Below are 121828 nucleotides of genomic sequence, written 5' to 3' on the forward strand. Positions count from 1 at the left end.
ACTAAATGTTTTAAGTCATTGTATATGACCTACTTGTATAATATATAATGATCTACTCGGTAACCATATGTTAGTTACCCCTAGGTTCCTTTTTCACTGTCATTGTCCTTTAAGTCACTTAAAGGGGGGGGTGAAACACTCAGTTTCAGTCAATCTCATGTCAATCTTGAGTACCTATAGAGTAGTATTGCATCCTTCATATCTCCGAAAAGTCTTTAATTTTATTATATTTATAAAAGAAATATAGGCTGTACCGAGTCTTTCCGGAAAAAAAACGAGCGGCTGGAGGCGTATCGAGTGGGCGGAGCTAAAGAATGACGAGCGCGCACAAGGCCGGTGACGTCCCCAAGCGTGGAGAAGAAAACGTTACCCTAAATAAACCATGGCTTTCAATCAGATTCAACTAATACAGATATGATCCAGAATCAGAATCGGCTGAAATAAATTGAACAGGAGAAACAGCAACAGCAGGACGTCCGTCTCTGTGGTATGTACTGTATTTAGTGGCATGTCAACATTTGTGTGTGTTTACTCGCAGTTTATGAGGACATGATTCGGTTTATGGACTATTGTATGTGACTAAACCTTAGCAGTAGCAAGCAAAACGGTTTTGCACGTCAGACTAGTGTAACGTTATACATAGAACAACAATGGAGTAACCGTTAGTGCATTTGAATGACGAAGCACGCTTTGTGAGAACGGTAGGTTTATGTTTGGGTGGTTTTACAATACACAAACTGACACCTATATTGGTCAGCTAAACACATGTATTTAAACACACACCATAGATCGCATGCTTCATTGATAAATTAACTAACGATATACACGATCGTGTCGTTTACTGATGTTTACTTACGCGGCGATAGCCAACAACAGACATTTGAAGCAGTTTTACTCACCGCCTGTTTCCAAAGCAGGACCGTGAACCTTTATCGCTGGGACTGCTCCGACAAAAACACACTTCTTTGGTAACTGTTGATTTCCTGAAGTCCTGTGACAGCAGTGACCGTGGAGATCCACTTTTGCGACACGACTGTAGCGATGTTGTGAAGCTTCCCGTCATTTCTGCGTTCAAATCGGTTCAAATGCAGCACTGCCTTCCCGGAATGCTGTGCTGAAGCGTTGAAGTCGTTTGATGTCACCCATAGGAATAAAGTGGAGCGCGGCGCGACAGAAGTGTTGCTCAGACGAGTTGATCTGCACCTGAGAGCAGTGTTTATGGCCGTGCATTTCCTCTCTCGCTCTAGTCACACGCGTACGCACCCTACCGGGAGAAGAGCCCGTACGGCCCATACAAGGACCTTCCGCTCTGTTGACGTCAAGCCGACTCATACTGGAAAAAAACTCTCCGAAACTTGTGAGAAACCGGAAGGAGTATTTTTGACACAGAAATACTCCATCAAACGTCCAACATTAGTATTTGAAACTTTGTCTATGTTTAGGATGGGAATCCAAGTCTTTAACAGTGTAAAAAGCTCAGTATGCATGAAACAGCATTTCACCCCCCCCTTTAATTTGGGTAGGCATGACACTTGTGTGTATTTTGCTTTTTATATAATCATGGAATATGTTGTTGCTTTTCATGAGCTTTTGATGCAGTTTTTGATATTTATTTGATAGCAAATCAACTTATTCTTTTTTTGATGTTTATTTAATGAATCCAGACATGCAATGATCCTGAAAGTATCTTCTTATAATCCTCTTTCTCCTCCTTGCCAGATGACTTGTTTGAATAGAAACATAGGAGCCTGTGCAGAGAAGAAATAATGATGGAAGTCTCTTTTGCATTTATTCAACAGCCCAGACAGTTTATTCTCATTCCCTATGAGGTTTTTTTTTCATCCTCTCGGCTGCTGCTTTTCTCCATGGGCTCCCATATGAGATTTAAGCCCTTATTTCCTGTCTGCATTGTAGATACTGGACTGACCTCATAATCCCTATGAGCCATGAGCCAATCACACATCCCAGCACAGTCACTGTGAGCTGCTTCGTCTTGGTGTTGCACATCTTACAAAATTATTTTTGCCACTCATCGTGGAATAACACTGCAAATGTGAGGTCACCTTTATTTGTATAGTGCTTTTTACAATGGAGATAGTTTCAAAGCAGCTTTACAGTGATAACAGTTAAATAACACAACAAAATTTGTTACGGCTATACAGCCGCTCTGGAGAAAACAGTGATGTTATCGTCCAGCTCAGTTCATTTCTCATACTGTCAATGCAGGCATATAATTGAATATTTTGTGTCCCTAACCAAGCAAGCCAGAGGTGACAGTGGCACCAAAGCTCCATCAGTTGACAGAAGGGAGAGAAAAAAATCCATGGGAGAAACCAGGCTCAGTCGGGGTGCCTGTTCTCCTCTGGCCAATGATAGAACACTGTATGATAATGATGCAGGCAGCATTACAGGTCAGAAGTCAGATTAGATTGGACATTCAGAATATTTGTCCAGTTCCGTCTGGTTGAAGATGGTAGTCATCTTGCAGGAGACTGCTTGTTCAGGATCAGTGCCGCTGGCTGTCGTGTTGATGAGTCTAGTTGACACAATCGCTGTAGACATTTCAGGGATGCATTGTGGTTATATCTAGGCGCAGGTCCACCATAAGCATAACAATCATTTAACTGATTTGAATAATATACATGTATAATGCTTTATGTGTTTAACATAGTAAAGAAAAGTGTTTTAGTCTAGAATGAATCTGACTGAGTGTGTCTGCTTTCTGAACAATGCTAGGAAGACCGTTCCACAGTTTATGTGCTAAAGGAAAAGGATCGACCACCTGCAGTTGATTTTGATATTATTGATTATCAACTGGCCAGATTTTTGAGACCACAATAGATGTGATGGGGTAATGTGTTAAGAGCTCGCTCAAGTACTGGCGAGCTAAACCATTTAGTGCTTTGTAAATAATTAGCAAGATTTAAAAAATGTATATTATGTTAAATAGGGAGCCAGTGCAGTGTTTTCCAGAAGAGGGCTAATATGGTCATACTTCCTGGTTCTTGTAGGTACTCGAGCTGCGTTTTGGACCAGCTGGAGTTTGTTTATTAAGCATGCAGGGCAGCCACCTAGTAGAGCATTACCATAAGTCTTGAGGTCATGAACACAGGTCTAACTAGTCAGCATTTTGTATTGGGAGCATGTGTCATAATTTAGATATTTTTAAGATGGAGGAAATCAGTTTTACAGATGCTAGAAAGGTGGCTTTCATATGAGAGATTGGTATTAAAGAGCACACCCAGGTTCTTAACTGGCGGCGAGGACTTGACAGAGCAGCCATCAAGTGTTAGTATTTTAGATTATTAAGAGCAGAGTTTTATTGTCCAATGATTAGAAACTCCGTTTTTTTTTTTTTTTCAGAATTAAGTAGTAAGAAATTACTAGTTCAATTTTTATATTTTAGCTATTCATTCTGTTAATCTTTTGAATTGGTTTTGTCGCCGGGACGTGAAGAATTATAGAGCTAAGTATCAACTAACTAATGCCATGCTTTGTAATGTTATCTGCCAACGGTACTAAGTACAGGGTGAAAAGCAACTGTCCTACTGAACCTAATTAAAAATGTACTTAAAGAAAAAAGTTACATATAGCACTCAGGCTGAAATAGAATAGTGATGGCAGTATGGCAATAAGGCTTGAACACAATTATGATATCAGAGTTTGAGGAAAAACAAATTGGTAAGTATATTAAATGAAGCAGCAGTAACACAGTCCAATGCAGGTAAAAACTACTCTCCCTCAAGCCATCATAGATGTATATTCTTATTTCAAAAGAATACAATCGTAGTTATATATATATATATATTAAAAAAAAACATAATTGCGCTTCCAAGCTTTATAATGATAGTGAATGGCGGCCATGAATTTGAATCCCAAAAAAGTGCACTCATCCATCAATCATAAAAGTAGTTCATACAACAGCTGGCCTATGCAAGTCACCAAAAGAGTAACCCCTGACGTAATATAGGAGTAGCATCTTGGCGTAGCGTAAGCTTCGTCAGGTCAGGTGTTGCTCTTTCGCCATAAATCGATGTATAAGGCTGCCTGTCTGTAGTTTAGTTTATAAAGTTTTAAATATGAATATTTTTCTTACACAAATCCACAATTTAAGAAAGGCCTTTATTAACCCCCGGGGGCGTGCAGAGTACTTTTATGATGGATGGATGGATGGATGCACTTTTTGGGTTTCAAAATCTTGGCCCCCATTCACTGCCATTATAAAGCTGGGGAAGTGTTTGGACCAAGGTTATTATAGTTTTGCTTTTTGAAATTAGTTTTTATTTTATTATCGTTTTCAATTTTGCTACAAATTTCAGTTTAGTTTTAGTTAGTTTTACAAGTGGTTTTGCTAGTTTTAGTTTAGTTTTTATTTTGCAAATACATTTCTATTTAGTTTTTATTTATTTAGTTTCAGTTTTAGTTTTAGTAATTATAGTTTAGCAGTTACCATAATGAAGTGTAGAGACCAAGGTTTCAAGGTTTTTAATTTCAGCAAAGTTTAATGTTTGCACAGACTAGAGTTTAATCTTACTAAACATCCTTAAGTGAAATAACTTGATAAACAAGCATTATTGTTTAAACCCAGGACGGTCTTACAAAACATGCATAAAGTTGGGTCTTCATCTTTGAGCAAAAAAGCTTGAGTCAAACTATGACCTATACAAACAACGATCTGGAGATTAAAAATGAAATAAATTATATTTTGATATTAAAAAATTATATTTGATATTTTTGACATAGGCTATACTCAGAGGATCTATCTTAAAGAACAAAATAAATGCAACGTAAAATATAAAAGTAAAAATTATAAATTCCAGACAAACTCATTCATAACAGATGAAATATTGTTAAACAATTAAAAGCTTATTTTAATTTCTTCAGTAGTACAATGTAGGCTAGCAGTCTAAGACCACAGCTAAAGTCATCTGAATACAGCCAACACACACTGTTGTGCTCTCTGTGTGTGTGTGTGTGTGTGTGTGTGTGTTGTGCTATAATTGTAAAGGGGACCAATGTCCTCACTTATCTAGTAAAATATTATGATAACTGACTAGTGAGGACATTTGACTGGTCCTCACTATTTAAAAAGGCTTATAAATTAGCCAAAACATGTTTTTATTTAAATCTATTGTTTTGCACTTTCTTGGGATGGGTAGGTTTAGGGATAGGGATTGGGTTAGGGGATATAAAATATCATTAATATAAAATCAATGGAAGTCTATGCCAAGGTTATTATAGTTTTGCTTTTTGAAATTAGTTTTTATTTTATTATCGTTTTCAATTTTGCTACAAATTTCAGTTTAGTTTTAGTTAGTTTTACAAATGGTTTTGCTAGTTTTAGTTTAGTTTTTATTTTGCAAATACATTTCTATTTAGTTTTTATTTATTTAGTTTCAGTTTTAGTTTTAGTAATTATAGTTTAGCAGTTACCATAATGAAGTGTAGAGACCAAATCAAGGTTTTTAATTTCAGCAAAGTTTAATTTTTTCACAGATTAGAGTTTAATCTTACTAAACATCCTTAAGTGAAATAACTTGATAAACAAGCATTATTGTTTAAACCCAGGACGGTCTTACAAAACACGCATAAAGTTGGGTCTTCACCTTTGAGCAAGAAAGCTTGAGTCAAACTATGACCTATACAAACAACGATCTGGAGATTAAAAATGAAATAAATTATATTTTGATATTAAAAAATTATATTTGATATTTTTGACATAGGCTAATACTCAGAGGATCTATCTTAAAGAACAAAATAAATGCAACGTAAAATATAAAAGTACAAATTATAAATTCCAGACAAACTCATTCATAACAAAGATGAAATATTGTTAAACAATTAAAAGCTTATTTTAATTTCTTCAGTAGTACAATGTAGACTAGCAGTGTAAGACCACAGCTAACGTCATCTGAATAAAGCCAACACACACTGTTGTGTGTGTGTGTGTGTGTGTGTGTGTGTGTGTGTGTGTGTGTGTGTGTGTGTTTGTTGTGCTATAATTGTAAAGGGGACCAATGTCCTCACTTATCTAGTAAAATATTATGATAACTGACTAATAAGGACATTTGACTGGTCCTCACTAGTTAAAAATCCATATAAATCGGCCAAAACATGTTTTTATTTAAATCTATTGTTTTGCACGTTCTTGGGATGGGTAGGTTTAGGGATAGGGATTGGGTTAGGGTTTACAATATATCATTAACCTGATATAAAATCAATGGAAGTCCACGCAATGTCCTCACTTATATAGTGAAACAGACGTGTGTGTATGTGTCCTGGTATTCCCTAGTTTGTGGGGAAATGTCTCCACACAGATAATAATATTATTAGTAGTAAATGATTATGATAACACCTTTGAGCCTGTCAATATTATGCAAACATGAAATCTCAAACGGACAGTAGGCTAGTACTTGTTACCAGGGACGTGCACAGGATTTTTGAGGGGCAGTTGCTCTGACCTAAAAAAAAGGGCACCACCCCCCCAACCGAAAAGGATGGGCCATTTCCCTTGCCTAAACAAATAAAAGAACTCAAACCAGTCAATATCAATAGTCTAATAAAAAAAGACAATATTAATTTAACTGCCATCAACAGTTTCACAGATAATGATAATGAACAAGTTGCATGTTTATTATGCTCCGTGTCCAGATAGAAAAAGTAGATTTATGAAGATTTTAATTAATTTCATAAAACTTGTTAATGATGATCGTCCGTTTGTTATACCTTTACGACAAAGTTAAGTCTCACCCAACAACCGCGACAATCTCCTTCTAGTGCCGCTCATGCAGGCTCAGCCAGGGCGGTTAGAAGGATTTTGGGGGCCCCAAGCAAAATGGACATGGCTAACCTTCTACAGATAAACGGGTAATGATTAAAACATGTTTGTAAAATTTAAGAAACCATTTTTAAAACATCTATAAACATTACATAGATAGACAGACCAAATATTCCTAACACTTTGTTAAGGGTTACTAGTTGGTTTGTAAACTGTCTATAAACATTATCTGGATGGTTAGTATGAAGTTGCAACAGATGACTATAATACCTTGTTAAGTAGTTAATAAACAGTAACAGTAAAACATGTGGGTTGTCCTGATACTGTACTTCAAAATGCAACAGTGTAAAAATTGCCACAAAGAATAAAGTAACTGTTCAAGATCCATTGGTAACTTATAAAAATAATATCATATTTGCATAAACTGTTACTACCATATATCCCAACACTAGCACATTAAGATAAGCTATGAAAAAAATCATGTTCCTCTGCCTCTTTCTGGTTAAATAATGTTTATAATAATAGTTAATATAGCATGCTATATTAACTATTCCAGGTTATTTATGTATAGCATAAAAATAGTTAGTATAGCATGCTATGCCACTTTCATCAAAACCTATTACAAAGCTATAGCAATTTTATGTCATTAAATACGATAAACAGATATTCTGGAACAGATCTGCATCTTCCTTATCCCGTTAAAAATATATTACAGTATGTAACCATATTCTGTCCGTTCGAAAAAAAAGTTGCACTAACTGTTCGTTACAAGCAGCATTTCCCCTCAGGCAGGTAACGTTAGCTAACATAAACATATTTTTGCTAGCCTACCTAATAGTACAAATAGAGCTATTTTATATAGTGTAATTTATCACTTACCACTATCTTTTATTTTCTCTTTTTTTTCTGGCTTCCTAAAGCATAATTCCGCTTCATGATCGCCGAGGAGGTTTTGTATTTTGCCGGCAGCAGAGCGTGGTTGGGTGGCTGCTGTCAGCGACGACTGAGAGGGCCCGCTTGAGGGGGATTCCGATAACAGTGTCGTTGCACTTTACTGCATTGACTATCAAAGGGGCGCTCTGTCGTTGCATTTTATTCTTAACCTGTAGTTGTCTTGAGGCCCCAGGCCAGCTCGGTGCCCCAAGCAATTGTTTGACTTTCACTTTCGGACGGGTACCCGAATATGGAAGTGATTGAGGCTTAGCGATTTTTTTTGTTATATTTTTTTTATTGATCTAGGCCTACGTGAAATTCTGCATCCATTGTACGATTTTTTTATTTATTTTTTTCCACCTCGGAAGGGCAACGTGAGTCGAGAAGGGCATATGGGCAGTTGCCCGGGCAACCTGAGCAACCCCCCTGTGCACGTCCCTGCTTGTTACTATAGTTGCTGACTTTTGCGCCTGCGTCTCTCGTCGCGTAAGAAACGGCATTCTAAAACAGTGAGCTTAAGTTAAAAGAAGTTCAACGTGCATCTCATTACCTTGTGTTATTTCCCCTTTCACTGCCACGGACGCATTGATTCTTTGTGAACTCCCGTTTAGGACTAGCGATGTGTTGCCTGTCTGCACGCGTCCGTCACAGGGCAGCGGTTAATCTCCTCCTCAGATGACTTCACGCGCAGTTGCGCAATATACAGACACTCGCTCAACCGCCACATTCAGTTCCCTTTCGAGAGAGGTTCCTCGTATTACGTATGGGAAAAACTCCTTTTCTCGAGAATGTGAAGCAAAACTTTTAATAAAGGTATCTATGTAAAGCGCAGTGAGCTGCACGGCCATAGCCCAGCGCGAGGAGCGCTCTGATTGGCCGGGCTGCGGCAACTGCAGGAACCTATGGTGAGGCGGCTGAGAGGAACGAACCAATGGGGGGCGTTCCAGAAGCCCGCCGAAAAAGGTGCTTATATTTGCATACAGGAGGCTATATAAGACCCTAATTCGCCATAGGTGTCAGATTTTATCTCCTTCAGCGATACCTTCGCTGGTCTCCGGAAGAAGCACCGCCGTTGAAAAGGCACCAGCGGAACCTGCAGCTGAGGACGACGGACTCCCTCTCCGCCTTCTCTGCCGTTCCAGCTACGCCATCCGGCGTTATATATCCTTTAAACTGTGTCTATGTTGAGTGTTATATGTGTTTGTGTGTGTGTTGCCGCTGCAACGCCACTTCTAGAGCTTACAGGCTTGTTCTACTCGAGGACTCTCTCGTTCCGCCGCGTCGTTAAGCGCCGCGGAAAGACGGAGCTCTTCTCACTTTCCCTCTGCTCTCGTCCCGTCGCGCTGAATAGCGCCGCGGAAAGAGAGAATGTTAGAGGACATGAGCACACTCAAGCCGAAGCTCTCTTCACTCTGCCGCCGCCGCGGCTCTTCTTCCGCCGCTGCCACAGAGTTGTTCCCACTCTTCTCTCATTCCGTCGCGCTACAGCCGCGGACAGAGAATACTAGAGTGAATAAACAAACTCGAGCCGAAGCTCTCGCCGTGCTAGAAGCGCCGCGGACAGAGTTTTACCTCACGCTTCCAATTCTCTCGTCCTGTCGCTCTATCGCCGCGGACAGAGAATACTAGAGTGAATAAACAAACTCGAGCCGAAGCTCTCGCCGTGCCAGAAGCGCCGCGGACAGAGTTTTACCTCACGCTTCCAATTCTCTCGTCCTGTCGCTCTATCGCCGCGGACAGAGAATACTAGAGTGAATAAACAAACTCGAGCCGAAGCTCTCGCCGTGCTAGAAGCGCCGCGGACAGAGTTTTACCTCACGCTTCCAATTCTCTCGTCCTGTCGCTCTATCGCCGCGGACAGAGAATACTAGAGTGAATAAACAAACTCGAGCCGAAGCTCTCGCCGTGCTAGAAGCGCCGCGGACAGAGTTTTACCTCACGCTTCCAATTCTCTCGTCCTGTCGCTCTATCGCCGCGGACAGAGAATACTAGAGTGAATAAACAAACTCGAGCCGAAGCTCTCGCCGTGCTAGAAGCGCCGCGGACAGAGTTTTACCTCACGCTTCCAATTCTCTCGTCCTGTCGCTCTATCGCCGCGGACAGAGAATACTAGAGTGAATAAACAAACTCGAGCCGAAGCTCTCGCCGTGCTAGAAGCGCCGCGGACAGAGTTTTACCTCACGCTTCCAATTCTCTCGTCCTGTCGCTCTATCGCCGCGGACAGAGAATACTAGAGTGAATAAACAAACTCGAGCCGAAGCTCTCGCCGTGCCAGAAGCGCCGCGGACAGAGTTTTACCTCACGCTTCCAATTCTCTCGTCCTGTCGCTCTATCGCCGCGGACAGAGAATACTAGAGTGAATAAACAAACTCGAGCCGAAGCTCTCGCCGTGCTAGAAGCGCCGCGGACAGAGTTTTACCTCACGCTTCCAATTCTCTCGTCCTGTCGCTCTATCGCCGCGGACAGAGAATACTAGAGTGAATAAACAAACTCGAGCCGAAGCTCTCGCCGTGCTAGAAGCGCCGCGGACAGAGTTTTACCTCACGCTTCCAATTCTCTCGTCCTGTCGCTCTATCGCCGCGGACAGAGAATACTAAAGTGAATAAACAAACTCGAGCCGAAGCTCTCGCCGTGCTAGAAGCGCCGCGGACAGAGTTTTACCTCACGCTTCCAATTCTCTCGTCCTGTCGCGATATCGCCGCGGACAGAGAATACTAGAGTGAATAAACAAACTCGAGCCGAAGCTCTCGCCGTGCTCATTCTACCGCCGCCGTGCTGAAGCGCTGCGGACAGAGAATACTAGAGTAAGTTAGACGAGCGAGCTCGGGCTGTTGGGTATGTCAAGAACAATGTCGCTGCAGCGCGCGCTTACTGCCAAGGAAGTTGTAATGGCTGCCTTGTCATGATAGCGCGCGCCCCTTCCACAGCGCGTTGCTGACTAGAGCGCGGCTTACGTCATAGCACGCGCTCACTGTCAGAGCATAAGGGCGTCGGAAAATGGCTGCCAAGCTAAGCCCTTTTTTCACTCTATCACTTCCAGTCCCCTTTATTCAGGCGGCTGGAAAGGTTTTTACACTGTAGACAAAGTGTCCACTACACAGTGTGCACCCCTACATAAGCACTGTTAATTCAGCCTCACAAAATCACAAATAAATCCCGCCGCGGCCGGATTACACCATATAAAGTCAACTAGCCTTATTGCAGTCAACTAGCCTGTGGTCAAACACGCTTGTCTGCATGTGCGCTTTCAGTCTAGACTAGAGCATAACGGCATTGTGGAATGGCTCACATACCACCCGCACTTCCTTACATTCTCCCAGTTCCCTTAAGTTAAGTGACTGGAGATGAAATATTGCAGTCAACTAGCCTGTGTTAAACACGCTCGTCTGCACACTATGCTGTGTGCGTTTACCCCTGTGGATTTGCTCACTGGTTTGCACCGTGGGTATTCTACGTAGGTTGTGCGCCACTGCACATTGTTTACACTACACACAAAAGAGCTTTCTATGTAGGAAATGTGCCCACTTTACAGTCTGCACTCCTGCACCCAAGCACTTTTCACAAAGTTCACTCTCGCACACACAATATAAATGTGAGGCGTGCGCCCACTGCAAAGCCTGCACCGCCAAAACTAACACTATCCCCACAGTGTTACAAGCAGTGTTACAGCACAAGCAACCCGGCTAACAGGCCCCTATTACTAAGCGGCCAGCCCCCGAATCTAATTCAACCCCTGGCTTTACGAGCCCAGGCCTGGCAGGCCATTCCTGGTATATAATATTGGGTGTTGAACATATACAACGAGGTTCTCGCTACAGTTTTGCTCGCAGACCCCGCGATTCAAGCCGTGGTCGAGCCCTCTGTAAGAAGCAGTGTCAGTCACGTGCTTCTCGCTGAGGCATTGAGACTGTTAAAGGAGAGAGCGGCGAAAACAGTACACCCGACGCTAGCGAGTCAGGTTTTTACTGTCGCTAATTCCTCATGCCGAAAATGGGTGGCGGTCTCAGGCCCATTTTCCAGGCATCTGAACAAAGCACTTATGACACGCTCGTTTCAAGGTGCTGACGGTGAAACAAATCCTCGCGCACATTCGCCCCGGGGATTGGGTTTTCTCAATAGATCTGAAAAACGCATACTTCACGTTACGATAACCCCCCCACCCCCACTACAGGCCATTCTTGAGATTCGCCTTCGAGGGGCAGGCTTATCAGTACAGTCATTGTCATAGACTCAAGACTTACGGCATAAGAACCGTGCATGGCTAAGCATCTCCTTTTATGGGCAGAGCACAATCTGAGCTCCCTAAGGGCGGCTTACGTGCCAGGTATTCTGAATCAGGGTCCGGACATGTTATCCAGAGGACCCATGTCCCCAGGGGGATGGTCCCTTTACCCGCAAACAATTCAGCTCGCACAGCACACGCTGCCCAATATTTTTTCTGCAAACGCAGGGATGCCCTGGCCCATGTTGGCCCAGACTCCCTCTATATGTTCCCTCCGATCGCGATCCAGCTGCAGCCTGTGCTTTTTAATAGCCCCACTTTGGAAGAACCGCACATGGTTCTCCATACTGTTTCAGCTGTCAGACACAGCCCCATGCCTATTCTGCCAATGAAAGGGAAGGTCTGGCATCCCAATCCCGAGCTGTGGGCCCTCCACGTATGGCCCATCAACGGTATCCGGGAACCTCTCTGACAAGTTATGAACACTATTTCGGAAGCTAGAGCCCCTGCTATCTGGCAGCTCTGCTTTGAAGTGGTCAGTGGTTTTCTAACCAATGTGCTACGCGAAACATCGACGCACACTCATGCGAACTGGCGGAACCGCTCGCTTTCTCCAAGAGCTAATGGATGCGGGTCGTCCCCCCTCCATACTCGGGGTGTGTGTCTCCGCCATAGCAGCTAGCCACGCTCCGATCGCGGCACATTCACTAGGGAAAAGTGATCTTATTGTGTGTTTTCTTAAAGGGGCCAGGAGATTCAGCCCGCCTTGCCCCTACCTCGGTCCCTATTTGGGACCTCGCCATGGTTTTGGAGGCCGTGAAGGGTTCCCCCTCCTAACCACTTCAGAACACGAGCTTGAAGCACATATCACTCAAAACCGTTTTTCTGCTGGCTGTGGCCTCGGTTAACCGAGTGGGTGGCTTACCTGCACTCTCCGTGAGCCCTTCCTGTCTTGAGTTTGGGTCCAGCAACTTCAAGGTTGTGCTCAAACCGAGGCATGGTTTTATGCTGAAAGTGCTATCAACCCCTTCAGTATGCAGGTCTTTGCACTGCTTAACCCGCGTCTCAGAGAGAATAAGACGCAAACCTATTCTGCCCAGTCAGAGCATTGAGATTGTATCTAGAGCGCTCCGCCCCCTTCAGGCAGTCGGATCAGCTCTTCATTGCTTCGGTGGCCGCACTAAAGTTTGTGCTGTCATGAAACAGTCTCTCACACTGGATAGTGGATGCAGTCCCACTAGCATATAGGTCCAGGACCTAACCTGTCCTACAGGCATTTAAGCCCACTCCTCTAGAGGCATGGCCTCATCTTGGGCTTGGTCGTGTGACATTTCTTTGGAAGATATCTGTGCGGCGGCAGGCTGGGCCTCTCCGTCCACTTTTATCAGATTCTACAAGTTGGAGGTTCCAGCTCTACAAGCAGGGCTTCTCTCCATCTAGGCTCTATCTTGACCCTGGCAAACAGATTGCCTTACATTTTGGCCTGTACACATTAGTCCTTAAGCACTATTCATTCATCATAAGATCCGACTATGTCCGATCAGCTGTTCAAACGAACCGACTCTTCCGGTTCTTCATTCCCCTTATAAGCCGCCTCTGTCGGTGTCTCGGGGGTTTATAACATGTGCTTTGGGTATACTGGGTCAGTCAGCACACACGGCGCTTTACATTGTGTTCCCATACGTAATACGAGGAACCTCTCTCGAAAGGGAACGTACTCGGTTACTTTCGTAACCTCGGTTCCCTGAGAGAGAGGAACGAGTATTACGTTCCGTGCCGTGTTTATGCTTCTCAGGTATCGCTTCAGTCGATCTTAAAACCTGACACCTATGGCGAATTAGGGTCTTATATAGCCTCCTGTATGCAAATATAAGCACCTTTTTCGGCGGGCTTCTGGAACGCCCCCCATTGGTTCGTTCCTCTCAGCCGCCTCACCATAGGTTCCTGCAGTTGCCGCAGCCCGGCCAATCAGAGCGCTCCTCGCGCTGGGCTATGGCCGTGCAGCTCACTGCGCTTTACATAGATACCTTTATTAAAAGTTTTGCTTCACATTCTCGAGAAAAGGAGTTTTTCCCATACGTAATACTCGTTCCTCTCTCTCAGGGAACCGAGGTTACGAAAGTAACCGAGTACGATTTTCCACCACATTAAAGAAAGCTTATTAATAACGAAAACGAATATTTATTTTTGCTAATTATTATTTTATTTCAGTTAGTTTTTTAGTAAGAGTAGTTAGTTTCGTTTAGTTTTAGTTTTTTATTTATTCAGATTTTTTAATTTTATTTCAGTTTACGAAAATGTTTTTTGACCAATAGTTTTAGTCTTAGTTTCAGTTTTCGTTTACGAAAATAACCTTGGTCTATGCAATGTCCTCACTTATATAGTGAAACAAACGTGTGTGTGTGTGTGTGTGTGTGTATCCTGGTATTCCCTACTTTGTGGGGAAATGTCTCCACACAGATAATAATATAATATAATGTAAATGATTATGATAACACCTTTGAGCCTGTCAATATTATGCAAACATGAAATCTCAAACGCACAGTCGGCCAGTACTTGCTAGTACTCTCGTCGCGTAAGAAACGGCATTCTAAAACAGTGAGCTTAAGTTAAAATAAGTTCAACGTGCATCTCATTACCTTGTGTATTTCCCATTTCACTGCCACGGACGCATTGATTCTTTGTGAACTGCCGTTTAGCGATGTGTTGCCTGTCTGCACGCGTCCGTCACTCAGATCACTTCACGCGCAGTAGCGCAATACAGACACTCCCTTAACCGCCACAGTCAGATTTTCCACCACATTAAAGGAGAGCTTATTAATAACGAAAACGAATATTTATTTTGCTAATTATTATTTTATTTCAGTTAGTTTTTTAGTAAGAGTAGTTAGTTTCGTTTAGTTTTAGTTTTTTATTTATTCAGATTTTTTAATTTTATTTCAGTTTACGAAAATGTTTTTTGACCAATAGTTTTAGTCTTAGTTTCAGTTTTCGTTTACGAAAATAACCTTGGTTTGGACATTTTTTAATATAACTCCAGCTGTACCTATATGAAAGAAGAATGTCATATACACCTATGGCTTGAGGGTGAGTAAATCATGGAGTAATTTAAATTTGGAGAACTATCCCTTTAACAAGCTGCCAGTTTGCCAAGTTTCAAATGATTATTAAATAGCAAGCACAAACTGCAAAACCTGCAGTCCTTTTGGCACACTCAGTTTCCGAATCCACGCCCTCGTTTTTATTCACTCCCTCAAGTGGACTACATTAGTGGAGTAATGTAGTGAAGAGTGAATGAGGGAGCTTCTTTCTTTTATAGACAAGGCCACACGCACGCGTGCTTTATAGTGCTGGTGATGAGGGCTGTTGAGTGGCAGGTATGCGTGGTGACAGTGAAGGCTGAGTGAATGAGGGGAGAATCTGGCGTGATCGTGAGGCGGAAGTGTAGGGTGAGGTTACAGCTATTTATATTTATGTTTTATAACTGATGGCGGTTAAATTAACCCTCTGGAGTACTTCATTTATGGGTCACACTCAGGAAGTTTGGGACAAAAATGACCCGAGGACCTGATTAAGATTAAAAAAAATTGAGTAAAATCAAATTAAATATATTTTTGTTTAATAATATTTTTTCTTTTCTTTTTTGGTGTTTTGAAATAATTTTATGATTTATAATTAATATTTATGCAATAATTATGACCCATTTTTTCCCATTGAATATAATAAAAAAATTATATAGATTTTATTATTATTATTATTTTAATTAAAGCTGTATTTCATTTACAGCCTAGGCCTCATGTAAACAATTTTTTTCAATTTTATTGGTGCCATCTGGTGAACACATTGAGCATTTTTTATCACGAAATAGCAAATTTTTACCACTATAGAGCGCACGTTTGAGTGTATTCATATACCAAGTACCAATAAAGTCACCAAGTTTCGGACCATTCCGATGAAGCTACGATTAAAAAAATAAAAAAAATAAAACGCAACATTAATTTGAATTTTAGATTTTAAAAAAAGATTTCAACTTAAATGTGTACTTGCCCTTGTGAAATCCATTTTGCAAGGCTGTTGAGAGTGATTGCTGGGGTGTTGTTATGCAGTTGTTAAGGTGTTACTATTTGGTTGCTTTTGACATTTTGGACTGGTTGTTTAGGATGTTTTAGTTGGTTGCTAGGGTGCTTCTAGATGGTTTACAGTAAATTATTTCATGGATTGATTCCGTGTTGCATGTTTTTAATTACAGCAGAAGTATTTAACTTCATAACATTTGTCTTTTGTTTTCTGTTTTAATACTTGGACAATTTAAAGCCTTTACAGTATGTGGGATAATCTTGTATTTTCTTGGGGCATAGTAGGTCTCTATTTTCACTCTGAATTACAGCATATGTGTGTGATATCTCTCAACGTAAAATTCCATGAGTTCCTTTTATTGGTCTGGCCTCAGATTAAATATCTCCACCCGATCCAGTGTCAGGGTCCAAATGAAATGTAATGTACTTGTAGAACAGAGTCATATATCAAGGTAGGAAATGAGATTACTTAACACGTATTACATTTCAGCTTCCTTTAAACAACACATTTTACTGTCTGCCATGGTGGAGGATTTTAAAAAGTAAGAAGATCTTACATTTATTTATTTATTTATTTATTTTTGATTCCACAAGCATGTGTAAACCCGATGATCACATATATCCAACACGATATTGATCCACCGAGATCTTGTGCTTTAATGAAGCAGAAACCTCTGACTGTCTGTACAAAGGAGTTATAGTAAAAAGTCAAATGTAACGTTATAATTATTGATCTGGAAATCTGATTCTAAAATATTTCTTGAGTAAAAATTGTATGTAAAAGCTTGTTTTTTTCCCACCAAAGCCAAAAAATCCTCCAGGTTTAAATGGAACAAAGAAAAAAGATGGTATCTTGCACTGTACTTACTGTATGCTATTTATATACAGTATATCATTGGCTCAATGGTAACGTTATATGAAACCGATGTAGGCTTTAATATGCAGGTTCAAAGGATAAGCGACTTGGTTATTACGAGTTCACTGTTCTCTTGAGACTGTCAACTGGAAGGTCAGTTCACGAGTTTGTGTGCCCATATAATCTTAGTAAAAGTGGTTAACAGATTTGGCTTGCTGTGTGCTATAGATGGGGCTCCGATAGCTCCGATTGCCCCCCATAACAGGCAAAATTGTTTAAAAAGGAGGAGCGGGGGAGGAGGAGGGATGCTGCAAAAACTAACAACGGGAAGAGGTTTCAACGAAATTACGTTTAATAACTCCACGTGAACTTTTGAAGAAACCGAGGAAGTCTGAATCCTCTGAATCTTCCTTATGCAATTCTAATGAAAGGGTTTACAGCTATTTAAACAGCAAATGAGACGTTTGGTTTTCAAACCCTGAGCTAACATGAAAATGTCAGGCACATTTCACACATGACTGCATGTTCACAAATCAGTGCATCGATTAGCATTTGCCAACCTTGATTTAAATTTGAGGTGATGTACTATGGGTCAATTCATCATGTTTTTATATTCCTGAAAATGAGCTGTGATATGGAGCGTATGTGCAGTGAATATATGAGCTGTCACTGGACCCCATCAACGCTTCCATGATTCCCTGTAGTAAATTCAGAAAGGCTTCAGCCTCTCTGAGTGTCTCATTATCAGACAATATGAAGTCTAGTATTTAAAGTATTTAACAGTTCACAAAAAAAAGTACAAATTCTCTCATTATTCACTCACACTCTCTAATGCGGTTTAAAACCTGTATGCTGAGAATAATAAAAAAAAAATGCTTAGACAGCTTTCACAGGTTTTTACACATCTGTTATGGGTGGCGGTGGTGGTCGGGGGGTGTCACTGAATAAGAAACAATATCAAGCCTAACGCGCGTCAACTCTATGAAGTACAACAAGCATATCAGTGACAACACTCGTTCAAACAGCATAAATTAAGCCTTTTAATAAAATGGTTATTGAGCTGTTTACAATAAAAGAGCCTGCACTAATGTCTGGTGAAGCTACAAACCAAAATGGGCCCAAAAGTATTATTATATTCTTTGAGGTTTACTTATGTTAACACGTTTTTTTACACACACACACACACACACACACACGCAAGCACAAACACACACGCAAGTACGCACACACGCGGGCGTGTTTGGTTCCCTTTGTGGGGACTCTAATAGGGGCATAATGGTTTTTATACTGTACCAACTTCTATTCCCTTACACTAACCCTACCCCTAAATCTACCCTTCACAGAAAACTTCCTGCATTTTTACATTTTCAAAAACTCATTTTGTATGATTTATAAGCTTGTTTCCTCATGGGGCCCTCAAATTAGGTCCCCATGGTGACACATGTTCCCATAAGTCATTGTGCATTCAGTTCAGTCAGTGCCCACTGGATAGAAAAACATGAACACACACACAAACAAAACAAAAATATATATGTGTAAAAAAAAGTTTTTTTAAGCGATGGCTCCTTTAAGGCTTGTCAGTAAACGGCCACTGTTATGACTGGCTAACATAACTGCATAGGAAACCATACCAATGCCCACTTGCGAGTGATTAAAATCCGAGTGATTAATGGGTTCTAGCAATGCTCACATCCAGTGTAGGAATAATGTGGTCATTTAGTGACTGGATGCCAGTGGGCTGGGCCTATATTGTGATAATGTAGACCTATAACTATTCGTTGTTGTCTTACTCTGGGGACGGTCTTAAGCAAATGTATTGCCCGTGTGATGTCAATATAAAAATATAAATTTCAGAAGTGTAGTGCAACTATACCTCTAATTACTCACCACATGAATATATGGCCACCCGTGGCAACCTTTTAACTTGATTGAGGACATTTACACAATACACACAGTCAAACCAAAATGTATTCAGGAACCTTCAACATTTTCTCACATTATCACAGTTCATTCACTATAGTTAGAAAAAGGTAATAAAATATGCCAAGAACTCAGAGAGTTAAACTGTCTGAACAAATTAATCTTGATAGTGTCCGATATATTTGAGAGGTATGTAATGAATTAAACAATCAGCTGTCAGATGTTAAATTTAAGCTGTTTTTAAATTAAGCAGAACAACATCAAATAGTCTGAATAATTTTGGTCCCAAATTTTTATACATTTTGGTAGTTCACTGTATATGACGATTTTTGGGGTGTAATATGTCAGTGTACTTTATTGCTCTCATTATTATAACTATTATTAAAACTTGTTCTCATAATTTTATTTAAAAAAGTAGAAAAAATCTGGTGTCTGAATAAATTTAGGTTTGGCTCTCTCTCTCTCTCTCTCTCTCTCTCTCTCTCTCTCTCTCTCTCTCTCTCTCTCTCTCTCTCTCTCTCTCTCTCTCTCTCTCTCTCTCTCTCTCTCTCTCTCTCTCTCTCTCTCTCTCTCTCTCTCTCCCCCCTATTGTCTATTGACATATAAAGGGATGATTAGTAGTTTAGTGGTGTAGGGTGTGTCTCTTATTAAAATAATCCTTTTTGAGTCTTTGAACCAATCTATTGGCCCTTGTCTCGTCCATAATAGCTCTCATTTTAAATGACTGTTGCCCTTGAGGGTCATGGCCTGAAATTACCACAGTTATTAAGTCATCTTTAATACCTCGTAGGCAGTCAATAATAATTGCAGTGACCGCTTTAATAAATGATGTGAACAGTGGGAACTTTGAAGCATTAACATGGCAAATAAAGGCACATATGTGTTGAAATAAAGAGGCATAGAAAAGTGTGGCTGGTTGTCAATGGGCCTTATTCATGGGACACAAGCAGAACAATTTTTTAAGTAAAAAATCTGCAAACCAAATATTATGTAAATAGTCAGCAAGTTAGAATTGTTTTACGAGTAATTTACACAGAAATTAGTTCTGCTTGTGTACAGGGTTTTTTTTTTTTTAACCTAGAGATAGAAATGTTGTTGGTATGGATGGGGACAAATTTGAGAAAATGTAATTATTATAATGCCCTCACTTTTCTAAATCATTTAGCCTCTTCAGTATTCTCTGCAACTGAAGTCTTTAACCTCAAGAGAGTTTACGATATCTGAAGAGAGGGAAGAGGAAAGTGCTGACTATCTAAACTCCGGGTTCCAATCCCTTGTGGAATGAATCCATAGCCATCACTGAATGATTTGCCTAATAAAAGCTGATCTGGTTTTGTGGGCCAAACAATGAGCGTTTCCTGAATTTTGATAATGAGATCTACATTCCAGAACTAAAACTCAAACTCCTCCGTGCTCCTGCCTGATAGAAATCACATACTGGATATTTCTATTTCTGTTAGGGGCTTTGGATTAAAGGCGAGAGTTTAAGATAATCTTGTTATTTATTCATCTGACTGCTAATTAAATCTGCATGTGCCTTCAATAATTCACACCTTCTGTCGTTTTCTGCGAGTGCCAAGATGAAAAATGTATCTCAACTGACTTTTCGGAATAAATGCTGATTGTTTTGACCATAAATGTCTAATAAATATCCTTGTTATTTTATTTTTAATTAAATAAAATCTGACCGTAAATGATCAAATGTGGCATGAAACAACAAATATCAGCAGTATGAGCAAAATACATTTCATTCTTTTTGTATTCATTTTTTGTTGTTGTTGTTGTATTCCTGACATTTGGTAACTGGTGCAAAAGGATATGAATCATAAAAACACATTAAAAGAAAAACAGTTATGATTTTCATGTAGCTATGATATCGCTTTGTCATCTGTACAAAAAAAAAAAAAACTATTTTTAGTGACATTATTCAGTTGCAATTTTACTACAGTGCCCGCGAGCCGAATGCACATACCTATAGAATAATAACAAATAACATAATCTAGATTTTTTTGTCTAATTTTAATTCTAAGGATGTTAATCTTAATAATAGGCTACTGTATTATTTCCTATAAATGTAATCTTCACAAAGCCAGAAACATTCAATCCAATTTTAGAATGTTCTCCTCTGATATAAAGTCCCTTTTTACTTCCTTTAGGAAAATGTCAAAACCTTTGAACACAAAGGCTTCAAAACATATTATCCTTTTAGTATGTTGTAAGGAACCATTCATTTTTCATGATGACAAAATATTACATTGTGTTGCATTGTGATCTGTAATTTACACCTTATTGAGGACAGGAGGTAGAGACCAATTGTCAGAGGACACACCCACAGACCCTTTTCACATGTCCGGGATCCTCGGAGCAGAAGTAGTCATAGTTCTGCTTTTTCTGGACATACGTAGGCCATGCTGTTTTATTAGATGCATTATTTGGGTGTAGTGAAAGTTGTTATACTGCTACTCAGGGGCGATTCTAGGATTTTCATTTTAGGGAGGCTCAGCCCACAGTGAGGGTATGAAAAAAATGGTAACACTTTAGTTTAGGGTCCAATTCTCACTATCAACTAGCAGCGGCATAGCACCAAATTTTGGACCCTGGGTACAAACCATCTTGCTGGGCCCCCGTACCAAATACCATAGTGATACTAATGGGAGGGGTATTGCATTTTTATCATAAAAACACTTAAAGGTCCCATGGTATGGATTCTTTATTTTATAATGTATCCTGATGTGTACTTATATTGTTAGTATGTTTTTTACATTAAAAAAATTATAATTTAGAAATAAATTAGCCCTCTGAATATAAATGAGATATTAGCCCTCTGACTGGAATGCTCTGTTTCAAGGGGCGTGAGAAATGCTGAGAAAGTTGAGTTGTTGAGAGCGCAAGTTTATTTTGTTTGTATCTGAGAGCTCTGTATAAACACGAGTGAACTTTGCAAGGTTATTTCTCTCACAAAATGCTTTAACCACAGCTAACAGCAACAACACAACATAAATACAGTAAGAGCTTCTGTTGAGCATAATTACTACAGCAGCGTCATTCAAACTGCAGTTTGGGACAGATCTGAGCATTATAAAGAGTGTTCTTTGATCGCTCTCTGTAGTTTAATAATTTAAATAACAGATTTGTTTCATGCTACTAACAGAAAAGACGTGAAGATGATCGTTTTAGTAACTGCCTTGATTCACTGATGCTTCAAGACGGCCAGCGGCGGGACTGACAGTATTAAATGAAAAAAATAAAAAAAAAAAAATAAATAAATAAATATACATACACACAGGCCCTTCTGACAAAATTAGCATATTGTGATAAAGTTAATTATTTTCCATAATGTAATGATATAAATTAAACTTTCATATATTTTAGATTCATTGCACACCAACTGAAATATTTCAGCTCTTTGTTTTAATACTGATGATTTTGGCATACAGCTCATGAAAACCCAACATTCCTATCTCAAAAGATTAGCATATTTCATCCGACCAATAAAAGAAAAGTGTTTTTAACACAAAAAAAGTCAACCTTCAAATAATTATGTTCAGTTATGCACTCAATACTTGGTCGGGAATCCTTTTGCAGAAATGACTGCTTCAATGCGGCGTGGCATGGAGGCGATCAGCCTGTGGCACTGCTGAGGTGTTATGGAGGCCCAGGATGCTTCGATAGCGGCCTTAAGCTCATCCAGAGTGTTGGGTCTTGCGTCTCTCAACTTTCTCTTCACAATATCCCACAGATTCTCTTTGGGGTTCAGGTCACGAGAGTTGGCAGGCCAATTGAGCACAGTAATACCATGGTTAGTAAACCATTTACCAGTGGTTTTGGCACTGTGAGCAGGTGCCAGGTCGTGCTGAAAAACTAAATCTTCATCTCCATAAAGCTTTTCAGCAGATGGAAGCATGAAGTGCTCCAAAATCTCCTGATAGCTAGCTGCATTGACCCTGCCCTTGATAAAACACAGTGGACCAACACCAGCAGCTGACATGGCACCCCAGACCATCACTGACTGTGGGTACTTGACATTGGACTTCAGGCATTTTGGCATTTCCTTCTCCCCAGTCTTCCTCCAGACTCTGGCACCTTGATTTCCGAATGACATGCAAAATTTGCTTTCATCCGAAAAAAGTACTTTGGACCACTGAGCAACAGTCCAGTGCTGCTTCTCTGTAGCTCAAAAGTGGCTTGACCTGGGGAATGCGGCACCTGTAGCCCATTTCCTGCACACGCCTGTGCACGGTGGCTCTGGATGTTTCTACTCCAGACTCAGTCCAATGCTTCCGCAGGTCCCCCAAGGTCTGGAATCGGTCCTTCTCCACAATCTTCCTCAGGGTCCGGTCACCTCTTTTCGTTGTGCAGTGTTTTTTGCCACACTTTTCCTTCCCACTGAGGTGCCTTGATACAGCACTCTGGGAACAGCCTATTCGTTCAGAAATTTCTTTCTGTGTCTTACCCTCTCGCTTGAGGGTGTCAATGATGGCCTTCTGGACAGGGTCGGGTCGGCAGTCTTACCCATGATTGCGGTTTTGAGTAATGAACCAGGCTGGGAGTTTTTAAAAGCCTCAGGAATCTTTTGCAGGTGTTTAGAGTTAATTAGTTGATTCAGATGATTAGGTTAATAGCTCGTTTAGAGAACCTTTTCATGATATGCTAATTTTTTGAGATTTTTTTGGTTTTCATGAGCTGTATGCCAAAATCATCAGTATTAAAACAATAAAAGACCTGAAATATTTCAGTTGGTGTGCTATGAATCTAAAATATATGAAAGTTTAATTTTTATCATTACATTATGGAAAATAATTAACTTTATCACAATATGATAATTTTTTGAGAGGGACCTGTATATATATATATATATATATATATATATATATATATATTATATATATATATATATATATATATATATATATATATATATATATATATATATATATTAAAGCCTGCTTTAAAATATTGTGTCTATATTGCATTTTCAATTACACTGTATTACACAATTACACCCATTACACTGATATTAATGCCTTATATGAACTTAAATTAGAAATATTTTCCAAGTAATTTGGAACATGCTTAGAAGTTATGCAGTTGTACATGTTTGATCAACAAACCGTGACTCCACAATAACATTGTCTGCATTCACTATGGTTTGAGGGAGTAAAAGGTCTGTCTGGCCCTCATGAATTTTTCCACCGAAGAAGAGCAGAGAGGCCTCATCTCTGGCCTGCAGGTTGGGTTCACTTTTTTCTAACCCTTAAATGTGCAGGACAGTGATTAGACCTGACAGTCACTTGGGGCCCAACAGCCAGAAGAAACCAATCTCAAACCCTCTCTCTACCCCCTTCCTCCTAGATGGTGATGAAGGTGAATTTGCTTTGCTTCTACACTTACCAGTAGAATCGTTCTTCCTGCAAAACAGCCCTGTACCCTATACTGCATTGTACTGCCCTGAAGCTGTTATTAGAGGGTCAGTTGGCAGCAAAAATGTCTGATCAGCATGAATCATCACATTACAAGAAAAATAGTTTAGCAGTCATTAGGTGATACATAAACACAAATGGTAGAAGAATGGAAAAACCAATGGTTTTATTATTATTCCAGATCTGATATCACTGGAAAACACATTTGCATGCATGCGTTTCAGACGGTTTTACATGTAACTTACATGTCAAAAATAATAATGTGTTTTTTTGTCATTTGAAATCCATTATTGTCTGATCATTGTCAGAACTGGACCCTTACCAAATTAGTCATACAACAGAACACACAAATGGATAAACCAGACAGAAGCTTTATTCAGTGCAGGGCATGAATAGAGCTTATAGATGAAGTATTGTATGCACTCTCTGTATTCCCCTTTGAGTTGGTAGTCTGTAGGCAAGAAATGTCTTCAGAAGGATGAGATCTGCCTTGGATCAGAATGGATAAAGTTTCATTTATCCCAGTGAGCTGGCAGGGGAACCGTTACGAAGCATGTGAATTGTCATCAAAGCTAAAGAATCCTCAATCAGATGCTGATAAATAGAAGACCACATTCTGATTCCTGGAATTAAACCACGCCATGCTGCTTTGTTTGGCCATGAAAACTGCATGGCCCCCCGACTGAGCTTGTTTTCTTCACAAAAACTTGTTCTTCTTCTCTCCATTCTGTTATCTGATAAAGTTTGGTTTCCTACAACTGTTGCCTCTGGCTTCTTTGGTATTCGGCAATATTAATAATCTGACTGGACTATTTGGTGAGAACTGAAGTGAACTGAACTGGACAATGACATCCCAGTTTTCTGCAGAGCTGCTAGCCGAATTGAACTAATTTAATAATTGAACAATTGCAGCTGAACAATGAATTTTTAGAGATACTTTACAGCCGAAATGAACTCTGTTTGCATCATTGAATCATTATTTTCATGTTGATCACTGTAAAGCTGGTTTGAAACCATATTGTATAAAGTGCTAAGGGGGGCTATTGGCTATTGATTAAAACTGAACGGATGGATAAAAGCAGAAGTTACATGGTAACATTGTCCCATCATTCAAATGATATCAACTTATTACGAATCAGACATGTCAAAATGTTCTTATTACTGGAGGAGCAAACCTGTTAAAATAAGGAATTAAATAATCAGAGGTGTAAAGAGTACCTGTAAACCAGTAAAGTACAGATATAGCTTATGTCCATGAAAATGACTCCATTACAAGTCACCAATTCCAATACAACTTGGTTAAAAGTCTTAGAGTATCTTCAGTACTTACTGAATAAAAATATGCATTAGTGCTCAACCTAAAATACATGCCAGTGAAAATAATAAACGATTGATTTGAAAGATGAGAAATCATGTTTATTTTCTCAAATTAAATAAAACTGAACACCTCAATATTTGAATAAATTAAGGTCAACACAACAGCGTCTTAAATGTCTATAAACTTTCAATTCTCAGTTAAAACGACCATAAATAAACCAATAAATAGTTAAAGTGTGCTTGCACTGGATGTACAGGTTTCTGTCTCTTTACAGGCTGCTGTCATGACCTCATCTCATACACCAAACACCTGCGATTAAGAAACGAATGCATTCGCACATTCATGAAAAATAGCCTTGTTGACAAAGGCAAAAATCATGAAAAGTTCATGCAGGGCCACATTCACTGCAGCTCAAACTGAGCTCTTTTTCACTGAGCTGGCGACATAAGACAGCAACTGTCAGCAATAGGTCAGCTGTGTGTTCAGCAACTCGACCAACTTGAGGAAATTTTAGCTTCATGTAAAAGCAAATTAACTCAATCTATCAGCTACACTGTAAAAAAAAAATCAGGTCTCCAATTGAACATTTTCTAGTGACTGATCACATTTAGATTTTTCAAACTGGTTTTCTGTGAATTAAATTGCATCAATTCACAGAAATTCAATTTGGCCAACTAAAATTTTTAGATGTGATCAGTCACTTAAAATGTTTCATTTGGAGACATGAATTTTTTATTTTTTACAGCGTACCAATAGTAGTGAAGACTGTGACTGCATCAAAACCTTAGGCAACTGACTGGCCTGTTTGTACATGAGGAGGACACCTCACGAACGAGAGCTCTGGTGAGAACTAAACAAATATTTAATGTACTACATTAGAAATTTCTAGCTAGAAATGACCAGAAGTGGAAAATGTTGGTCAAAAATGTACATTTACAGTTTACACACTGACTGAATTGAAAACATTCAGATGGCATCTTTTTTTTCTAAATCAACTGTCACAGAATAGAACACAAAGCGCAGTGCATATTGTGGGATATCAAAAGCAGGAAGTGAAGCTAACATTAGATTCGGAGTTTCGGATGTGCTGCCCTGAAATGTGCCCGACTCCGAAGGCAGTGTTTTGCCCAGGTTTCGCTCGAACGCAGGGTGACAAGCACGTAGGCCTGTGTGGCCGATCCCCTGATGTAGCCTAATGTTTAAGGCACTTTATGGGCTGCGTCCGAAAACCTAGAAGGCTGACTCGTTGCCTTGCTGCCTTATCAGACAATGACTTGTAAGGCAGTGTTTTGTGCATAAAGGAACCTCACAAAACTAATTTTGGACAGACTTCTAAGGCTGCGTAACAGTTTAATTATCTACAGCAAAATAGAGCGAGCTTTGGTGAGAACTAGACAGATATTTCATTACTACATTAGTAATTTCTTGCTAGAAATGACATCAGAAGTGGAAAATATTGGTAAAAAAACATACATTTACACACAAACTTACCAGGAAACGCAACTTTCCAACGCCATCTTTTTCCCCCAGCTCAACTGTCACTGAATGGAAAGCACAGGATTTTGGGATACCAAAGGCAACGAAGGATACATGTATGCTGACTTCAAAAATCCATCAGCTGAAGGTATCTCAGGAGACAGGAAGTGACGCAAACAATAGATTCGGACGCTTGATGCCTTCCTGCCTTCAAATGTGTCCTCCGAATAGGCAGCTTTTACGAGGTTTCGGATGCAGCCATGGTGATAACAAAAAGTTGATCAATATAATTAAGTAGCCTAATCAGAAAGTAGTCATAGCCTACATTGCCTAAAAAGTTTAATGTAAATAGATTAGCGTAAATAGGCCTACACGTATTAACTTATTTGTTTAACTTAATGTTAGTAGCCTATGCCGCAGTGCTTTGTTTTATAACGTGTGCTTTTCGTTTTATTAGGCCTACTTGTGTTTTTTTATTTTTTATAGGATATACATCTTCTAAAATATTTTACCACTGGCAGCTAGTTATGTGTATGTATGGCCAGTTCTGGATAGATTAGCCTACTTACAAATGCACCGAATACAAACAATGATAATTGTCGTGTAACGTAGCCTATATGTAAAAAAATATTAAGCTACCTCTTCGAGTTCGAATCCTAGTATACTGAATTTACTCAGTAGGCTATTTTTGATTTCCTGCCTTTTTACAAAAGAGCAGAATGTAGACTGTTCGAGAGGTCACGTTTTATTCATAATTATAATCTCGATTTATTTATTTAAAAATTTGTGTCATGCTGTGTCTGTGTGAGAACTCTAGGCAGTGCTGTCGGGCGGTGCGGAGCGCAAGCTGACGCGCGGCTGCTGCTGTTGCTGTGAACAGAAGGGATGTGAGACACGCGCCCTGTAAGAGAGAAGAGACAGACAAGTCCCCTGACGACATCTAACGGACAGGACACCTTCTGATTCTCCGCCTGAGAAGAAAAACAGGAGTATCAGGTACTATGTGGCCGCGTTGTGGGTGCGCGCGTGCGGCTCTGAGCGCGCGACGATGTAAAAGACAGCGCGTACGGATTCTGCGGCAGTTGTGATCGGGAATAACTGAGATTGGAAAACTCAGCGGGGCATGGAAAACCACGCTGATCACTGAGCAAATAATCAACCGGACAATCATTTGCAGACGTATTCATTGTGTGCGCCTCCAGGCGCCTGGTTCTTCGATCGATTACCACAGTGGAAGAGACGCACAGAGCATTTGAATGCGAATTTACACTCAAGGGGTTCCGTAGTTTCTGCCCTGCTCAATTCAAAGCTGCTGGAAAGACCATACAGTCAGGTAAGCCGCCAATATACAAGTTTATCATGCCGTTAGACGACACGAGTGTAGGGGACTGATTGAGGGTGACGTTTTAGGAGCAAAGTGAATTGGAGTCCGCATCTTTAGAGTTCATATGTCAGCTATGTTGCATCGTCAACTTAGTCTTCTGTTTTTTTTATAGTATCTTAATTTTCTTCGTTTTAACCAACCTTTAGGTATAGCCTATTAAAACCATGAAAGGCTATAATCATATTAGAAAATGTTGTGTACAATATTTTTTTATTTTTTGTTTTGTTTCGATAAAGTTATCAAGTCACACTGCAAGACAGTGACTGTCTGACAGTCAGATGTGTTATATTCTTTAAACATTGGTTTAATTGTTTTAGATTTATTTTTTACAACTTAAATACCGTAACATACTCCCTGGAATAGAATATAGAAAATAATTATAGGTGTATATTCAATATCTACATACAACGAATTATTTATATATTAAAGCGTTGTCAAGCCTTATATATTAAACAGTTCTCAAGGCTTTAAAACCCTTTTGCTTAAGTTTTTATAGCTGTTGTTGCATAGAACTAAAATGTATAGGGGCATTGCTAAAACATCTGAAAATAAGCATTGGATATAATGCAAAAAAAATATTTTGAATGATCAGGGTCCCAATATAGGCTACTATAGATATGGCATATTATATAACGTATAATAATATATATGCCATATTATGTATGGCATAGCTCTTTCTGATTCTAATTCTGATTCTGAAAGGAAAAATGGTACAAGTCCTTTGAACCGAAACTCTACCCATAAGGTACAATCTATTAATAATGGCATAATTCACAAGTCTTTGTTGCTGTAACAGGATCAGTGTTTTGACATCATTGCTGCTTTGTATGATCTCTGGTGCTTATGTTAAAGACATTCCTTTATCAGATACTCTAAAGCTGTGGAATGTTCAGAACAAAGAGTTGAACTCTTTGTTTCTCATAATATTGGTATTGAGTATTCTCAAGAGCCAGTTACACTTCCAAACGAAATACATATCACACAAAATTTCTTAACTCTGAAAGCAAGTGGGCCCTTTCACATTTACAACATCTGGATGTCTTGCGTGTCTCGGTAACTAATTTGGGACCGGTTGTATAGAGCTTGACTTGTAACAAGGTTTAATAACTCGCTACTGTCTGAAATGCCTCTCTGCAAATTAGCAGCACAGTGTGTGTTTTATGATTCTGTTCATTCTCGGTTACTGAGATGCGGTTGCTAGTGAGTTGCCCTCTTCATACTCTCTAAAAACATATTCCCAGAATCTACAAAAACATTGATTTATTTTCATATTTTTAACTGAAATATAAGATGGTTATTCTCTCTTTTAGTCTCTATGTATGTCTTCGGACTAGTGCCCTTTAAGTGCTAAAATGTATAATTTAACCAATGCTCTGTGTTAAAATGCCATTTCTGAAAAGCTTTTTCTTTGCTGACCATTGTTAAAGAGAACTTTTTCATGCTCCAAAGGAGTGCCAAACCAAACCAGCAAAGATAAAACGGATAGAAGTAATGAAGCCGACATGAATCTTCAACAGCTGGAGGGTATTTTAGTTTGCATAAGAGAACAAAGGTTGTAGCTTTATATTAGCTTGTTTCCTATGCATTCAATACAAAATCTTTTATGGAATTTTTATATTAGATAAGTAGATTCCAATTTATATATCTTTTTTAATTTTTAATTTTTTATATAACTGACCAGCTGCAAGGCTGCGTTGTGCTAATCGGTTGTGTTCATCACAGATTCAGTGCTCTGGGCTGTTATTTTTTATGCGTTCAGTGGTGTGTGAGATTAATTAGTCTGTGTATCTGGGAGTTATGAAACTCCTCTGATCGGAGACTGTGTTGTGTTCCATGTGACTTGTTATCGGACACAAAGCGCCAGATTTACCAGAGTCTTTAGGACATGTTGGATGTTTGCACATGTCAGTTCAATGGTTGTATCAGTGAGACTGTAAGACCTTCTGTCATAAACTGGGTGCTCTATTTTTAAAGTAGAGCACTACATTTTTATCTAAGATTCCTTCCATTCAGAACCTGTACATTTAAAAGAATGTAAAAAAAAATGTACATTTATCAATACTTTATACTTGTTTTTTTTTTAAAGGATTTCAGTTTTGCATTCTAAGATCATTTCAAGGGGGTGTAATGCTATTTCATGCATTCTGACTTATTTGCACGTTTAAAGAATTGAATTCTAATGCTAAATATGGCCAAAATGAAAAGAAAAAAAAAGTTGGACGCATGACAAAGCATTTCTGTGCCATTCCTGATTCGAATACATTTTGGAAAGTTTTTTTTTTCTGAGTATGGGTCTGTGTGAGGTCATAATAAGCAGAACTGCTTGTATGGGCACTTCTCCCGGATGAGTGCATGCACATCAACAAGCTTCGTCCGGGTTACAGCACTGGCATTTTGTTTTAGACCATGTTATCAACACTGTCACTAAAGAAGTGTGTTTCTGGTTGTGAGGGAAAGATAACCTTGTTCAGGTTCACAAATAACTCAGCTTTAAGGAAACAGTGGATGCAGTTTGTCACGAGTCGAAAGAGAGAAACTGCATTAAATGTCTGTGTTTTGTTGGCAGTTGGCACTTAAGGGCATATCATGTTAATTACACAAACGTATATTGAACAGAAAGTTATCCAGGGAGGGATAATGCCAGACTGTATTGCTCGTGTGTTTTAGCTCCAGCCACTGCACACCTCCACGAGTCCGGTTGTTTTCAGGAAAACAATTATACAGCGTATCTGTCTTTTATAAAAATGACAAAACTAAAGACATGAGATATGAAGGATGCAATATTACTCTATAGGTACTCAAGATTAACATGTGATTGGCTGAAACTGTGTGTGTTACCCCCCTTTAAAGATGTGTCACTCTGTTATCTTAATTTCATACTTGAACATTTAGTTGGTACATGCAATCTCATTTTCTGTCTCAGCATCAGGTACTCTCAATTAATCAAGGGCGCTTAATTAATTTAAAGCAGTCATTTAAAGTCTAATATGTATTTAGAATTCAGACTCTAATCACCAGTAAATGTGTTAAATTTGGCACTGCAACATTATTTTTAATTTGTGATTTTTTTCGTGATTTTTTTTTAACTGCTGTTGCTCGTACTGCCGCTCCTTTGTCTATTCAACACTGAACTTGTTCAGAAAATGAATTATTCAGTTCTGCTCTACTGCTCAGAAATCAACTGGTAGCCGATATCTGGCCTGAAAGTGTTCCACAGTTAGGTAAGGAACTAAATCAGAATTTAACAATCCAGTAGAGGAAATCAATCTGCTTTTGCTGGGGGGTTGTAATTGCTGAGTGCACATTGGATGTCATATTGAACTTTATCCAGTGTCTGTAGTCAAATGTGGAACAGACAGGGCTACACTATCATGATGTGTCTGCAAGATTGGAGACAAACTGAATTTTGGCCAATTTTTCTAAATTAAATTTTCTAAAGACGTGTCGCATCGAAGTTTTCAATACGGTTTGTCTAAAATTAGAAATACAATAGTACCAGCATTAAAAAAGTCATTCAATTACAGGACTGACAAAGAGTTTTCAAGGCTGTTTACACCTATATTTAGCACTGACCACTTGTAATCGTGTCATTCGACACTGTTGTTAACCGTTACCCCAACATTGATGAGGACTTGTTTTTCACTGTTATAAGGTTTTACACTATTTTGCGCTATTTTGCATGTTCTGAAAGAGTACTGAATCTCCTGATCAAAACACAAGCTAAGAAGATGCAGAAACAAGCGATAGCATATGTAATCATATACATATATAAAATAACGTGATCAACATTGCCTTAAATGTCATATAAATCAAATCTGCCTAATGTTACTGAATGTTTTTTGTGTGAAAATAATCAAAAACGCTGGCGAAGAGCAGCCAACTTTAAAAGAATAAAATAAGAATCCTGGCAGGGAAAGAGTTAATAGCAGATATTAACAGGTCTACACTGTTCCTGACAGAGTTTGTTTTCCAACAGTAAGTCTCTGGACAAAATTAGAAAGATAATAAAAGATCATATATCTTGTTTTAAACAATCGTCCCCTGAGCTCTGTGATACTTCCAAAGGTTTCTCCTTGATTTATCCTTTATGGCTTTTGCTGTACTGTATTCATCACTTTACTCTTAATTTCCTGTTATCAGTGTGCTGAGTGTAGTGTATGAGTTGAAGACTTACTGTCTATTGCTGAACTTTCTTTTCGACCTTGGCAGAGTTAAAGTTGATTGCATGGCTGCAGATTTGTGTCTTGGCCTGCATGCAAATATGCATGTCTTAAAAATGTTTCATCATGAGATTTCCTTGCTTAAGATGACGAAACATATGCCTATCGTCCAAATATGCATACTTTCATATAATAGGTGGAAAACAATATCTGAACTGAGTAGTGTGTCTGAATTCACCATATTCATAAAATAGTTGGCGAAAAGTTTCAGGTGACCTCTGGTGAGAATCTGAAGCATCCAACTGATTCAGACTTTATTCCATCAGGTCATGGGAGATGACATTGACGATGACAACATTGAAAAATTTCTTTCAAACTAGGCTTGGGCGGTAATACGGTAAAATGGTATACCGCGGGATCTAAAAATAGCAACGGTATCAGTTTCAATACCGTCAAACCGTCAAAAAAAACAAAAAACAGATCAACTTACATATTGCTGATCAACAATTAATTATTAAATATTTAATAAGTTGAACTAATTAAACTATTTACATATTAAATACTATTTATTTATTAAATGCCTAAATATGTGTATGCGTTGTTGTGACAGCGTGGATGAGAAAGAGAGAGAGAGAGAGAGAGAGAGAGAGAGAGAGAGAGGGGGGAAAAGACGGCGAGTCGGGCCCTGAGTTATTATCGAAAAAGAACACAACTTCTGCAGTTTGGAAGTATTTTGGGTTTTGACGGTAAATACAGACGAGGCAATTTGCAAATTGTGCAACAAAAAGATGACCACGAGAGATGGAAATACCTTGAACCTAAGGGCGCATATCCGAAACCACCATCCACTCACTGCTGCGTGGATGAAAAACCGAGCGCACCCTCGGACTATGCTATAATATTGCCGAAGCCTTTTGTCACACAGCTGTCAATGTAAGCAATAAGCATGAACTCCACAAAAATCAAGTGGACATGGGACTCACAAAAAAAAAAGTCAATTGTCTGACAATTGTCTCATAACGGTAAGCATAAAACGTGCAGAGAGTTTCTCAGGGGCTCAAATGTAAAAAAAATATATATATATATATATATATATATATATATATATATATATATATATATATATATATATATATATATATATATATATATATATATATATATATATATATATATATATGCCAAGCCAACAGTTTGTTGACGCTGTCTGAGCCTTACATCATAATGTTTTAATTATTCACGGTAATACCGTATACCGAGGTAAAATAGGGAGGAGGTTTGACGGTATCAAAATTTGGATACCGCCCAAGCCTATTTCAAACTACACGCATTCATGCTATATAGAACATACTTTTTTAATGATTCAAACCAAATGTAGTACAGTATGCGGTTTGGGGCACAGCAATATATTTACTGTATAAATGTCATTTCACAAATGGATTTTAGAACTATCTTTACCCATGAAGAGCACTGCAAATTTGCCTTAGAATTTGCAAAAAATTGGTTACCTTATGTGGCACCATAACTACTTTATGTTCACTGTGCATATGACGCTCACTATGTTTTGGAACAGAGCTTGAATTGTTGGGTACATGGATACTCAGCTATTGCATTTATTGTATCTTCAAAGTTCACGGCAGGGGCAGTGGAAGTGTTATTATCTTTCTTTGATCATCCCCGTTTTCTGCTTGACCAATCGCTGAGGCACAGCATCATTGTAAAATGAAATCATCTTGAGGAAGATCACACTAAGCTCTCTGTCTTGAGTCACAGTAAATGATGTTTGCATTTAAGATGCATGGGCTGTCAGAGGATGTGCAGTTGTGCCAACATAAGCATAAATCTGTTGTTAATGCTTGGCACAGAAAATGGGTTTTAATTTAGAAAATTGAACAGCTTTACCTTACTGGGAATTTTAAGCGCTACTTGAGTTTACTAGCCATTCATAAACTCCAGAAAATGTAATTTTCCTGATGGTAAAATACTTTTTTCCTTTTCCAGCTTAAAGGGTTTGTTAATGCAAAAATGTAATTTCTGTCATCAGTTACTTACCCTTATGTTGTTCCAAACCCGTAAGACCTTCATTCATCTTCGGAAACAAAAAATAGAGATTTTTTGATGAAATCCACATCTATGTCAGTCTACTATGCTGTTTAGGTTGGCCAGCCCCTGCGTCATGCGTCATGGTGCTCACGTGAACAGCTTCAGCCAATGGTAAGCCGGCGTATTGGTGTAGCTCTGACATAACTCGGAATCACTGTACTGTATTTATGTCAGCAGCATAGGAGACTGACACAGACGTGAAAAATTAGAAATTCAATATTTTTGTTTGTTTTTTTGTACACAAAAAGTATTCTCGACTCTTCGTAAAATTAAGGTTGAACCACTGTAGTCATATGGACTATTTTAAAGATGTCTTTACTACCTTTCTGGGCCTTGAAAATGTTAATTAAATAGCTATCTATAGAGGGGTCCGTTAGCTCTCAGATTTCATCAAAACTATCTTCATTTGTGTTCCAAAGATGAATGGGTTTGGAACGACATGAGGTACAGATGGCATAACAAATGAGATCAGAGAAGTTTCATCTTTGGGTGAACTAACCCTTTAATATGCAGAGACAAATCTATTTGTAATAGTAAACTATTTATTTGCTCGACCAGTGGTAGAGAAGTGGGATTTTTTTGGGGGGAAACCTCTTTGAATAAATCACTTCTTTTTTCTTTCTTTTTTAAATTGATGCTAGTAATGTGAAAATGGCTCACTTGCTTATTAACTATAGATGTTATTCACCACACTTACTCATTCTGACAACATTATCAACAAACAATTAGGGCTGAAAATAAGACTTTGTGATGTTATTTCCTCTATCTCATTTCATCCATAGAGAAAAGATAATCTATTGAGCTTTTTTTGATCTGTTACAAGGAAAGCCTGAAGAATGGGTTGACTGCAGAGCAGCCATATACATCTCAGCCAGATTTTCAGCTTACTCCCGGATTATCAGCAACACTGGGCTTTTTCAGTAAATAATACTCAAGTAATCACTGTTTGGACAGGTGGTGGGATATGAGAGAACAGAGCAATATTTTCTTTACTTTTTTCTATTGTCGGCAGCTCGATTTTTTTTTCTTTCTTTTTTGGTTGTTAGTAGGGGTGTGAACCTACACTGGTCTCACAGTTCGATTACGATTATCATGCCATCGATTCGGTTCAGTTCGATATCACGGTGCTTTGATGATTCACTGCATCCGTATACAATTTTGTCAGTCAGTTATATGAACTGAAACTTTCATTTTACCTGCTCAAAGAAAACACGCTTCATGAATGTATCAAACAAATCTCAAGTCTGGGTTCAGAAGACAACAGGACATTTAGAACAAATACACAAAATACTAAAAGCCACTTCAGGAGGTGGTCTGTGTCACATTACAGTCAATGCTAAAGTCTATATACATCTGGTTGTTAAAACCACATGTGTAAATTTTACTCATCCCAACCATACTAAAAAAATAAACGTGTGAGAGCGTCATGTTACAGCCAGATATGACACGATCATTCGAATATACTCTTATGAATACTACTCTTATCTACTGATAGAAAGCCATATGCTAATCGCTGAAGTAATCCTTTATATTAATATTTAGGTATTTTAGGTATATTTATGTCCATTTGGTAAGTGCATCAGGTCTATCAAGGTTTAGTTTTTGCAATAATGGTGGGCTGACTTACGCCCGCTTCACACATACTCCGTTTTCAGTGCGTATGCAGTGCGTATTTTTTTCCGTACCCCTGTTAACGGATTACAGTTTTCACACTGCACGCGGATGCGGCCCGTCAGTCCGTTCCAGGTGCGGTGCGTCTACAGCAGTGCGGAGATCTTTTTTGTACCAAATCTATTTTTTGCTGTGCTGCCCTGCTCAATTAAAGTGACAGAACATTGTTTGCATTAAAATAAACATGTACTGATGTGAAAATCTAGTAATTTCACCACAGATGCATATAATTTAAAATATACTCTTGTCAAAGTCAACACGCAGCTTTTTTTCTCAAGTAAAGCAACAAAACGACACCTTACCTGGCATTTAGGTAAAAAAAAAGAAGTGCCGTAATGGATTGCACTCGTCCTTTTTTGGAGGTGGAAAACAAAGTTCTTTATGACCTGCAGGATTTCTTTTAAAAGGGTTTAAAAACGAAAGAAAATACGAGAGTTGGCTGTTTTTGAATAGCCTATTGTAAGGCTATTGTAATTGATTTTAGGCAATAACCTATGTTCAAATGTTTTGCCACTTGTGTGAGATAAATCTAAAGTACTAGGCTATATAAATATGAATTTATGAATTGAATAAAATGTTGTTTAAATGTAGCAGCCTACGTACCTGACTTCTATGAAAGAGTAAACAAAGAGAATTGCAATTCTGACAAGCCATGTACAGTAACAACTTTTGGATTTTAAATCAAAAATAATGAATAAATGTTGTGTTTGTGGTATGCAACAGCGGATCAGTTGCGCACTGCAAACGCATTATATGTGAAAGCACAACAGGGCGTGCGGCTCCTGCACCACATACGCACTGCAGACGGAGTATGTGTGAAATGGGTGTTAGCCTGACAAGCCAGACCCACATCAAGATGTTTGGTCCGGAAACTCGCCATTGACAGGGCTCAATCCGAGGGGCGGGATAAACGGTTGTCTTTCAAACTCCCTCTGCACGCGATAGGATAGCGCTACAACAAACCAGAGCAACGAAGGTGAAGCAGAGCTAGTTGACAGATTAAAATTTCGCCGTATCCGGTCGGAAAAACTCCGAACACATCTTCCCTTCTTAAGAATGACTTCAGTGCCGCTCTTTGTTCTTTTCTCAGAGAGAAGCTCAACTCCAAGTCTTCCAGAGTCGCGGTCAAGGCTGATTCGAAAGACCGCCGCCGTTCGCCAGTTTCTGTGTTTACTATTAGCACGCAAGCTCAACTCTGCCATCATTTTGTTAAGCCCCGCCCCCCAACTCTATACACGATCTGATTGGCCTGAACAGAGTTAGGCTTTTACAGCTCAGAAGGGTATTGAGAGTGGCTAGACTACACTTGCAGCCGATTTGCCGCTAGGGTGCATCTAGATTTCTAGGCTAGGGCTGACTGGATGTTAGGCTACATGTATGTTATGAATTTTATAGCTTACATAATTTACACATACCGCATGCATAACTTTTTATGAATAAATCAGTTAGAGATCAGGCCAGTTGTTCTAATGTTTTGCTTGTTTATTAGCTTCGGTATCCGAACATGACATAAAAAAATTACACATCTGGCCAGATGTTTTAAATCCTCTGTGACTGATACATAAGAACTTTCACATGCTCACTGGAATGAACTATAGGGCACAGTCTGGAGTGTTTTGTGTGTTCTTGTGAAGGTGTGAGCAGGGGGTGTTTGAAAGCTGTCCTCCAGATGCCTCTGTGTCTATGTATTTTCTACCTTTTACAATACTAAGGCATGACTTTTTTTCTTTTCTTTTTTTTTGCTGCATGAATTATGAACTTGAGGTTGGTTTGATTAATGACCATGTTAAATCACGTGTGTGTGTGGGGGGGGGACGACGACTGAGAATCTTGCTGTTTTAGATCAAAATGGAGAATGGATTGGCACACTGGAGGAAGGTCAGATAAAAATACAGGGGTGGACAGTATGAGCAAATTCAAATAAAAATTGTCAATTTATATACATCTATTGGTGTAAATAAAGGCCATAACTATGTCTTATTGGTTAATTTAAATATTAAAAGGATTTAACACTTTCCCCGCAAGCATTTATTTAAAAAAAAACTTGCCAGCCACCGGCAAGGTTTTTGATCATTTTCACAAAAATATAATGGCCCATAGAATATTTTGTTGTATAAATATATGAGCATGCAATATATCAAAAGAAAGAGCAGACCTTCTGCTTTTAAACAAAAAAGCTTCATGCATTCCTTTTTTTTAACAGTTAAATATGGATATGTCTCATTAAAAAAAGAAACATTTTAAACAAAAGCTAAGAAAATCATGTTTTTTGATTGGCCATCTCACTCATTCTGACAGTGATGAGTGCTGCTAGACCACTGGGGCAGACCAACCTAAAAATGCAAGATATTTTACTTTTGTCATCCTAGCAACAAACAGAGCGGTGTGTAATGGAGTACAGCAGAGCAGCATCGAGAATATCAAATATGGGGGTAGGGGGGCACATAACATTATTTGGTGTACATCACAATATACTTAATATAGGGGTTTGCAGAAGATAAAACAATGTATGTACAGTGGTTCATAAAGTTCAACTCTGGAATTAATAGGACCCTGTAAAGATCTAGGGGTGGGCTGCAGTCTGACCAAAACATCACATTTGCAGTCATTTTATGTGACCATAAGGGTATACATCACAATATAGTTATTATAAGGAATTGCAGAAGACAAAAAAAAAGCTATGCATAGTGGTTCATAAAGTTCAAAGTGGAATTAATGGGACCATGGCCATGCTAATTATAGGCTTTTTGACTTTATCGCACATAACCAAGATAAAGAGGCTGGCTGCTGACAGTTAGAGATTTATAATGGTGCACTAATGGTGTCATGGCTATTATTCAAGGTCAGTCTGTTGGTCTGCTCTTTGTGATGGAGACCTGACTAATGCAGACAGCTTCCACTGGAGCTTTGAACACTGTAATGATCTTGAATTGTTCATGTGATTTAGCAAATGGAGGAGAACGTGTGATTTTTTTTTTTTTCAGCAAAGAGTTTCAAGGACTGTAAAATAATTAAATAAAGTACAAGTCTTTATGAAGCAGCTTTGTTTGAGAGACTAGTGGTTGATATTATGTGAATGAATTGGGTTAATTGAAATCTGTAGATTCATTAACTTATTCAGTTAGTTACACACGATCGATTTATCAGACATCCTTCAGTTAGGCAGCCATCTCACACTCTTTTTCAGTCTCTTTATTGAAGGGTAGACTGGTTTCTGAATGAGACCCAGGGCTGGGATAATGAAGAACTGATTGTGTGTGAGAGACACAGAGGACCCTGAGAAAGACACTCCTGAAAGGGAAAGCAAACGAGAATAATAGGGACTTAAAAGTGGTCTTGAGATAAGGTTCGCCATGTCAGTACGCTTGCAGCAAGCAATAATTACCCACTGGGAATGGCAGACCTGTACTTGTTCGACAGGGAACTCTTCAGTCGGCTCAAAGGACGGCCTTTGTGGGTGTGTGTGAACCTGAGAGCGTGGCCGTACACAGGGCCACCTCACTCTGGGGTCCTGCCAATGTTCACTCCCCACTTTCAATCCAATCAGGATGTTGGATGAAATTACCAACCACTATGTGAGATCAACTTTCACCAATGGAATAGAATGGAACAGAATGAAAATGAATGGAAGCAAATGGCTAGGAAGGGCACTCTGTATAATGGAATGAAAGAAAATAGTGTGCAACACATTATGTGTAACAATAGAATGGAATGGAGGGAATAAAAGGAAATAAATGAGACAGGAAGAATGGTAAGATCCACTTGGACTGTAATGCACACACAGCTTTTCCGATCCATGGAATTTAGCCGTATTATGCTTAATTCCTTGAAATTAATTCCTATTCTGGTGTAATTAATGCACTCTGAGGGAGATGATCAGTGAGAGTGAATGGGAAAGATAAACAGGCTGCTGCTGTTTTAGTCTTTTTTCCCCCCGTATGCTGCGTTTGCTTTATTAATGCATTCATTATGCACCTGGTAATCACCTGCTAATGGAGCGGGATCAAATCCAAACCAAAACAACCAAAAACACTGAAAATAATCAACTCTATTGACTGAATGTAATTTAGACTGAGTAAGAGCATTATTGAGAGGTTGTGGGTTGCTTTAATCTGGGGGCAGCACAAAACAATGAGAGATTTGGATTGATGTAAACTGTTCACAGTGTCCTTAAAGCAGCACTAGGTAACTTTTCAACCTTCATAATATATTTTTTAAGACTCTTGTGATGATAAATCGACTTACAATAGGTTGAATGACACGTCTGCCATTGCCTGATGGGGTCTGTATCGTTTTTAATCGTACTTTTAAACTGCGGGTTTCGGGTAGTAACCCGAGAAAAAGAAAAGAACTACAAAATTCAACTGCTTTACGGCATATACGTCACTTCCACCAACACACACACTTCCTTACATTCGGACGTGCGAGCCCAACTTTGTTCGTCGGATAATATAGTCATGTCCGAAGCAGCAGAGACAAATAAGAAAGAAAAGGTTTTGTTGGAGGAAAGCAATAAGAGGAAATGAAAAAATGATGGGATTAAAGGCAGGACGAAGATCAAAATGTGACCAGGGTTTGCTCGTTGGCGTGAGCTGAAGGAGGCGTGCCCGACCGATGCTGTCATGCTTGTTACGGTGAGCTACCACTCAAACATTGAACTTACTGAAGTATCATATAGATTCTGTAAAATGGTAACCAATAGACTACTATAATGACGCTGGCATGTAAACGTGAGCATCGTGATTATTTGGCGTTTAAAAAAAACAAAACCCATGAAATTATATTCATATGACATGCTGAAACATATGCCACTGACTGTAACGTTACCTGGGATGAAGACATTTCACACGCGACGCCAGAAGAACTCCTCTTGCAGTTTTCAGGGGAACTGTTAGTGCTGCACCGACCGCACCGACCCGCGGGACGCTTGAAGTTATTTGGCCCGCACCGCACCACTGTATATATTTTTACAACACGCCGCGCACCCGCGACCATTAAATAGACATACGGGGTCCGCGGGTTATGAGACGAGACTAGTTCAGGGCTATCAGGGTTGTCATGTCAACAAATGCACGCGCGATGGCATCCCCTGTTGTAGGAGGACAGCGCTTACGACAGTAGTTGAGGACATAATTTTTTCCAAACTGTAGGGGGACCCCGAGAGCAAAAGTAGCCAAGTGGGGCTTTAAGGGCATTTTTGTTTTTACAAATGTTACAGTAATTTGCATACATGAGCAAGAATGCTTTGACTTGTTTTGCTGGCTTTACATGAATACAGCTTTTATACAGATTCACTTTTGTTTTGAAATATTGCCAAAAATAGGTTGCAAGACCCTATTTAGGGGGCATCTCATTCATCCCGGCCTCCCTAAAGATCTGCAATGTGATCTCTCTTCAGCTTTACTGAGAGCAGTGGCTGTAGACACCTGAGTCTTTACCTTTTAAGTTTATAACATGATTTATTTATATTTCTCTTTAGTTATTGTCACATGCCTGTCCTGTCTTGTGTGCACTTGTGGGTTTTGTTATGTTGAGCATGTGCTCGTGTCCCTGTCAGTTCCCTCCCCCTTGTTATCTGATTATTGGTTAATTTGCCCCACCTGTTCTCCCTCATTATCTGCCTTGTTTGTTCTCTGTCACGTTACACATAAAGGAAAAGTGGTGCGAGGACTCAAGTGCAGAAAAATGATAATTTATTTACAAAAACAAAACATAAACTCAAAACAACAACCCACGAGGGGGAAAACATAAAATAGAATAATAACATATAAACTTAAACAAACCAACAGAATCACGGGGAGGACGGAGGACGGAAGACGCAGACATTACACAAGGATCCAACACAGACTGACAAACACAAGGAGATTATAAAGGGAACAAACAAGGCAGATAATGAGGGAGAACAGGTGGGGCAAATTAACCAATAATCAGATAACAAGGGGGAGGGAACTGACAGGGACACGAGCACATGCTCAACATAACAAAACCCACAAGTGCACACAAGACAGGACAGGCATGTGACAGTTATTGGAGGAGTCCAGTGCGCACCTAGCTGTCCCAGAGTGATCCACACCTCTCATCCGAATGCTCTCCATTCCAGTGAACTCAAAAGATGCTATCAACAGGTTTGTGCACTATTTAGAATTGAGAATACCTGAATTTGAATTAAGGTTGCAGATTTGTCATTTGAATGGAAGGAAGAAAAATTTAAATGAATTGAAATTGAATGCAATTCATATAACTGAATTCAGTCAATTCTTCCTGTCATTCAAATTTTGCTGTGGAATGTGGCCAATTGAATTGAAAGAGAACTGAATTTTGCCAACCCTGACAACCAAATACAAAAACTAAAAACTGTTGATGATGAACTTCTCACACTTAAGTCAAGATATACCTTTTAAAATGTTGGGGTGAGTAAGATTTTAAAAATGTTTTAAAATATCATTAAATAAAATTTAAATAAATACAGTACTAAATGTAATTGTGAAATATTGTTTCAATTTAAAATTAAAAAATTCAGTTTAAGTGTATATTTTTGTCAGTCCTATGATGACAGCCTTAGCTCTTACTTCAGTCTTCAGTGTCACATGATCCTCCAAAAATCATTTTAATATGCTGATTTGGTGCTCAAGAAACAATTCTAACACTGTAAAAAAATTCAGGTCTTCAATTAAACATTTTCTAGTGACTGATCACATCCATTTTTTTTAGTTGGCCAAATAAAAGTTCTGTTAAATAAATTGCATCAATTCACAGAAATTCAATTTGGCCAACTGAAATGTTTTGATGTGATCAGTCACTAGAACATTTTCAATATAGACGTTCCTGTCGCTAAAAAAATAGAGCATGGCACTAGCAATGCCAAGTTCATGGGTTTGCTTCCCAGGGAAAGCAACAATAACTGACAAAAATATTTGTGTAATTTGAAAGCATTATTGAATGCAAGTCACTTTGGATATAAATGCATGAACTTTTTCCTTGCTTGCGTTTAAAAAAAACAAGTTGCCAGCCACGGCCAGGTTTTTTAGCAGTTTTTATTTATATGATGTTTAATGTTGATTATCACGTTATTTTAGATATGCATTTGCTTGCATATGATTGCTTGTTTTACTCCGTCCTCCTCATGTGTGTTTTGATCTGGAGATTAGAGCCCTGCATTTATGCCATGATAGCTTATGCGACTGGCTCGCACAGTGTTTCTTTGACCAGATATCTATCCGATTGCGAAATGACCAGGAGTAGGTCTAAATGCCTTTCGAGATTCTTTCGAGACGTATTTAAATCCGATCACTCAAGCAAACCAATTCAGAAGGTGGTCTGAAAGCATTTCAGATGAAACTGGACAAGTGTAAATGTATCTGGTTGTGTAAACCACATGTCAATTTTACTCCTTGCAAATGGTTAGAAAATAAACGTGTGAGAGAGCGTGTTATGGTCTATAGCCTATGTTGTAATCAGATATGATGGTGCTACTGTAACACGCATCACCGCAAATAAGTAAAGCAAGCCAATGCAAATGGCCTACAGTAAAACTAAAAATAAGTCTTAGATGCTAAAAATCAAAAACACAATCATCTTCAATAAATTTGATAAAACTTTATGCTCTTACCAGTGCTTAATTTGGTCGCTATTTCTTATATTGTGGTGATGTGGTCTTTGAATTTGAAATAACTGAATAAAATGCAGCTTTAATATTTTGCTTTCATTGATGTGAACTCCGTTAAATGTGCATATACCGTGGAAATTGAAGATCTGATTTATATTCATTTTGCAGAGGTGTAAGGGATAAAACAACCTGACTGTTCTTTTGTTAGAGTGTGTAGCTTGTTTAGTTTGCGAGTGCTGTTGTGAAAAGCATCAGCCTACCTCAGCTCGTCAAAAATGCAGTTTTACTGTGGTGGTAATAGTAGGCTAAATGTTTAAAATAACATTGTGATGCTTGAAGGATTTTATTATAGGCAAGACAAGTCAAGAGTTTATTTGAGAGGCTAAATTGATTAAACGTGGTTAACTCACTGTCGGTTACTGGGTGTTGGGCGTCACTTAAATTTTTTTTAATTTTAATTTAACAAACCAAAAAATTCTCTAAACATTTTTCTAAATTAGCTTAATAAAGAAACAAAACAAAATATAACTACTTTGACATTAAAAACAACTATTTTAAACTGTAACTATTTTAAAGCTGTACTATGTATATGTAATTTTTCCATCCGCTAGAGGGCGCCTATTAAAAACAAAGCCGTAGTTGGATGACGGCAAGTTTCAGTGCAACGTCTTGGGACATGTGGTCTTCACCTCACAGCCGGTGGAAAAGAATCTGGATTGGACTCTGGCAGAAACCATGTTCATGGATGCGGTTCTTAAAGCTACACTGTGTAACTTTTTTTAGTTTACTCTTAGCTAAAAACTCTTAGTTCTTTCAAAAATATATACGTGCTCATTAATGTATATTTACTTCTTTCAAGTGATAAAGTATTCTCGTAAGTTTATAATATGCCGTTGAAAATACATACGGGCGAGGGGTTCGAATGCCGGTCGCCATGTTGCCCCTCCATCTTGAAAGTACATTAGCCAAAGAGGGACATACCCGCAAATTCAAGCTTCGCCTTTCGCATTTTAACACTCGATGGCACCGTGTCGAATGTGAAGAGGGGGATTGCCATGCTAATCTTGGACTAAATCAGCCACCGTAGGAGTTAAAACGAAATCGGAATTGAGAGGAACAGAAACTATTATTCACTGGATGGTCATACACCTTTACACCGCTAGATGGGGAAAAATATCACACAGTGTAGCTTTAACGCTACTGTAGTATGAAGCAGAGCAGGACAGAGAATTACGCGAGCTGAGCACAGCTGCTGGAGCAATTGTTACGCAAACACATGCCTCACGTGCAGCGGCACTTTTATTATGATGGTTCACAGTCGCTGGTGCCATTTCTGCTTTACCGGTCATTAGTATGAGGTAACGCAACTCTGTTTATCATATTAGTTACATTTAAGTGTGTTTAATATGATGTTATGACGTTACTCTGTGCTTTCACTCGGCGGCTACTGTAACACTTGTTCACACTGCTAAGAGTAAAGCGTTTCTGCCAAATAAAACCAAGGGTAGCAGATATGACACAATGGACAGGCGACTCCCTCAGACTCCTTGGTTAATATAGCAATTTTAGTTACACTTTATTTCAATAGTCCACTTTAAACATTCTACTTACTATAAGTAACTTTCCAACTACATGTCAACTAACTCTCATTAGAGCATTAGTAGACTGGTAGGTTACGGTTAGGTGTTAGGGTTCGGGTTAGTAGAATAAGTTGCATTGTAGTTGCCAAGTTACTTATAGTCAGTAGAATTTCTGTTGGAGGACCAACAAAATAAAGTTTTAGTAAATATTAATCAGACAGTCTACAAATACTTCTAATGACAGTTAGCTGACATGTAGTTGCAAAGTTACTTATAGTTAGTAGAATGTCTAAAGTGGAATATCAAAATAAAGTGTTACTGCAATTTTCTCATAATTTATAAATATTTGGAATCATTTGGGATATTGTAAGAACTCAACTGAACAATATATAAAACGGGCCTAGTCGTTTTTGCAAACAATACTACATAGTACAATATTTTACTGCAAAAATACTACATAGTGCACATTTAATGGCTGGAATAATATAATATTAAAAAAAAAACCACTAAAAACCCCGGCCTCCAGTCAGACTTGGACCGAGAATTTTGATAAGCTGTCGGACACAGGCCGGGCTAGGGCCTCAGCGTCTTGGGCCAAGGCAGGGCTAGGGCCTAGATTTGAGGCCCTTGCTGGGCTCTACTGGAGATTCTGTTCTCATTCAGAAGATGCAACAGTGCCCTCTATCTAACAGTGGAAACACAGAAAATTATCTGTTTGGCAGGGAAGCGTTTTCTCACAAATAACGAAACAATTCTGTGTTTAGTGGGGAAAGAGTTAAAGGGGTCATATAATGGTACATGCACTTTTACAAGCTGATTGCAAGCTTTATCATTTAAAGCCGTATACACTGAAATTGCTTGGTGAAAACAGAGCTGTTTTTGAGCTGGTTATTTAATTTCTTTTAAAAACTTAGGGCCAGATTTACTAACAGCTGGCGCCAACGCAAAAGCAAAGGTCTTTTTGGCATTAAACTACTGTCAGGATTTACTTTCACGCAGTGAAAAGGTTAACAGTTATTTTTGACCTTATTGCATATGCACTTGTTGGGGTTTCCCTTTCAGATGTAAAATTCATGGGAGGATTTACATAATTTACATAATTTATGCGCTCGTCAATATTAACTGGTGTTTGCGCCATTATTTACCTTCCAAACAAGCACGTCTTAAAGCAGATGCTTACTGGTAGATTGTGTTGGTCATTATTAAAATGATCAGGCTGTGTCTGTGTTCTTTAATTTGCGTGTCATCAGTAGATGTCATGCAGAACTTTCCACTTCCATCAGCACTTTTTTGGAATTGCACGCTCTTGCTAATTTGCCCTGTTTAGTAAATTTGGCTCTGTGGATCTTACTTTTGAATGGTACTTCTATGTCACAACAGCTTATCCTTAGGTTGAGGGCTTAAGCCCCCCATATTTGCTCTCGTCATTAACAGTCCTTATTCATAAATAAGGGCTACATTAAGATTGAAGGTAAATAATAAACTTATCCTGCACAGCTCATCCTGCAGTCGGGACTTGTTTCATCCCATGTCATAAGAGTCAGTAGCACTCTGTTTAACAGCATTAACACAGTGTTTTATAAACAGGATTTTAGATTTACTCTATTGAGACTACAAAAAATGTAAACCTCTGTGGTGGCAGTCTGAGTCACTCTTCGCTTACACTGGTATGAGGCATTTCTCATATCTTTGTTGAATGTGTTTACTTTAGACATCATCAAGCACTTTGCTCCTGCCAAAGAAGAGAGCTTAAACAATGCTGTCTGGCACATTAGGAATGTCAACATCTATTCCTGCATGTCAGGTGGGGGGTCTGGCTTTTAGTGACGTAATGGGTACGAACAATTGTGATGAGCAATTATTCTGTCAACAAAAGGAAACTTATCATTTAACCATTGTTGAATAAACCTGCTGAATAAACACAGCTCAGGATAATAAGTCAAAATGGCCAAAACGGGCTGGTTAGGTAATAAATCACAATTAGATCAGTGTTATTAGATCAGATTTGAACGTATATTAGACATCTGAGGTTTGCCTTCCCCCAGCTAATGTATTAATACATTTCTTCAGCTGAATATTTTATAATAGCATTTTAGCAACCGCAAGCCTTTCTTTCACATCTCTCAAAGGAACCTGCAGTCATTTTTTTCTCATGCAGGCACCTTTCTTCTCCTTCGCCCCTCCTGTTTGTGTTCTTCCGTTTGTCTCGTAGTTCACCCTACTTCTGCAATTTATCTTCCGCCCACTCTCTCAAGACTCACCAGCTCTTTGTCTTGTTCTCGCTCTCTTTCGTGGTCTCTTTTTTCTCTTGCTCTCGCAGCTCATTTTTTATTCATATTCAGAATGGTTTCTGAAAGGAAGAACGGAAACTTCAATGCTGCATGCAGGCGTTCAGCAGAAAGGAGATTTGCAGCGCAATAAGCGCATACCCACTCACGCTGACAGACGTCTTTTTGTGTGCATGTACGCAAGCCATATTCAAAATACTATATTTTTGTTTTTGTCTCTGCCTCTTCATCAATTGCATTAAAGGGATAATTAGTGAAAAATGATTTGTATAATTTCAAACCTGTTTGTTGGCCTTTCCTTTTGTGGAATGCAAAAAGGGAAATTGCTGATTCCTTCATATTAATTGAAATGATTCTCCAGCATTGCCATGGTTTGCAAGGTTTTCCCTGAAAGAGATTACCCTTGGATGGGAGCATATGTTGATCTAGAACTTGGATATACCTTTCAGCATTGATGGAGCCTTTCCAGATGTGTAAGCTGCCCATGCAACACGCACTCATGCAACCCCATACCATCAGAGATGCAGGCTTCTGAACTGAGAACTGATAACAACGTGGGTTGTCCTGGTCCTCTTTAGTCCGGATGATATGGCATCCCAGTTTACCAAAAAGACATTCAAATTTTGATTAGTCTGACCACAGACCAGTTTTCCACTTTGCCACAGTCCATTTTAAATGAGAATTGGCCCAGAGAAAATGCCTGCGCTTCTGGATCATGTTTAGCTGTGACTTCTATTTGGACCTATAGAGTTTTAGCCGGCAATGGCGAATGGCACGGTGGATTGTGTTCACCGACAATGTTTTCTGGAGGTATTTCTGAGCCCATGTTGTGATTTTCATTACAGTAGCAGTGCCGTCTAATGGGTCCTGCACACTGTGTGATTTTTCAAAATCCTTTGCGAATGTCCCTTGTCAGACTGTACGAACATGATCCCCGATGTAAGCCATGTCACACTGTAAGATCTCAGTTGGCATTAATGTCAGACTGAACGATAGTGAAGGCGCGCTAAAAACGGACGCGCACAAGAAAACTCGTCCGGAGTTTTAAATCATCAATGAATGACGCGTTCGGTGACAGTGAGCTGCATTACACGCGGGACTGAAATGCTGGCTACAAAGAAATCTCTAGCACTCGTTTTGGTCATAGTTTGTCTTGAAAAAAGGAGATATTTGATGTCACACTGCAGGATTGTGTGCCAAATCTTCTGACACTGCCAGAATTTCGTCTGAGGTAAAATTTGATCGCAGCGCTCATTAATTGGCTGCCGGTGAACATGTCAAACTAATGACCAGAGACGTCAGATTTTAGCCTAGGATCAGAGGAATTGCTAAATTTGTCTCAGACGGCCAAATTGTGGCCAAAGTCGCACAGTGTGCACCCGGTTTAAGGGCCCGAAGATCACGGGCATCCAGTATGGTTTTCCAGCCTTGACCCTTACACACAGAGATTGTTCCAGATTCTCAGACTCTTTGGATGATAATATAGAGGATAACTTCAAACCCTTTGCAATTTTTCTCTGAGAAACTCCTTTCTGATATTGCTCCCCTATTTGTCGTCACAGCATTGGGGGAATCAGTGATCCTCTGCCCATCTTGACATCTGAGAGACACTGCCACTCTGAGAGGCTCTTTTTATACCCAGTCATGTTGCCAATTGACCTAATAAGTTGCAAATTAGTCCTCCAGCTGCTCCTTATATGTACATTTAACTTTTACTGCCTCTTATGTCCTAACATTTTTGGGATGTGTAGCTTTCATGAAATCTAAAATGAGCCAATATTTGGCATGACATTTCAAACTTGGCATCTCACTTTAAACATTTGATATGTTATCTATATTCTTTTGTTAATAAAATATAAGTTAATAAGATTTGTAAATTATTGCATTCTTTTTTTCTCTCACAATTTATCCCAACTTTTTTGGAATCGGGTCTGTACCATAGAAGTGTATTACACATTAGTTTACTTCTGAAGTCATTATATGCATGGGGCGGCAGTGGCTCAGTGGTTCATGTAGGTTGTCTACAAACCGAAAGGTTGGTGGTTCAATCCCCGGTTCCACCTGACCAAGTGTCGAAGTGTCCATGAGCAAGACACCTAACCCCAGCTGCTCCCGACGAGCTGGATGGTGCCTTACATGGCTGACATCGCCGTCGGTGTATGAATGGGTGAATGTGAGGCAAAAATGTAAAGCGCTTTGGATAAAAGCGCTATATAAATGCAGTCCATTTCCATAGTGTGAGAAATAGACCAAAATGTCACATTATAGATAAATGATCATCTTTCCCACTAAAACCAGATGGTAATTCGCCGATCATTCCAGGGGTATTACTAGAAATTTTTTATATACCCTGGTAAAATATTGCTGAAAAATCTTGTGAAAATCATTTCCCCTGAGAATAATTTAATCATTTAAAAATTCATGTTTTCTATCAGTCGTTTAAAACTAAAGATGCCAGATTGTGAATGAATCAAGCTTTTGATCTAATTGCTCGGTTTTACAAAAAGGTTAAAAAAAAATTCTGATTCCGTTAGATTTATTCAAACAGCTATTGGCATTTCACACCATAATAGAAACAGGATATTTTATAATAAAGAAAACAAAAAGAGCACTGAAGCTGGATATTTACCTACAATCCATTAGAGGAAACAGGTCTTGCAGATGTCTTCGATCATTTGTTTTTACAGATGAAGGAGCTCTTTATTACATGTGAAGCTTGAGAATAAGTCAGATACTCAGTAAGTACTGATGATGAAAGGCTAGAAATTGCTTGTTCAGTCTTATTTGTGGATCAGATCAATAGGTTCATTGAAATGATCAGACTCAAAAGAATAATTTGTTCATGAATTGGAAATTGTTTCTTCTCTCAACTGTCAAGGAGAGGTAAAATAATGTCATCTGATTTTCGGTGAACAGTGACACACCAAACTATATCTTTATAGTGCTTTTGTGTCCTTTTGAAGTTTGACAGCTTCATTTCCTGGAAAAAAAAGACCAGTTCATTCCTTTCACATTTCTCCTTTTGTGTTCCACAAAAGAAAACGGATTGACATGAAGGTGAGTAAATGATGAGAGAACCTTCACTTTTGGGTGTACTAACCCAATAACGTTGAAAGACTCAGTAATAAAAACCTTCTTTTATTTGTTTCTTGGTTCTCTGTCTCTCAACTTTAGAAGCATTTGAGAGACACAGTGCTCTCCTGACACACATCAAGAGCCAAAGTGTGTGTTCTTCCTGCTATTCCCTACTGAGACTATCCCAACCCTAGCCAGAGCTGCAGCTGAAATCAAGAGTATTTCTCTTCTCTTCTCTCTCTTCTCTTCTCTTCTCTTCTCTTCTCTTCTCTTCTCTTCTCTTCTCTTCTCTTCTCTTCTCTTCTCTTCTCTTCTCTTCTCTTCTCTTCTCTTCTCTTCTCTTCTCTTCTCTTCTCTTCTCTTCTCTTCTCTTCTCTTCTCTTCTCTTCTCTTCTCTTCTCTTCTCTTCTCTTCTCTTCTCTTCTCTTCTCTTCGATGGGCAAGGAAATAATTTAGGTGGGAGGTGAGAAAATATAAATAATTACTAATATAGCACATTTTTGTGTGAACATTTTCAACCATTGGTGTACCAATGTCCTATTTTCTCAAATTAAGGAAATCATATTTTGGCTATCTTTTGCTTGAGGGGGAGATTTATTTTTCAGGGTTGAATCTGATTTTCTCTCAACCTGTTGAGAGGAGTCAGTCTAGACTAAGAGGCTTTGGGAGCAAAAGACAGACAGGATTATAGTGTCTCGCAGTCAGTTTACTGTAAAGTTTAGATGTCACATTTTACTACTTTATGTCTTATGCTCATTTAGAATACAGTGTAATTTTCGACTAATAAACCAATAATGTACAAATTATTTGCATGCATATTTGTTGTTATTACACTTAATGTCTCAATTTTAGTTTTTTACTAATATTAATTACTAATATTTATATATATATATACATTTAAATATTTATATACATATTAATTTTATTATATGCATACACAATACTTTTCGTTTTGAATCATGCCAAGAGCTTTTACAATACCTGCACTACGCTTTCAGTAACTTTGTTTATTTTCTGTATTGAAATTTCCTATGCAGCAGGTATGGGTGATATTATAATATATTATATAAAAATATATATTTTTTCAGTGGACTGGTTTGAAGTAGTTCTAAATTGAACTGTGTTGAACTTAACATATAACTTTTTTATAGCAGAAGATGCATACACTATGAATCGGCTTGGGTTCAGTTAACAAAATATTTTGAGTTTTAAAATATTATGTTGTTTTAACTCAAATTTTTAATTTCAAATTTTTTTTTTTAAGGCAACCAGGTAATTGTGCTTTTTTTTAAGTTAAACCAACAGTATTTTTTTTTACAGTGCAGGATCTGCTCAAGGCAGAAGGTTCTTGGCTCTGATCTGGTGGTCTGTGTGGGTGGAGGTTTGACTGACATTTGTCATATAACAAAATCCATCCTCTGGCCAGGCTCAAAAATAAAACTAATCACTGGCCCGTCTCTCCCTCTCCCTCTCCCTCTCCCTCTCCCTCTCCCTCTCCCTCTCCCTCTCCCTCTCCCTCTCCCTCTCCCTCTCCCTCTCCCTCTCCCTCTCCCTCTCCCTCTCCCTCTCCCTCTCCCTCTCCCTCTCCCTCTCCCTCTCCAGAGTCTCCGGTTCAGATATGGAGAGGTCAGTGTATGGCAGATTTAAGTACTTTAGATAGGCTAGGCAGGCTTGTGTGTTTGTATTCTGTGCTTTTATTTTGTGATATAAGCATGTAAGCATATGAAGTACAAATTTCACCCAAGTGAGCTTTTTTTAACCTATTAAAAATGAATACAGTACATTTTGATGTAGTTTGTATGAGTTGTAAAAAAATAGGAAATCACCCTGGGTTTGGGAACAACGTCCAGGAAGGGAGAGCCACACTCCTCTGAGGAAAGATCAGTGAAGCATTTTTCCGGCTTGGCTATAGTGTGGAAAAACAGACTGTTCCTCTAAGTTAATTAATGACGCTGTTAGCCGAAGGTGACACAGGAAACACTGCCATAGCAAACTGCTGTGAGTGTTGTGCGTGCTGAAGTTGCCTTATTCAGCGTATCTCTTGATATTAGTACATTGATTCAGCTTGCATCAATCTCTGTAACAAAAACAATGTTTGTTTAGGAGCTAAATGCATTGTATGACTGATAGAGATAAAGAGTTTTCTCTATATACAGATAGCTTATAACGCTTGTCTATGGGGCAGAGGGTAAGTGAAATTAAATAGTTCGTCGCTCGACTAGTCGAGACTGTTTTCCAATATGGCGCTTGACCGTAAATGTTTAATGCACTGTCTTTATAACGTGTCTTCTTATTAAACTGTTTGTACACTTCTTAATGTTCTCAATGCTTCGGTTTGTAGGGACCCTCATTTTGTTACTGCGTTAGTGTGAGGCTATTTTGAGCCTTGTTAGTGGTATTAAAGGAAGTGTATGTAAGATTGTGGCCAAAACTGGTACTGCAATCACTTTCAAATGACTGCAGAGCGGTGTATCCCCCTCCTCCCGGATGCCGAATCACTACTGACTTCGTGATTGGTCGATAGGTAGAGGGTGGAGCTTCAGGCCAAAACATTAACATATACAGTTCCCTTAACTAGTGATTTAATTTCACTTACCCTTTGCCCCATAGACAAGCGTTATAAGCTAATCTGTTTTTAGAGATAAAACTCTTTACATTCGATTTTCATGAAAACACATCTCAGAGAACGATCTACTCGGTAACCATCTGTTAATTACCCCTAGGGTCTTTTCTCACCGGAGTTGTCCTTTAATGAACTAACAATGAACAATACTTGTACAGTATTTAAACATTTAATAAAACATTAATTACACTTTACAATAAGGTATCATTTGTTAACATTATAACTGACATGAACTAACACTGAACAATTCATTCTTACAGTATTTATTAACTTTTGTTAATGTAAATATTAATGTTCATGTTAATTCACAGTGCATTATCTAATGTTAAATATACTAATAATGTTGTTAGTATATGTTGAGATTAACAATAACTAAGATTAATAAATGCTGTAGAAGTGCTGTAATTGTTAGTTCATGTTGACTAATGTACACATTTTTGTGAAGTGTTACCAATAAATATTTTGCATCTGTTAACATTACTTAATGCACAATGAGCAAACACTGTATTCTTATTAACTAACATTAACAAAAAAATAAATAAATGAGGTTTCAAAAATAAATTAAGTAAATACATTTCTTATTGTTAGTTCATGTTACCTAATGTATTCATGTTTGCATTAACTAATGTTACAACATGAGACCTTATTGTAAAGTGTTACCTTTAATCCCAGTCCATGTTTATGTGAGGCTTCTTTGGATATATGGGATTTAATAAGAATAACAGCAAAACATCGAATCAGTTCAATGGCCCAAACCACTGTGCTGCTCATTATCTTGATTGGAATAGGATGAGAGTTTCAGGTCAGTTATTTTTGAAATACAGCTATTACTTGGGTGCACAACAATCATGCTATGGCTCAGATATTTCTAGATTTATTTACTAACTTTTCTGCCTGCAGGCGTCTAAGATAAGGGCTAAAAAAGGAATGCATCCAAAGCTCTGTTTGCTAGGCATTTAGATAGATAAAGTTCACTTGAATGACACATACAGGATCATATTAATTAATTTGAGGTAAGATTAAAAATATATATATATATATATATATATATATATATGTATATATTTAAGAGAAGTCTATGCTTACCAAGGCTGAATATACATACTCATATACAGTAAAACCAGTATATTATATGGTGATTAAAACCGTTAAAATTAAAGAGCTGACCATGCAGCAGACGAAAGGTGAATTGAAGGCTAAAGAATCCTCATTTGTGCAACCCACCTAGTTGTACCCATAGTTGCAAGTGCTGTAATGTACTAAACCGGTGATATTAAAAGATCAAATTCTGTTTACTCCCTTTTGATGATGCATACTATATACAGGCGAGCAGATGAGCCCTGTACAAAGTATGCAACATCAGTAAGGTGTATATTGACTTTGGTATTTTAGTATCACTGACAAACAGGGCTGGACTGGGGCTAAAATTCGGCTCTGGCATACCCAGCACATCCGGCCCATGAGTTTCCGTGAATGTTTTTGCTGGGGTTGGGGCCTTAAATTGGAGTATATAAATAAAACTAGGACAAGGACAAATAATGATAGATATTATCGAATTTGCTGCAAATGCAGATAAACTTAATATTGCTTTTTTTGTCACACAGAAATGCCCTTGGCTGTAAAGCACTGATGATTTTGAGCTAGGATGCAGTAAAGTAAATTTACTTCTTATAAATGCTGTCATCATTTAACTCACTCTCGTGTCATTCCAAACCTGTATGACTTCTGTGAAACACAAAAAAAGATGTTTTGAAGAATGTTGGCAACCAAGCCATTTTGGTTAGGCTACCATTTGAATATTGTATGAACAAAAAAACAGACTCAAATAATTTTATTTTATGCTACACAGAAATAAATGCATTTAGGTTTGGAATGACATTAGGGTGAGTAAAGGATTACATTTTTGGGTTGAACAATCATATTTTTCAAGAGTTAACACATCATTTAAGTAAGACACTGATATCTATCTTTCATGAGGCTATTCAATTTCATTAAATCAATTTAAAAAAAGTTAAAACTTTTAAAGAGGAAAAAAAAAAGCTTTGTCCTTAATTCATGGGATCCAGACTTTAAAACTGTTTTATAGATTATATGTTTAACTGTAGGCCAGTTTCATTTAAATGTAAGATCATGGTAGTCACAGGGTAAAAAACAGACGGTACAAACCTTGCTCCTCATTATATGGCTATATGGTTTCTAAAACTATATAAAACATATATAATAATCTATTATGTTTTGTTAGTTAGTTTTCCACTTTACCTCGTCATGAATACTCGCGGCTGTTTTCAGCTGATTCAACACAGAACCTGTAATGTTCCCATATCACACGATTGTATAAAACTAAATTTTGAGTCAAAGTGCCGTATAGAGCAGCATTTAAACGCAGCGCACGTTCGTCAGCGGCTGCGTTGTGCGGATATTCACCTTTGCAGTGCCATGCGCTCAAATACTAATGAATAAATAAATAAATAGAAAAAGCACTTAATATGGAGGGGAGGTCTCTCTCGCTTCGGCTTGTCAAGTCAGAAAACAAACCAATGGGCCGCTGTCGCTGCATGTTGTCAGTGGTACAAAAAAAAAAAAAAACTACCGGCCCCAAAGTGCGTCGGCCCACCGGGCAAATGCCTGGTATGCCAGATTACCAGTTCAGCCCTGCTGACAAACCTGGTAAAAATGACTGGCGGGCAATGCATGGAGGAAAACCTTGTTTTGCCCTTCAAGTGGGCCTTCCTAGCGTGTGACATCACGTTAAAACTATGAATACAAGATGCAGGACTTCATTTATAATCCAGTGAGGGTTATTGGTAAAGGGAACTGAGGACAAACAAACATTGCCAAATGCACAGCTACACATACAATATAGAATATCATGCACAAGATCAGTGCTATTGTACTGCACATATGTGATGGGATTACTGTTGTTTTAACCTATTTTTTTATCTGCCTTTTGCTCTTTCCATACCTCCCTCTGTTTCCCCAGATGAATAAAAGCATGAGGATTGAGGGTAATGGACTATGTAATATTATAAAGATTACAATGATGCATTTATCTTCAATCCCTCAGTTTAGTTTTATTGTAAAAACCCAATGCTTTTATTGTGCTGACCATAGAAGCATTACAGTCACTATTAGGTGTTGTTAGACATTTTGATTGAAATAGCTTCTCAGTGCAAGCATAATGGAGGTAAAGTAACAATTAGTCATACAGCAGATATTCCCTTACCTTTGCGTTGTAATACATTCTAAATATATATATTTCATCTTTTTGTCTAGTTACCTATTTTTAGGCTATATCTCATTTCCTACCATGCAGTTTTCATGACATGTACTGTATTTCACCATTATTCTTAGGTTTTGTTTTGAGCTTTGTGTATTTCCAGAATGCTGTTAATTGTAATAGAAAAAAAACTATTTTGAAAATTAAAACCTTTATAATTGCTTTCTTGCTTTTTTCAGTTGTGCACTCAAATATATATATATATATATATATATATATATATATATATATATATATATATATATATATATATATATATATATATATATAGATTATTATATAATTCAATTAAATAAAATTTTAATAAAAAATGTTTTTGAGCATTTTTACTCTAGAGTTTTGTTGTAGACCTGAATCAGACATCAGAGTGTGAAACCGTTTTTTGAACTCAAGGGCACACCAGCAGTCCTTATACTGTATTGGCGAAAGACTTACTTGTCAAGTTCTCAAATAAGTCTCAAAGAGATCTTCAGTGCTTAGAAAACCCACTTCTTTTCTCACCTGCTACACCCAGGAAAATTGCCTTAAGTGGCGTGTAAACCCCAGTAGCAGGATCAAACTGAGGAGAGGAAATCCCTGTGGATTCTCCCTGAAAAATTGTTATCTGGCTGCCAGATCATTTGAGCAGGCACACCAGTAATTAATTGCAGTTGGGCATAGAGCCAGTAACAGGCACATACTAAGAGATCAGACCCCTCTAATTAAAATGGCTGGCATGAAAACGACAGGGTGAGGCAGCCTTTGTGTGCCTAAAACAGGCTTTAGCCATAGAGAACTCATCCAGTCAAGAGATAGATATGATGTTAGAATAGGGGATTCTCTGAGAGGCTAGCAAAAGTGAGCTAGCTTTGAGAGTGCTCCCCAAAGCCACTGCTGCTTCCCAATTTGCCTTCTTATATTATGTCCTGAAAGTATGTACTCTTTTTATGAAGAAAAAGTATATACTTTTGAGTGTGTAGCAGAAAAGTAAATTTTTTTAAAAAAAAATAAATAAATAAAAATTGTTGTGTATTGTGCTAATTAATGGAGATTTCTTACAGCTCTTACAGGTTTTTGGCCTTGTCTGTTCCGTTGCTTCTATTACTCTCCCCTTTTTTGTAAGTCGCTTTGGATAAAAGCGTCTGCTAAATGATTAAATGTAAATGTAAGTATGCAAGCTTCGGGACATACTACTTCGCCATCTATAACGGACCCGTCACCGTTTAACTGCCCTGTCAATCACCGTCAGATTCGTCACAGTTCAAATCCTCCACATTCAGTTCAATCTCCTACTGTATCAGAGAGAAATGTAGCCAAACGTTGATCTGCCATTTAATGCAGAGACTCTCCTCATGTTTGCAGTTTAAATATAATGATACATTTTAAAGTTAATGGCCAAACGTGTCATTAGAAAAGTTCACAATGCTGCTGCAGGTGAAATATAATGTGGACAACACTGAATAAATAATTTTTTGTCAGGTTAAATATTGATAGTTGGTCACTCAAACCCCTTTATCTAAACTTCTGTACTTAACCATCGGACTCGCACATCCGTCATGTTTTTTTAACGCTTTTTATCCGCCTTTGTAGTTCTAATCAAATCCTCGTCCAACTCGCAATGGTTTGTGGGCAATATCAGCCGTTAGAGTGCACAACGATCAGTACTTCGAATTAACCGGAAATAGTAAACCATCCGGGTCTCTTTGGAATACTCTTTTCAACATACTACGATTTGGGACATACTAATTCTATTTTCGAATACTATTTAGTATGGATAGTATGCGAATTGGAACGCAGGGCACATCTCCTTCAAAACACATGAACACGTAGCAGGGAGCAAACAAAAGCGTTGCAAGAGACTGTGTTAAACTGCCTCATATTTCAAAGTACTTAAATAGCACTGACTTGTACGACTTGACTGCTGCAGATTTATTCTGCTGTTGATAGTGTTGTCATTGAAATGTACAAATTCTGCCATGATTGGATGAATATTCTATGGTCCTACATGTTCCAAAGATGATATACACTGATCAGGAATAACATTATGACCACTGACAGGTGAAGTGAATAACACTGATTATCTCTTCATCACGGCACCTGTTAGTGTTTGCGATATATTATGCAGCAAGTGAACATTTTGTCCTTGAAGTTAATGTGTTCGAAGCAGGAATAATGGGCAAGTTAAAGGATTTGAGTGAGTTTGACAAGGGCCAAATTGTGATGGCTGGATGACTGGGTCAGAGCGCCTTGTGGTGTGTTTCCGGTCTGCAGTGATCAGTGTCTATCAGAAGTTCTCCAAGGAAGGAATGTTGGTGAACCGGCAACAGCGTCATGTCAGCCGAGGCTCATTTATACATTGACTTGCCCGTGAACTCCGATCAAACAGAGGAGCTAATGTAGCTCAAATTTCTCAAGAAGTTATTGCTTGTTCTTATAGAAAGGTGTCAGAATACACAGTGCATTGCAGACTAGTCAGGGTGCCCATGCTGACCCGTTCACCACCTAAAGCGTCAACAGTGGGCACGTGTGCATCAGAACTGGACCACGGAGCGATGGAAGAAGATAGCCTGGTTGGATGAATCATGATTTCTTTAACATCACATGGATGGCCGTGTGTGTGCGTCGCTTATCAGGATGCACTATGGGAGGAAGGCAAGCCGGCGGAGGCAGTGTGATGCTTTGGGCAATGTTCTGCTGGGAAACCTTGGGTCCTGCCATCCATGGGGATGTTACTTTGACACGTGCCACCTAACGAAGGACTTTTGCAGACCATGTACACCCTTTCATGGAAACGGTATTCCCTGCTGGCTATGGCCTCTTTCAGCAGGATGATGCGCCCTGCCACAAAGCAAAAAGGGTTCATGAATGGTTGGAGGAGCACAACAAGGAGTTTGAGGTGTTGACTTGGCCTCCAAATTCCCCAGACCTTAATCCAGTCGAGCATCTGTGGGATGCACTAAACAAACAAGTCCGGTCCATGGAGGCCCCACCTAACAACTCTCAGGACTTAAAGGATCTGCTGCTAACATCTTGGTGCCAGATACCACAGCATACCTTCCGGGGTCCAGTGGAGTCTAGTGGGCTGTTTTGGCAGCAAAAGGGGGACCAACACAATGTTGTCATAATGTTATGCCTGATTGGTGTCTATACATAAAATTATAATTAAATTAAAAACAATATAATTCAATTAAATTAAATTAGTGATTGCTTTCAAGGTGTGAAGAGTCTTAACAAAAATGTTTCTGGAACAAATCACCTATACCCTGACTTTAAGTGCAGTGCATGGGTGTGGGTTGGAGTATAAACATGAGACACATGTTCCTAACAAAGTTATGAGACTAGTTAAGTTCTTTCCAGTAGAATAAAGGTATTTTCCCCTTTTAATCCATTAAATAACAGCTATTAGGGAAGCTGTCTTGCACACAACTGCCTCAATGTTTTTTGTGTGACATATTTGCATATTATGTTCCCACCAAGACTTTTCCGCAACTAAAGGCCATAGTAAGGGGAAAATATCAGCTGAAATATGAAGAAAAGTAGTTGGTATGTGAATGGAAATTACTTTCACATTGTAATTTACCAAAATGGATTTATTTGTACGCTATAATAAACTAACAAGGTTGCTCAAGAACCTGGATTTATTTTTATAAAATCATGTTTGGATGTTTTTATTCTGTGCACAAAATTTTGTTTTCTACTGATGAGATGACAATTTTACCTACGTAGGCAAAGGAATGATCCGTCTGGGGTAGGTCAAATATAATGACATATAGTAAGTAAAATATGGTCTGGTTGGTCAAAATGTGACAGTAACCCAGAGTTTGAGTACACAAAGGCAATGCTAAGTTGATCACTTGGGCATTCATCGCAAATGTGAGTGCTCGTCAAAGCTTGACATGCTAGTATGGCAAGATGCCTGCAGGCCTGTAGATTCTAATGTAAACATCATTACGGTAGCTGTGGAATTCAACCTTTAATCTGATGTGAAAGTCATAGCTGCTGAACAAAGAAAACACGAGGAGGCAGAGAGAGAGAGGCAGAGAAAAGGGCTCCTGTGGTTCTGGGGTCATGGCACTTTAATGGGGAAATGCTGATGCTGTCATTTTTAACACACTACATGAGGTCCTGCTCTGAACTATTGGCAGGGATTGGGGAATGTCTGCTTTTTTACTCAACTTAAGATATTTTCATGTGTGTTCAGTATAATTTTAATCTCTACTACAATAAATAAATAAATCCTAAATAACTAATTTATCCGTCTGTCAGGCTGAAGTATCAGCTTATGTTGTGTCATGATGCTTATTTCAGCAATCATAATTTCCATTTGAAGGTTTTATGGGGGGGGGGGGGGATTTATGACAGCAACAACATAAAACTAAATGTTTTCCAAAGGATGTGAGTGGAGCATTTCAAAAGTCAAATCTCCAAGGCCGATATATCATCCTATATTTGGCTTTTCCTGTTTGTCCGATGTAACGGAAGAGGGACTTTTATTTCAACAGCATTAAGAATGCCAGCGCCTGAACGCATAGCGCTCCTATTCTCTGTCTTCCTTAGTTTACCATCTCTGTTTAATAGTTCTTATAGTCTAATAAATTATAAATGAAACTTAATTAAACAAAGACAAGATGACAAACCGTGACATTTTACCTGGAGCTGTTCACGTTCTGAGACTTGGATTTATGCATTTTGATGCCAAACAGTATCCATGCCGAAATTAATCTGCAGCAGTCAGGTGGTACAAGTAAGATGCTACTCTGTGCCTGATGGTCAGTCCATGCTACTTTAAAGCTGAACTATGTATTTTTTCCGTCTGCTAGAGGGCGTCTATTCAAAACAACGGCGTAGTTTCATGACACCAAGTTTGAGCGCAGAATCTTGGGACGTGGTCAAATTCATATTAAAATTGACAATTAAAAGAAAATATGTAACCCAAAATATGCCCCACCCACTCTCCTGTAACACTGGTAGAGAACCACATCTCTTGGCAATTTTCTGACATCCATCTGTATTTTTTTGCAGATTCGCAACTGCGGCCAAACCACAAACACGTGGGGTTAGAGTTACTTACATCATTTATGATGAGAAACATTTGTTGTTGCTTATCAAAATTTAGTTTCCCTCAGGAAGAAAATGTTTCTTTAATTTACTATGTTTGTCTTTGTGATTCTGGGTGTTTTTTTTTTAATACACAGAATAGGTTAGTTTTTCCCCCAGATATTTTCGGACAATTCAGCATGTGAACCAAACATCAAAACACAATTCCTCATCGTGTGAACCGCTTGGGTGAAGAGTGTGAAAAGACGCCCACAGACTTTCCCCACCTGACCTCAGAGATTCTATTACTTCTGTTGCCCAGTCAGACAAATGGGAAAACAAAGAGTTCTGAGGCTACACTTGTTTCCAGTGCTTGGATCCAGGAAAAGTGAGGGAATTTAAACTTCCCACTGGTCTGAAAATTTTCTTTATGTTTAAAATAATTGTTTTTGAGTAACTGAAGGTAATGAGGCTAACTTAACTACATTTTAAGTTTAACGGTTTATAGCTAAATAGAAGTGCTGGTCATATAATTAGAATATCATCAAAAAATATATTTATTTCACTAATTCCATTCAAAACGTGAAACTTGTATATTATATTCATTCATTACACACAGATTGATATATTTTAAATGTTTATTTCTTTTCATTTTAATGATTATAACTGACAACTATAAGGAAAAGCTCAAGTTCAGTATCTCAGAAAATTTGAATATTACTTAAGACCAATACAAAGAAAGGATTTTTAGAAGTCTTAACCAACTGAAAAGTATGAACATGTACAGGGCTTCTTTTGCCTGAATTACTGTAGCAATGCGGTGTGGCATGGAGTTGATCAGTCTGTGGCACCGCTCAGGTGTTATGAGAGCCCAGGTTTCTTATAGTGGGCTTCAGCTCTTCTGCATTGTTGGGTATGGTATATCGCATCTTCCTCTTCACAATACCCCATAGATTTTCAATACACCATATTACCCCAAGGTCATGTGAGTTTGCTGGCCAATTAAGAACAGAGAAACCATGGTCCTTAAACCAGGTACTTAATGGAATTGGTGAAATAAATCAACTTTTTGATGATATTCTAATTATATGACCAGCACCTCTAATTGTTTCCCCCCTGTATTAGTTACTTTTTCGGGCATTGTTGTCTAATATCACATTGTTTGCAATTGTACCATTGTAGTTGAATTGAATTAATAATCTATTACTCTTTAAATGAAACTGATCACTTTTTCTCTCAATACATTGGAAATTCTGATTCATTTTTGATAATCAGTTCATTCGGATCTTCAGAACGTTGTTTTAATTATTTACTTTCATTTCATTTGAGGTCCGGCATAAAACACTTAACATTCAAAAAAATTACATATTTTCTGGTTTTATTTATTGTATAACGTTTTTATATTTAAATTTATTTCATAATGTGATTTATTCCTGAATTTTTTGCATACTTACTTTAATCTTCAGTGTCACGTTATCCTTCAGAAGTCATTTTAGTATGCCGATTTGGCGTATTTCTCCGCTGGAAAGTCTATGTCAGGGTACTGGAGAGGAGAATTTAGCTGATAGTGGATCCTCGGATTCAGGAGGAGCAGTGTGGTTTTTGTCCTGGTCGTGGAACACTGGACCAGCTCTATACCTCCTCCAGGGTGCTGGAGGGTTAATAGGAGTTTTCACAACCAATCCACATGTGCTTTGTGGATTTGGAGAAGGCATTTGACTGTGTTCATCATGGCATCCTGTGGACGGTGCCACATCCAAGATTCCGGATACAGGCGGCCAAAATGAGCTTCCTCCACAGGGTGGCTGGGTTCTCCGTTAGAGATAGGGTGAGAAGCTCAGTCACTCGGGAGGAGCTCAGAGTATAGACGAGCCAGCTGAGGTGGCTCTGGCATTTATTTCGGATGCCTCCTGGAAGGTGTTCCGGGCATGTGTTCCCGCGACCCTGCCCGGATAAGCGGAAGATGATGCTCGAGATGTTTTTCTGAGAAAACGGTTATGCTGCTTAATCATTTTGTGGGAACTTGTGATATTATTTTTCAAAATTCTTTAATTCAACAGATTTACTTTTTACTTTGTTACAATGTAAAAGTCTGCACTCTCAACTCAATTTAATTAATATTTGTTGAATTAAAGTAAATAAAAAACAAATACAAAAAATAAATAAAAAACTTACTGACTATATATATATATATATATATATATATATATATATATATATATATATATATATATATATATATATATATATAAGGGTTGTAATGGTTCAAATTGCTCACGGTTCGGGTTGTATCACAGTGTTAGGTTCATGGTTTCGGTACATTTCGCTATTTGCTATGTTCAGGGGAAAAAAGGGCTACAGTCCTGACTTTTTAATGTTTAAATTGGCTAGGCTTAAATGAGTCAAAAATCGGTTAAAAATGTATTTAAACTTAGAGCAATGTGTGCTGTCTCACCTGATAATGCGAGGCGTAATCAACACCCAGGTGATGAAGGCGTAAATGACTGTCATGTTTCAGCATGCGGCAGCACCTTGCATTGAAGTTTACAATGAGTGACCTTTTTTTTTTCAATTAATATATTATTGGGATTAGCAGAACTCTGTCTGTTTTACGTATTGTTATTTTGAACAAACCATATTACAGATGCGTCGTCAGATTTGAGATGAACCGCAGTGCAAGTATGTGCCGAACCATGGGTGGAGATCTGTTTGATTACACCACTAATACACACAACCATTACACCACTATGGTTTTGCACTTGTTTCAGTAGTCAGAGTTAAGGTGAAGGTTTACGGTCTGTATGCGACCATGACAGCGTGAGTGGTCCCACAGGAGCAGTGGTATTTTTTATTTACAGTTGGGCATGTGCAGAAAGGGCCTGTAATGGCACTTTGGCTGATGCGCAGTGGCTTGCCCCCTCTAGCAGTAATGGAGTGTGTATTTATGGAAAAGCCTGTGGACTGTAACCTGAGGTCATAGCCCTTAACTCAAGCAGCCAAGATTAATTCTGACATGGTTTGCCCATGAGTCTCTCTTACTGAACATTTTTTGGCTTATTTGGTGTGAATGTGAAAAAATATCCATCAAAGAACTCCAGTCCTGTCAAACCTCAAAGTAGAGGTCGAACCACTTTTTTCCATTTTGAAATACCATGAGACCCTGAGAATGTCCTCCAAATTATAACAAGGTGTGCAGATATCAGTTTAATTAAATGAAAAACATATATTAAACTATGAACATGTTCCATTAATGTTTGACAGTGAGAAAATATTTATTTTTTACCAGTGTATCTGTTTTATAATTTACAATAAAACCTAATTTATATTGAATGCTTTTAATTGCAGGTCCAATAGTTTATTAATAATGTCTTTATTTTAATTCATCTGCACTCTTGACTGCTTCTTTACTGTCACTAACAGACGCCCATATGTCTCCAAGAAGTCTGAGTTTTACCACAAGAAAACCCATTCACACACACACACACACACACACACACACACACACACACACACACACACACACACACACACACACACACACACACACACACACACACACACACACACACACACACACACACACACACACACACACACACACAGACATATTTACAAGAACTTTTAAAGCCTGGGTCTACAAAGTTAAAAAACATTTGCTTTAGGCAATAAAAAAAATAAAGTATAAAGAGTTTACACTGGTGAAATCCTTGACACCCTGGTGTGCAACATGAATTTAAATGAATTTTCGCTCTCTTTCCCTTCTCTTCTCCCCTCTCTGTAGGAACTGAGCTATATCTACGCTGAATGAAGTCTGTGTGCTGCTGGTTTAGAATGTTGTCACGATAACATCAGCCTGACTCCGCTCTGACTGCGGCAGGTGGGAGCCCAAGGGTCAGGTAACGGTGACATTGGGTCATTGTATGCCCACACGCACACACGCACACACGCACGCAAACTCACACTTGCACATTCATGCAAAGTCTATAGTGAAATGTTAGCTACGGAAATTTCCGTTACCCTCAGAATGAGGCTGATTATAACTGCTTGTTTAAACACTCTGCCTGAATGTTTTTGCCCACTGTGGTGGACACTGGGGTCTTTGAGAGAACGGGAATGGACTACTTACATCTTGTTCAGCTCTACAATTTATTCACTGCAAAAAAAACATTTTATTCGTCTTGTTTTATAGTAGAAATATCTAAATTAGTTAATTTACTCATAAAGAAAAATGTTCTTGTTGGTCACACTTTAGATTAGATTAACTACAACTTTTCCCTCAATAAACTCCTAGTTATAGTATGTATGATGTACACAGGTCCTTCTAAAAATTTTTGCATATTGTGATAAAGTTCATTATTTTCCATAATGTAATGATAAAAATTAAACTTTCATATATTTTAGATTCATTACACTCCAACTGAAATATTTCAGGTCTTTTATTGTTTTAAAGCTACACTGTGTGATTTTTTTCCCCCATCTAGCGGTGTAAAAGTATATGACAATCCAGTGAATATTAGTTTCTGTTCCTCTCAATTCCGATTTAGTTTTAACTCCTACGGTGGCTGATTTTGTCCAAGATTAGCATGGCTTCCAGTTCGACCAGTGTAAAAAGTTACACAGTGTAGCTTTAATACTGATGATTTTGGCATACAGCTCATGAAAACCCAAAATCCCAAAAAATAGCATATCATGAAAAGGTTCTCTAAACGAGCTATTAACCTAATCATCTGAATCAACAAATTAACTCTAAACACCTGTAAAAGATTCCTGAGGCTTTTAAAAACTCCCAGCCTGGTTCATTACTCAAAACCGCAATCATGGGTAAGACTGCCGACCTGACTGCTGTCCAGAAGGCCATCATTGACACCCTCAAGCAAGAGGGTAAGACACAGAAAGAAATTTCTGAACGAATAGGCTGTTCCCAGAGTGCTGTATCAAGGCAGCTCAGTGGGAAGTCTGTGGGAAGGAAAAAGTGTGGCAAAAAACACTGCACAACGAGAAGAGGTGACCGGACCCTGAGGAAGATTGTGGAGAAGGACCGATTCCAGACCTTGGGGGATCTGCGGAAGCAGTGGACTGAGTCTGGAGTAGAAACATCCAGAGCCACCGTGCACAGGCGTGTGCAGGAAATGGGCTACAGGTGCCGCATTCCCCAGGTCAAGCCACTTTTGGGCTACAGATAAGCAGCACTGGACTGTTGCTCAGTGGTCCAAAGTGCTTTTTTCGGATGAAAGCAAATTTTGCATGTCATTCGGAAATCAAGGTGCCAGAGTCTGGAGGAAGACTGGGGAGAAGGAAATGCCAAAATGCCTGAAGTCCAGTGTCAAGTACCCACAGTCAGTGATGGTCTGGAGTGCCATGCCAGCTGCTGGTGTTGGTCCACTGTGTTTTATCAAGGGCAGGGTCAATGCAGCTAGCTATCAGGAGATTTTGGAGCACTTCATGCTTCCATCTCCTGAAAAGCTTTATGGAGATGATTTCGTTTTTCAGCACGACCTGGCACCTGCTCACAGTGCCAAAACCACTGGTAAATGGTTTACTAACCATGGTATTACTGTACTCAATTGGCCTGCCAACTCTCCTGACCTGAACCCAAAGAGAATCTGTGGGATATTGTGAAGAGAAAGTTGAGAGACGCAAGTCCCAACACTCTGGATGAGCTTAAGGCCGCTATCGAAGCATCCTGGGCCTCCATAACACCTCAGCAGTGCCACAGGCTGATCGCCTCCATGCCACGCCGCATTGAAGCAGTCATTTCTGCAAAAGGATTCCCGACCAAGTATTGAGTGCATAACTGCACATAATTATTTGAAGGTTGACTTTTTTTGTATTAAAAACATTTTTCTTTTATTGGTCGGATGAAATATGCTATTTTTTTTGAGAATTTTGGGTTTTCATGAGCTGTATGCCAAAATCTTCAGTATTAAAACAATAAAAGACCTGAAATATTTCAGTTGGTGTGCAATGAATCTAAAATATAGGTAAGTTTAATTTTTATCATTACATTATGGAAAATAATGAACTTTATCATAATATGCTAATTTTTTGAGAAGGACCTGTAATATGGTCATGCAAAATAAGGCATTAATATGTGCTTTCTAAGTACTAATAAACAGCCAATATCCTCATAATGTGCATGCTAATAAGCAACTAGTAAATAGTGAGAATTGGACCCTAAACTAAAATGTTTACCTCACTTTTTGATTACATTAGATTTGTAGTACAAGCATTTCCCAAATGGATTTAAAAAATAAACATGTATTCAAAACATAGTCAAGTTTTAATACCTCATGCAGTTTTGTTTCTCAAGTAAATGTTCAGGTATAAACAGCCTTTAAACAAGACATATATTTAGCTAAATTTACAAATGTACACACAAAGTGTTTAAATCTAAACACTTTAGAAACCGTTTTTGTGAGGTTTATGGTTAAACCAAAAATGGCTATTTATTTTCCCCTTGCTTGTTTTTAGCATAAATCTTCATATATTTTGTAGGTTCCTTTTTCATTGTTTTAAAGATGTTTGAATGTTTCCACGTTTCCAATTGGGTATTAAAAAAGACATATTAAGATATATTATCAGAATATGCTACTTTTGCATGTTTTTCCTCAAGTGAATTGATCATGAGACACAATTTTATTTAGAAAAATTGCAGTGTTTGGAAAGCCACTTATTACGTAATACAGTGCTAAGAACTATAATTGTAACGCATAATTTTGAAACATTTTTTTCCTCTGTGAAACACTTTTTTGGTTGTTTCATTCTTTGAAGCAAATTAATGAGATGAGATCTTGATGTAGTTTCGTTATGAGACACAAATAGATCAACAGAAGAACAAATGCATTTTAAATGACTCTTTTAATGCCCTAAAGATGTTTTTTAAATCACAAGATGAACATTTGAATTATAAATATCAGCCTTTTCATTTGGAAATATCTGTATTAAGACAAACATCCTCAAGCCAAACAACTTTTGACCAGCCTCTGTCTTTTTCAGTGTAGCTGTTGCGCAAATGTGTATAGGGTCTTGTTGGCACATTTCTGCTCTCTGTAGAGCCGGGCATTAAAAGTGTCTCACTTCTGTGTTTGATGGTTTGGATGTTCATGAGTAATACTGCTGCACAGTGTTATTGAATTTTAGCTCTATGCCCTTAATCGCTTTCAGATATAGTGCTTTCCTTTGCTCCGAGACCTCATCAGTATTTACTTCTTGTTCAGTATCTGTCATTTTATGTTTTCCAGTCTGTGAGTGAGGACTGAGTCAGGGGTGAATCAGCGCTGCTTTTGATTGACGGACAGCTTGGTGGGAAACAAGGCCTCTGGAGAGCGAGAGTCCGATAACAGGAGTGAAAGCGTCGCCACAGCAATATCATCTTTCAGTCTTCACTGCCTCTCGTCTTTCACAACATGGCCTCTGCTGTAGGACAGCTCTCTTCTGTCGCTGCTTCTTTGAGGACATAGAAAGACACCGGACACACGGACGCATTCCTGCATATTGCCGCAGAGGATAGATAGCTGGGAAAGTGTCTTCAGGTCTGTGAAAGATGGACAACCTGTGTTAAACTTCAATACTGCCATCTTTACAACTACTGTTTCCTGGTTAGGGAATCGTTTTAGTGGTTCGAAGGGATTTGCAGTACAATGACCGTTTTTAGGAAGGTGCTATCTCTGATTTTATATGTTTCTGTGCAACATTAAAGGCCAATGCGTGTGGCTCGAGAGCCCATCATGGCCAGAACACTGCTGAAGATCCACCGCTATTTCCGGCGTAAACCAGTGCGCTTTTTCACCTTCATCCTCCTCTACCTCACCGCTGGCAGCGTTGTTTTCCTCCACTCTGGCTTCTCCAGTGATACTTCCACCACTGGCGCTTCTGGAAGCGGCCGTGACCCACTTATTTCCGAAGGTGGGGGCGGCACAGGTGGTGGGAGCTCTACCTCGGATGGTCTGGGGGTCCTAGGGAAGGTGTTTAAGGAAACAAGGAGAGCCCCCCGGAGATTCGGACCACCATGGATGAAGGAAAATGGAGCACAGGATGCACCGGAGTGGGCCGGAAGAGGAGTCGAACATACCAGCAGTTGGAGCCATGGAGCCAAAGGAAGAACCACCAAAGAGATGGATGATGGGAGAGGTAGGAACATTTTCTTCACAATGGCCCTCATTTATCAATCTTGCGTAGAAACCGGTGTATATGTTGGCGTAAGATTATGCTTACACTCCTCTCACCGCCTGATTTATGAAGCTGTGCGTACCTCTGCAATCCAGGTGTACGCAATACCTGCCCTTGATAAATGCGGCGGCTGAAAACGATCGTCATTAGAATAACACGCCCCTATATATTCAAGTCTCCGCCTCTCCCACGCCCTCATTTTACGTCATGGACAAACAGAAGACGGCAAAGAAGCGAAACTTCTCTGACGTGGAGATCGGGCGCGCTCAATCATCTCACTAGTCCACTAGTCAGGGCACTGATTAGGACATAAGTCAATGGGCTGACTCCCTGATCAGTGCTCTGACTACTGACCTATTGAGATGATTGAGACGCGCCCATCGAGATTACCAGGGAAGTGGAAAAAACCCCGAAATTGTTTTATTTGGGAGTTTAAAGAGTAGAATTCAAGGCACCCACAAAAACAAAATATGGACACAAATAACGAGTACTGTTAATAGTGCGGAGGTTGAGAAGCGCACTCCAGCAGTTTAAATAGCTGTTTGGATGATAAATTACCATCACTGCATTATTTTACAGCACGTTTTGAAAAAAATAGCATTTAATTTCGTATCACGGCACATATATTGGGGTGTACAATAGTGATGATGATGTGATGTGGAGTAAGATTCATTCACATTAATAATTACATTACAATTTGTAAGATTCTTCTTATTATTATTATGATTATTATTCTTAATGACGCTTGTTATTTAGAAGAAGAATGTCGTTTTTATTGATTTTATTATTATTTAAAAGAAGAAGGTCATTTTTATTATTTTGTCAGTCTGAATTATTTTAGTCCCAGTCCGTGCGCAGCTGCCGGGCCAGGCGGGCCTGAAACGTCAGATGAAGCGCACAGGCTCGCGACTGGAGGAATACATATGCCTACAAATCAAACGCTTTGGTAAAGTCACAAAAAATAAACATTGACGTTCATGTTGCACAAAAATAAACACTGAATGTTGTTGTGGTTTTAAACAGTGGGTCATATAGCATATCTTTGTCAGTGCGTTTTGTGATGTTAGGAATTGTTTTTCTGCGCATTTTCGCACTAACTCCAAACGTGCGTACACCACCTCCTGAGCTGGCGTAGGATATGAGCGTGCCGTACGCCAACGTCCATATTGATAAATCTCAAAGTCACCGTGGGTTTGGGTGTACGCAAGGTGTACGCTGGAAATTTGGTGTACGCACTTTTGATAAATGAGGGCCAATGTCACCAAAATGTAATCTGTTTTAACTTTAACCAGTTATATACAATGATCTGATGTTAACTTAGTGAAGAATGTAGAGCAAGACTGTTAGACAAACCAGTGGCAATGTAATGTATGTCAATACTAGTCCAACCTGGTTAACACTACACAAAAAAAAAAAAAAAATTCTCAGTCAATATTTTTGTGTTGTTATCAGAGAAAATAGTCCAACATCATTAAAGGGGTCATGACATGAGAAATCAAATTTGCGATTTTCTCATTTTCATGAGAAAAAAATATGCCGAGAAATTGACGAATAGTTATACATCCCACCATAGGCCCCCGCCCACTGGCATTCAGTCAGGTAAAGTCCCACTGAACTGGAAGTAGCAATTGAGTTTTCTTCAGTGCTGTGACGTATTTCCAAGTAAAACGGAATGTTGAATAGAGGGCAGAATTTTACTCCTCCTCTCCATCCCGCGCTCATTGCTGAATAATGGTTGAAGGGGAGTGGTGAAGCATTTTCAAACTTAAGCCGTCAAACTGCCGTCATCTGAGAAGGAACGCCATTTCCAGACCGGAAGTTACTTTTCAGCTTTTGATTAAAGATTAACAAGACAAAAAAAATATTTTTCTGTATTAACTTGCATGGATTAATTGTTAACCCTAAGACCTTTAATATGTGCTTACAAAGTAAATAGGGTAAATTTTGATTTCATGAGGACTTTAATGTCTGACATTTGCCTACAGTGGATGTTACATTTCATCATGACAAAAGCAAATGGAACCCATTATAATCACTGACGCTGTCTACACTAGATACATTATACTGAAGTGTGACGACAGGACATGGAAGACTGAAAGAACATTCCAGTTTAACCAGCTCATTTGTGTCTTGTAGAGATACAGAGTATCTTATTGCTTAAAGGATGTTCAGATAATGATACTTGAAAACAAGACAACATTTTTTTTTTTTTTTTGTAAGCCAGCATAGCCAAGAATATTCATCTGCCAATGTACCAGTTGGGGAAGCTAGTTGACAACCACAGTCTCCCTGATAAAGCTGACTAAACACTTAAGCAGAAAGTGTTTTGCTATAAGCTAATGTGTTCTCCAAAACAATAGTAGAATTCTCATTTAGAAGATACACACATTCGAAACTTACAGCCTCTCACTTTCAACAATATGGATCAATGACTTTAATGACATCACTCCGCACTTCAGCTTCTCATCAGATTTTCTGTCTATTAAATCATATGCTCTCTAGAATCTAAAGTGTCCCGCCCCCAAATAGACATGGAAGCTATGGCTAAAATCACTTGTCACACTCACTTGTTTACACATTTACTATTTTCTATATGGTGAATGACACATAGCACACTATATAGGGAACAGGGAACTGTTCAGAAAGTTTAAATATGCTTTCCATTAGGGCAAATTAAGTCTGATTTTCACGTTAGTGTCACGTGAACCACCACAGCACGCACACAGTCTGCTCCGGTCCAGAGACACAATAGTGACGATCATATACGCAAGTCAGCGCAGACCACAAAACGTATCTGACCCATTTGAATTCTGCACAGAATGCTATATTTAAAGCGATATGGAGGAGATTAGGAGGAGAAACAGTTCTAGATTAGGAGGAAAATGTGGCTTTACTGAGCTCAATGGCTCTTTTTGAGCTGTGATATAAACAAAAAACACTATTGGCTATTTTAAAAAAGGAGAAGAGCTGTTCGATATGTTCTGCCCTGTCTTTCCGTTTCAGTGGAAATTGCATCAACACGTTGAATAATGCTGCGCTTTCAAGGCACTTCAGTGGGCCTTTAACACACTGCTATCGGTGCTGGTCTTGTCATACAAAGGATTTTCCTTATTTAACAGAATACCTCACACATTCTCGCAAAGACATGACACACGTGCTTGTGTGTTAAAAAAAAGAAATGATTAATGTCGTACTTCTGTCATGACGCAAACCACAAAGCCCAGTTCTTGTGATGATAACAACCTCAGACACTCTCAGAGGAGAAAGAGTCTTAATTTAGCGTCTTAAAGGAGGAATTTTGTAATATGAAAACACTGAGTGCATTTCAATTGCCCAACAGTGCCCTGCAAAATGACTTTACAGGGAAATCTGGTCATCCTAGATGAGATTTCTTGTATATCATATATGTTTAATCTGAAAGGACACTGGGAATGGCATAGGGAACAAGTGTATATGTCAATATATCACTTCACAGGAGGTGGAGAGTGAAACCAATTACCCATCAGTTATTGCACACAACCTCACAACTTCATAAAGTTTGATTAAAATAAATATGAGTGTTTTTTATTAAGCTAAATTCACCTCAGATTTCTAGGTCTCTATTTGTAGTTATAAATCACAGGCCATATTAAACATCACAATCATTATTGAATTAAGGAGTTTCAAATGTGAGTAATTAAATAAACTTAAATATATACACTCTAAAAAATGCTGGGTTAAAAACAACCCAAGTTGGGTTGAAAATGCACTAACCCAACAATTGGGTTGTTTTAACCCAATAGCTGAGTTGTTTTAACCCAGCCATTGGGTTGTCTTAAGCAACATTTAACCCAACCGCTGGGTTAAAACAACTCAACAGTTGGGTAAAATCAACCCAAATGTTGGGTTAGTGCATTTTCAACCCAACTTGGGTTGTTTTTAACCCAGCATTTTTTAGAGTGTACTTGTATTAATTCTATCACACACACACACACACACACACACACACACACACACACACACACACACACACACACACACACACACACACACACACACACACACACACACACACACACACACACACACACACACACACACACACACATATATACAGGTTTTTTATATATTTATTAAAATAAATCAAGAACCACCACGGGTATTATGTGCAGCTATTGAACTAAGTAACATTTATAGAATTATTATAGACTTTAATGGAACAATATTGGAACATTTCGACAAATCATTTTTATTAAAGCCATTTTTCTTTTTTTAATTTAGAGTGATTTACATTTTTTTAGAGCAAGATTTTCACTCTTATGCCTTGTCCTTTCTTCATTGGGAAGCACTCACACACATTATAAACATCTATGTTTAAGGTAGATTACCTCTGTACCTCTCGTTGTTTCATACAGATTACATAATAAGAATATTTGTTCACATTTCAAGCATTCTTTAGACATAAGTAACCAATAGCGTTTCGGTTCTTTTTTGTGACTGGCAGTTCTCATAGACAGAAACGACAAAAGCACAATGATGTGTTATTGTTCATTAATAAAAGTTGGCCTTTTACATGGTTGAATGATGTACTCTTTTCTGACCCAAATGACAGAAAAGTGAAGTTCTTTCAGCTGTTGTAAAAAAAACAACAACAAATGAACGCTAATTCAACATGCCAGAATTTGAATATTAAAAAAATTATAATTTAGAACAATGCCTTGCGACACTCGGCCTGGTGTGCTAAAACACTTCAATATTTCTTACAAAACAATCACAAAACTCGTGACATCTTGGAAAGCTTAGATTAAGTCCACTGGAACCAGGATCATGATTTAAAAGCGCTCCATGTGTCATCTCTAGTTCTGATGTTTTTTTGTTTTCTTTTTTTATGTTTAAACATGCATATTGCATATCTTTATTTTATATATTTTATATGGTGTATTGGTGAAGTAGTATTGATTACTGTTGAGGGAGGGATACACATAAATATTTATATATGCATGTTTATAAAACATTAATTATGATATATGTATAATTATGTACATAAATATATTATATCATCACACTCCAAATTAATCTGTGTGACTCAAGTGCATTCCAAATTGGCTTATTTTTGTCAGATGAAGTGCCCAGGGTGTAGTGAGCACTGTGTGCCCTGTGAAGCAGAACGCGGCTATTGATTGGAACGAGCTGATTGGCCCTTCAAGATCAGAAGAGAATGATTCAGCATGTCAGTGGTCAGACAGTCATGGTATGAAGGCCATGGTTGGAGCTCAGTGGAGTGTCTTTAAAACGCTAAGCTGGAGGAATGAGCTGCCCTTTTTTTGACTGTTGACGTAAATAATGAATGTGTGTTTTTTTCTAATGCTAGAGTAGAGCATTTGAGAGCTGTTGTTAGTAGCCTTTGGCAGATTCTTCATTTCTTCTAAACATCTTATTGCTTAAAAGTACTGACACACAATTAAATATATTAAATATTTTTACAGTATAGCGAAAATATCCATGATGTATTTAATAAAAGCTAATTTAAGTGATACCAATGAAAGCATCGTTAGCATAAAGAAGTTAATAGTAGCACTATTCACATTAATTTTTTTTAAAAATCTAACTTTCACAAGTCCTCAATATTCCTGTAAATAACTGTAACTTCAGGTCATTAAACTTTGAAATAAAAGCTTCTTTAAGGTGATGCGATAAAATATGCATGATGTGACCTCCAGCACGGTTTAGTATGAAAGTGTGTTTGAGGGTGTATGCTGAAGGTCTTAGATGTAAAAAGCTCAAACATGCCAGTTATTTATACATCGCTATGCTTTTTTGACTGCTTGTCAAACAGCTGACCAACAGACGGCAAGTTTCACTTTTGAATCAACATTTGATATTGTCGCACCTAAAGGTCCAGAACGAAAACTATAACATGATGACAGCTACACTACTGTTCAATTTTATGTTTTTGAAAGAAGCCTCACCAAGGCTGCATTAAAATATAGAACAAATACAGTAAAACAGTCATATTGGGAAATATTATTAACATTTTAAATTTTTTAGTATATATTTAATTTTTTTATTTATTCCTGTGATGGCAAGGCTGAATTTTTCATATGATCCTTCCGAAATCATTCTAATACTCTTACCAGTATTTGGTGCTTAAGACACATTTCTTATTCGTGTTGAAAATAGTGTGCTGCTTAATATGTTTGTGGCATGATACATTTTATTTCAATATTCTTTGAATATCAAGTAGAAAAAAAACTTGATGTATCATTGCTAAATGTAATTACCAGTATTCATTTCTTCAAAAAAAATCCCAAACATTTTAATGGTAGTGTATATTAGTGTCCATTCCTATGCACAGTTAATTAACATTTATTTTAAATGTTGAGCTTTAGTTATGACGTGACAAGCCAGACCCACATCAAGATGTTTGGTCTGGAAACTCACCATTGACAGGGCTCAATCCGAGGGGCGGGATAAACGGCTGTCTTTCAAACTCCCTCTGCACGCAATTGGATAGCGCTACAACAAACCCCAGCAACGTCAAGCGGAGCTCGTTCACATATTAAACTTTTGCCGTATCCAGTCAGCAAAAATCAGAACACATCTTCCCTTCTTAAGAATGACTTCAGTGCCGCTCTTTGTTCTTTTCTGAGAGAAAAGCTTAACTCCAAGTCTTCCAGAGTTGCAGTCAAAGCTGATTCGAAAGGCCACCGTTCACCAGTTTCTGTGTTTACTAGAAGCACGCAAGCGCAACTCTGCCGTCATTATGTTAAACCCCGCCCACTGACTCTATACACGATGTGATTGGTCTGACCAGAGTTTGGTTTTTACAGCTCAGAAGGTATTGAGAGTTGCTAGACGATACTTACGGCAGATTAGATTTGCTGCCGCTAGGGTGCGTCTAGATTTCTAGGCTACTTTAGTTATGTTCTGTGATCGTAATGGCTCCATGTGCTTTTAATGTAGGAAGGTTTTTGTCTATATTTATCGTTTATCAGCTGGAAAAATTGCTTTAAAAATTATTCCAACAATTGTGTTCCTTCGTGTCATTACTGTTGTAGTTGTTGTATTGAAATGGCTATTATCTTTAGCCTGGTTTTACCAGACTCTCGTACATTTCATTTGTACATAGAGTCTGGCCACTGTCCATTGACAAGGGTTTATTTTCGCGAAGGCGGGCACCCTGTTGAGGTTTAAAACTATTGGATCTGCCTAGAGCCACTCTGGATCTGCCATAACCAATCGCTAATGTTTGGTCGTGACGTATGTCATGCGCCCTTCGCCTGTTTCACTAATGGAAATCCGACAAAAAAGTACACATGTGCATGCTACCTCAGTAATAAAACTATAGGATAAAACCTAAAACTCATGCATTCGGATTGTGATTTATTCACGGCACGGTGGAGAGGAGAGTTTTGTACATCTTACATACAACATCATTGTATGCTGTAAATAAAATGTCATATGCTTGGTATGATAATAAATGCTGCTATAAATAACGGACCGATTCAAATGTTTAAGTGCTTTTATTTTAATTTGTTTGAGCGGTGATGAAATATTGCTCTTCTAAATACTTGCCAGCATTTTAAGGAAATACAAGTCTATAAATGCATCCTAATAACAGCAAAGCAACCGTGTTCTGCAGTGGTCAAAAATGATTACAAACAGTGAATTTTGAAGTGATATATTGTTGAAAACTCAAGAGATGTGGATTCGGACAGCTGTTACATCAACATGACCTTGCGTATGTCAAAAGCAGTAGGTAATTCGGCCGGGGATTTTTCCGCGGGTGGTGAGAGACGGACGGCAATAAAATAACTGACCAGTCCCTGTAACTTAAATGATGGCAATACCTTCCGACCCCACGAGAAACAGTTACCGTCCGAATAGCTTCAGCCAACTCCTTCATCACTAACGAAGCGATCTGGAAAATCAAACTTTTCCCGAATTTACCCTGTTGGAGGGCCACAACATCATGGCCACCAACAAACCCCAGCAAAGACTGTTATTGCTCCGGCTTTAACTTCTGGATATTCGGCAGCGGTGCCACAATGCAATGAGTGGTTTAGTTTGCATCTTTCTCCGCCGTAAAAATGTGTTCGGAGAAAACCTAAGAATACACCGCAGTCCCAGACGTAGTACTGAAGGAAAATGAAAATTGAGCGGAAGTACGTAGGAGGGCAGAGCCAGGCTATATTATCTTGACAGATAAAAATATTATTGTTATAGTTATAATTTAATGGTGTGGTTTGCAAAGGCTTTGCATTTCCTCCTTGAGTCCAAAGTAAATCTGAAAGACTTTAGTTATGTTTGGTTTAGTTCTGGATCCAAAAGTTACTTTTATCATATTGAACATACACCACAAGAAAAAAAACTGTATTGGCAATGTGGACCCCTTCAAAATTAAACCATATTTCTCTGTAAAAGATGTGAAAGAGACATAAAGAAAAGTCTCTGTGCTAACTCACTATAGTTCATACTATAGAAACCTACAAAAAGGCAAAAGAAAGCCAATTAGTGGATTGTGTAAGTCTCGGGTCATTACCTTTATCCACAGTGAGACTTGAACAGATGGTTCTCAAGTGGGCCTCTAGTAAAACACTGCACGTTCCACTTTTGACAGTCATGTGCATGGCTTTAGCAGTCAACCTCTGATAAAGAGAAAGCCACTGTATTGTAATTGTGGAGATTGTGGTTGTAAAGGCACATATCTAATTAATTAATCTCAAAGGATGTCAAGGACAGACTGAAACATGAGCTCCCAGCATCCTTCACTGTAGTCTACGATTTCTGGGATATCAGCAGCACCAGATGGGGTGACAGTACGTATTAGAGGTGGAAATGCACGACTGGCACTCTGTTTTATCTGTACATCAGCATTATGGTCTGAACTACATCAAACATTGCATCATTTTAAAAAGTGAAGTAAATCGACAATTGACTCAATGAGAGAAAAAGAAAGGGAAGGGAAAACATGTTTAAAACATGACATGTGGAAGTTTACTTTTACAACTCACTTTACTTAGTAAGCTGATGTATTTTTGGGTGAAACAAAACTTAAAGGAACTAAGGATTAAAACATTTCAGAGGAAGTTTTTATAATTGTTTGATATTTAAATAATATATTTATATTTTATATTCATGTAATATAGTAATTATTATATAGATTTGTTTCATCACAATCATTAAAGGGTTAGTTCACCCATAAATTAAAATTCCGTCATTAATTCCTCACCCTCATGTCGTTCGACACCCGTAAGTTCTAACACAAATTAAGATATTGTAGTTAAATTATGATGGCTCAGAAAGACCTTCATTGACTGCAATGTCATTTCCTCTCTCAAGACCCATAAAGGCACTAAAGTCATCTCACAGTGGTTCTACAGTCATTTTATGAAGCGACAAGAATAGTTTTTGTGCACAAAAATCTAAATAACGACTTATGGGCCGCTTAAAAAAAAAGATTAAAACGTTATGAATCAGCATATCGGATTATGATTTAGATCATGTGTCAAACCGCCAGACTGCTGAAATCACGGGACATTGGTGATCCGAATCATAAATCGATACACGTTCAAACGAAAACTTTGTTTTGAAATCGGCCCATCACTATATAAGTCGTTATTTCGTTTTTTTGCACACAAAAACTATTCTCCTCACTTCATAATATTATTGTAGAGCTGTAGTGAGTACAATTATACATAATATAATTTCCACTGTAGTGAGATGAACTTTGTAATTACGTCTTTAGTGACTTTTATGGGTCTTGAGAGAGGAAATGACAATGAAGGCCTGTCTGAGCCATCGGATTTCAACAAAAATACCTTCATCTGTGTTCTGAAGATGAATGGAGGTTCTTATGGGTGTCGAACGACATGAGGGTAAGTAATTAATGACATAATTTTCATTTTGGGGTGAACTAACCCTTTAAGTAAACCATACATTTTTGTGTTGTCAAGTTTCTTTTTACATGTGTCGTCCCTGTCTCTACTCTGCCTCCTTCAGGACACTTTTACACAGTTTTTGACTAAGAAGCTTTCATAATATTAATATAGGGGAGATTGGGGCTGTTTGTATTATTAATAATACAGATTTGCAAGTTGAATGGAAGGCGGTCTGGTGGAGTCTAGATATTTTACTTTATAAAGTTTTAAATATGAATATTTTTCTTACAAAAACCCATTGATTCACTTTAGAAGAATTACTTTTATAATGGATGAAAACAAAAGTTTATTATATAATACCTTTATTTCGAATTTTTGGGCTGTCCTTTACTGTCATTATAAAGCTTGGATTAGCCAGGAATTTTTTTCATATAACTCCAAATATATTCATCTGAAAAAAGAAAGTCATATACACCTAGGATGACTTAAGGATGCGTAAAACATGGGGTAATTCTCATCCTTTTAAGGGTTTTAGAATATTTAAGTTTTTATTGTCATATTATAGTTATAGTACTTTACAAATAAAAATTAAATACTCAATTTCTGTCATATCAAATTTTTGATTAAGATTAAGCTTAGTAATGTCAGTGTTTTATGATCTTAAATATTTTGTGGGTCTTTCTTGAGAAAGTTTGGGAATGCTGACTTAAAAACAATAATTTCTGGGTTATTTGGCAACCCAGCACTGGGTAAAATTGGACAGAACACATTGGGTGATTTTTACCTAGCTTTTTTTTTTTTTTTTTTTTTTTTTAACAGTGCTTGACAGAAACATTTCATATACAATATTTTTTTATTCAATGGCAAGTCAGTCTCTTACAATCATACAATATTAGAAAAAGAAAAAAACCCTCTAAGAATCAAAACCTTTAGTAAATGTAAACTTGACAGTAGCTGCAGTACAGCCAATGGAAATCTGGCCAGTGGAAGAAAACTGGTATCAGTAGACTGTTTCAGTTCATTAAATGAAATGTCAATCTTTTATATTTGTAACATTTTTGAAAAATGGCAGCTTTAGTGCCATCTCGTCTGTCAGACATTTAAGTTTCAACAGTCAAACATATTGCACGACCACCGCTGCAGTAGTTGCTGGAGATATATATGACAACTTTGTTACATATGACAGGATGTCGCATCGTGTTTCAGATCTGATTGCGCCTCTTACTGACGGCCGTGAAACTTCTCTGGTGGCGCCGGCGTGTCCTTCGGCTGTTGTTCCAAGAAGATATTAGCCATGACATACATATAAACAAAAAAGAGACTACACACATTTTCCTCTTTGTTAAGTAATAATTTGATACATACGATAATACAAAGCTTAATTTCGTTCAGGAATTTCCCCCTCAGGAAGTTTTCTCTCAGAGCAAAGCACAAAATTTCTGTTGACAAACGTATCCTCCAGTTTTAACCAGTTTAGCACAGACTACCCAACAGTTGGTTACACTGACCCTGTGCCGGTTCGGTATGTGAGGGGTTCATCATTTGTATTGTAAAAGTAAAAAATATAAAATAACCGAATACAATGACCTGAACTGCGCATTTAGGTAAAAATGAAATAACCAAGCTTTTTTAGAGTGCAGTAATAGACATCAGACACACAAAAGCAAAGAAAACAACATATCCTTTCTACATTAAAAATTAAATAATGTTTTTTGGGGGGTTTTTTTGTAATAGTTACAAAGCTTTCAACTGTTAGTTAAGAAAATAAAATATAGAAGCAAGCTTTTATAAGTGTAAAAATACAGCCTTATAGGCTTGATATTGGGGTTTATTTAGATATATTATGCGAACCTACTCGTCCCTGTTCCCCTTTTTATTATTTTTCATATATCCAGGGCAAACGGTTCATACAGAGAGCTCATCATGTGAGTACAGCAGAGCATCATTAACTCTGTCGTCGTGCTGCTAGTGAGAGTTTCATCCATGCACTTAGATGCTTCACAGAATGGCATTACAGTGTTGAGTGAATGGAGCTTGACTTGTAGATAAAGCAGATTACAGCGCTTGCCCTCTTTGCCTGCCAATACGATTAACTCACAGCTCACCATCCTGCTCGCTGCTTTTTAGACAATTGCAATTACTATAATGTTGTACTGGTTAGTATGTGTATATGACAGAATCCCCCTTCGCCAGCTCATCTCGGCTATTAGAAAATAAATTCAATCCTAATGGGGAGAGATGAGATTACAGAGAAAGAACGGATGTCGTGCAACAGGGCATTTTGGGTCATTTTGTGGGTGTGTGTGTGTGTGTGTGTGTGTGTGTGTGTGTGTGTGTGTGTGTGTGTGTGTGTGTGTGTGTGTGTGTGTGTGTCACAAATGATGAGATTGATGGAGCAGATGATGCATCTGTGCATCGGACTGTAAATGTTTTCAGAACAAAATGTCCAGAACAATGTGGCCATATCCAATCTAGATGTTTTTTTAATGTTTCATCACAATATCACAATATGTGATGCCAAACTGTTAAAATGTATTTTTTTCTATTCAATCTTCAGAAGATTTCTAATTGGATTTTCTATGAAAATTAAGTTAAAAGAATGTTGATGTATCCCATTTCGACATGTCCCTCAGTTTTTTTTAAAAACAAGCAATATGAGTTGCACCTGAATAAATATTAAAACATTATAGCTACTTAATTATTACAGACTTAAATATTATGCAGCTATAATATTAAAACATTATAGCTACTTAATTATTACAGACTTAAATATTATGCATGTGGTAGTGTGAATAGTAAAAAAAAATTTAATAACTTTTGTACAATATGTATAATACTTAAGTTTATATTAAGAAACTTATCCGATATTATTCTCATTATTCTAAAAATGTTATAACAATTTCCAAATGTTCAAAATCCCATGTTTAATCTGACACTTTGCATTTTTAAAATGTGAATGTTTGAACTGAACAAATTAATATATTTAAAATTGCCTAATCCATCCAGAGCATTCATACAAGATCTTTCGCTCTTTGGCCACTAGATGGTGCTGCGTTTCAACTATAGTCAAATTGAAATGTAGCCTAGAAATCTAGACGCACCCTAGCGGCAGCAAATTTAAGTGTCATCATCTTGATGTGGGTCTGGCTTGTCAGGCTAATTGAAATGTGCTTCAAAACCTTGAATGTTTCTTGAATTCATTTCACGAATCAACAGGATTTACTCATCAAGAGGATACAAATCAGCACTAAATCTTGGTACTGGAAATAATGATGTTTTCATGATCTTTCTCTTTTTAGCAAAGTACATCGGCTGCTATGTAGATGACATACAGAAACGGGCTCTTAGAGGGGTGTCCTTTTTTGACTACAAAAAAATGACTGTCTTCCGTTGCCAGGACAACTGCGCTGAGAGGTATGTAGACTGAAACTTTTTATCTCCATACATGTATGCTCACACATTTGCATCACAATGACGAATTTCTTTTGACTGCTGTTGTTTATATACTCAGATAATTATATTTTCTGTGCTCTAACCTCAAAATAAATGCCATGACAGAAACCTTTCATGAAGACATTATTTAGTATGTTTATTAAGATGCTTTATTAAGTATCTTGATAGCCATTAGCATATATCCGTCCCCAATAATGCAAGTGATTTCAAGTTTTACTATTATTTTAAGAGAACATTTCCTCCCCTCAATGTTGGGAAAACCTCACCTACAACACACCCAAAAACAACCCACACAAATGCTCATGTTATCATGTACAAATACCCATTATGAAAACATATAATTGCTTTCAGTTAATGCCCCTTCACTGACAAGCACATTACACTAAGTCCCCGAGTTAAACTTGTTTGCCTGTCCTTTGTTTAGAGGGGAGAGTTATCAGATGTTATGCCCTTTCCTCTGATGATCACTAAGATTTGAGTTTAAGATTAAATCACATTCCTTTTCAGCTTGTGTGCTCACCAGTAACTAACTTAAAGGCATAGTTCACCCTGAAATGAATGTCTTTCCAAACCTGAACACCTGAAATCCTTGGAACACAGATTGGGAAATACTGAAGAACTCTACCGATTTTCCTGTGAAATTACAGTGAATCAGAACCAAAGCTAAAAACTATTGCAAAACAACAATTAGATTATGACTCATGCAATGTATTCAGTTTTTTTCAGAAGCCATATAATGCATTTAAATATAAATATGCATTATTCACAATTAAATATGATCTTTTAAATTAATTGGTTTATCAGTGATTAATTTACACTTTTAAATTTAGACTCATATATCCTCATATGTATAAGTTGTGTTGAGAACATATATATATATATATATATATATATATATATATATATATATATATATATATATATATATATATATATATATATATATATATATATATATATATATATATATATGATCGATGACATGTATTATAGGAGCAACGGTTAGAGTTAAAAAAAAAAGAAGTCTGTTCTACTGAAGAAACAAACACACCTACATCTTGGATGCCCTGGGGTAAGCAGATAAACATCACATTTTCATTTTTGGATGAACTATCCCTTTAAGTTCTATCTTGTTAGCACTCTTGCTTCCTTCCTCTTTCCTCAGTTTCTCTACCCTGCTTGCTTCACACGTTTTTAACGCTACATACCTATTAACATGAATACACTAAATAATATGAGTGTGTGCTTTGGAAAAGCCAGTACACAATCCTTTATTTTCTTTCCTCCTCTGATCAAAATAAGGCCTAATAATCTGACAACATGCATTATGTTTGCATGAGCTGTATATTTTTTTGTTTACATTTTTATTTAATCTAATTTAAGTAGTATGTAACTTTCCTTAAAATGTAATTCATTAAAAAAAATATATAATTAATTATTGCCAGTTTTGCATGTATTTTTGTTGTAAATAAACTTAAAGAGAAGATTTAACATCGACAAAAGCAAGTGTTGATTGTTCTCAAGTCAAGAGGAAGTTCCAGACTCTCTCGTGGACTGAAGGTTTGCCAGAATCGTGTTTAAAAGGACAGGCTCTGTATTATGGACAATGAAGCTTTGAAGCTTTAAACTGGGGGTTCATGCATAGAGGACTATGCAGCTGTTTACAGAACTTTCAAAGATGTAAGAACTTTCTGGTTGAAGGCTGAAGAGCACGCTAAAGGGAATTCCCCCAAAAATATACTCGCTCTTCTGTCGAACCATAGAATTTCATATTCACAATCAATGCTTCTGTTCAGCTAACTTTTTTGCTCAGTAGTTATACTGCATTAATGAGGTCTAAAACCACTATACACCACTTTTCTTGCCAACAGCAGGGCAAAACCTTCCTTTTTCCAAAAGTGCATGTAGTTTATACTCTCTATACAGTGCATTAGCTGTATTGAAACCCATTTCGTATGCCGGATGGTATGATCTCAATTTGAGGGATAGGAACATTGCTGGGAATTCTTCCAAGTGTCAGAACAATAAACCACATTATTTCTGCTGTTTTCAAGAGATGTATCTACATGCGCACACCCATGTGTATCAACGAATGCCTCCGTCTAAAGGAAATTGTGGTGCACATATTATACTTCCCCTTGAACAGTGTGACCTGCTCAAAGGCACAAATGTGATAGTTCATGAAACACCTCTTTTTGAACACACAACTTAATATGTTTAAGTTCACACCCAATATATAGGCTACATCATTAAGCAGTGAAGATATATGCAGCAGAGTTGTATTGTTTTTGTTTATTGTTGCTCATTTTTCTCTGTGTATTTCAAGTCAGCATAATTAATATTCACCCTATACATTTCTAAACACGTACTATAGATCTCATTGTAAACAATTTGTCTGTGCATATGTTTCATTTAAATTTAAATTTTACCTTGAAATATTTAATCACAACATTGTAATTTGATCTTCCGAAAAAAAAAAACTTCTCTGGTGAAATATGCAGGACTTCTCATTCTCAGGACGATCATTTAGTCATTTAAACTTACACTGTAAAAAAATATTTAGAAAAAAAGTTACCTGGTTGCCTTAAAATTTTGAGTTCATTGAAATTAAAATTTTGAGTTAATACAATGAACATTTTTGGAGATTCGACAACCTTTATTAAAATATTATTAAAAGATGTTGTAATCATATTGGGTAATTGTGTGTGTTTTATTTCTGATGATGCAGTGAAACATGCCAAATAGTGCTATTTTCATGATTTATCACATTTTTTATGTGGTTCAGATACAAAAATATTTTGAGTTTCTATTTATTAAACAAATTTCCTTCATTGTATCAACTCAAATTTTTAATTTCAATAAACTTAAAATTTTAAGGCAACCAGGTTACTTACTTTTTTAAGTTAAACCAACAAAAAACACCACAATTTTTTTACAGTATACCCCTAAAGCTCACTTTCATCTTCCACCACTTTTGAGGGCAACAACAACATCTCAAAATCCAATCAACCACCGATGTATAGAACCAAGTTCCCACCCTACATTTCTTATTTCAATCAGATGTACTTTACAATACAGAAGAAACGATATGTCTAGTTCTGTCATGAAACTCTAGATGCCGTAGGCTGATGGGTCCTTAACGCAAACTGATCATATTCACAGCATTAACTACTTGGCACAAGCTGATTGGTTCATCTCGCATCTGCAGCAAATGAGCATGCTGCTCAACATTTAAATGGCTGGTAAACAGTCACTATAGCAGCTTGCTTTCAGAGTCTAAAACCCTCCACCTTCCCCAGCTCCACCTGTATGGTCAATTCAAGTCAACTTTATTTATATAGCCCTTTTACAATGACGATTGTTTCAAAGCAGCTTCACAGTAAACAGGACAATATTGCAACAAAATTTGATTCGGTTGTACAGTCGGTCTGGAGAAAACGGTGATGTTATCAGCTCATTTCAATTTATCATATAGCGACAATGTTGGAAGATCAGTATTATAGTTTATACAATTAATTAAGACATAATAAATTAATTTTATTTGGATATTTAGTTGAACAACTTACATCAATTTTTTGTGTCCCTATAGATCTGCTATGGGTAATTTATACTATGCGATCAGTGCAGCAGCAGTATGTCTTACATACTCACAGCAGTGTATCAGCGAATGTATTGGCAGTATGAAGAGGCATATACAAACATATACATTTTAAAAGTTTGTATAATATTCACAGGATTTGTATGCACCCTGGTTGCATGCAACTGCAACACTGTCATTTTCAAATACAAATGTGTTCTGTTTAGTATTTTCCTCTAGAAATTTAAATGTCTCTGCATATATTTTTGCACATTTTGTGCATGTTTTGGGCCCAATTTTAGATAAGAATTAGATTTTTTTTATTATCAAGAAACGGGATCATGAGCAGGACTTCATATTGTATTGCTTCACATGCATCACAGCTCATGTCAGATCATTCAGTGGCAGTCCAGTGCCCTGACATCGCAGTGAACTAAAAGCATAATAAAGATGTTTTTTTCTTTATCCTTTGTTATTAGGGGTTATCTTTATGCGGGTCTGGAGTTTGGAGCCGAGTGCTACTGTGGCCATAAGATCCAGGCGCCCAACGTGTCAGAGAGTGAATGTAATATGGAATGTAAAGGGGAGAAGAGTAACCTCTGTGGGGGACCTAATCGACTGTCCATATACAGGCTGGAGCTGAGCCAGGAGTCGGCCCGCCGATGTGAGTACCCTGACACACAGATACACTTACACATGTTCATCAGCAAGCTTACATGAGACAGGCTCACAGATATGGCTCGACATTTGGATGTTACTTTCAGGAGAGCGGAAACACACATAAATACAAAGTTCTGTCATGAAACTCTTAATGGCACAGGCTGATGGTTCTAATGCAAGCTGATGATAATTACAGCATTAACTACTTGACACAAGCTGATTGGTCCACGTTCTATCTGCAGCCAATGAGCTGGTTACATGGACTAAAGCAGTTGCAGCGCACTTCAAAGTTCCTCTAAAACCCTCCACCTTCACCAGCTTCACTGTTATTGATATATGCTATTTGTGCAGCAGCAGTAAATCTTACTTGCAGCAGCGTATTGGCACATGTATTGGTTACTGTACTTGCTCTCCAGCAACAGCAATAATAAAATCAACAGTAGCAGCAGCGTAGCATATCTATTCCGCCAAGACCAAACACATTAAAGAGATAGTTCACCCAAAAATGAAAATGTTAAGTTTATCTGCTTACCCCCAGAGCAACCAAGATGTAGGTGTGTTTGTTTCTTCAGTAGAACTCAAATGAAGATTTTTTAACTTGAACTGTTGCTCCTATAATGCATGTCAATGAGTTTTGTTTAGAATTACACCCCACTGACATGCATTATACGAGCAACGGTTGGAGTTAAAAATCTGCATTTGTGTTCTACTGAATAAACAAACACACCTACATCTTGGATGCCCTGGGGGAAAGTAGATAAATCACATTTTCATTTTTGTTTGAACTATCCCTTTAACATTGTCATATCCATTATCATGCTAACAATCTTCCAAGAGGTGTCATGATAGAACTGTTTTTATTGATAAGACCAACTAGTTTTTTTAAACGAGACTTTACAATAAGGTTAGTTGACATACTAACAAGGAACATTATTTCTACAGTATGCACTAATGCATCAATAATGCACAATCAAGTTCCCTTTCAGTCGGTCACGTTCGATGTACGTCGGACTTAGACCGACGAATTGGGATCACTTCTGGGAGCCCCTATCAGCTTCGAGATTTAGAAAACGGGCCAATGAACATTGGTGTGCGTGCTTTGCATATCGCGCCCCACTGCGCGGGTATAAAGCAGAAGCGATCACCACACACTTTTGTCATTCACTTCGGAGCCGAACGGCGTTGATGAAGTATCTGACTGCCTGCTATCTAGCAAGAGAGAGAGAGAAAGCGTGTGCCGGGGGAAATTGCTCTTGTGTTGGCCAGACGGCACATGACAGCCGACCGCGATCTCACTGCTGCTGAGAGAGCTGCTGTTTTCACAGCAAACTGAGCAAATTGCACTTTACACACACACACACAACACACAGTTGGTTCGGTGGGCGTGTTCCTTTTTCTGGTGAGAGCAGAAAACAGGCTGCACACAAAACCTGTTTATTTCTGCCGCGGTCAATCCCTGGGTGCTTCAACACCTAAAAGAGCAAATTTTCCTCACAAAAAGAGCTACACGGGTGATGTGCCGTCCTTTTCAGGATGTCTTTCCACCCGTGCGTTTCTGGATGCGGTCGTTCCCTTGCCCCCTGACGGTCACAAGCGCTGTATCACATGCCTGGGCTTAGAGCACGCTGAGGCGGCATTTGTGGATGGTTTGTGTTCTCACTGCGGGAACATGACTATCTTGCCGCTTAGGTCAAGACTCGCCTACCTCCAGGAAGGTGGAGTCCCCTTACCCCTAGCTCGATCTAGGTCTATTCCTTCCCAGCAGAATAGACCTACTTTGATGGTGACCTGAGGATCACGTTTAGGGCAAACCCGTCGAGTGAGCCTCCGCTGGACCCTAATCCCTCACAAGCGCCGCAACCGGTTGTGCTTCCGGGGGACCCCATCGGCCCCCACATGCGCGGCCGACTGTGTCTTTTGGGGCACCCGCGGATGAACAGATGTCGATCGCTGCATCGGAGGGGTTGATTCGGCTGTACTGCAGTACAGATTCGGCTGTACTGCTTCCCTCTGGGAGAGTGGCAACGGTCGAGTCAGACCCGGAGTTGACAGCTATGCTTTCCCGGGCCGTCGAAAAGGTTGGGCTTGAGTGGAACCCTCCACCACGTCCCGAACCTTCTAGGTTGGACGATTGGTTTCTCGGGGCGGGCTGCGCTGGTTCTCAGCGTCAAGCATATTTCCAGTTCCCCAGCATGGCGGACCCTGTCGAGTCCTCCGCAATCCACGGCAGTCAGACATGGCGGAGCGTCTGACGCCAAGTCTAACACTTGTATGCAGTGTGGAACTTGTGTTAGGCTGGGTTCCATATGTAGTGACCCCCACACCGGTCCCATATGTGTATTCTCCACGGTACGGCTCCCTACGGCGAGCACGTGTCTTTCCCTTGGAAGAGCCCGCTCTGCCGTCTCAGTGTGGTGACTGTCCCCCGCCCAGCTGGGCCGGGGCCACCCCTGGGACTCCCTTATGTAGAACTGCCTACGGTCAGTCCATACGAGTATTTCCACATGGTATCCCCTTTCGGGGTAGTGTGGCTTCCGCAGCGGCCTCCAGGGGCACACTTTCCCAGCGTTATCCAATAGTCCACTGTTTGGGTCTTGTGGGATGGCAGTGTGACTCTCCCTGCAGGAAATTTCCCACCCGCTGAGACGGGGTCCGAGGGACTCCGGCAGGGTGCTGGAAGTGGTAGTAACTGTGGCGTTTTTCATAGGGATCCCAATTCGTTAGTCTAAGTCCGACGTACATCGAACGTGACCGACTGAAAGGAAACGTCTCGGTTACGTATGTAACCCTCGTTCCCTGAAGGAGGGAACGGAGACGTATGTCCCATCGCCACAGTTGCTGTACCATCACTGCAGTTCGAGCCACGGTTCGGCTCCTCTGTGAAAAACAACAGTGCCTGGTGATCGCTTCCGCTTTATATCCGCGCAGCGGGGCGGGGTGCGATATGCAAAGCACGCACGCCAATGTTCATTGGCCCGTTTTCTAAATCTCGAAGCTGATAGGGGCTCCCAGAAGTGATCCCAATTCGTCGATCTAAGTCCGACGTACGTCTCCATTCCCTCCTTCAGGGAACGAGAGTTACATACGTAACAGAGACCTTTTTAACATTGGTTTTGCACTGTGATTTAAATGAACAATCAATGAACAATTGTATTTTTATTAACTAACATTAAAAAAGGTTAATAAATGCTGTAAAAAATATATAGCTCTTATGTTTGCAAATGATACCTTACTGTACTGTAAATTATCGGTCTTGTTTATCGTCAAGCCGTTTTAATAATCACAGCAGGGTAGCACAGGGCAAATGACTCCCCACCATTGATCTCTTTAGGGAGTTGTTTTCATGAATGATTTCTACTCTATTTCTTTGTGGTTGAGGAAATCTCTCTGATGCATATTTGAGGATTTCCCATTCTCATTAATTTGTGTGTTTAGTATAGCTTAGAACATTTCCAGTATTGTTTAGCTGTTTCTCACAGTATTTATTTTGTGAGAAACAGCTAAACAGAGACACCTACGCGTTGCGGCTTTACATGCCTTCGTCAGGGTGTGACACCCTGACGAAGGCATGTAAAGCCGCAACGCGTAGGTGTCTCTGTCACCAATTTTTTAAATGCTTAAGCCATGAAAAAATAAAGGCTTTTTAACTTTCTCAATATACCCATCGAGTGCCTTGGACTACTTTTGCATTTCAAAAACTAATGTTGGACGTTCGATAGAGTATTTCTGTGTCAAAAATACTCCTTCCGGTTTCTCACAAGTTTCAGAGAGTTTTTTTCGAGTATGGGTCGACTTGACGTTAAAAGATCGGAAGGTCCTTGTATGGGGCTCTTCTCCCGGTAGGGTGCGCGCGCGCGTGACTAGAGCGAGAGAGGAAATGCACGCTGTAAACACTGCTCAGCTGCAGATCCAGTCATCCGTGAACACTAATGTCGGTTATAGTCCGTGCCGCGCTCCACTTCATTCCTCCACTTTGACAATGAACTTTGAAAACTGCTTCAAATGTCTGTGCTGTGCTTATCGTCGCGTATGTAAACATCAGTAAACGACACGATTGCGTGCTTCGTCATTCAAATGCACTAACGGACTTCATTGCTGTTCTATGTAACTTATAACGTTACACTACTCTGACGTGGAAAACCGTTTTGCTTGCTACTAAGGTTTGGTCGCATACAATAGTCCATAAACCGAATCATGTCATGTTGACAGGCCTCTAAATACAGTACATACCACAGAGACGGACGTCCTGCTGTTGCTGTTTCTATTTCAGCCTCCGAATTAGATTCTGGATCACTATTAGCTGAGATAGCTGAGATGGGTTTCTCCACGCTTGAGGACGTCACCGCTTTGCGCATATGTCATTCTTTAGCTCCGCCCACACGATACACCTTCAGGCGCTCGGTTTTTTCCGGAAAGACTCGGTACAGCCCATATTTCTTTTACAAATATAATAAAACGAAAGACTTTTCGGAGATATGAAGGATGCAATACTACTCTAAGGTACTCAAGATTGACATGAGATTGACTGAAACTGAGTGTTTCACCCCCCCTTTAAAGCAATCAAATGTACAATAACATGGAGTCTTCTGGCTATTGAATGTTTTAATTGGTTAGGACTAATGAGTTTACTTTAAACACAGATAGCAACGTGTGGCGTTCAGGTCTCACCTGAGCACCCAGATGATGACAACGTAAATGACAGTTCAATTTATAGAAATCGTTAAAATATTCCATGTGAATATGGCTCAACAACATTAATGGTATGAAGCGATGAGAATAATTTTTGTGCGCAACCCCAAAAAATACAAACAAATAAAAAAGTAAAGACAATGCTGTGCTTCCAGGTTCTATGTCAGAATGTTGGCTCATTATTGGCCGATGCTGGTCACATGAGCACCACGACCCATGCATGTGATGCTGACGCAGTAGCTGGCCAATAATTAGCTGCCATTCTGTAGTCACATGGACTATATTAACAATGCCTTTACTACTCTTCTGAGCCTTGAAAGTTGTAATGACATTGCAGATTTGATCAGAAATATGTTCATTTGTGTTCCGAATATGAACAAAGGGTTTATAGGTTTGGTATGACATGAGGGTGAGTAATTAATGACAGAATTTTGGGGTGAACTAACCTTTTAAGCATTTGATCATAGCAATATTTGCACTCATGTCATGTTTATTTATGTACCACTTTAAACAATAGATATTTAAAAGCAAACAGCTTCATAGTGTTAAACATGAAAAACAGTATCAGTGTGTCTTTCAATTAGAATTACAAATACAAAAGTCTATCATGAAACTATAGATGGCGCAGACTAAAAGGTCCTTAACTCAGTCTGCTTGAAATCACATCATTCTATATAGAGCACTTCTGATGCAGCTCGCTTTCAGAAATCCTCCACCTTCCCTAGCTCCACCTGTATAGATCTGCTGCGGGTAATAGATGTAACTATATTGTGCAGCAGCATGTCTTGCATGTCTACACAGCAGCGTGTCATGTTAGATCTGCAGTAGTCCTTTATTCATAAATTGTGAACTAATTACTCTTGAACTTACTCATTCACACTTTGAATCTCACTTAGTGTTTAGAGCCGTTCACAGCTGGCATGATAAAACAAAAAAACCCCAGAGAAACCACCGATGAGATTTTCACAAGCAAGCGACATTCATAGTTCCTTTCTAAAAGTGCTAAAATGTGATTGTTATAGTCATTTTAACATTTAACAAAAATCTTGTACTTGTTTATTTGGCTATTAAGATGGGAGTGCCATCTTCAAAGGATGTTTCAAGAGGCCAGATAACGTGACCCTGGCGCTTCCTGCTAGTGCTGTTATTCAGAACATGTCAGTGGACAAGTGTGTTGACATGTGCACAGAGAAAGTGAGTATGTACAGTATTGCATGATGTGAGTCTGCTATTTCTCATTCTACTGAGTTTATTTGAGTCCGTCTTCTATTATATCTCCCTTTGTCTGGCATAGGAATACTCTCTGGCTGCCTTGGGTGGTGAAAAATGTCACTGTGGGTTTCCCACTCCTCTCTTTACTCTGCATGAGCGTGAGGATGAGGAAATGTGTCTCCAGCGATGTGTAGGGGAAGACTTTGAGAGCTGCGGAAACACTGACTTCTTTGTAGTGTACCAGACCCAAGTGCAAGGTAACATAACCCTGTTTGCACTAAAACCAACGCACAGGCATCACACAAGTATTTCTTTCATGCGGTTTGATGATTTAGGTTTAGAACAAACATGTCAGGGCACAGAAGCACGAAAATAGCCCCGCTTGTATTGCTTTTGTGGCTGCTTATCACTAATAAACACATTTGCAAAATTTACACTTGCTCTTTGTTGAGTGAGCAAAAAAAACCTGTGAATCCTTTATAACAGTTTGCTTTCTTTTCATGAGTGCTCAAATGTGAAATGGATTGTAGATATCTCTAAATGCATGATGTATATACAGTATATGTATATAGATATACGCATATGCATGATATCATTAAATGCATATCAGTAAATGCACACTTGCAACACCTAAATTATGCAACTGCTCTTTAGTGCAAGCAGAGCCTTCTTCCGAAACACAAGCATGCAATAAACGTCTCAGGTTACGTATGTAACCCTAGTTCCCTGAGGGAACGAGACGCTGCGTCGAAACGCTGTGAGAACGCCTCTGCGTTAATGCGTCGTGAAGCGCCTGTAGAACCATTCCATCGGAAAAAAGATCGATCGTCGGCGTGATGACGTCATCGACCGGAAGCTATAAAACGTCCGTGAAAACAAACAGGAACTAACTTCTGATAAAGCCTGAAGTAAGTGATCACGGACACGCCGGGAGTATGGCAGAGCGACGCAGCGTCTCGTTCCCTCAGGGAACTAGGGTTACATACGTAACCTGAGACGTTCCCTTTCGGGGAACTCGAGCTGCGTCGAAACGCTGTGAGAACGCTTATACCCACATCGCCATAGGACCAAGTGTCTCGTATGTGTGAAACCGAAGCGCACACGGTTACGAGAGAACCTGCGCCCCTACTGTAGATGCCAGGTCTAGCTCGTAGAACCTGACGAAGGTAGAAGGAGACGACCATCCGGCCGCGTTACATATATCATGGAGGGAAGCCCCCGACAAAAGTGCTTTAGAAGCAGCCATACCCCTGGTAGAATGTGCCCGGACAGCCAAAGGAGATGGCTGCCCGGCAGCTTCATAAGCAAGTGAAATGGCCTCGGCCACCCACTTGCTCATCCTCTGCTTGGATACAGGAGCCCCCTTCTTAGGGGGTCCGAAGCAAACAAATAATTGTTCAGTCTTTCTCCACAGGGCAGCTCTGTGGACATAAGTATCCAGTGCCCTCACCGGACACAGCAGATTTAATCTTTCCTGGTCTGACGTCAAGAATGGAGGAGGACAGAAGGCTTGTAGAGTGATGGGGCCCCGTGGGCTCGTAGGAACCTTGGGGACATAACCCGGCCTGGGATGCAGAAATGCTTTCACCATCCCAGGCGCGAACTCTAGACATGAGGGCCCTACTGACAGGGACTGAATATCTCCTATCCTTTTAAGGGATGAAATGGCCAAAAGGAAAATAGTTTTCAGGGTGAGGAACTTATCCGAAACCTCCTCCAAAGGTTCGAACGGAGGTCCGGACAAGCCCCTCAAAACAATGGCCAAGTCCCATGCCGGGACCCTCGAGTGCATAACTGGCCTCAACCTTAATGTGCCACGAAGGAAGCGTGTAATTAGAGGGTGTCTTCCCAAAGACACTCCACTGCAAGGGACGTGGACAGCGCCCAAGGCCGCCACGTACACCTTAAGTGTGGAGGGGGTCAACCCTGCAGAGAACCTTTCCTGCAGGAACTCCAGCACTGTACCAACCGGGCAGTTAACTGGATCCCACTGGCGTTCTCTGCACCAAGCTGAGAAAAGTCTCCATTTCAAAGCGTACAGCTTCCTCGTGGACGGAGCTCTGGAGTGTAGGATGGTCTCTACGACCTCGGCCGAGAGACCCTCCTCTATGAGCCTAGCCCCCTCAGAGGCCAGGCCCACAGTTTCCACATCTCCGGGCGTGGGTGCAGGAATCTCCCGCCCGCCTGAGAGAGTAGATCCCTCCTGGTCGGAATCTCCATCGGAGAGCCTTCCAGGAGAGATATCAGGTCCGAAAACCATACTCGGGTCGGCCAGTTCGGGGCCACTAGGAGTACCTGGGCCCCGTCCCGGCGTACCCTCTCCAGAACTCCTGGAAGCAGAACAATCGGGGGGAAGGCGTACAGAGGCAGCCTCGGCCACTCCTGTACCATGGCATCCAGCCCCAGCGGAGCCGGATGGGTCAGAGAAAACCACCGCGGGCAGTGAGAGTTCTCCGCCGAAGCGAACAGGTCTATCTCTGCTTTCCCATAAACCTTCCATAGGAGCTCCACCACCTCTGGGTGGAGTCTCCATTCCCCGGGCCTCGGCCCCTGTCTCGACAGGCTGTCTGCTTCCTGGTTTAGGGCCCCCGGGATATATACTGCCTTGATTGACAGCAATTTCCCTTGGGCCCACAGGAGGATCCGATGTGCCAATTTGTCCAACGGACGAGACCTCAGACCCCCCTGGTGATTTATATAGGCCACCACGGACGTGTTGTCTGTTCTGACTAGTACGTGGTGGCCCCTGAGGTCGGGCAGGAACTGTTTCACTGCAAGAAACACTGCGAGCATCTCTAGCCGATTTATGTGCCAGTGCCGCTGATGTTCCTGCCATAGACCCTGGGATGAGCGACCACTCATGGTCGCCCCCCAGCCCGTGAGGGAGGCGTCTGTCGTTAGCGTTACGCGACGAACATGAGCCCCCAACACGGGACCCTGAGATAAAAACCCCGGGTTTTTCCACATGACCAGAGCACGTAGGCATCGCCGCGTGACTTTGATCGTGCGGAGCGGATTTCCCCTCGGGGAGAACCCCTGTGTTTTGAGCCACCACTGCAGTGGCCTCATGTACAGTAGGCCAAGAGGTATCACGTTGGACGCTGCTGCCATGAGACCTAACAGTTTCTGGAACTGTTTCACAGTGACGGCTCGGCCTAGCTTCTGTTCTTTGGCGGTTGCCAGGATCGACGCTATGCGTGTTGGCGATAATTGCGCCCGCATAATTATCGAGTCCCAGTTCACACCTAGAAAAGTGGTTCTCTGAGCCGGAGAAAGCACACTCTTCTTGGCGTTCAGCCTCAACCCCAGCTTCGACATATGGGCGAGAACAGCATCTCGATGCTGAACCGCCATCTGCTCTGTATTCGCTAGAATCAGCCAGTCGTCGATGTAGTTCAGTATGCGGATGCCCTGAAGACGCAGCGGCGCCAGAGCTGCATCCACACACTTGGTGAACGTGCGGGGTGACAGTGCTAGACGGAAGGGAAGTACACGATATTGGTATGCCTCTCCCCCAAAGGCAAACCTCAGGAACTTCCTGTGATGTGGACGGATGGAGACATGAAAATACGCATCTTTGAGGTCTATGGTGACAAACCAATCCTCCGATCTGACCTGCGCTACAATCTGTCTGAGTGTAAGCATCTTGAATTTGAGCTTGGCCACCGAGCGATTCAATAGCCGCAGATCTAATATCGGGCGTAAGCCCCCGTCCTTCTTCGGCACGATGAAGTAACGGCTGTAAAAGCCCGACTCCCTGCTGGGAGGGGAAACCCTCTCTATAGCCCCTTTTTGCAGGAGTGTCTCTACTTCCTGTGCCATTACCAGAGCCTGCTCCGGGCCCACCACTGTGGGTAGGACACCGCAGAAAGGAGGTGGCCGACTTCTGAATTGTATGGCATACCCCTTTTCTACTATCTGCAGGACCCACTGAGATATATTTGATAGACGTTTCCATTCGTCTAGAAAATCTACTAAGGGAACCAGCCTCTCGAGGCTGGCCTCTGGTGTATTTTGAGCAACAAGCACAGTGCCCTGAAGCGGCGGACCGGCAGGGAACAACTGACTTGACTGCTCGGGGACCCCCCGAAGGGGGTGCGGACCACCCTCGGGTGGCCCGCGGAGACCGACTGCGCCCCGGCATTGCGGCAGGGTTGGCAGCGCGGCCCCCCGAGGGTGCCGTAGGGAAACGGGTACCGTAGGCAGGGGTAAGCACCGTTTCCCTACGGGGGGAACCACCCTCAGCGTCCTGACGCTTCTGGCGTCAGGAACGCTTCGACGAGGCCTTCTTGGCGATCAGGACTGTCCGCAGATCAGCCCTGCCCCTCGAAGGCCTCGTCTGAGAGCGCCGCCCCTGGTCCCCGCGCTGAGGGGGAGCCCGAGCGGCGACGCTCTGCTTCTGTTGTGCCCTGTGAGCTGAGCTCGTACTCGGCTTGGGCTGCCTGATGTCAGCGGCAGCCCCAGGGACCTGGACTCGGAGAGGGAGAAACTGCTTCAGCGCCGCAGCTTGTTTCTTTGACTCCTGGAACCTCTCGGTGACAGTGTGTACTGCGTCACCGAAGAGGCCACCAGGAGACAGCGGCGCGTCGAGCAGAAAGCTCTTCTCCCTCTCTTTGATTTCGGTGGGGTTGAGCCATAAATGTCTCTCCGTAGCCACCAATGCTGCCATCGAGCGGCCAACACATCTGGCCGTCTCTTTGGTGGCCCGGAGAGTTATATCAGCTGCTGTTCTGAGCTCATTTATGACATCACCCCCCACTTCATCGCGTCCATCTAGGTCCCTAAGCAGGTCAGCCTGATACGCCTGCATAATTGCCATGGTGTGAAGGCATGCAGCAGCCTGACCTGCAGCCGAGTACGCTTTGCCCACCAGCGCCGACGTTGTTTTCAATGGTCTGGTGGGCAAAGTCGGGGCCTTTAGGGACGATGCCGAGGAAGGCGAGAGATGGCTCGCAAGCGTCTCTTCTACCTTTGGCATCGCCCCATAACCGTAGTGTTTCAGCCCCATGATGTTACTATAGACCGTAGTCTGAGGGCTGAACACACGGTAGGATGCCGGTCTCTTCCATGATGTTGCCACCTCGGTGTGCAAATCATGGAAGAATGGCAGGCCCCGCCGCTGAGGTTCTGAAGCGCGAGCGGGCAGGAATCTTTCGTCTAATTTACTAGAACGTCTCTTTCCTGCCTCAGATCTTTCTACGGGCCAGTCGATGTTTAATCTGGCCACGGCTCGCGTTAGAACCTCAACGAGCTCATCACTCGCAGGGGACTGAAGTGGCGAATCTTCAGTCGCGATGCTCTCAACGTCCACCTCCTCGGAGCTGGATAGTTGGAGCACCGGCGGCTCTCTCGGGGGGGAAGAAACCGCAATGCGTGCTTCCAAGCCCCGAGAAGAACCGCTGGATGGAGCGGGTGAGGGCAGAGATAAGGCAGCGCCCGTCTCAAACCCCTCCGCAACATCCAATTGTGAACCCCACGACTGCAGCCTCCGCTCTGCCTCGGCAGCAGCGGGACCAGAGCCGCGGGGAACACGAGCCGAGGCACCCTCCTCGAAGAGTGCCCGGCGGGAGCGCAGCGTTCTCAGTGGCATACGCTCACAGTGCTCGCAAGCAGCCCCCTCGAGGGCTGCCTGGGCATGCTGCGCTCCCAAGCAGGCAACACAAAGAGAGTGTGTATCCCCACTCGTGATGTAGCGTGGGCAGGGATGAACACACCTCTTAAAGTTACTGCTTTCGCTCGCCATTTCTCTATCTATTTTATTTTCTCTTTTTTGTGAAATATATATGAAATATTTAACAAAGGGTGGAAAAACTCTTTCAATAGACAGACAAAAACACCAAATAGACAGACAGGTTCACACAGATCGCTTACTGAAGGCACAGAAGCTAGTTCCTGTTTGTTTTCACGGACGTTTTATAGCTTCCGGTCGATGACGTCATCACGCCGACGATCGATCTTTTTTCCGATGGAATGGTTCTACAGGCGCTTCACGACGCATTAACGCAGAGGCGTTCTCACAGCGTTTCGACGCAGCTCGAGTTCCCCGAAAGGGAACCACACACTCTGTTGACTTTGAGCGAGGGGGAAATGCAGTTTTTAAGGAGATGTTCCAGGTTTAATAAAGTATTTAATTAATTTAAGTATTTAGAGCATAATGTTGGTGTGTAAGTGTATAACCATAAAGGCAAAAAGACAACACAATTTTATCCTTGATAATTAGATGTTACATAGATAACTTTTACACAGATAAGGTTCGCGAGCCGTTTTATCACACTTATCACACATATTTTTTGCATCTCGTAGCTATACTTTTGAAACTGTGTATTTTGACATGTATAGACTGGCCCCTTTCTATAAATATTTGGTAACACTTTATTTCAGTGGTCCATTTTAGACATACTACTAACTGGAAGTAACGTTGCAATATGTCAACTAGCCCTGGAGTATTAGTAGACTGTCTGCTTTATATCTGCTAACACATTATTGTGATGCTCCCCAAAAGATATGTGAATGATTATAAGTTACTTTGCAACTACATGTCAACTTGTTGTAAAGTCTATTAATGATGCACATTAAATGTTCTCCACCCCAGTTGTCTATTTAATCCTCATTTATTGACAACCCCAAGAAAATATAAAACGGTCACCTAAATAGGCTTAGGTGATAGCATGTTGATACTAATAAGGATTCAACACCAAGAACAATGGGAACAGAGAGTATTCCGTGCCCACTGTATATCATGTGCAGACATGTATTACTTGAATTCAAACTTAAATAGCAATTCAAAACAGTGACACAGGCCAGCTGTGGCTCCTTCAGAGCCGGAAAAACCCCATTATTATTGTGCAAACACATTCACAAATCCAACATTCATCAAGTGATGTACACCACAATATAACAACGCTTAGCACAATAAACAGCAACATCACACACATGCAGTTCAACTGTATATCACATACCTGGCAACAACTTGCATTATTCTACTAACTCAAACCATAACACCTAACCCTAATCTAACAGTCTGCTACAGTCTTCTAATGCTCTAGTACTGGTTTGTTGACCTGTAGTTTCAAATTGACTTATAGTTAGTAGAATTTTCAAAGTGGACCATCAAAATAAAGTGGAACCAAATATTTAGCATAAATATTTTCCTTCTATAAATATATTAAAACAAAATACATGAAATATTAAACAAAATGTTCAATATTACATAATATTATTTACATAAAATAACACATTATTTTGAATGAGGCATTTGGCTTAAAATGCATTAAAAAAATAATTCTGCAATTATTGCAGGCCCCTATTATCATTCACATCTTTCACCCCTTTATCTTTGGCCCTCCTTCCCAATCAAAGGAAGAAACTCGTCTCATTTCCTGCTCAGTCTAATAGTCATCCGCTCTGTGGTTCAAAAACTGAATGATCATCATGACTGGTCTAAACCAAACTTGAAATCTAAGCAAGAAAACATCTGAAAAGATTCTTTTCAAGAGCAGTTTCAAAGAACAACTTTGTCAAAACAACCTCGCTTTGTCAAAATATGTGCATTGTAAAATTCTGTAATTATTTAAAGACCACTAATTTTGTGGTTTTAATCCATATATGTTAGTTATAAAGGATTAGCCTAGAAATCTAGACGCACCCTAGTGGCAGCAAATCTAATCTGCTGCGAGTGTCGTCTAGCAACTCTCAATACATTTCTGAGCTGTAAAAACCAAACTCTGGTCAGACCAATCACATTGTGTATAGAGTCGGTGGGCGGGGCTTAACAATGACGGCCGAGTTGCGCTTGCGTGCTTCTAGTAAACACAGAAGCTGGCGAACGGCGGTCTTTCGAATCAGCTTTGACCGCGACTCTGGAAGACTTGGAGTTAAAGGGGGGGTGAAACACTCAGTTTCAGTCAGTGTCATGTCAATCTTGAGTACCTATAGAGTAGCATTGCATCCTGCATATCTCCGAAAAGTCTTTATTTTTTTTATAATTATATAAGAAAGATGCGCTGTTCCGAGTCTTTCCGAAAAAAGCCGAGCGGGTGGGGGCGTATCGTGTGAGCGGAGCTAAATAATGACGTGTGCGCGCGCTTTTATTGTGTTGAGTGCGTCGTAAAGCTGTGTCATCCCTAACAGCGGGAAAAAACTTTATTCAAAATAAAAATATGGCTTTTAATCAGATACAGCCATACATCTATGATCCGGAATCAGACCCAGAGGCTGCAGTTGAACAGGAGCAGCAGCAAAAACGACTAGAGCAGGACGTCTCTATGTGGTACAAGTTATACACTAACTATATAATATGCTTAGCGGCTTGTGTTATTTACATATTTATACTTGAATTATATCGTCGTATTTTTGTCTTTGAAGGTGTACATGTGGGAAGTGCAGTTGTGCACGTGTGTGTGTGTGTGTGTTTACGCGTGGTTTGTGTAGACATGGTTTTGCACGGCAGGCTAAGTTAGTGTTTACATAGAAAGACACGGAATAGTAGCGCATTTGAATGAAGAAGCGCGCTTATTTAGTTCAACATATTTCCCCACTCTTTGTGTATTGTTGTTTGGAGTGCTTTTACAATACACAAACATAAAGTTACACATATAGTGGCCAGCTAAACAAATGTATGCACTACACATCGCATGCTCCATTGATCAATTAACTATACGTGATCATGTTTGGGCTACTTGATGAGCATAGGCAAAAACACAGACATTTGAAGCAGTCTCACTCACCGCCTGCGGTTCTAACGTTGGGACCTTTATCGTTGGGACTGCTCCATCCTTCAGCATTAGGCGATCGGGAAAATCTGGCGTCGAGCTGGGTCTTGTTTATGAAACAGTCGGCACCGAAATGCAGTGAACAGACATAAACCTTTGCGCAACTCAGTTGCTGATCCGGAAAAGCAAATTCCATCCACTGTTGCCTTAACGCGGGGTTTTTTGGCAATCTGTACAGGACTGTCTTGGTCTGGTAACCAAAAACGCACTTTTTTGGTGGCATTGTTAATTTCTTGAAGTCACATCACCTGTGCAGCGCAGCCTACGAGCCCCGCTTTGATGGGCGTAGCCTGTTGCGTTCGCTCTCTCCCTCTCTCTCTCTCACGCTCTTCCGGTAGAATTGTCCGTACGGCCCATACAAGGAAATTCCGCCCCCATTAACGTCAAAGTGGACCCATGATCGAAAAAAACTTGCCGAAACTTATGACTAACCGGAAGTAGTATTTTTGACAAAGAAATACTCCCATCAAACGTCCACCTTAACTTCTGAAACTTTGTCTATGTTTAGTATGGGATTCCAAGTCTTTAACAGTGTAAAAAGATCAGTATGCATGAAACAGCATTTCACCCCCCCTTTAAGCTTTTCTCTGAGAAAAGAACAAAGAACGGCACTGAAGCCATTATTAAAAAGGTCAGATGTGTTCAGAGTTTTGCCGACCGGATACGGCGAAAGTTTAATCTGTCAACTAGCTCTGCTTGACGTTGCTCTGGTTGTTTGAAGCGCTATTGCGTGCAGAGGGAGTTCGAAAGACAACCGTTTATCCTGCCCCTCGGATTGAGCCCTGTCAATGGTGAGTTTCCAGACCAAACATCTTGATACGGGTCTGGCTTGTCAGGCTAATAAAGGATTAGTTCACTTCAAAATAAAAAAAAATCCTGATATTTTACTTACCCCTATTTCATCCAAGATGTTCATGCCTTTCTTTCTTCAGTCGAAAATACGTTTTTTTTTTTTTGAGGAATTTAACATTTTTCAGTATTTTTCTTCACATAATAGTTTTCAATTGCAACAATCTGGTTGAAGGTCCAAATCAATGCAGTTTCAAAGGAATTCAGAGGCTCAGCATCTGTCTTCTAGTGAAACGATCGGTCATTAAAAAATGTAAAATAAAAATGAATATACTTTTTAAAAATTGCTCATTTTGTGCTGCTCTGAGACGTGCAAGTGATAGTTCAATCACAACGAAAACTAGACGTAGGCAGAAGTACCGCCCCAAGCGAATGTGCGAAGACGAATACAAACACCCTTTTTACAAAAAACACTCCATCCAACATCGTTTTTTACCCTTTTTTTTTGCTAAAGGGTTATTAGTTGTATTAGTCTTTGCATGTGCACTTTGTAAACACAGGGGCAGTACTTCTGCTTACATCTAGTTTTCGACATGATTGCGCAGTCACTGGCACATCGCAGAGCCACGCAAGATGCGCATTTTAGGTTAAAAAGTATATTCATTTAAAAAATAATAACAATGTAATGACTCTGAATTTAATTATCGTTTCGCTTGTTAAGACCCTATTTTCATCTTGAATCATCTTGTCTACTTATGTATAAACCTATACATAAGAGCCTGACAAAAATGTTTATTTAAAAAAAAAAAAAAAAGGTCAGATGAACTTAGAGCCTTTTACGTCTGAAATCTTCATATATATGCTAGTATACTTGCTTGTAAAGTAATTTTAAGGAAGCTTTAATGAGACAGGATATTTTTAACAAAAGTTCCTCATGCTTGGTGTCCGATGTGTTTCTTTCTTTATCTGTACAGATAATCGCTGTATGGACCGGCGCTTTTTACCCACTCGTTCCAAGCACCTAATGGCACTAGCTAGTTTCCCAGGAGCGGGGAATACTTGGGCCCGTCACCTTATTGAACTGGCCACGGGGTATTACACCGGGAGTTACTACTTTGATGGTTCATTGTACAACAAAGGTTAACTTGACTTTTAGTTCACCATAAAGCCATTATGTTTCTGTCTTGCTTGCTCATGGTCTTCCCTTCTTGTTGTTGGACTCTTTGAATATGCAGGATTCAAAGGGGAGAGGGATCACTGGCGCAGCGGTAGAACCATATGCATCAAGACCCATGAGAGTGGCAGGAAGGAGATTGATACCTTTGATGCCAGCATCCTTATGATCCGGAACCCTTATAAAGCACTCATGGCTGAATTTAACCGAAAGTATGGCGGCCATATTGGATTTGCCTCTCAAGCTCACTGGAGGGGGAAAGGTGAGATATTTATCTAAAGATAAGCTTTTAGATAAGCTTTATCTAAAACCTAGTGATCACTTGGTGTGAAACACAAACACCGCTTCTCACATAGAGTTATCTAAAGATAAGTTTTTAGATAAGATTTATTTAAAACCACATAACCTAGTGATCATTGTGCGAAACACAAACAGCGGCTTTTCACAATCACAACACTGGCTGTTAACTTTCTTTTCTGCTGCTGCCATATTGATCATTTCACCCATTACAATTTGTCCATGTCCTCTCTGGTTTGACTTAAACATATTACTGAGCGAATGGTGCAATACTCTGCAAACCATACAAAATACACCACATTCACAAATATTAAGTAAAATAGAACATTTTAATTAGATGGAACTGTTTTATAGATATTTTTAAGCACTAAATATAGTAAGAAAATATTTTAGGCAACATTTCTCTCAACAAGTTTCTCTCTCTCAATCCAGTTTGAAAGTTTGTCAAAATAACTTCCGTTTGTTGCTGCTGACGTCAATTTGAGGGTAAATCTGCTGTACTGCGGTCGAGAGCGTGCGCTCATCATACAGAAAAAGCCATGACTGTCTTTTATGTGGTTTTGTTGAGATCCTTTTCCTTTTTTAACTCTGAAACCTCCTAAAAAAACTGATTCAGAGAAACTGATGCTTATTTTTAGTCTGTTACTAGGCACCAAATACTTGTTTCTGGTGTTTACTTTTTGAATGGTTTACTATTAAACCAAGATTTTGCATTGATCAAATATTTGTGAAAAGTCATACAGTCCATAAATATATTGTGCAAAGTTGCCTTTACCCCAACCAAGTCCATTTTTAAGCAACGTTTGCTTTTTGTTCTGCTTCTTTACAGTATTTTTTTCCCACAGAAAAGAAAATGCTTGTGACATTTTGGTGTCTTGTTTTTTGTCTCGTTTCATTTTTGATTAGGTTTCAATTTTATTGACAAGTGTTTTTTTAAACTCTTCTTAAAAAGTGTCCCTCAGTTGTTGTTCTTTCTGATGCATCATCCTAACCCAAAAAGCAGAAGTGTCTAAAATCAGCATTTTTTGCTTCTTCTTTTTTTATTCTTCAAATGTTTTTACATCTTTTCTCATTATGATTAGGAACATTTTAGTCACTTTGCTAGCTATTGCTTTTCTTTCTCCCAGCTGATGATAATCAAAAGAAAAAATAGTATTACATGAAAATGAATATGCATCGGTTCACAGTATGACTTTGCTTTGACTTTTGCTTAACGTTTCATTCAGAAAAGCCTATCAGTGATTAAAAATCTAGTTATGCAGTGCTATTCCAGCCTTCACAAAAACATCAAGTTGTGTTGGCCGATGTCTGTTATGTTTGGTGTGGTGCTGTCACATGTCTACAGATGTCTACGTTTTTCTAATGCACAAAATCTTAGGCACCATGGGACAGCATGTTACTGTAAGACAGGGTGTCTAATTTTGCTCCTGAAGGGCCGCTGTCCTGCAGAGTTTACCTCCAACCTCATTTAAACACGCCTGAACAGCTAATCAATGTCTTTTGCTATAAACATACTAGAAAGAAAGCCACTGGAAGGCAAGCCTGCAACCTTTAGCCAAAAAAGCGTAACGACTAATGCTTACACTGTGTCTTTGTCGGCACGCAGGGAAGGAGACTAGAGGCGTTTTTTTAAATGGATGTCAGTGGAGAAGAGGCTTCACTACACTGAATAAATTGCTTTGTGAGGAAATAGCATATTTTTTAATGAATCAATTGGCTGTCCGCTAATGTTTAACATGTTTTATGCTTTTATGTTATATTTTTTTGTTGGGAACTATATGTAGATTTTCCTATGATAGAAAGGTTATTATATAAGAGAAGTCAGAGAAGGCAATGTCGTGACAGGTAGGTCTTTTTTACGGAATCATCATATATTTAATAGTAATACCAATGTTTTCTTTCTTTGGATATCAGGTTTTATGATAAGACTTGAATTCTAATGACTGCATGTGTGCATATGATGCAGATATTATCCATTTTAATGAATAAAGAGAAAATTAATAATTATCAATATGTTGTTAAAATTATGTGTTCCTTCTTTTGCTGCCAGGTTAGACTTGTATTGTATTTATGACTGCTGATGATATAACGCTTTTTAATTAATTAAGGTAAAAAAAATAATAATACATATTTTAATTAATTAAATATCTATTAAATTACAATTACATTTTTAATGTAATCTTAAATAGAGTTTTATAGGCCATCAGTGATTAGAAATGCAGCATATTCACACATTTTTTTCCTTTCAGTAAAGCACTTACATTTACTTGACCATGTTTGGACATGCCTGTTGTTTTTCAAGAAGTTAAACTCTCTCTCTCTCTCCCTCTCTCTCAATCAGAGTGGCCAGAGTTTGTGAAGAACTACGCTCCATGGTGGGCATCCCACACACTAGACTGGCTGAAATATGGGAAGAAAGTTCAAGTAGTGCACTTCGAGAATTTAAAACAGGACCTTTTCTCTCAGTTAAAAGGCATGGTCATTTTTCTTGGCCTGGAAGTGTCAGAGGACCGCCTGCTGTGTGTGGAAGGACAGAAAGATGGGAACTTTAAACGCTCTGGGCTCAGAAAGCTGGAATATGACCCTTACACGCCTGAAATGCGTGCCACCATTGACGGGCTTATTAAGACTGTGAACACGGCACTCCGAAAGAGAAACCTGTCTGGTGTACCAGAGGAGTACATGCCCAGATGATACTCATCTCTTGACTTTTTTTCACAGAAATGTTTTTCCTTTAAAAATGTTCAGCTATTTCCCTAGAATATGAAATTGTTTATCATCGTCCTCCATTCAGTTTGCACTAAAGTGCTGGATAAGAATATATCAAGAATAATCTTAAGATACAATTCATAGTAAGACAGGCTTGTGCAACAATTTGGCTCCAGTTAGCTTGGCTTTAAGTTTAACCACCATGGATCCATCTTCCTTAGGTCAATTTAAGTGTGCAGTAACCACTAATTCAGTTTGTCATCACAGGCATTGACTGTTCATGGTGTATATGAAAGTGTCTGTTGCCACCAAGACATCCGGGTCAACTGTTTAGATGGACACATCCCATCTGTATTTCATTGAGTTTGTCACTACTGGACTACACTAGGATTTATTAAGCACTTCAGTTTCAATGGGAATATATGGACAGCGATTTCATGTTTAACATCGGAACCCCAGCTCCCTGTTCCCTAAAAATATCTGGACATTGCCTTCTTAAAACCGATCAGTAAAATAGGTATGGACAACAAAAATCCCTCAAACTATATCACTTGATATTAGATAAATGCATGGACATGTTGTCTGCATTCAGTGATTTGCAGGAAATTGCAGATATAGTCCTTTTACAGGGCTTTTGAAGTAAAGGAAAGCAACCAAGTTCTTCTGTTTATGCTTTGTTTAGAACACTTTTATGTTGAGATAATTTCTTCAAGTTAAATGATTTAAGTTTTGGTTTTCGCTGAGGTTTTGAGATATATTTGCTGTGGGCAATCAAAAAAAAAAAAAACTAATCGTCGTGGTCACAAAGTAAAAGAAATGGGGGCGTCTTGTAAATGGCTTAAAATAACACATTAACTGACCCTTTACTCCACCACAATTATAGTAATATATTAAAGGGATACTGTAGTTCAACCAAAGATACAAAATTTGTAAGGTTTTTTTTTTATTTTTATGTTTTGACAGACATGACACATGCAGCTCTTATATTAGAAGATGTGTGTGTATTGATTCTTAAAACATTTGAAACAATATGAAGGAGAGTAAAAAATGGCAAGTTTTAAATTTTTGGATGATCTATCCCTTTAAGCAAAAACCCCATCTTCACCAACAGTATGTAATGTGCATTGAATAACTTCCCATTTCCTTTGACAAGCCTGAAAAGACTTCAAATGAAATAATTCCTCCCAAACTATTTCAGGTTTTGAATGCAATTATTAACTTGTTCCCTGTAGAAATGTTAAGAACTGTTCTTTGTTTTCAGTGTTTTAATTGCAGGTTCCCTTTCAGTTCGTCAACTTCAACGTACATCGAAACTGACCGACAAATTGGGGATCATTATCAGAGACCAATCTACTTTGAGTGTTTAAAAATGAGCCAATGACTATTTGCATGCGGTCCACGCTCCGCCCCCAACGCGGGTATAAATACGGAAGTGGAATACCGCATCCCGGCTTTCTACTTTGGAGCCAGACATTGATAGTCAGTGTGTTTTATGAGTCAGAGAAGGATCGTTCAGTCAAGCGGTATTGGTGAGATGGCACATTGCAGCGGTGGCCGCGAGTGTAAAGAGCACATAAACTGCTGTTTTCACAGCTCGCTGGGCGTTCTCCATCGAGTGCTCAAGGCGGGCTTGCACCCTTGAACCGATGTGAGCCACGGCCATTTCCCCTGATAAGAGCAGTTTCTTTTTCTAAAGGAGCAACACGGTTTGACCTTGCATCTTTCTCAAGATGTCATTTAAACCATGTGTTTCTGGATGCCATTGTTTTCTGTCCCCACTTGTCAGTCGTGATCGTTGTCTCATGTGTTTGTGCGTTCAGCACTCTGAGGCTGCGATTGTGAATGACTCATATCCCCACTGCGGGAACATGACCATTGTGGTCCTATGGTCTAGGCTTGAATACCTCAAAAGGGGTGGAGTCCCATTGCATATCCCTCAATCTAGTGGTTCTCCTGCTGCAGAGCAGAGGGCTGCTACTACTGCGGAGAAGCTGCGTCGTCTTTGCTATGGTGCTCCTGCAGGTCTACCAGGCCAAAGCCTGGGTAGTTCTGACCCAGGGGTAATGCAGGAACTGTGTGCAGCAACGGGCCTGGCTCTTAGGATGACGAAAGTCACTGCACGCTCCCTGGGTTGGGCTGAAACTGGCGGACATGACCCCCAAAGGTGTTCGGTTAGTGTTGCACACCCTTTTCTGCAAGATGGGTTGGTAGGATCCCCAGTTCGTCAATCAGTTCCGACATACGTCAACTGAAAGGAAACATCTTAGTTATGTATGTAACCCTCGTTCCCTAAAGGAGGAAACGGAGACGTACGTCCTGTCACCAGGTGCTGTGCTTCCGCTGAAGGACCGAGTCACTAGTTCGGCTCCTCAGCAGAAAAGCGAGGATGTGGTATTCCACTTACGTATTTATACCCGCATTGTGGGCGGAGCGTGGACCCTTTTTTAAACACTCAAAGTAGATTGGTCTCTGAAAATGATCCCCAGTTTGTTGGTCAGTTCCGACATACGTCTCCGTTCCCTCCTTTAGGGAACGAGAGGTTACATACGTAACCAAGACATTTTTTAATTCAAAACAGAAAATCAACATTGTATTCTATAAAATAATCTAGAAATCAGGGGTGAAAGAGAGTATAAAGCAATGTGCTAAAAAGACAAAAAAGCACCGCGTGGGTACATTTCTGCTTTTCAGCTAGAGATCTAACAAATAACATTCAATATATGTAAATACACATATATATTTTTGTAATGCTCACATGGAGAATTACTTTAAAAAACAGAAAAGTATCACCTCTATTTTTGAAAAGGCTTTTAAATTTGAGCATTACATGCTTTTCGTTTCAAAAAGGAACAAACCTGAAGTGTCTTTCTGAATGTATTTTGTATGGAATGAATGTAAGGAATTTCTACCAAATAAGAAAATCAGAGAGTGATTGCCAGCAGTGGAGAGGAAATTACAGATTTTTATTATAATTGTAAGCTCAGAGAACTGTGTGAATATGAGGAAAGATTCTGCTCTTGTTTAGTGCTTGATGCATATGTCCTGGCCAATAAATTGTAAAGCCCCAAATTGTCAGATGCCCGGCATTCATTTATGTGTTTAATTAGTTTTATTTATATTTATTTAAGGTTTGTTGGGATTTGAGCAGACTATTATTGTGCATTGTGAAAATTCTGATGAAAACAGTACTACCTGTTTATCCAACCAATGGCAGATGGGTGGAATGTCTGGAAAACAAAACCCTAAAACATTTCTGAAATTCCGTTGGCTGCTAATGCTTCAAAAATTGTGCACTTCACTTTTAAATCTCCCTTTAAAGCTCTGTTGTGTAGTATTTTAAATGCTGGTAGTTTTGTTACTTCTTGGAGTTCCACTCTTTCATGAAATTGCAAAAACAATTTTCAAGCTTGCAATGTAAGGACAAACTTAGTTTCTGAAAAATCGCATCTTGTCTGAGATATTGAAAATATATACCAAAAAGTTTCAGGGCAGCAAAGGTACCACAAATCTGTCTGGAGATCTTTTCCTTGTCTCGTGTTTTCAGGGGAAGTGTGATTTGAACAGCGCTTGATTGGCCAATGCTCAAAGCTCATTCAGTGGTAAACAGAGTGTCTTTGTGATAAAGTTACTGCGTTCATAACAACGGAGATCTGACTAAATAGCACATGTGTGAAGACAGTCAGTCAGTCTGTTTTACTCATACTGTGCATATATGACTGAGCGGTCTGAACCAAAATGCTAACTCAACAGTGAACTTGCAGCCCGGCATTCCTGACTAATTTAGTTGTTGAATGATAACTGCAAATCCCCTCTATGAATACAAAATGTAATATGCAAATGTAGCAATCTGTTAAAAAGTTTCCAAGAAAAAAATCTTATCAGATACAAGCTAATATTTTTTGTATAAGCAGGAAGTATTAAAAGTATCACATCATACTTAAAAATGGAATAAAGCGGAAGTGTCTTTCTTAATGTATTGTGTATTAAATTATTTAGGCCAATAATAGGGGTAAATGTAGCAACATGTTAACGAGTTTTCAAGAAAAACATCTTATCAGATACATCCAAACACAAGAAAATTACCAACACGATAGAAAGTTTAGAATTTTTTTTATTGTATATCTGTATGTATATTTTACCATAACAGAGAGACATGACAAGATTAGTTGATCTAGCTCAGATGATGCTCAGTGCATTCAATCGTCAATAAATTCCCAATTTCTTTGATGCCCCATTCCATATATTTATGTGTTGATCAGTAACATGCAAAAATAAGATAGTTATTATAAAATCAGTAAGCAAAATGGCATTTTAATATAATTTTTTTTTAACAAAAAAGTAGCTTTTATGAACCTATTTAAATTCATTTATGAATTTTCAGCTGCGTTACATGCAACAAATAAACGTGTTAACTTGTTAATGTGAGTCTTTTCTATTGGCTAGAATTCTCCAGTCAGACTTGGAAGAAAATTAAGAGCAATATATTTTATCCAAGAGATGTTTAACAAATTCAGACGGTAGCAGAAACTCTGTTATCCACAGAATTGGTAATGGAAGTTCTTTGGAAACCGCTTCGGGTCTCGTCATCAATGGCGCTCTCAATCTTTGACAGAAAGGCATAGCATTTCTTTATGTCCTTGGCCATGAATGCATAGAGGAATGGGTTTATAAAGCTGTTTGCAGTTGCAAGAGCAATAGTTACTTGTATGGTTGTTTGAAAGACAGGATTGTGCTCTTTTATGTACAACTCTATAATAGAAACAATGTGAAATGGCAACCAACAGATAAAAAAAAGTTGTAATGAGTAATGTCATGATCTTGTAGGGCTTGGTGGATTTGGACATTTGGTTTCCTCTAAGTTTACAGATCAGGATGGAGTAACAGGTGGAAATGGTCAAAAACGGAATTAAAAACCCAAAAGTAAAGCACATGAACACGACGGTTGTGTGGTGATTCTCATAGTTGTTATAGCAGACTGTTGATGAATTATTTGTAATTTCTGAAAATTTGGCAGATGGAATGCTAAGCAAAACAGACATGAACCAAGCTATCACAATAACTACAGAAGCTTTCTTTACAGTGCGTTGATTTTGGGCCCAGACAGGAAAATTGACTGTGATGCAGCGATCCACACTAATGATGACCAGGATGAAAATGCTGCTGTACATATTGAGGGTCGCAACAAAAGAGGTGAACTTGCACATGAAGAGCCCAAAGATCCAGGTGTCCGTAACCATTCTGTTAATGATGAAAGGGAGAGTAGAGCAGAAAATGAAGTCGGACAAAGCCAGGCTCAGGTACCAGGTGGTGTTCACAGACTTCTTCATCTTAAAACCAGCAATCCAGATCACTGCTCCATTTCCAAAGGTGCCGAGAAGGAATATGATCACATTGACAATAACTATGATTACACATGCTGCTTCTCTGCAGGAGCCAGGATGTACATCCACAGAAACCATGTGATGTTGAATGTCATTCAAATGATCACCGTAGTAGTCATAGTCATCTGGTTCTGGAGTTGAATTCATAATGTCTTGTTAGAACTGAATAGTAAGTTGAGTTCTGTAATGAAAGCAATAGGCAATTTATCCAAATGTATTTAAAGTGAAGCCATTTTGCATGTTTCTAAAAATGAATGCATTTGCTAAGCAAAAACATGACACTTGATTTGCAATTAACTGTTTCCCCCATAATTTCCATCTGGTTACTTTGGGGAAATTATTTATTATTTTTAATCAGTCCTTTTCTGACATGCCAATAAAAAAGCCCAACGTCGCCAAAATTCTCCGGTCACTTTCCTTATTTTTTTATGTAAACTTCAAGCACTTTTCTGTTTATCCTTGTTATTTTAAACGACTTCCGATGGGTTATTTGTATGAAGTATATTGGCTAATTTGTTACTAAATCAGTCTAAGTCAGTGTTTAAACCACACAGAACCACAATTTACACAAGTGGCATCATGCTATTCACATTCTAATTTTAAATACAACTAACTCACTTTGAACAACATGTATAAATTATGACTGACAAGTATTTTTGTTAAGTGAGAAGGTTGCAATGCTTCTTTGCATCATGTCTGATATCTACAAACTGTAAAGGTGTTTGCAATCCTACATTTATAAAGTAGGCTATCTTATTTGATTCTGTTGCACCATGAATTAGTCACATGCATCTTTATGCTTTTACTGCTTTCCGTCTTTAGAACGATACAGAAAACAATGTTCCCCGCATAATCAAATACACATAGGCTAGTGTAGTGTGTATCTTATATATCTTTGATGCATTGGCGCTTATGACATCTCTAAAGAATAAATTACCTCACGAAGAAAGCCTCAGGCCCCGATCAGAAAGAACGAACTTTTTCAGTCTTTTCTGGTTGACTTTTTTTTTAGGCCGTGTGTCCAAAGCGTTTTTTCACACCGCTGGCCGGCGTATTCAAATGTTTTCTATGGGAGCGCCGCGTTTTTAGAACGCCATGAGCGTAACGAGCCGCGGTGAGCGTTCTGCGTTTTTTACTAGTCGCCGAGAGTTGAATGTTCAAATTTTAATAAAACGCAGCTCTCATCACTGTCACTCTTCACACAGCCGTCCAGTTACAGTGGTGGAGGGGCGGGACAAATACAACACCGACCAACCTCCACATTATACTTGTACAAAGTCAACAGATGAACGCGAGCAGCATAATAACGGGACAAAATAAATTAAAACAAGAGACAGAGCAAATACTTTACAATGTATCGGCATTTTTATATAGAATCAATACAGAAACAAACTATCTGTGAAATGAGGTAGCTGCTAGTAACACTTCTGAGGATAACAGCCTATCATAACACGCTGCACTGCCAAAAAAAAAAAAAACCGCTCACAGCGAGGCGTTTTCAGCCGGCTAAAAGCACTTTGGTGGACACGCTGCCTAGGGTTATAGCCTCTCAGGACCTGAAGTCAATCGCATTGAAAGGCCCAGCAGAGACTGCACTTCCTTCTCCAGCTGAGGAAGTTAAACTTGCCACATCAGGCGCTACTGATGCATTTTACTCATCCGCAATAGCGTCTGTCCTCTGCACCCTAGTCTACACCGTCCTGGAAAGCTTATCAAGGTCTGAAAGGTTACTAGAAAGTTTCACGCATGTCAGTTTTATTAGGGTTGAAGCTAAACTCTGCTGGACTTAGGCTCACCACCCCGGGAGATGCTTTACTTCACGGAATATAATTGCTTTTATTGGAAAACATCTTATCATTTAATGACCCTAAAGCCTATAGTTGCTCGTGTCCTGTGCTGAAGCGTTGCATCGTAGGCCTACACACTGAATGAGGACCCTAGCATACTTGTAAAAAACGAAGTAGGCCCCTACACCGAGGATGCGGAAGTGTTATGTTATATGCTAATTATGTGGATATTGCCTTCAGATGTTATGATGCTTCTTAAAACCAACAAAAATCCTCAAACTATGCCATGTTTATTAGATGAATGCATAGACAACTCAAAAAACAAGCTGTCTTTGCGATAATGTCATTGTATGATAAGATCTGACTACATGAGACTCAGAAGTTTGTATGAACCACTGCTATGCTAAATGTCAGAAATGCAGGGCTGCAGACTAAATGATTGAGCGATCGGAAGCAAATTATGAATCTTTTTAAAAGGGTATTTTGAATAATGAATATGATGATGCATATGGACTTTTATAGAATTTTTAATTTTGTCACATTGCAACCATTCGAGTTGCAGTCTGCAGCCCTGCATCCCTGACTAATTTAGTGTTAGGAAAAGCATTTTTGAATGAAAACTGCAAATCACCTCTAAATAATGTACCAATTATATGGGTAAATGTAGCAACATGTTAAAAAGTTTCAAAGAAAAACATCTTATCAGATACATGCAAATACATTTTTGCTAAGCTTTTAAGCAGGAAGTATTAAAAGACAGAAAGTGTCACATCATACTTACCATATACAAATGGAATAAAGCGGAAGTATCTTTCAGAATGTATTGTGTATGGATTGAATTACTTAAAGGCCTATGGTATAATTAAGAGAATTACCAACACAATGGAAATTGTTAGAATTTTTTTTTTTTATTGTATATTTATTTGAGCAAAACAGAGAGACATGACAGGATTATTTGATCTAGCTCAGATGATGCTCAGTGCATTCAATCGTCAATAAATTCTCAAATTCTTTGATGCCACATTCTATATATTTATGTGTTGATCAGTAACATGCACAAATTAGATAAAGTTATCATTTAATTCAGCAAAATCAGTAAGTTAAATGGCATTTTAATATACAAAACTTTTATAGAAAGTAGCTTTTATGAACCAATTTACATTCATTTATTCATGAATTTTCAGCTGTTACATGCAACACAAACATTTGTACAACTTGTTAATGTGAGTCTTTTCTATTGGCTAGAATTCTCCAGTCAGACTTGGAAAAAAATTAAGAAAAATATATTTTATCCAAGAGATGTTTAACAATTTCAGACGATTGTAGAAACTCTGTTATCCACAGAATTGGTAATGGAAGTTCTTTGGAAACCGCTTCGGGTCTCGTCATCAATGGCGCTCTCAATCTTTGACAGAAAGGCATAGCATTTCTTCTTCATGTCCTTGGCCATGAATGCATAGAGGAATGGGTTTATAAAGCTGTTTGCAGTCGCAAGAGCAGTAGTTACTTGTATGGTTGTTTGAAAGACAGGATTGTGCTTTTTTATGTCCAACTCTATAATAGAAACAATGTGAAATGGCAACCAACAGATAAAAAAAGTTGTAATGAGTAATGTCATGATCTTGTAGGGCTTGGTGGATTTGGACATTTGGTTTCCTCTAAGTTTACAGATCAGGATGGAGTAACAGGTGGAAATGGTCAAAAACGGAATTAAAAACCCAAAAGTAAAGCGCATGAACACGACGGTTGTGTGGTGATTCCCATAGTTGTTATAACATATGACTGTTGATGAATTATTTTTAATCTCTCTAAATTTGGCAGATGGAATGCTAAGCAAAACAGACATGAACCAAGCTATCACAATAACTACAGAAGCTTTCTTTACAGTGCGTTGATTTTGGGCCCAGACAGGAAACTTGACTGTGATGCAGCGATCCACACTAATGATGACCAGGATGAAAATGCTGCTGTACATATTGAGGGTCGTAACAAAAGAGGTGAACTTGCACATGAAGAGCCCAAAGATCCAGGTGTCCGTAACCATTCTGTTAATAATGAAAGGGAGAGTAGAGCAGAAAATGAAGTCGGACAAAGCCAGGCTCAGGTACCAGGTGGTGTTCACAGACTTCTTCATCTTAAAACCAGCAATCCAGATCACTGCTCCATTTCCAAAGGTGCCGAGAAGGAATATGATCACATTGACAATAACTATGATTACACATGCTGCTTCTCTGCAGGAGCCAGGATGTACATCCACAGAAACCATGTGATGTTGAATGTCATTCAAATGATCACCGTAGTTATAATCTGGTTCTGGAGTTGAATTCATTATGTCTTGTTAGAACTGAATAGTAAGTTGAGTTCTGTAATGAAAGCAATAGGCAATTTATCCAAATGTATTTAAAGTGAAGCCATTTTGCATGTTTCTAAAAATGAATGCAGTTACTAAGCAAAAACATGACACTTGATTTGCAATTTACTGTTTCCCATAATTTCCATCAGTAAACTTCAACATGTAAAAATTAAGACTGAAAGTATCTTTGTTAAGTGAGGATGTAATGTTTCTTCCTTGTATCATGTCTGATATCTACAAACTGTAAAGGTGTTTTGCAATCGTGAATTTATAAAGTATCTTATTTGATTCTGTTGCACCATGAATTAGTCACATGCATCTTAATTCCTTCACTGCTTTCAGTCTTTAGAACGATACAGAAAGCAGTGTTCACCGCATGATCAAATACACATAGGCTAGTGTATCTTATATATCTTTGATGCTCTTGCTCAAATGACATCTATAAAGAATAACTTACCTCACGAAGAAAGCCTCTCACACTGCCGTTTGCAATGCTTCAGATACGTACTTCTGCTGCTGGGTTGTTGTTGTTTTTTTTTTTTTCATGTAAGTGGCTTAGCTATTGGCCAAATTTTTTAACACCTAGTTCCTCTGTAAGATACAAACTAATTTCTGAGAACTGAGACTTGACAGATGGCCACACTTATCCAGTACCCTATTCAAAGTGGCTCTGTTCATTTGATAGTTATAGCGATAGGGTGGCTTTGAGGTTAAAAACCGAGAATGAAGTGTCATTTTAGTGAACAGACCAACACGTATTAAACTCGGCTGCCTTTACCATTGTGGAGGATGCTGAAGTGGGGTATGAGGGGAAGCACACAGTCCAATGATTGCAGTCAAACAATGAAGTTTATTAGTTGCAAAAATGTTAAGTCATACAAATGATTAAAGAATTCTTGCTTACATCAGGAATCCATTTTCATAATGCATAATGATGGTATAATTTACTTACTATATAGCAATGAAAATTAGGACTGTAAATCTAATCACAAAGCCTCAAATTAAGATAATTCATAACCATTACATTTTTGTGGCAAATATGTAAATCATTAAATATATAAGTGGCATCAGAAGTCAGTATATTGTTCCTTTCCATGTCATTTACAATAGGCATATGACTGGCATAAAATCATGTTGGTCTGTCCTTTGATTTCATTCACAGAGGATGGGTTATCATATTCCATTTGATCTATGTACATGATTTTTGTCAGATATTTTTGGTTGATGCACCACATTTTAAGATTTTAAGCATTTCTAAATGGTTACAACACATCTTAAAACAGTTGTGCACTGTCATTTTCAGTGACATTTTCATTTTCGTTTTACCTGTTTTCAAAATGATGCATTGCATTAGGCAATGTTGTGTTTTAGGGTTAATTATAGTCTCTCTGGGCATGAAGTCAATCACATTGAAAGTCCCAACAGAGACTGCACTTTCTTCTACCGCTGAGGAAGTTCAACTTGCCACATCAGGCGCTGCTGATGCAGTTTTACTTATCCGCTATTGCGTCTGTCCTTTGCACTTCACTAACTGTCTGATTTTGCTCAGCTGACAACTACAGAGGACAGTTCAGATTGCTGAGAGGATTATTGGTGCTCCACTGCCCACCCTCCAAGAAAGATACACATCCAGAGTGAGGAAATGGGTCAGAAATCACTCTAGATCCTGCATATCCAAGCCACCTTCTCTTTGCACTTTTGTCTTCTGGCCGGCACTACAGAGCACTGAGCAGAACAACCAGGCACAAGAAAAGTTTCTTCCCAGAGGCAATCTACCTCAATAACAGTTAATTTTCTCCCCACTGTGTAATTAAATGTGCAATATCACTTATATTTACTTCTCATTCCAAGTATTTACCTCTTATACCATTACATATTAATTCTATCATATTTGTATAAAGCATACAAGTTTCAGATGCAAAAGCCTCTAAAACCCACTTTGGTCAAAAATGAGATAACGATACTAAGTAAATGCTCTCAAAATATAGTATACGTTCATAAAATACTGTCAAATCCACTAAATCCCAGCCTCAGCCCATTCAGAAGTACCGGTACTTAGGGAGAAAGCTATACTTAGAAGCCTGAAAAAAAGGCTTATTTTAAAGAAAACCGTCAGACGGATTTGGAGGCTTTTGCATCTGAAGTCTTCATATACATATATAAATCACATTGATTTATTCATTTAAAAACTCTCCTTCCATACATTTTGAATATGAAAGGGAAATTCCTACAAATGTTCATGCAATAAGGTCAGATGCAAAAATAACTGTGTCCATGCCTTTTCATCGCTAAAGTAGTTATTTATCTTTCTTCCGCTGGCACAAGCTGTTAGAAAATCTGGTCCTTAGTTGTTTTTGTTTAGTTTTTTTTGGTTAAGCTTTGCACAACAGTTGCCCTCCAGGAACGAAGTTTGACACCTCTGCATTAAATTGACAGCCCTAATATGAAATTAATTACTTCCAGTTTATTCTTTAGATATGAGTAGATGCCCTTGTATCCACTGAGCTAGAGCGAGACAAATAGCGACTGATCGTTCGGCCATCTTCTCCAATAGCATTCTCGATCTTTGATAAGACGGAGCTCCTGAACTTCTTCCTGAAGTTATTGCCCATGAAGACGTACAAAACAGGGTTTAGAAAGCTGTTAGCTGCAGCAACAGTGGTGCCAATGGTCAGTCCGATAGTAATGACTTCAGTGTTGAATGTTTCGTTTTGTTCGATTAGCACAAATGTGTGGTACGGCAGCCAGCACAGGAAGAAGGTCAGAATGAGAGCCGTCATAATCTTAAACGGTTTGTTGGACTTGGCCATTTGGGTGGCTCTCAGTCTGAGGATGATGAGAGTATAACAAAAGATGATGAGGAGGAACGGCATCACAAATCCGAAAACAAAGCGGCTCGTTGCAATGATTTTGTGACTGTACGGGCTGGACGTGTAGTTGTTCATGCATCGGTTTGTGCCCAGGTGATTCTGGACATCGCGGAATACAATAGACGGGATACTTAAAGCTGCAGAGATTATCCAAGCGAGTACAATTAACACAGATGCTTTTCCAATAGTGCGGTGATTCTGTGCCCAAACAGGAAACATGACGGCGATGCAACGATCCATGCTGATGATGACGAGGAGGAAGATGCTGCTGAACATGTTGAGGAACATGACAAAGGACGTGAACTTGCACATGAAGAGGCCGAAGATCCAGTCCGAGGTGACACCGTAGGCAATGTTAAAAGGCAAACAGGCACAGAATATGAAGTCAGATAGAGCCAGGCTTAAGTACCAGGTAGTATTGACTGACTTCTTCATGCCAAACCCTGCAATCCAGATAACCACCGCATTTCCTCCAAGGCCCAGCAAACAGATGATCACATTGATCACCAGCAACGACAGGCAAAGAACATGAGTGAAACAAACGGTGTGTACTGTTGTGTGGAAAGAAACTTCATCGTAAGTTATATTACTGGAGTTATCATAATCAATGTCATTTTCATAATCATAAGTTGAATCATAGTTAAATAGAAAATCTGCTGAATCCATTGTAATTTATGTCGATTCCCTGTAAGAAGACAACAAAAAGATAATTTGTTAGTTAAATTGTTCTTCACGTAATAACACAGTCAGTGTTCCCAGATTAAAACTGCTCAGCTATTTCATTTAAACCTAAAGTTCAATGTAATTTCATGAAAAATAAACTTTTTTAAACAAACAACTTAAACTAAAAAGTACATAAAATAATAGATTCAATATTATATAAATAAATTATATTAATTATAAGCATCTCTTTGGATAGAGACATTCATAGGTAAGCGCTTCAAATTGGTTTGGACTAAATGTTCACAAGTCTTATAAATTATAGCAGTCTCTCACCTTAACCAACAATCAGTGTCTCCAGCATTACCTCACCAGCACCCATTTGACATCTGACGACTTTGTCGCTTTTGCATTTATAAAGAACTTTCCTTTCCTTCTCTTGGGCAATATTGTGCATGACAGCACATGCTGTACTTCCACAAAACACTTCCAAAACTGTTTATTTTTTCCTCATCAACAAGATCCCCTATTTTCACTTCTTGATTTTATTTTTTTCTAGTTTTGGAAAAATAGGCAAACAAACTCAAAGCTTTGGTTGTCTACAGTGATCTGACGTAATTCAGTGATGTTATGTGACGCTGAGCCATGGGTAAGAGTTAGGGTAAGCTGAGGGTCACAGCTCAGAGGTCACATACATAAATAATAATTTCATTTAAATAATAGTCAGAGGTTGTAGAATATAAGTAAGCTTACAAAGATGAAGAATTAAATAATTCAATAATCCACAGAATAACAGGAGAAACACAAAGACGAGACCGGACAAAGAACTAAACAAAACAGGGAGTATACACACTAGTAAACTAGGTCACATACAAACAGAACTTAAACACAATGGAACAGAAATTAAGCACAATGAAACTAAGCCAAAACAGAGCATAAAAGGAAGAAGGAGGCTCTGGAGGAGGATAAGGAAGGGAGAGGAACAGTTGCTGTATGTGTTTCCATTGCAGTTTAAAGTACCATGAAGATTAGTCTGGTGACGAAGGACTGCGTGTAACCATTTCTGTTTGAACCACCCGCTCTAAGCGGTACTTGAACCCTGGTCCACTGTAATGAGAGTCGGACACTCTAACAATGAGGCTAAATGCTGCAACCTCTAGCATTAGTCACTAGCGCGTGTCTTAAGATTAGAGGAAGGAAGTTCCAGCTCCGTTACATGCGCACAGCTTTCCAGAGCCCGCTGGATTTCAAATAACTTTAATAAATCCTGAACCAGGTCATTGGTCCATCGGTCATTTTTTAAACTTCATTGTTGATTTGAATAGTAAACAACTCTTATGGTATGCACCACAACAGACTTTTAGGTTGCAATAAAATGCTACGTAAGTTCAACCAATCAGCATGTTGAGCTCCCAAGTCCCACCCCCGAAAGTTCCTGAACTAAAAAAAGCCCCGTTTCCACCACAGGAACTTTACCCAGGAACTAGGAACTTTGGGTGGTACTTCGTGTGTTTAGACCGCAGGAACCAGGGTCTAAATGAAGTTCCGGGTAAATATTTCCCCCTCCAAACGGCCCTGCTCGCGAGGTAGTACTTTTTCAAAGTTCAGGAACTTTCGAGGGCGGGACTTGGGCGC

At 39.2% G+C, this 121828-nt stretch overlaps 3 protein-coding genes and 1 pseudogene across 3 annotated transcripts; 1 reads left to right on the plus strand and 3 right to left on the minus strand.

The window, feature by feature from the left end:
- The first annotated feature begins 27813 nt into the window (after positions 1–27813).
- wscd2 (WSC domain containing 2) lies at positions 27814–109176 on the plus strand. Its single transcript, XM_067439270.1, has 11 exons — positions 27814–28332; positions 42342–42442; positions 65564–65678; positions 69024–69912; positions 83111–83225; positions 87321–87505; positions 93263–93384; positions 93485–93659; positions 103937–104101; positions 104198–104398; positions 106775–109176. Exons 4-11 carry the CDS (start codon positions 69486–69488, stop codon positions 107125–107127), a joined length of 1743 nt encoding a protein of 580 aa, XP_067295371.1. The 5' UTR covers positions 27814–28332; positions 42342–42442; positions 65564–65678; positions 69024–69485; the 3' UTR covers positions 107128–109176.
- A 1654-nt stretch (positions 109177–110830) lies between these two features.
- LOC137071350 (chemerin-like receptor 1) lies at positions 110831–112856 on the minus strand (annotated as a pseudogene).
- A 2359-nt stretch (positions 112857–115215) lies between these two features.
- LOC137071352 (chemerin-like receptor 1) lies at positions 115216–117403 on the minus strand. Its single transcript, XM_067439272.1, has 2 exons — positions 117121–117403; positions 115216–116673 (listed from the first exon to the last, which is right to left on the minus strand). The coding sequence occupies exon 2, from the start codon at positions 116637–116639 to the stop codon at positions 115623–115625; it is 1017 nt and encodes a 338-aa protein (XP_067295373.1). The 5' UTR covers positions 116640–116673; positions 117121–117403; the 3' UTR covers positions 115216–115622.
- Positions 117404–117461: 58 nt separating this feature from the next.
- Positions 117462–120597, minus strand: cmklr1 (chemokine-like receptor 1). Its single transcript, XM_067439271.1, has 2 exons — positions 120530–120597; positions 117462–120218 (listed from the first exon to the last, which is right to left on the minus strand). The coding sequence occupies exon 2, from the start codon at positions 120197–120199 to the stop codon at positions 119135–119137; it is 1065 nt and encodes a 354-aa protein (XP_067295372.1). The 5' UTR covers positions 120200–120218; positions 120530–120597; the 3' UTR covers positions 117462–119134.
- Positions 120598–121828: the final 1231 nt, after the last annotated feature.

The sequence above is a fragment of the Pseudorasbora parva genome, chromosome 3 (genome assembly GCF_024679245.1).
Source record: "Pseudorasbora parva isolate DD20220531a chromosome 3, ASM2467924v1, whole genome shotgun sequence".
In the NCBI taxonomy this organism is placed as follows: Eukaryota; Metazoa; Chordata; class Actinopteri; order Cypriniformes; family Gobionidae; genus Pseudorasbora; species Pseudorasbora parva.

Bases quoted from the DNA above. Each gene is read 5' to 3' on its own strand.
- cmklr1 (XM_067439271.1), bottom strand. From the start codon at position 120,199: ATGGATTCAGCAGATTTTCTATTTAACTATGATTCAACTTATGATTAT.
- wscd2 (XM_067439270.1), top strand. From the start codon at position 69,486: ATGCGTGTGGCTCGAGAGCCCATCATGGCCAGAACACTGCTGAAGATC. The intron at 93,660-103,936 runs GTAACATAACCC...TTATCTGTACAG, and splicing joins GTACCAGACCCAAGTGCAAG to ATAATCGCTGTATGGACCGG. The intron at 104,399-106,774 runs GTGAGATATTTA...TCTCTCAATCAG, and splicing joins AGCTCACTGGAGGGGGAAAG to AGTGGCCAGAGTTTGTGAAG.
- LOC137071352 (XM_067439272.1), bottom strand. From the start codon at position 116,639: ATGAATTCAACTCCAGAACCAGATTATAACTACGGTGATCATTTGAAT.